Source organism: Haliotis rubra, unplaced genomic scaffold, assembly GCF_003918875.1.
Source record: "Haliotis rubra isolate DU_JTF1 unplaced genomic scaffold, ASM391887v1 Scf924, whole genome shotgun sequence".
Taxonomy (NCBI): Eukaryota; Metazoa; Mollusca; class Gastropoda; order Lepetellida; family Haliotidae; genus Haliotis; species Haliotis rubra.
The window spans coordinates 241,235-385,413 of NW_025767662.1; the positions used below are offsets into that span (position 1 = coordinate 241,235).

At 40.6% G+C, this 144,179-nt stretch overlaps 1 protein-coding gene and 1 long non-coding RNA gene across 3 annotated transcripts; both read left to right on the forward strand.

The window, feature by feature from the left end:
• Positions 1–24,249: 24,249 nt before the first annotated feature.
• LOC124264447 (inositol-pentakisphosphate 2-kinase-like) lies at positions 24,250–115,267 on the forward strand. 2 transcript variants are annotated; one of them, XM_046699190.1, is made up of 7 exons: positions 24,250–24,387; positions 25,002–25,079; positions 31,059–31,157; positions 34,966–35,032; positions 35,199–35,344; positions 35,515–35,607; positions 46,638–47,831. In XM_046699190.1, exons 1-7 carry the CDS (start codon positions 24,307–24,309, stop codon positions 46,689–46,691), a joined length of 618 nt encoding a protein of 205 aa, XP_046555146.1. In that variant the 5' UTR covers positions 24,250–24,306; the 3' UTR covers positions 46,692–47,831. The 2 variants fall into 2 exon arrangements, with proteins under 2 accessions (XP_046555146.1, XP_046555145.1); XM_046699189.1 differs by lacking the exon at positions 46,638–47,831 and adding an exon at positions 114,992–115,267 and having other exon boundaries at positions 24,251–24,387.
• Positions 78,551–86,019, forward strand: LOC124264448. Its single transcript, XR_006895140.1, has 3 exons — positions 78,551–78,752; positions 83,997–84,002; positions 86,010–86,019. It is a non-coding gene; the product is annotated as an uncharacterized LOC124264448 (long non-coding RNA).
• Positions 115,268–144,179: the final 28,912 nt, after the last annotated feature.

Sequence of the window (144,179 nt, forward strand, 5' to 3'; positions counted from 1 at the left end):
CTGGTGGTTAAGGAGTTCGCTCGTCACGCTGAAGACCCCGGGTTCGATTCCCCACATGGGCACATTGCGTGAAGCCCATTTCTGATGTCCACCGGCGTGATATTGCTGGAATATGGCGTAAACCCCACCTTACCCACTCTTTTAACGTTTCAGGAGCTACCCTCGAGCTAGTCAGCCTCACAGTCCCTGAACCGATTTATTTTCCCTTCCACTCAATCCTTTCTGCAATGCTAAAGCCCTAAATGAAGCAGGTCTAGATATCCTCAGATTCTGCATTGATTTGGACAGTAGTTCTTTTCAGGAAGTCTGTGGGTCCTGCATTAGTTCTTTTACAAAGGAATTTGCATCATTGTTTTTGATTGGCGATTGTTTTCGAAGTCCATTTTGACCATGCGCTTATTGAAGGCATTTGGTATTTCTGTGTTTCTTTATTTCTGACTGAGTGTTTCTTTGTAGAAGGCCTTCATTCTTTGATTTACCGTGTGTCGGCATCGCGTTGAAGTGAGTGAGAGTGAGCGTTGAAGTGAGAGTGAGTGAGAGATTGAGAGTGACTATGGTTTTACGCCGTTCTACTATTCTATAGCAATTCCATGGCGGGGGATATCAGAAAAGGATTCAGCACACTGATTCCATGTGGGGAATCGAAACGGAGCATCTAGCGTGACGCTTGGCCACTCGACTAACCCACCAATTCACATTCCCAGCCAATCAAACCAACCTATGTCTGTCATCTACAATTGTATAAGACACGCCAAACACTGTTTATAGCTTGACAATGTTTCAGTTTCCAACAAAGGGGTGGTAGAATACGCGTTCTCTTGTCACGCCGTAGGTCCGGGTTCGATTCCCCACATTGGTTCATAATATCAATCCAATTTCTGATGTCCCCGCTCGTGATACATCGGAAATCTTGTTATAAAGGTCTTAAAACTAAATTCACACATACCCTAACAAGGCGTTAACTATCCACACAATGTTCACAGCTAGGCTTATATTGGTCCAAACCGTTAAGCGTCGTCTAGCTTTAAACACGACGCTTGGCACTAAAGTCCGCCACCTGAACCGACCTCCTCAGCCTGCTCTCTGAATAGAACCTCAACAAGCATTCAAGTTCAACAGAAATCCTCTCATCATTCTCCTGTTTACAGCGTGTATGTGGCCGGAGCGGATCGCTCAAGTATTAAAGCCGTCTCGTTTCTCAAATAATGGCTTTAATATATTGGACATCAGACAGTCGACACCGTCCTTAAACCGCAGACACAATGGCTTCTACTGCTATCAGTCATGTCATAATGGTAGATAATTTCAGCAATTAACTCTTGTGTACACGCCGTTGCTGGTACACACTGCAGCTTACACACAGATAACTTGGCATTAATTACGTTTCCGATACTGTTTCTACAGAAGGAAGTCAATATCTTCATGGCCTTTCAAAAAAAGCAACCAGAAGGTTTCAGATTTGATACAAGCTTCGGCAAGTCTCAGAGAACTGTAGGGGGCTGGTTGTGGGTGGAGGGAGTCGGGGAAGAACAATAGGGATAGGTTGGAGGGGGTTGGGGAAGTCTGAGCGGTGAGGGGGTAAACCACAACGAGTAGCATTGCTACAAGGCTGTACTGAATGCTGAGCCCATGGATTCTATCCTTCGAAGACTGACTGACTGACTGAGTTTGGTTTCAACACCGCTTTTAGCAATATTCCAGCAATATCACGGCGGGGGACACCAGAAATGGGCTTCACTCATTGTACCCACGTGGGGATTCGAACCCGGGTCTTCGGCGTGACGAGCCAACGCTTTAACCACTAGACTACCCCACCGCTCCTTCGAAGAGGAAAGTATAGTTTAGCGGACAGTACAAGGACCACAGTCTGTTGTTTATTATTTTTAGAAATTTCAATTTAAACTATTTTTTACGTTAGAGACTTGTGCTAGTCTACACAGCGAGCTATGGCACAGAGTTGCGTTCCTTACCCCTGACAGGATCCTTGTGCCTTTGTTCAAATCCCAGGTCATCAGTACCATGTGTTTTTCACAGAGGTAGTAAACGATTTCGATATTTTGGCATTCTAAGCTTACTGGCCTCACTGATGACCATTGCAGACCCGTGAAGATCCCGGTTGGAATTGATCGTCAGTAACCTATGCTTGTCGTAAGAGGCGACTAACGGGATCGGGTGGTCAGGCTCGCTGACTTGGTATCCCAATTGCGTAGATCGATGCTCATGCTGTTGATCACCGGATTATCTGGTCCAGGCTTGATTATTTACAGACCATATAGCTGGAATATTTCTGAGTGCGGCGTAAAATTAAACTCACTCACTCCCATTGCAAGACTTTTTGATCTATCATCTTCCGTGAAAAATGCTAATATATTGACTGTTGATTTTATCAGATTTTCCTTCCAAAATAGTAATTTTCATTTACCAGATGGCTTGTGACAGCTACAGGTACAATCTATACGGCACATCAGATGAGGTATGGTATTATCCTTTATCATAGTTCTATGACACGAGTAGTAACTATACTTCTTACAGCTGCCAATTCCTTGTTTTACACGCCCGTGTGATATTTCCCGAATATGGCACAGCACTGTCCATCTGTCTCAGTTGTGAAACACCAGTGTATGTGCGAACCTAGACTAACAACTAGTCTCTGAAATGAACATATTTTACTGAAAAAAGTTCATAGTAAAAAAAATATATAATGAAAAGGAGCCCTGAGACTTTCTTCATTTTCAGAAGCTGAGGAAATCTAGACTTGCCACATTTTCTAGACTTGTGTGGGCTTTCTTGGATATATTTGCTTCAGGGTCTGTACGACAGACTAGTGCGAACCCTGTGAACCCAGTAAGGCGTACCCGAGGTACATGTCGTCCTGTCGGCGACAAGTCCATGACATGGAAACTAATGGACGGATTAGAAAGCCAGCGTCCAGCTGCTGGTCATTTGGAATTTATGTGATCCAGCTGAAATGTACAAGCCAGATGTTGACGTTGGTTATATCAGTAGTGTAGGCCATCAAATGATTAATGGGGTGTACAGGTAATGTTGCTTCTCACTGCTGTTACCGTAGTTGTAAGGGGATTGTGACAACACGATGCGAATGGCTTTAGTACAATTGGCGAATTTTCATTTTAATAATTCAAACGTAGGTAAAGCTTGTTGTGGTGATGCCGATGAAAGACGTCTACGTTGTTGTTGTGGGTGTTGTTCGGTACGAATATGGTGTATTGGAAATTGCATTAGCGATGGCTGTGGCTGTGATGATGATGATGATAATGATGATGAAGAACAATATGATGGTTGTTGTTGTGGAAATGATGATGGTGGTGGTGACGATGATTTAGTCGCGATTTTGACGATGACAGTGATGACAGTGACGAGGGTGAGCGCGATGCTGATGATACTTGAGATGATGATGATGATGATGATGATGATGATGATGATGATGATGATGATGATTGTGGTGGTGGTGGTGGTGGTGGTGGTAATGATGGTGATGATGATATCATAGGTATGACGACATGCTGCTGATGGTAGCGGCGGTGGTTCTGCTATAGTCTCACAGTCCCTGATCCACAGCCTTTCTGCAATGGCATTGGTTTAGATACAAACATGCCCCGATGGCGTTCACTGCAGATGTATCTACAGTGACTTAGAATCGAAACTCACTCTCTCACTCACTCACTCACCATTATCTGTATAGAAACTAGTGTTGGGAATTGGTTAAAATCTCATAATTGATGATTGGTTCATTACAACCGATCAATCATCGAAAATAATTGGTTAGCGTCATTTATGGAATTTGTTAATGCACAAACAAATAAGGAAAAAAACATGTTGTTCTTTGGGGTTTTGGGGGGCAAAACTTCCCATCTTTAAAGGATGACTAGTATGTTAGGAACATATATTTCTTGGAGTCTTTAAGATAAATTCAATCATGACTTGGAATGAGCTTGTAGTGCTTATGAAATGTAACAGAGATTACCAACCTTGTAAAAAATACTGTTAATGAAAACAAGTGTTCTAGAATTGTTTATGTTCGATTATGAGGAAACATGATCGATTGCTTGGTCGTTTATTCACTGCGACCAATCTTCGATTATTTCAGTTAGTCGGACAACCACTAATAGAAACAACCATATACTTCAACATAATGCCAGCTCTGACGTCAGACCCTCCAGCTGCATGTGAAATACACTCGAACCCGAGGCTGACAGTGACACATTTGTTCAAACACGGTCCCAAGGTAGACGGAAAATCAATCAATCGATTATCGATATCCTTTCACTTCTTTGATACACAGCGATCAATATTTGGATATAATTAGGATCCATTGTACCTTCAATATTGATGACATCCTACATCAACAATCGCAAATATGAAATGCTGCAAAAATATAAAGATGTACGCATTTATTTTTATGTCAGTTACCTTTGATCTTTAAATATGTATTGATGGCGCTTTGGTAGAATGTGCTTCGATGACGTCGTAATGGTATGCGACACATTGGTTCAATGAATAAAGGCATGTTCATTTCATCAAATGGGTTCTCTTATCTCAAATGCAGAACAAACTTTTGTAACAATGTTTTTATCATTCCTCAGTGATCACAGACAGCTCCGAAAACTCATTTTGATCGCTAGTATATTTCAAGATTGATTAATTTCCCGTTTATCACTGATGACACAAAGAAATCGTTCTAAAAGTTGTTAGTTTTTCATTTACAAATTATTCAATATCTCAGAATCAACAAACGTGAAAGGAACCAGTCTTCACTTCAACCACGCGTGATAGTGTATGACAAACGCTTTTCGAAGACCTAAAATAAATCGACACTATATCCGGGGAAGGTTTCGATCTGCTTTGAAACGCCTTCCTTCCCTCCCTGTTAATCACTACGACTGATACCCGTACACTTTATCCCAGCATTCGTTTCTATTCGCCAATGACACAAGAATCCATACGCCTGGTTGTACACAAGGGTAGTGCTTACTTGGTAAGATAAACAGACAATGTTTGACATTTACAAAATCAATTACGATTGAATTACAAGAGCGTTAAGTAAGAACTGCGACAACTCATAAGTCTCTCTGTGTAGTATTATGTCCTGCCGTGGTTCAATACTTAGAACAAGCTCAATACTCAAGCTTATCTTGTTTCGAAAGGTCAAATTAAGTGTAGGCCATGATTGGCGACACATTTTCTGAGTGTACCGTCCGCAAGGGATCATGTTTCTATTTGTAGACAGGGCTGCTGCACGCACAATGCAGCGTGCCGAGTAACGGCTGGTAAATATTGTATTTGGAAATGAACTGACCTATGTTAATAGGTAAACAAGATGGCATACTGTACTGTTATGGAGGTAAACAAATGGTTGAAGTATATCTGTTGCAGTGCAATGTTAACTGGCATAGGCATACTACTACTACCATTTTGATATAGCAATGTCATATATACTATGTTGTACTAAAAGTCCTACTACTACAACTACTACTACCACACTACTACTACAACTACTACTACCACTACTACTACTACAACTACTACTACTACCACCACCGCTGCTACTACTACAACTACTACTACTACTACTACTACTACTACTACTACTACTACTACTACAACTACAACTACTACAACTACTACTACCACTACTACTACAACTACTACAACTACTACCACCACCACCACCACCACTACTACTACAACTACCACCACCACTACTACTACAACTACTACTACCACTACTACTACAACTACTACTACCACCACCACCACCACCACCACTACTACATCTACCACCACCACTACTACTACAACTACTAACACCACTACTACTACTACTACTACTACTACTACTACTACTACTACTACTACTACTACAACAACTACTACTACCACCACCACCACCACCAACCACCACCACCACTACTACAACCACCACCACTACTACTACAACTACTACCACCACTACTACTACAACTACTACCACCACCACCACCACCACTACTACTACAACACCACCACACCACTACTACACACACCACCACCACCACAACTACAACTACAACAACTACTACTACCACCACCACCACCACCACTACTACAACACCACCACCACCACCACCACCACCAACAACCACCAACACCACCAACAACAACACACCAACACCAACACCACCACCACCACCACCACCACAACACCTACCACCACCACCTCACTACCTACTACCACCACCACCACAACTACAACAACAACACACCACCACCACCACCACCACCACCACTACTACTACCACTACTACCATAGTCATAATCATTTTGATATAGCAATGTGTTATATACCACCACCACTACTATGTTGTTTTAAAAGTCCTCCAGTACTTGACGGAAACTCTACCGCCATTACTACTACTACTACTACTACTACTACTACTACTACTACCACTAAGTACTACTACAACCGCTAGCACCACACCACCACCACCACTACTACTACTACTACTACCACCACCACCACCACCAACAACAACAACTACCACAACGATTACTACTACAACTACTACTACTACCACCACTACTGCTGGTTTGTTTACTGCTACCACCACTGCTACTGCTGTCCGCCTTTTCCGTGACGACAACCACAACAGCAGACAACTGAGCTGTAGCATAGCTCGCAACAAAGGCCGTCAATACCTATACTGATGCGCCACTCCCTACATACGATGTACCTGGGGGACGGCCGTTAGTGTCTATTGAATAGGTTTTCAAGAGCAGATGGAATTCAATATCCTTTTACGACTTTCCACAAATGGCAGTTACAGGGGGAAGGATATTATTGTGAAACTTGTTCCGGTCTGTCGGGTTCTTGTATATATATATATATATATATATATATGTCAGGTCGTAACAGGATATACCATGTCATGTTGACATCCACCATGAGACATCCAGCCAACAGTATACATAATAATAATTAAGTTGTATTAGTAGGAGTAGAAGTAGTATTCGTCGTAGTAGTAGTAGTAGTAGTAGTAGTAGTAGTAGTAGTAGTAGTAGTAGTAGTAGTAGTAGTAGTAGTGGTTGTGGTAGTAGTAGTAGTTGATGATGATTATCATGTATTGGTGATGGCGGTTGTAATTAAGCGTCTGAACTAGATATCTCAAAGAACATATACCCGTGGATATACACTTGAACATCAAACCCGAGGTAATGTGTTGGTAATAACCCCTCGGTATGTCATAGAATATCTACCACTTGATATGCTGTAGAACATCTACCCCTTGGTGTGTAGTTTAACACATATACTCCGTGATATGTCATAAAACATCTATTCCGTTGTATGTCATAGAACATCTACTCCTTGGTAAGTCATAGAACATCAACTCCGTGGTATGTCATAGAACATCAACTCCGTGGTATGTCATAGAACATCAACTCCGTGGTATGTCATAGAACACCTGCTACTTGGTAAGTCATAGAACATCTACTCCTTGGTAACTCATAGAACATCTACTCCTTGGTAAGTCATAGAACACCTGCTACTTGGTAAGTCATAGAACATCTACTCCTTGGTAACTCATAGAACATCTACTCCTTGGTAAGTCATAGAACATCAACTCCTTGGTATGTCATAGAACACCTGCTACTTGGTATGTCATAAAAGATCAACCGCTTGGTATCTATGTCCATATTGTGTATTGCAGTAGAAGTATATCTATATACACATAACAGCACACATACAAATAAATAGTGTGTATAGTAAAACGTCTATCCTTTATGTATCATAGCAGAACATCCAGAAATCCAGCCCAGGATACATGTGGTACGCACTGGAATATCTACCCTGGTTTGTCATAGTATACAGACAGCAGTGTATACTATTATGTCATATACTTGCCAACCTCGACATTCCAGCTTCATAAATATTTAACGTGTTTGTAATGCAACACTGCTTGACATTAAAAAGACCAAATAAGGCACAGTCCACCCCACCCGTATTCACGCACGAGTTGAGACACAGTGACAACACCCTTCATTGAAATCAACAAGAGTACAACTGGTGTTCATTTCAATAGGTCAGCGTAAGCAGGTGCGTGAAGGGGAGGTGCCCGTATGTCACATGACGTCATACGTCGCTGTTATCTGCAGGTGAATAAAGGTTATCTCTCAAATGTGTGTCATATTACTTTTTCAGCTTATATTAAGTATTCTGTTTATTCTCGGTGAATTGTATTGTCTTATAAATAATCAACTTGATCGTTCATAATGTTTGTATTGTATCCAGGTTCCCGAGACGACATAAGTCTCATAAAATGAGTGACATGTGTCACGCTCACTTTACAGGACGGGAAAATCGCTAAATAACGCCCATAGCCATTAGATATCAGTAAGTATATATGTAGCTCTACAATATCTACCGAATTGAAATTGTATATATCTAAAATAATCATATAAATATCTATTTGTAATTCGTTCAGGCAGAATGTCAAACTTATAACAACGCCATTTCTGTTCCCATTCTTTCTACAGCGTTATTACAGACGTTGACTATTTGCCATTTTCAAATCTTCAGTTCTGATTACATCAACGTGTGTTGTGTATCATTTACATAACAATCCTCACCTGCTTTTTCGATTGTTTTTTATGTTTTCTATTTTCTCTTGCAAACTTCCGTATCTAATCTGTCCCTAAATCTGTTTGGTTCTGCGGCATCAATATATAGAACCGGCTTAAAGGCGTGCCGATATATACGCTGTGTTCAGCTTTCATGGCCAGGTCTGGGATTCAGCCAAACCACATGGCTCCACAGCTGAGGACTTTGTAAACAGTTTATCTCTAGATAGGCCAAACAGGCTCTATCTCCCGGGATCAACATCTATCCCTCTCTCAACCGCCGGTGTAGGGTCGTGATAGGAGCTTAGCGATAAATCGGTTGTTCACATGATAACACTGTTACGAAAAAATAATCGGTAAGGGGCAAAAGACGATAAAAGACAAGGGTGAGACACTGAACTTGAAAACTCTACACAGGCAGTTTCGACGGGAGAACGAGTTTGCGTCGAGGTGTGTCATCGAGTAGTCTGTCTCCCAGTCCCTGAACCACATTATTTTCCCTTCTGCCTAGCCCTCCCTGCAATGCTAAAGACCTAAATGAAGCAAGTCTAGATTTCACCCAGGTTCTCCCAACTCACTGGGGCTCCTTTTCAGTTTAAATGGGAATATTTGTTACTATCAAAATTATTTATATTCGGAGAAAAAGCGTTAGTCTATGTCAGTGATTTGTAGTTGAATATAGATCTGCTTTATACCAGACATTAGTAGAAATTAACGATAAAACCGAGGAGTCACTTTCATTAATGTTTAAACATTTTATTCGCGTGAGTGGATTGGCCACACGTTCTCTAAAAAACTACAACTTCTCTTAAAACCACATTGAATATGAATACAATACAATTCCGTGACAAAACATACGAAAAATCAGAATGGAAACAGCGAATCAAAGCTGTTTATAACGAGGTTCAAAATGTGTATCATCATGTGTGAATTGGTTGTGAATACGTAAACATGTGAATATGTATGACCATGCTGATTAATACTGCACAAAGTATGATTCTGAGTGCGCGCAGGTGCGTGTGTGTGTGTGTGTGTGTGAGTGAGTGTCTTGTCTCACATTGCAAAAGTTTTCTAACGTAAATAACACACAACATGATAAAGAAACATTGTCATATTTTCAAGTTAAATTTACAATAGAAGAGCCTTTTATTTACGCAACTTAAATCGCAAAACGATACGTGCGGAAACTCTCGCACCACGTGAGAATATTCTCTTATGCATCATGTTTTTTGAGTATTTAATTTTATTTGAAAAACAGAAAGGTGAGAATACAATATTCGCGAAACGTAGGCTCAGATTTAATATATGTGCATCGCAACACACACCATCAATAGTCTATTGTTTAGTTCAGAGGGCCGTGTTTAATCTCAGATTGTCGACTAAAGCTGCTGGCTAAACTAAGATTTAGAAGGGACAATCTGTGTTGGTTTCTTCAACAGTTTGGTAATCCACATGGCCGTCGCGACTGAGCACGTGCGCGTCTCTTTGAAATCCGAGCATTTATCGATAAGGGAGGATGAAGTTAATAAACTCCATCACAAAAAGACTTTAACGTTGGTTTGGTTTGTGTACACATCGTGAAACCCTTTAAAAGGAAAATAAAAACAATCCACATTGTGTTGAAAGATAAACACATCCTGAATGATTTTTGCATTTGTAGACACGATAACTTTTTAAAGAGCCAAAGTAAATGCGCTAAAGATGCTACAGGGGAGATTGATTTGGACCCGATCTCCGAGGTCCAGGCTTAGTCTAGACATTGAAATCATGAGCAATATATAGGAGTTCCTGGGTCGATCATTCTGATTTTAGCTTTCACGGGCTTACTAAAGGCGGTTTTAAACACACAGAAGGCCCCCATCGGATGTCAGTGTCCTATTATTATATCAGGATATACAAAATATATTTCAGCATTAGCAGAAGGCGTTAAAATGCATAACGCCTCAATAGCACAATTTTTTACCTATGTGAGGAATCGATATCAACGGTGTGATTAGGCCCGCTTGCACAAACAATCTTAACGCTACAATAATTGTAAAATATTAAAACAGGTGAAATAGGTTTTAGGCCGCTATTCGTAATATTCAATCGATACCACGGTGAGGGATGCCAGAAATGGATCGAAATCGAAATTGGGTCAATGGCAAACGCTTTAACCTCTGGGCTATCCTGTTCTGTTAGGGTAAAGGCCCAGCAACTTATATGCGCTACTTTCGTTTCGTGCATGGGAGTTTCTCAACTCCATGCAACGAGATGTTGTCACATTATGGTCCTGGCAGAATCCTGATCGACACGAAACATCAATTATCAGAATGGTTGTGTCGAACTACGGATAATGCGACTGGATGCGGATGATACGACTTGTGATTGTCGATACTTCACCCAATCTGCATCCTGCTTCAAGCATCAAACACATTTCCCATCAACCCTTGCAGTATCAGTTGTCATATGACATATTGATATGCCGTATAGTGCCGTATTCTGAAGTTCGTTCCATGGAAACCATGGTCCTTTATCATTCATCATCTCTATACACGACCAGATGTCCGTCCTATTGTCCTATTATCTTTATATTCATATCCATCTCATTCCATATCGCACTGCGGTTCACCCCACAAGCATGGCGACTCATATCGCCCACAGCAGCTGTTACAACCGCCGTTAACATGTCCACATAATATGTTCTGTTGACAGAAGGTAGCGAATATACCGAGTCGCATCGTACAGGCTCCCGGGTTCTTGGCACATATTATATGTGTCAAGTACCACCGCACACACGACGGGCCCCGCATGAAATATTTAGACCGAGTGTCAATGAGACTAGGTCTGTTTAGGTGTGGTTTGACACTGTCGCTAGGAGTGATGTACAGGCGAAACACGTACTACAATATCGACCGCGGAATACCAGCCGCAGCATATGGTCACTCGACTGTTTATAGTTTAAAGGCCAGATGACCATTATTCCATTACATGTACATCTACACATAAGTTGCTCATTTTTAATATTTCATAAAATGATTCGCCCGTCACGCCAAAGATATGTTCGATTCACCACATGGGTACAATGTGTGAAGCCCATTTTTGGTGTCTCCCGCCGTGATATTGTTGGAACACTCACTCACTCACTCAAAATGCTCAAAATCCATACACAACCAAATCAACAGACAAATAACTAGTATTTTACACGACACATATCAACACTCCACGAATATGTAACACGTCGAAGACCTGGGTTCGTTTCCCACACATGGGTGTAATGCTTGAGGCCCATTTCTGGTGTCCCCCGCCGTGATATCGCTGGAATATTGCTAAAAGCGGCGTAAAACCATACTCACTCACTCAAACAAGATGACGATGGCATGAAAACTAACAGAGTCTGGACCACACAAACCAGTGATTGGCATTTCGAACTACCAGTACATGCAGAAAGTCTCAGACTGCTTCAAAGGACGCTTTTTTTTCTTTGAAACGGGAGCCCCCAGTTACTACTACCACTATACTAAAATACTACAGGCACTCATCTGAATAATGTATATTTGAAAGGTCAATGTTAGAAACTGTAATATATGTCGGTACACACAAACTAGGTAATTGCTGGGACGATAAGACGTATCTGAGCGACTACAGCACCCACGTGGTGTGTATGTGTAATATAGATGACAGTGAGCGTGAAGTATCTGACAGTGTTATCAGAGACAACTATTTTTGGTAACCCACATTACTTATCGTTACCGCTTTAAGGACACACGTACACCCTCAGATTGTAACTTGTTATTTTACCCTACACAACAAATGTTTTATTTTAGGTTATGGGGGTGGGGAGGGGGAGAGAAGCGAGCTGAGATATTGGCCTTGTTATTTAGATACAAATAACCAGATCGTTAAAATATGTACTCATAGGAAATTTGAGTTTCTCTGAATTAAATTTGCAGGGACTGCTAGTTTATCGAACATCGTCCGCCTTTAACTTCGCTTTACTCTGTTACTGGGGTTTAATGCGGTTTGAAATAAAGGTACATACAGCACTGTAATAAGTGAGTGAGTGAGTTTAGTTTTACGCCATACTCAGCAATATTCCAGCTATATGGCGGCGGTCTGTAAATAATCAAGTCTGGACCAGACAATCCAGTGGTCAACAGCAAGAGCATCGATCTGCGCAATTGGGAACCGATGACATGTGTCAACCAAGTCAACGAGCCTGACCACCCGATCCCATTGGTCGCCTCTTATGACAAGCATGGGTTTCTGATGATCAATATTCTAGCCCGGACCTTGACGAGTACTATGCAAATGGGGTATGATTGTATGTATTGTAAACTGGATTGGCGGTACCAGGTGTACTGTGAACATAGTACACAGACTGATAGTTATGTGTTACTATGAAACAATTGAAATTGATGATCTAAACTGTAGTGCAAAACTATATATTGTATAATGCACGCGTGGTACATAAGTGAGTGAATGAGTGAGTTTAGTTTTACGCCGCACTCAGCAATATTCCAGCTATATGGCGGCGGTCTGTAAATAATCGAGTCTGGACCAGACAATCCAGTGATCAACAGCATGAGCATCGATCTGCGCAATTGGGAACCGATGACATGTGTCAACCAAGTCAGCGAGCCTGACCACCCGATCCCGTTAGTCGCCTTTTACGACAAGCATAGTCGCCTTTTATGATAAGAATGGGTTGCTGAAGACCTATTCTACCCCGGATCTTCACGGGTCGCGTGGTACATAAAGAGAAGGGTGGACCATTATGATACAATGCTGGTAAATGACGGAAGATAGGAACTTTAGATTGATAATGATACAAAGGACAAATACAGATAATGTCTGATGGTAACATGAAAGCAGTGGTAGAAAGTCCCTTTCTTTATTCCACTAGTCCCTATCATGATAATTTGTAGTAACCTCCTAAAATAACAAATCATAAAACCTTAACTATTACCAGCTCTGCAAGAACTAAAGTAAAACACTTGTCTCAATTTCTATCGCTGATTTCACACACAACAACCCGCAGTGCCGTACACCATGTCTTACATACTCCCACTCGTTTCCTAAACACGCTGTGTCAGTACACGGGACCTATATACGTAGATCCGGTCCGTGGTAAATGTAAACAATTATCTTCGGGGTTTAAGTCTAATCAGATTTCAGGTTTGAACTCATTGGCCGGATATATTCGTATGTTTCTGACAAGCCCGGCGTTCCTTGTTATCTAGACCAATGCTTAGTCTCTGAATAATATAATTTTGATAGTAAGAAACAAACCTATTATAAGTTGAAAAGGAGCCCCATGAAGACCAGAGATTCATCCTGAACCTGGAGAAATCTAGACTTGCTTCATTTAGGGCTTTAGCACTGCAGGGAAGGCTAGGCTGTGGGGAGAATAATGTGGTTCAGGACTGACTGACTGACTGAGTTTGGTTTTACGCCGCTTTTAGCAATATTCCAGCAATATCACGGCGGGGGACACCAGAAATGGGCTTCACTCATTGTACCCATGTGGGGATTCGAACCCGGGTCTTCGGCGTGAGGAGCCAACGCTTTAACCACTAGACTACCCCACCGCCCCATGTGGTTCAGGAGGGACTGTGAGACAGACTACTTGTTATCACCCGCGTTACCGATTCCTGGCTCGTATGGATTCACGAACTCCGTGTCTCACAGAGAGCCGTCGATTTAGTCAATATTGTAAAGTAAACTATCGTTCTATTAAATGTCCGTCTGTTGTGAAAGATAAACTACAACTCGAAGAAAGCGTGACGTCAGGCATATGATCCATCTGACAGCTAGCACCGCACGTAGACAAAAATGGGGTCAATTACCCAAGGTTGTACAAAGGGCATTGAGAATCAGGCGTAATATACTTGGCGTTACGCCAGACTGGATATTACCTATTTATAGTCTGTTTACGATTCACTGCGTAAACAACTTCAAGAAGTCAGACTACTCGTGTGTGAACGACCTTGACCTGTGACGTCACACACAGCAGCCAATCAATAATTAGGTCCTTCCATATAAGGAATCGTGACGTCAAACCGGATTTTCCTCATACAACAGAAACGCCCACGCTTTATAGTGGGCAGAAATCCTAGGTCAGCAAGTAAAACACACGAAACGCCAAACACTGACTGGTTCCATTTACTTTCCTAGTTTCGCGAAGGACATTTAAATCCGAATTTCAACTAATCAAGTTATTACTATGGAATTATTAACATCTGACTGCGAGACGGGTCCTACGCTAACTACAGTCAAAGTAAATTTAGCTCAGTATTATTCGTTACACTTCTAGATATGGTATAGCAGTGTAACGAATAATACTGAGCCTATGTTTACTTAGACTGACGCTAACTAGCCATTTGTTATTCGTGATTTAGTTATCAAATACGTCATCTCGCGTGGTTTTAGAGGTGATAAGAAAAGCAAAGCCCTGCCGTGGAGTAATGATCACACGAATGAAAGCTCCAACTCAGGACTGCCACTCTCTCTGTGGGATGTTCTCCAAGTGTTAAGCTTCAGTTACAATGAACAATGGCTGTTCGCGATGTTTACTGGGCAAGCCTTGACAGTTATTTCCTCATAGAGGCACAAGTAATACGAGCGTGACCTGATTGCGAAAGCTTTATGACACAACACTGTGAATCAACGCGATGTTTAGATATGACACATAGAATAATAAATATTTCTCTGTATTGTGATGACCAATTAACTATTCCATTGGCACCAATAATGACAACGATAAAAGAGAAACAATCTTTACTTGATCAAATACACTTTAAGTAAAAAAGTAAAAGAACACCGAATTAATTCATACGACCATTGTAATTAAATTAGCTGATATTCATGTCATGACATGCTAACTATATATACAATAATAATAACTTATAAAGCGCCTAATATCCACCATTGAGATGTTCAGTGGCACTCATGATGACCAGATGAGAGTCGCTTGGCCAGGTGTTTTGATCACCCTTGTTTTGTAGCATCTTTACACAATCACGTGGATCGTGGGTCGTGATTTTTTATAAGATGTATTCTCTGGGATATTTTTTAGTTAAATTATCTGTCAATACACAACAGAAGGAAGCCTTTAGAATATATGTATTCTTAGTCTGAAGAAAGCAAGGGAGTCTTGTAGACCTGCTTTGGATGTTGTATACTAATGTGTCAGGTATTATTGGAACATGGCCTGTCCTTAGAGGCTATTGGGACTCTTTGGTGTTTGCATATTACAATTTTGCCATTAAGCAACATCGACTATTATTGTCCCTAATCCGGAGAACGGTCGTTACACATGCACTGCGACAGACATGTATGTGCGAAACAGTACACGCGTTATACAGTTTGGGGAGTGAGTATACTTTTACGTCGCACTCAGCAATATTCCAGCTATATGTCGGCGGTCTATAAATAATCGAGTCGGGACCAGACAATCCAGTGATCAACAGCATGAGCATCGATCTGCGCAATTGGGAACCGATGACATGTGTCAACCAAGTCAGCGAGCCTGACCACCCGATCCCGTTAGTCGCCTTACGACAAGCATGGGTTACTGAAGGTTCATTCTAACCCGGACCTTCACGGGTTATACAGTTTGGACTGTAACAGCTATCATATTATGGATTATGTTATCAGTTTGTTAAACCAACACAATAATCTCATTATCATGATCCGATAAATATGCAAATAAGGTCAGCAAGCAGGAAGTAATCTCAATATTGACTGTCGTTTGCAGGTTTTTTTCTAAAGATGTTTGGGTGATTACACATACATACATGAGAGTATTATTATCAAAAAATGTACATCAGTATATATGCAAATCTAAACGATTCCAGTAGTCTTCTTTCTATGCACCTTTTTATAAATAAAACATTTTCCCTGAACTGTCAATCTTTCTCTGTCTCTGTTTCTAATAATTGCTTGTGATGTAATTAGTTATTGTAAATATCTTTGGAGAGGGGTTATATAAGTTATAAGAACTTGTCCCCGATCCTTTTCACATTGTGAATAAAATATACTCATGCCAATAATGGTTGTCACCCCTCCCCACCCTTAACCCCCACACCCTCTCCAATAAAAATAATTGAAGGGGGTGACAACCATTATTGGCATGAGTATATGTTTAAACTAAACATGAGTGTAAATAAATTTGCTCATTTGATAAATGGAAACATACCCACAACACTATATTCATGCCCAATTTCTAAAGTTGGTCCATTCAGCGACATTAAAACATTGTTTACTTCTAACATGGTATTATAAGATAAAGTATTATCCTTGTGGGGTTATTATTAACATCATCGCCACAGGCACGCATAATATAACTTTTTACTCCGAATATATGACATTTATTACACAGTCATATAAGAATATCTACATGCCACTCTCCTTCTAAATCAATGTCAGTCAGTCAGTCACGTACGTCTAAAGAAAGAAGGGTCGAGGCGTCTAGCGGTTAACGTATGTTCGTCACGCCAAAGACCGGTTTCCATGCATCACATAGATACATTGTAGAATGTCTATTTATGTGTCCCAAGTCGTGATGTTCCTTGAATATGGTATAAAAAAGGTGTAAATCTATACTCACTCATTGTTAAACCGTGTCTAGATATGAGAAAGTTCGATACATCAAATTTGACAAATATAATGCCAACTACACGATGATATATACTACCCATCAAAAGTTTAGACTCACCTGAAGCACTCACTATATGTTATCTATATATTATGGTTACTTGATGAATTTCTCCACTAACTTGGGGGGAACCCACTGCAAACTTTATGCAGATGAATTGCACGAGGATCATGCATCAAAATACTCAAAAGCATGTGCAAATATCGTTCATGTGAACAGCTGCGTTTTTGTGTAAAGTTTTGTTAAGAATACGCCAATTTTCACTGATTTTCATCATTTACTGAACTCATGACAATAATCTTTTCAACTTTACGAATTTGTTTTACAATACATTAGTTCATGTGTAAACAGTACCTTCGAACTGAATGGAATATTTGCAAAATCAAGTTTAGAACAGGTGACTGAATTAAGTGGCTACATTTACACTAGTGAGTCTAAACTTTTGATGGGTAGTACAGTAGGCTTTGCAGAGCATTATGATAATCAGTTTCCGTCAACACAACCGATATTTCTTAATACCCGAAGAATTTTGATATTTTGTAGAAAAAAACAACAACAACAACTCATACATGCCTTTAGTCCGTTAACTTTCATAACTTAATGTAACGCCTAGATGTTTACAATTGATATCATTTAAAAAAAATTAAAACACCTCGACACATGGATAGCAATTCACCCTCGTTCGTTTGAGAAGGACATTTCGTGTTCAGCAATACCTAGTCCAAATGATTAGCTGTTTGCATGTTTAACACGTGGCTGTCAAAGTGGTGTGACATTGCGGCAGTCATGTATAGTCGCCCATTGTCAAACTTCAGTGTAACAAGCTGTGCAGTGTACAGTGTACTCCAAACTTGCCTACACGCTGCGTCACAGAGGGGCACATGTAATCCTTCACCCTTTGCCTTTCAACTTGTACTTGCAACTTAAGTATCTTACTCACAATATTTCAAATATTTTTGGTAGACAGTGTTTCGATTAAGGCACAATTACGACATATGCCAATAAACAGATTAAGGTCCATCCCGATTCTTTCATATTACTGCAAGGAATCTGTTGTATCATGACATATTAATTATTGTCATATTAAAGAATTGAGAGGCTTTAACAATTCGGTGGGATATAAAGAGTTGGTATAAAGCGAGAACGATAATCAGTTAAGTCGTATAAAGAGTTGATATAACGAGCGAAAGCGAATCAGTTAAGTCGTATAAAGAGTTGGTATGAGGAGTTGAAAGCGAATCAGTTAAGCGGTATAAAGAGTTGGTATGAAGAGTGAAAGCGAATCAGTTTCAGTCGTATAAAGAGTTGATATAACGAGTGAAAGGTAATCAATTAAGTGACATAAAGATTTGGTATAAAGAATGAGAGTTAATCAGTTAAGTGGTATATTTAAATTGTATAAAGAGTGAACGATGATTAATTGTGTGGTATAAGGAATTGGTATAAAGAGTGAACGATAATTAACTATGTGGCATAAAGTGTTGATATTAAGAGTGAACGCTGAAAGCGAGGAACTGTCAAGGAGGAAAACAAAAGAAGGCTCCCAAACTATCCATGAAATATGCTTGACACCACCACTGTCCAGATTCCTCGATGACGGGGTGTCATGTTGATGTCTGTCACCTGTAACCGTTGTGTAAGTCTTCCTGATATTGTGTCGTAATTCATTTTCTACTTCCGTGTGACGTCACATGCATGACAGACATTAGATAGCTTGAATCTTATATGAAAAAATATATTTAAGATCCTTTGAAACCCGATATTTATTGAATGTATATATTCTTAACGAACCAAAACAAACATATATATTTCTAGTTAATATGCAATACAAACAATATAAACTATATATAAGAATAGTTGTTTTGTAGTGTTTTAATCCAGTTACCGGCTGGATGTTTTTGTCGTGTGCTCAAGCGGAATTAACTTCGACCAGAATAGAAATAATAGCGAGATATATATAATTAAACTGAAATGACAAGTATGTTTTATTCCGTGTTGTTGAATGTTGTTCCGTTTACGAACCACGTGATTCACCACGCTCACTGCCGGGTGCTCGGGGACCAACTGATATAGGAAGTTCCTTGAGGTATGCCTGTACAGTATAATGGGATAACTAGTTTAATATCTGTCATGTAATACGTCGAGATCCACACTCGCGATCGATGCTGTGTAACGTGGGCGCATACTTTAGTTTGTTCCTTGTTCCTCTTCCCTAATTACGCAGANCCGTGTCTGGTCCAGACCACTAGAGTGTCTGGTCCAGACCGCCGCCATATAGCTGGAATATTGCTGACTGCGGCGTAAAACTAAACTCACTCACTCGCTCACTCACTTTCTCACTCACTCACACACCGGTTATAGGGACAGGGGGGTAGCTTAGTGATTAAAGCGTTTGTTTTGTTCCTCTTCCAGACAGACCTGTGGGTACTTCGAGGGTTAGCTTTTTGGCTCTTATGATTATGATTATTATTAATGTCGGTACATCAGCTAAAAGAAGAAAGATACTAGAAACAATAAACAGTGAAACGATAGGAATGACGGCACGGCAGTGGTCGAAGTTGCGATGACGATGGTGATGTTATGGTGGTGAAGGCAATGATACTGAAAATAGAAGTAACGAATGGTATCTCCTGTGATGGCGTGGTTATGCGTGGTTAGTATAACAACAATAATCTAATAAGATAATACAAGCATGATATATTCATGTCAATAATGGTTGTCACCCCCTTCAATTTTATTAATAGGCTGGGGGTGGGGTGACAACCATTATTAGCATGAGTATATAACAATAACAATTATGGCTACTACTACTACTACTACTACTATACTACTACTACTACTACTAGTATACTACTACTACTACTACTACTACTACTACTACTATACTACTACTACTATACTACTACTACTATACTACTACTACTACTAATACTACTACTACTACTACTACTACTACTACTACTACTACTACTACTATTACTGCTACCATACCACTACTACACTATACTACTCACTACCACTACCACTACTACTACTACTACTCTACTTCATACTACTATCACTACTACTCACTACTACTACTACTCACTCACTATACTACTACTACTACATACTACTCACTACTACTACTACTACTACTACTACTACTACTATACTACTACTACTCACTATACTACTACACTATACTACTACTACTATACTACTACTACTACTTACTACTACCACTACTAATACTACTACCACTACTATACTACCACTACCACTACTACAATTAATTACTACTACTACTACTACTACTACCACATTACTACTACTACTCATACTACTACATACTACTACTACTAATTACTACTACTACTACTCACTACTATACTCACTACTACCACTACTATACCACATACTACTACTACACACTACCATACCACTACTACTACCTACTACTCATACTACTCACTACTACTACTCTACTACTACTTCACTACCTACACTACACTACCACTACTATACTACTACTACTACTACTCACTATACTACTACTACTACTACTCACTACACTACTACTACTACTACCACTACACTACTCACTACTACCACTACCACTACTACTACTATACTACTACTACTACTACTACTACTACTACTACCATAATTCACTACTACTATACTACTACTACTACTACTACTACTACTACTCACTACTACTACTACTACTACCTACTACTACTACTCACTACTACTACTATACTATCACTACTATACTACTACTATACTACTACTACTATACTACTACTACTACTACTATACTACTACTACTACTATACCACTACCACTACTACTACTACTACTACTACTCACTAGTATACTACTACTACCATACTCATCACTACTACTATAACTACTACTGCTACTACTACTACTATAATTACTACTATACTACTATAATTACTACTACTACTACTACTACCACTACACTACTATACTACTACTACTATACTCACTACTATACTTACTACCACCATACTACTACTACTATACTACACCACTGCCACTACTAATCACTACTACACTACTACTCACTACACTACTACCACTACCATACCACTACCATACTACCACTCACTACTACTATACTACTACTCTACACTACTACTACTAATACTACTACTACATACTACTCACACTCACTACCATACTACCACTACTACTATACTACTACTACTATACTACTACTACTATACTACTACTACTACTATATTACTACTACTACCACTACTCACCTACTACTACTACCATAATTCACTCACATACCACTACCATATACTACCACTACTCACTACCACTACTATACCATTACTACTATACCACTACACTACTACCACTAGTGTACCACTACAATACCACATACTACTACTACCACTAGTATACCACTACCATACCACTACTACTACTACTACTCACTACTACTATACCACTACCTCACTGCTACTACTACTATACCATACCACTACTACATAATCACTCACTGCTACTCACACCACTAATTACCATATCACACTACTACTACATACTCACTACTATACCACCACTGCTACTCATACTACCACTATACCACCACTACTCACACTACTACTCATACCACTACTACTCACTATCACTACCATACCACTACTCACTACCATACTCACTACTCACTACTCACTACTACCACTACCATACTACTACATACCACTACTACTATAATTACTACTGCTACTACTACTATTACTACTACTACTATAATTACTCACTACTACTACTAGTATACCACTACTACTCATACCTCACTACTATACATACTACCATACACACTACTCTGCTACTACCATACTCACTACTCACTACTATTACCATACTACTACTACTACTACTACTATACCACTACTCATATATCACCACTCACTACCACTATACTACCACTATACTACCACTGCTACTATACCACTACTACCATACCACTACTATACTACTCACTACTACTACTACTATACTCACATACTACCACTACTCACTAATACCACTACTACTATACTCACTCACTATACTACTCACTACTACTCATACTACTACTACTATACTATTACCACTATACCACTACTCACTACTACTACTCATCATACTACTACTACTACTATAATACCACTACACCACTATACCACTATACACACTACCACTACTACTACTACCACTCACCACTATACTCACTACATACTACTCACTATACACTACTCACTCACACTCATCACTACCACTATACCACACTACTACTCACTATCACTACTACCACTACACCTCACTCACTCACTCATTCTATACTACCACTGCTACCATACCACTCACTTTCACTATATACTCACCACTACCATACTCACTACCATACTCACACTACCATACCACTACCATCATATACCACTACCACCATACTGCCACTACTACTCACTACCATACCACTCACTACTACCACCACCACTACTACTACCACTACTACCACTACCACCACTACCATACCACTACCATACCACTACCACTCACTACACCACTACCACCACCACCAGTAGCATACCACCACCACACACTACCATAATTACCACTACCACCACCACCATACCACTACTATACCACTACCATACTACCACTACCACCATACCATACCACTACCACTATACCACCACTGCCACTCTGCCACCACACCACCATACCACCACCACCACCATACCACTACTGCCACTCTGCCACTACTACACTACCATACTTATACCACTACCACTACTACTATATACCACCATACCAGCACTACTATACCACTACTGCTACTCTGCTACTACCACTACCATACTTATACTTATAATTATACCACTACCACCATACTACCACATACTCACTCACTACCACTACCATACCACTACCACTACTATACCACTACCACTACTACACTACTACTCACTATAAGTATACCACTACATACTACTACTACCACTACCATACTACTACCACTCACTACCATAGTATACTACTCACTACTACTATCACTACTACTACTACTATACCACACTACTAGTATACTACTACTACTACTATTAGTATACTACTACTACTATACTACTACTACTGCTACTACTACTAAACTACTACTATACTACTACTACTATACTACTACTGCTACTTCTGCTGCTACTACTACTACTACTACTACAACTACAACTACTACTGCTACTTCTGCTACTACTACCATACTACTACTACTACTATTACTGCTGCTGCAATATGAGTGTATAATGGACTTGCGTTCCTATTACTGAATGATGATGATGATGATGATGATGATGATGATGCCAGTGATTGACACCATGAGCAACCAAGTCAGTGGCCACACCATCTCGTCAGTCGCCTCCTTCGGCAAAAAAGTGCTGCTGAACGCAACCGCTAATTCACATGGAAGTATTGATATAACACTCTTCTAATGTGGATAGTGCCCCAGCTCCTCCCTGTTAAGAAAAGTTAACTACGGCCCTGCTAAAGGGTCTAAATCGGGTACACGTGCTACTAGTGATGAAGGGGAAAGTAAAATATGAGGATGCAACAGTAACCATGACGACTTGATCTAACATCTAGGTGGCGGGTTCATGCCGTCGACCACAGGTCCAGACCTGACGTCAATACGCACAATATGTTCATACACAGGACTTTGCACTTATTTAGTAAGGACAAAAAAATAACTAGACATTTCATGAATATAAACAAAAGGTCACAAAACTTTGCCTCAGATAATGTAAATGATAATTTTATTTTTTTTAATGCGTTCATGAAATTCCACGCTTCTTGCAAAACCATACACAAAATTTGTCTCTTTCAACACTCATTTAATTAGATGCTTGCCTTTGATGCTAATAATTAAATTCATTGCATGTGTTTGTACATGTTCAGTCTATCCATGAGCCTTACCAGAATAAAGATAGCTCATATCGGCCCAGCTGGTGGAACTCTTCAATTGTGGAGACTCAAAACAGAAATCCAAGATGGCGCGCTCCATGCACGAAAATGCCGAATGGAAATATAGGGGTGAAGGAAACTGTAGCCTTGTTGTCGCAGATCCTGAGGTAAACTAAAATTGGATAATCGATGATATTGTTTTGGTTTGGGGCTATGTCATGAAGATTTAACGGTCGGTCACGTGTAACTCTTGGTCGGTGCAGCTGAGTATTGCACACTGGCATTTCGAAATCTGTCACCATGGTATGAATCATCATGCATCACCGAATAAGGTCTAAAGATGGAAAAAACACAAAAATGAATCACATCTTATTTCTTTGCATTTGTGGGTTAAGTAACTGTCTAAAGTATGTCAGTGTTAAGATATTGCGCTTATGACGAAATCTGTGAAACAATGATCACTCCGACTCTGAAGTCAGTATTTACTGGCTGCTGCAGGATAAAACTACAAAGTTGACAAATAAAACCTGTGTTTCGAGGTTCATGACAAACTCACTTTGTTGATGATTCAAGTGCTTCCCTATGCAGTAAAAAACATAGTGTTATTAACACCTTTCAGCTAAGTGTTTGGTGAGTTCATCTGTTTAGGTTTGGTTTTGTAAACAGCATTAAACGATATTAATCAGTTATTCTGTTGATGTTCAGTATTCTAAAAATATGAACAAATTGATCTAAATGACAACAATTACCCTGGTATTTCTGATGAATGTTTATTTTCCAGACCCACCAGGTGTACCGGTTGGTGAAAACCTATTTCACACAAGCCATGGAAACTCTCTACCCTTTGGACTCCTCAGAGGTATTTTTTCTTAGTCCTTATCGATTACACCTTCATATGTGGTGGCAGTTTAATGCATAGAGATTACTACACGGCAAGTGCATGTCAAATACCATTTAACTTACGAATTGTTTGGAAACCTTCCGCCATAAAGATCTGTAAGATAAATAATATCTGACATGTACGAGTGCAGTAAAAAAAATGTTGGTACCTAAACATTGCTCCAATTTATCATCGAATTGACATATGTCGCAGGGTTTTATAACACGACCACTGGGCTGGTGTTCAATCTCTTTATTATGCCATTTGCCATTTGGGGTTTGTCAAACACAACCGTGCCATAAACCTGTAATTAGGGAAATTACATAGAGGGCTGCCACTGCCAGCATGGTATGTCTTTATAAATCAATACGACAAGTAAAACTATTGTGACATTTTACATAATTATTAGATATAAATAATTATGAAAGTTAATGGTTACTAGACCATTATTAAATATAATTATTTGAATACAGGGTTACACCTGACTTAACTATGAGAAATTGTTTTAATATGAACAATTCAAACAAACTTGCGTACCTTTAATTAGGGAAATTACATAGAGGGCTGCCACTGCCAGCATGGTGTGTGCCGGGCACATGGCACATGCAGCTTTTATATCTCCCGAGTGCACAGACTGCAGGAGCAGCATGTGCCAGAGCCCAGGATGTACCTGCCGGCAGCCAGCTCATCTGTATGGCAAGCTGTTAGGGACAAAAATTGTGAAATGTGCCAGAGATGCTGTGCTATACATTGTATGAACAATTGAACCTGTGACACCTTCCCCTCCTCAGGAAAATGTCGTCCTCGACATTATATAACATCTGAAATACAATAGAAACTTCAAACATTATTACATGTCTTAAAAGAATAATTCCTGAAATGAAATTGGGAATTATACAAATATTTCATCATTCAGTCTGGTGGCCTTAATGCTATACATTGTATGAACAATTGAACCTGTGACACATATATTTTGTGTGTCCTCATGATGATCACAGTGGCGCAGTAATACATAACAAAACGGCTATTTGTGACATCATCCTGCTTACTGCTCACTGCTCACAACTCATACCTAATGTAACCATCGTCACAAATGTTTCTGTCATCCTGTGAATTATCATTGCCAAGATGATCATTATAATGAGATTAGACCTAAGAACATTACTCAACTCTCTAATCCATGTACTTGCTACACTGATGTAAGGGAGTTCACCCAAAGCACAACCAATTCATAAATATATTACCGTCAGGAAAGTAGTCTGACATAATCTGACCAGAGGTCATCACTATGGATTAGCCAATCACGAACCTGGAATTCGATCTCACGCATACACTGATACCAGTTATCTCACATAGGTTTCTCACCAACATTTGTGTAAGAAACAAGACTCTCACAACAGCCCATGAATATATGCTGATACATACACTGATACAGTGGACCATGTATGTTAATCTGTCTGGTGCTGTGTTCTGTATAAAAGGGAATTAGCATCTATGTTGGGTCTGGTTTTCTGTGGCAGTACTTTCTGTATGTGTGTTCAGTAACTTGATTGGCTACAGTTTGCCATACTGAGTTACAGACAGATCAGGTGTTTGTAATAAATCGATTTTGGGATCTATTTTTCTTCTGATGTACATCAAATTTATTACAATGTCTTTTTTATGAGATAGAGTAGTGATGAACTGCAAAAAGTAGTGGTATGTTTCAGAAATTAACAATGTGGCGTAGTAGTACATAAATTTACAGTTCTGATTAAACCAGTAAAGATCTGCGTTCGAACTGATCTTCAGCAACCCATGCTTGACATAAGGCATAGCTAACAGGATCAGGGTGTCAGACTCACTGACTTAGTTGACACGTGTCATCATATCCCATTGATGTCATTGGTGTTCATGATTTCATGATTGTTGCTGAGTGGGGCGTTAAACAACAAAACAGTCCTGATTGCTTGAAAATGATGCATCATCTGACTTAGTTATGACCCTGTAAGCTGTTTGCCACGAAAAGCTCTTACTCGTGGTCCGATTAATTGAAATAATCGAAGATTGGTCGCAATGACTAAACTATCAAGCAATCGATTATGTTCACTCATAATCGAACACAAACAATTTTGGAACACTTGTTTGCTTTAACAATATTTATCACAAGGTTGGTTTTGTCTGTGTCATTAAATTTACATTTCATAAGCACTACCAGCCTGTTCCAAATCATGATCGAATTTATCTTAAAGACTCCAGGAAATTTATGTTCCTAAAATCCTTTAAAGATGTAAAATTTGCATATGCATTTTGTTCAATTTGCAAAAAAATCGAAAGAACTACATGTTTTTCTCTCTATTTTTTGTGCATTAACAAACATAACCTGGAAAATTTGATAAATGACGCTAACCAACTATTTTCGATGATTGATCGGTTGTAATGAACCAATCATCAATTATGAGATTTTAACCAATTCCCAACACTACTCATAGCTAGTAAGACTGACTGACTGACTGAATTTGGTTTTACGACGCTTTCAGCAATATTCCAGCAATATCACGGCGGGGGACACCAGAAATGGGCTTCACTCATTGTACCCATGTGGGGATTCGAACCCGGGTCTTCGGCGTGACGAGCCAATGCTTTAACCACTAGGCTACCCCACCGCCCAAAAACGTTTGTAGATAACTCTACCGCACCAGTCTAAAATTGTCCATATTTTCATAAAGATGGATTTCAGCATGACAATGATCAATGAATATAACTAACATGAAGTCGAAGGGCATGTCCAGTTGAAAAAATGCTTTAGAAACAAATTCCTGTCCACAGTATGACTCTTTATTCCAAAATGCATCAACATGCAGCCACGCCATGAAAAAAGCACGAATTTCATTCTGAAATCATACTGACTGTGACATTAAAAGCGGGCTTATGAGAACCGATTCTCATTGCTTCACTAACGATTGTGAAACGAGGACAGAGATGCCGAGGTTAACACCTCACGAAAGAGAACGTGCACTAGGCATGATTCAGGTTGGTACCAGCAGCAGGGATATTGCTCGACAACTTGGACTTGGCCACTCCACCATCGTTAGGCTTCATAGACGACATCAGTAGACAGGCAGCACCCGTGACCTTCAATGACCTTGGCAACAACGTGTTATGATGCTCCATCAGGATCGCCATATTGACCTTGTCCATATCAGTGATTGAACACTGCCGACTGCCAGGACTGCTGCTCTAGTTCAAGGTTGACTTAGGGGTCATCAGCGCTGACTCCTTGCGACGCCTACTACACGCTACAGGGCTCCATGCTCGACGTCCTTACGTTGGACCAATTCTGACTGACAGACACCGTAATAAGCGTATACAATGGGCTAGCAGGCATTTTCAGTAATGGTTACAATGGCATGGTGTTGTACTCACTGACGAGTCACATCTTCATCTACATAATGCTGACGGCCGATCACGTGTTTGGCGTAGACGTGGTGAACGTTATGCTGATGAGTGTGTGGTTCAGACAGACCTTTGGGTTGTGGGAGTGTCATTGTCTGGGATGGAATAAATTACAATCACAGGACTGCCTTCATGTCTGTCAAGGGAAAGTTAATGCTCTTTATTACCGTGAGCAGATTCTTCAGAATCACATCGTATCTGTCTTCAGTCACCACCAAGATGTCCATGCTTTTCAACAGGACAACGCATGGGCACACACAACAAGACAACAAGACCATCCAGGTTATTCATTGGCCAGCACAGTCGCCAGATGTATCCCTCATGGAGCACTTGTGGGACAAAATTGGTCAAAGTCTTTCGAGGCAACAACAGATGCGAAACATCCGGGAACTTGAGGCTGCACTACTGCAGAAGTAGAATGCCATCCTCAAGAACTCTATTCGGACGCTTATTGACTCAATGAGGAGACGTTGAACTGCATGTATCAATGCAAATGGCGGTCACCCACGATATTGACTTTTCGATTTGACCCCACGTGTGTTTGATCCTTTCTGACTGGAACATTTCAATGAATGAGCGTCTTTTCTGTGTTGTTGTTTTTGTCAGTCGTCCATCTGTTATTATCCACTCAAAAAATATCAATTCCTTACACATGCTTTTAATAATCTGAACTTTTATAAGTGGTGCATTTTCAATGATGTTCAGTATATAGAGAATACTACACGAGGTCTCATTACATATGAATTATGCGAAGCGAGTTTATGAAGCGAGTGTCCTTCCTATGGTATCTGACCGACTGGGCTGATATTGTTCAGCATTTCAATTTACCCTTATATATTCAACCACTAGTTTCATGATTTGGACTCGATTTCTTTAATCTCAGTGGTGATCGTTTCTCCAAGTTACATCGCCTGTGAAGATCTGGGTTAGAATTTATTTTGCAAAAGGTGACAAATGGGATTGGATGGTCAGACTTGCTTAATCTCTGAAAATATATAATTTGTGAGATCGGAGACTGAACCTCTGTAAGTTGAAGACTTTACATGATTGTATCTTTGCTATTGGGGGCGGTGAGGTAGCCTAGTGGTTAAAGCGTTCGCTCGTCACGCTGAAGGCCCGGGTTCGATTCCCTACATGGGTACAATGTGTGAAGCCCATTTCTGGTGTTCCCCGTCGTGATGTTGCTGGAATATTGCTAAAATGAGCGTAGACCCAACTCACTCACTCATTCTTCGCTCATGATGTCAATCACCTGATTTTCTGGTCCAGATTTCATGATATGCACACTGCTGTCATATAATAACATGCATTAAACAACAAAGCATTGACAACATACATTACACATAACTGTTCCACCTACTCACTCCCATACTAATGACCAACCAAACAAACTGTTTATTGAGTGACCTTCTCGGGAAAGAGTTATTTATTAATATTTATTATTCCACAATGATAGGGCACAGATATAGTGCAGACTACAGCATCTGTTCATTCATGCAGTTATTCATACCTCGTCATCGTATGACGGTATCCATGGTATCTGACCCACTTGGAAGGTCTGGGTCATGTTGGTACTTTGCAACCTATGCTTGTTTTGTGAATTGATCTATGTTCATTATATCAATCCCTGGTTTGTTTGATACCCGTGAAGATCTGGGTTAGAACTGATCTTCAGCAACTCATGCTTGTCCTAAGAGATGACTAACAAGATCAGGTTCAGGCTTGCTGACTTGGTTGACACATGTCATCTGATCCCAATTTAATAGATCGATGCTCATGCTGTTGATCACTGGATTGTCTGGACGACACTTGATTGCCACCTTATAGCTGGAATATTGCTAAGTGCAGTGTTAAACAACCAACCAACTATTTAACCTGGTGTGTTGGATCCAGACTTGATAATTCACAGGCTACCTTCATTATCATGTGACTTCAATATGGCTGAAACCGCCTCCGTGGTGTAGTAGTTAGAGTGTCCGCCCGGAGAGCGGAAGGTCACGGGTTCGATCCCCGACCGCGTCATACCAAAAGACGTTAAAATATGGTACTTGTTGGTCCCTGCTTGGTGCTCGGCATTAATGGGTACAACAAGGACTGGTCGGCTCGGAGTCAGTATAATGTGTCTGATTGGGGTATTCATGCTTCACTGCGGCATGGTATCTCAGTGGGCTAGCACTATAAAACCAGCTTAAGTCTGGGCTAGTACAAGCAGCCGCACATACGCATACACTCGCATGCACGTCGTCATATGAGCGAAATATTCTCAAGCACGATGTAAAACCCAATTTCACCTCACCTCACCTCAATATGGCTGAGTGAGATGTTAAACCCAAATCACGATCACCATACCCAAAGACAGTGTTGGCCATCATTTGTTGTTCCGCCATTTTTACCTCACTATCCAATCAAATTCCGACAAATACTTAATTCCATTTAGTAACCTGTAACTGCCTTTCTCAGAAATTTCATCTAATTTTTTCGGGCCACTAATCTGTTTAATCTGTTGCTATGTCCGTGTTTCAGCCTTGCTGTGATCACATCGTGATGGAGATGAGGAAGATTGTCGACTATGTTACCAACGTAATGCAGCCTCTGTTGTCTCCGAAGTTTGTCACACCGCCTGTAAGTGCCAACAGCATGCACGTCTGTCAGGAAGGATGTGACAGATGTTGTTTGGCTGCCTGTCCTGTTTGTATAATCCATCTCTAAAACCCAACAATATATCAACAAGGAGTCTGACTGAATGACTGGGCATGTCACAATTGCCTTTGTTCTAGGAATTTAATAATTGTTCTCAGGTCCTTTATGATTTAATATATTTTTATCCCCTGCCGCGCGTTTAGTGCGAAGCGGGGGATATAGTATTAGGCTCCGTCTGTCCGTCCGTACGTACGAATTGGAATATCTTAAGAACAGTTGACTAGATTCTTTTCATATTTGGTACCTAGGTTCATCACAGTATAAGAAACGTCCAAGTCAGGTTTGGTGACCTTGACCTTCATTTCAAGGTGACAAGGGGACTTTAATGTTTTACCTGCATGTTAAGCTATCTCAAGCACTGTTCACTGGATTTTCTTCATATTCTATACCAAGCTTTGTCTAGGGAAGGGCCAGGGGCCAGTCGATTGTGGTGACCTTCACATAGTTTTCAAAGTCATGGCGACCCTTTGAAGATTTCAGTATGTTAACCCTCTTGTTAAGCTATCTCAAGAACCGTTCACTGGATTTTCTTCATATTCAACACCAAGCGTTATCTAGGGAAGGTACAGGGCCCAGTCAATTTTGGTGACCTTCACATAATTTTCAAGGTCATGGCGACACTTTGAAGATTGCAGTATGTTAACCCTCTTGTTAAGTTATCTCAAGAACCGTTCACTGGATTTTCTTCATATTCAACACCAAGCTTTATCTAGGGAAGGCGCAGGGCCCAGTCAATTTTGGTGACCTTCACTTAATTTTCAAGGTCACAGAGACATTTTGAAGATTTCAGCATATTTACCTGCATGTTATGCTTGTCAGCGAGATACCTCAAGAACCATTCACAGAACGTTTTTCATATTTGACACCAAGCTTCATCCAGGAAATGCGCATGGCCCAGTCGATTTTGGTGACCTTCACTTTATTTTCAAGGTCACAGAGACACTTTGAACATTTCAGCATGTTAAATTGCATGTTAAGATAGTCATCAAGATATCGCAAAAAATATTCAGTGGATTTTCTTCATATTTGACACCAAGCTTCATCTAGGGAAGGCCAATTTTGGTGACCTTCACTTAATTTTCAGGGTCACGACGACACTTTGAAGATTTCAGCATGTTAACCTGAATTGTCAGGAAGATATTTCAAAAACGGTTCACTGGATTTTCTTCATAGACTTTCAAGACTTCCCTTGAATGTTTTTCAATAAGCAATTTCTTTAGTACTATTTGTGCATATTTCATACACTATGACATTCATGTCAAGGTCCAGGGGCGGTGGGGTAGCTTAATGGTTAAAGCGTTGGCTCTTCACGCCGAAGACCCGGGTTCGAATCCCCACATGGGCACAATGTGTGAAGCCCATTTCTGGTGTCCCCCGCCGTGATGTTGCTGGAATATTGCTAAAAGCGGCGTAAAACCAAACTCAGTCAGTCAGTCATGTCAAGGTCCAAGTCAGTCTTGAAAATATTTGTGTGTTTGAACAACTAAAGAGCAAGATATCAAGAGAGGTTGACTGGTCATGTTTTTGTTGACATTGAACTTCATCTTAAACTTTCATTACTATATAAGTTTGATTTGATAATTTGCGGCGGGGGATTATGTCACCTTAGTGACAATTCTTGTTGTTTATTAGATTGATATTTTAAATAATATGTTTTTTAAAGAATAAAATGACTGTCTACTATTTTTAGTGACACAAGAGATGACTTACAGTTCTGTATTGTTATTTTGGCCAAAAAATTGGACTGCAGTATATTGGAGTGTATTGTGATATGATTTCCTGATATTTTTTGGGCTAAAATGTTTGGCAGTGATTGTACGTGCTATTGTCTACATGTGTTGTCAATTACTCTTTTGGTGCCGCATAGTGCCAGAGCTAAGTTATTCCTGTTTATTTGCCATCATGTGTAAGTTGCTCTTTCGTAGTCCTAGATACAGGAGAGTTTGCGATGTGGGACAAAGGTCACTTCTGTCTTTCCATTGTTTTTGTCATTCATTTTGAATAGGCTATTGATTAAGGCATTTTCTTGTCACATCAAAGGCATGGGTTCTATTTCTTACATGGGAAGCCCAATTCTGGTGTCCCCAGCCATGATATTGCTGGAAGATAAAAGACTCACTCACTCACTCACTCACTCACTCACTCACTCACTCACTCACTCACTCACTCACTCACTCACTCACTCACTCACTCACTCACTCACTCACTCACTCACTCACTCACTCACTCACTCACTCACTCACTCACTCACTCACTCACTCACTCACTCACTCACTCACTCACTCACTCACTCACTCACTCACTCACTCACTCACTCACTCCTCCTCCTCACTCACTCACTCACTCACTCACTCACTCACTCACTCACTCACTCACTCACTCACTCACTCACTCACTCACTCACTCACTCACTCACTCACTCACTCACTCACTCACTTACTTGACATCAACATCACTGAACAATCATTGGCTCCATTAATGTGGTCCTTGTGTTGATAGAACCCACTGTTTGGTCAATAACAGTAACACCTACTCTGAGCAGTTGATCAATCTGTCATTTGATGATATTGAATAAACAGCATATTGAATACTAAAAGGTTGCAATGTTATCATATAATTGATAGTGTAAATGATGCGTTGAACCAATCTGTTTAGCTGCTATTCCCAACAAGGGTAGGCAGCTCATTGTTGTTGTCCCTGTCCACCTGTGACCGGACTATTGTTGAAACAATTTAAACTCCTACTCATTCATTCATCGACCATGTGCTGCCCCTTAGATGCTGGTCTCGGGGTGAAGGTCCCAATATGTGAGAATAAAAGAATTGTAAAAAATTCATGGCATTTTTTAAGCAAATCTTTTTCTGTTTTCTATTCCTTAAACCTGAAAAATAGAGTAAACCACGCTCACCTGTGACAACTGTTTTCTGATTGGCTGATAATAGAGAGGGAGGGATTTATGCTACACATTTCAATGTGGTGATACTGATTTCGTATTTTGATTTTGTATCTGTATGAATAATCAGTCTGGAGTAACTATTGTTGGCTAATGTGTTTAGTTTTATTGATCTGCTGAGCTGATTAAGAAAGATTCCATATTAGTTTTCACACGTGTACTTCTATAAATGCAAAACATTTCGAAGTCTTATATGATCTCAACCTGGTGATTGTATCACGATATTTTAACATAGGCTTATGATCATCAAGGCCGTAACCTCAATTTGTTAGAACCTGAATCAAACAGTTTTTCAACATCAGGGATTTACAGGACGCGAATTTCTGCTTCCTATACTCATAAAAATTGACAATGGACGCAACAAAATTTATTAGCGCATCCACAGGGACGCAGAAAATGTCCAAATATTTTTGTAAAAATTCCAATCAAGTAACAGTAAGTTATCCTTGAGTTTGCTACTAGCTGAGTTATGGTATCATTTGCAATTTCATTACTGTAACAATGTGATGATCATGATACAAAATACAGTAAATGTATTAGTAATAATATTTAAGTGTCTGGGACCTCCATTTTGTTGTCCAGGACCCCCTGAAAATTAAAAGCATGAGTCCCAGGGACCCTCAAATACAGGACTCAAGGTAAATCCCTGCAACATACACCACACACTGAACATTGATAATAATAGGCATAGGCAACATGGAGTGCTGATCATTGTTTAATGGTCTTGTCAGTATGTTTAAAGTTTGTGGACCTAACATGAAATCCTTTTGTTTTCAGGTAGTTGCCGAAATCTCAGAAGGCTTTGCTGAGGAGGCAGAGAAAACCAATCAAGATATGAGACCAGGTAGGAAAGAGGATTTAGATTGAATCAATTACTCTTGGAATGTTTGAATATTTGTAATGATACTGAACTTTTTTTCTTTCACAACTTTAATTCTCCTTTTCACTTGTGATTAGTGTTGATGATTTTGATGACTAAGTATGACTAAGAATGTTCACATTTTTTACAGCCAGTCGTAGGAAGAAATCGGTTGACCTTGTGGATGTCAGGTCAAGGTCAGCCCTGGTTATGCCAGACTTCTGTTTTGTGTCCAATAGAGACAGCATTCCTGTGGAACTGGAGGAGTCACAGCCGACTATAAGCATAGAGATCAAGGTATACCATCAATATAGACTTCAGCTGAAATCAAGAGAGACCCTAATTGTATTATTACAAATACTGTAAGATAAAGGATATATTGCTATAGCTGAATTATTTATGTTTATTCATTTATGGAGAAGGAAAAGATTATATTGTTATAAAATATGAACTCCTGAACATTTCAGCCCAAGAAGGCTTTCATACCAAGTCCTGTTGCTATAGATCGCACCTCCATCAAGCACCAAGTCTGCAAGTTTTGCATGCACCAGCGTTTGAAGGTAGGTAGGGGAACTATTGCTGAATGTCACCACATATTATGCTGACTTCTCACCTTATCCATTCATTTCACTGTAGACTTCACCAGGGATCTCACCATATATCTTTCGACCGCCTCCGTGTAGTGGTTAGAGCGTCCGCCTGGAGAGCGGAAGGTCGTGGGTTCGATCCCTGACCGCGTCATACCAAAAGACGTTAAAATATGGTACTTGTTGGTCCCTGCCTGGCACTCGGCATTAATGGGTACAACAAGGACTGGTCGGCTCGGAGTCAGTATAATGTGTCTGAGTGGGGTATTCATGCTACATTGCGGCATGGTATCTCAGTGGGCTAGCACTATAAAACCAGCTTAAGTCTGGGCTAGTACACGCAGCCGCACATACACATACACACGCATGCACGTTGTCATAGGAGCGAAATATTCTCAAGCACGATGTTAAACCCAATTTCACCTCCCCTCACCATACATCTTTCAGCTTTTCTCTACGTTGCCAACTACGTGTCACTGTACTACTCCCCATTTGTGTTACTGTACATCTTGCATGAGAAGAAGCTGGTCCCCTTTGGACGGGAAAGAAGCCCCTAAATAGATGCCCAGGAGACTCCTGGGTAGAGGGCCCTTAGTTGAGGCACCCGAATTGAGGGCCCCTCAGTAGAGGCCCCATTATAGAAACCTTGGCGGACACTGAGTGGAGGACTCAGAAAGCTCAGAGGCCATTGAATCGAAAGTTAGAGCCAAGAGGTTTAGGTGGGCCTTCAACAGATGCCCCTGAATGGAGGCCCTTGAGTAGAGGCTGATCAGTTGAAACCTCCGTGTAGAGACTCAGGAGGCCCTTGAGTTAAGGCTCTTCAGATTTAGGCCCAAAAGGATATTAACTTGAGTCCAAGGAGTTCCTTGAGTGGAGTTCCCTGGGTAGAGGCCCAAGAGTCTCTAATTGGATGTAATATATGTCCTTGAACAGAGGCCTTGGGGTTGAATCATAGAGCTTGTTGAGACCTTAAGGACCCTTAGGTGGAGGCCTCTGGGAAAATTGAGTGCATGCCATCGAGGCCTTTTATTTGAGGGCTGTATATCCCCTGATTTATTGTTGAGGGTAGGATAGAATAAGTTATAATATGATGTCACATTGGCAGGTTTCAGCGATACTGGGTTGAGATGGAGTATGTGTTTACATATACAGATTGAATAATAAGCCGTCCTAAGTAATACATTGAAGTAATACATTGAAGTAATACATTGAAGTAATACATTGAAGTAATACACTGAACAAACTTTATGGATGACAACTTCTTTATATTGTGACTGGATCACTGGATTGTCTGGTCCAGACTCGATTATTTACAGACCGCCGCCATAAAGCTGGAATATTGCAGAGTGCTGCGTAAATAATAATAATAATAATATGGCACATTTCTATAGTGCCCTATTTGATCACTAGATCACTCTAAGGCGCTTCACAAGATAAACACATCATTGAACATAGGCAATGTCAAAGAGATGTGCTTTGAGTCCTTTTCTGAAGGTGTTGATTGTTGCAGCCTCTCTCAGACTTGGTGGAAGCTTGTTCCAAAGTGTTGCTGCTGCCTTGTTGAAGCACTTGTTATAAAGCTATTTCGTGACTGCGACATTTCTATACAGATTCTTGTACCGAAGTCAGTCAGGAATGACGTCGCACTCACTAAATAAAGAAGTTGTTATCCGTAATGTTTGTTCAATATTGTACGTCCCAACTTCTAAAACAAGTTGTTGAAGTACTATTTGTCACTATTCACAGTGACAGGGTAATGGCCGCCTCGCAACAAATTACTGTCTCGTGTACATCGGGCTATCGTCCGCTTTGTAATAAAAACGGGATATATAATTGGAATGATACAGGAATGAATCTTTAAAACTATAATTATATTTCACCAGTCATCAATCTTCAGTATGACAGAATTTAATCCTATTAACTCATATGTGATCTTGAAGACTTTTTATACAACAGTCTGATTAATGCTGAGAGGATATCCATCAAGATCATGTGACACTTGTCAAGATCTTCTGCTGCCTATATCTTGTCACCACAGTGGTCATTATATATAGATCTTCGACCTTCCCAGCAGAAGTCCTAATGACCGCACAGTGATATTTACTTGAAATCGTGACTATTGGAAATCTATTTGGGGTGATATTATGCATGTTTAAATCTGTAATGCATATGCTAGCTGGCTATTTGACTGTCACAAATTGAACATCCAAGCCAATTATGATCCACGGACAATGGATATGGCTGTTATATCACATATTGGTGTGGTCACCTTGGTGACGCTGATCATGATTGTTAGGAGATTACTTGTAGCATATGTGATGACCAGGGGTGGCAATGGAGTGTGGGGGCAGGGACATTAATGATTGAGGGGGGTAGTTAGATTGATGCCCATGGGAGTATCGGGGTTGTGAGGGAAGTTAATGGTTGTTTGAGGGGCATTAGGGTACAAATGATGACTTGGTGTGTATTGGTAGGGGTGGGTATTGCAGGGAATTTTCGTATTGCGATAAATTGCGATGCGAAATCATGTATTGCGATATGTATTGCAATATATTGCAAGAAGTATTTTTAACAAAAAAAATACTTATAATCGAGTTAATGCTTGATTTGTAAAGCAAAAACACAACAAAATCAGGCTTTAAGAAAACTTTTAATCATGGCAAAATATAAATGTAAATAATGTTTGGCACAAATGAAACAAGGAAAGGAACAATTTAAAAAACGGAAATATCCGAAGATTTCCGAGTGTTACGAAGTTTTTCGAATGCATGTCAAAATACCGGTTTTCGATCAGCGTATCGCAATACGTATCGTTTCCGTGTCTGAACCGGTAAACCGGTTATATTGCGCAGCCCTACGGATTGGTGAATATTATGTTTTTTAAGTTTGCAGTGTTTGTTTTCAATTTGTTTAGGGGATTAAATGTGGTTTTGTATGGGAAAGAAAGTTCATTGTTTGAAGTTTACGAGTATGTTGTATGAATTGGAAGGGTCAGTGGTTTCAGGGAGATTGTATATTTTGATGAGAACCAAATATCATAAGAGAACAAAAGGTATTGTTTTTATATCAACTATAACGGTACGTTATTTGAAAGGGGAACGGTAAATAGTTTCAGGGGAACCAGACTCACTGTGTGTTTAAAATGTCTTCATAGTTTTTGCTTGATTGCTGGGTAGCCCCTTCTAGATGGACAATTTATGTATGAACATTTGATCAGCATAATTAATTCTGAGACAACAAGCGATTGTGATAGATGTGATAAATAAGGGGATCATTTTTACCACCATATTTATCGAGAAATACCCACATGGGCACAATGTGTGAAGCCCATTTCTGGTGTCCCCCGCCATGATGTTGCTGGAATATTGCTAAAAGCGGCGTAAAACCAAACTCAGTCAGTCAGTCAGTATCGAGAAATAAGAATTAGAATAATAATAATGAGATCAATATTATGAAATTTGTAGATAATGTACATGGATAGTAAATCTGCCCAGAAAACATTTTAACATATGAAACAATTTAACATAAAAAACATTTCAACTGTTTAATCACCAGTGGGGACTCCTTGTCAGAACAGGTCCCCCTCAGCTTCTTGCCTGTCCCAAGGAATGATTTGATAGATTGACTGGTCAGGTTCAGTGATTGTTTAGCCTAGTGGTTAAGGTAATCCATTGTCACGCTAAAGACCCGGGTTTGGTTCCCCACAGGGTACAATGTGTGAAGCCCATTTCTGGTGTCCCCCGCCGTGAGATTGCTGGAATAATGCTTAAGGTGGCATAAAACCATACTCACTCACTAAGTGATAGATCCAAATTCTGTATAATTGTTTTATGTTAAGTCTTCTACTCTTCTTTTTCAGTGTTTATTAGCCGTGTAATTAAAGCATTGACTCATCTTGCCAAAGAATCGGGTTCAATTCCCCAAATGGGTACACTGTGTGAACCTCATTTCTGGTGTCCCCCCCCCCCACTGTGATTTTGCCGGAATGTTTTTAAAAGCTGCGTAAAACCGTGCTCACTTCTCATCCATCAGTGTTTATTCAAACTTGTACTGCAGATAGGTAGTTAAGTACATCAACACTGTTGACATTGTGTAGCATGAGTAAAACAAGGAACGTTTCCGCAGCTGTTCTGACATTTGCTTCACATCTGCTAGCAGCATCATGTCCTGATGCAGATACAGAAAAATGTCCACAAATACAAACATGCCAGGCCCATCTTCCTGAAAAACACCTGCATACTGGATTGAGGATGTTTATCATGAAAATTTGTCAGTGGAATGGCTGGTCAGTTAGTACAGGTTTCAGTTGGAGCAGGAAGTACCTGGGTTCTGTTGACTCAGGCTTGACGAGGGGGTGGTGCTTGGACCTGCTGGAGGTTCTCGGTGATAGGTCACTGAATGTTTGTCTGGTGTCAGCAAACCTGCATCTACGTGATACCTGTATGTATCAGGTAGATAAGGTGTTTGATGTACTTAACGAGCTCAACTCTCGGGGGTTATCTGAAACGCAATCAACCTGGTTGGGAAACGGGAATGAGGGTAATTTAGGAACATTTCGAGTGTGAGTCTGGATTACATTGGTAGTTTGAGATGGCTCTCTGATGACTTGCGGCATTTTAGGGTCTTGTATATGCTATAGGCTCTACTCGTTATGTTACAAGAACAATAATCGCTATTGGTACATGATTGTTTTTGTGTTGCTGAAACTCTGCATTTATCCTTGCAGAGAATATCTTTTCTCCATTTTGTTACAATAAAACCCATTTAACAATTTACCACTGTAGCTTTGCTTCTGGAATGACATCACCACCTTTTAGCTTCCATGTCTATTTCAGCATAGACATTTTCTCTCCCTAGTGAGTGTAATGTGACAGGCTGGCTATGGTTGACTTCATACATATGGGCTTTCATCCATACAACTGCATCGGTCTGTGGATTTTCCTCAGCAAAGATGCAAGAACTTAATGTTATCAATCTTTTTCTGATAAATAAAATTGTTGTGATACTTTTAGAAAACAAATATCTGTATTGGTTCTGATGTTCATTATATATTCCACATGCAGTCTGTGCTTTATAGGCTCGAAATGTAGTTCTTTTGTCCCTGAGACGTTCAATGAAGACAAGAGGTGACTAGCGGGATTGGGTGGTCAGGCTCGCTGACTTGGTTAACACATGTCATCGGTTTCCAATTGCGCAGATCGATGCTCATGCTGTTTGTCCCTGGATTGTCCTGTCCAGACTCGATTATTTACAGACCGCCGCCATATAGCTGGAATATTGCTGAGTGTGGCGTTAAACTAAACTCACTCATTCACTGAATTCAATTTGACATGGCCTTCTGAATACAAATTTAAATAAATTAAATAAATGTAGTATTTCATCACAGTCATGATGTCACAGGATTGTCTGGTCCAGACATAAGAGACCCGTGAAGGTCCAGGTTAGAATTGAACTTCAGCAACCCATGTTTGTCGTAAGAGGCGACTAACGGGATCGGGTGGTCAGGCTCGCTGACTTGGTTGACTCATGTTATCGGTTCCCAATTGCATAGATCGATGCTCATGCTGTTTGTCCCAGGATTGTCTGGTCCAGACTGGATTATTTACGGACCACTGCCATATAGCTGGAATATTGCTGAGTGCGGCGTAAAACTAAACTCACTCACTCACTCCAGACATAAAATAATTTACAGACTGCAGTCCTAAAGCTGGACTATTACTAAGCTTGGCAGTGAACAATAAATGAAACAATCCATTGATCCCTTGCACCAGAGACCATATAATATTATTGTTTATAACATGGTCTGCTTGTACACACAAGAAAGACACAAAGGCCCTACAATATGCAAACAGAGATCAATACTTCAGCAAGCAGGAGATTAATCCAGCCATATCCTGTAATAACATTGTAACAATGTGAATCCTCCACATGTTGCAAAATGCCTATTAATACACACACATAAATCATTCAAGTCCCCTGACAAAGGGCTATTTTTAGCCCTCCTGAAATAGAGTCTCCAAGTGGATTTTCCAGTCCAAAAATAGATCCAGCACTGCAGGTCAGATCCTTTGTGACGCAGAGTGATTACCTTTGATGTGGTCACCCCTGGTGTGACCTTGACTGGTGTACATGTTGGTTTGAGTGACACTTCAGCATGCAGGACACTTGTCTATTTCGTCAGAGACATGTTTATCCATGACTCATAAATCTGAAAATGTATGTTTGGTACGATCAGACTTCTTTCCTTGTTTTATGGACTTGGCCAAGAGGCAGAGTCAAACTTAAAATTTTAGAGTTGTTGTCAGGGTTTATTTAAAATTAATTTCCTAAAAGTGTTTTGAAATGCAATAAAGATCATTTTCAAAAAAATCAAAACGTTCCTAATAATACTATTTCATATGTGTACTTAATGAAATAGTGGTAACAGGTTGTGCTTTTCAAGGTCTGTGTTCATTGACAGGGTGAATTCAGTGAGCCTTATGATTTGTAATAAAAGCTAATATCAAAATATTGGCAAATCAGAAATAATTTTTTACACATTGCCTGTTTGAAACAGGAAATGTGCTGTGTTAAAAGTAAAGATTGCATACTACGGTTGGCTCCTGACAATTGAAGCAGTCCATGATACACTGTCGTGGCATTTGCAGTAGTCTGAGGGCTACAAAGTCAGATTTAAAATCCTGGCTTTGTAGAAAGAATGAATTCATTTACAATAACTGTTGAAACTTTCCAATACATGCCAACTTCTGTTCATTTCCTTATTAAATATTGAATACGAATTAAAGGTACCACTAATCAGGATTTGTCTGCAATATCCCCCCTGATTATAATGACATGTGAGATACCTATAAAGATGCAAAGACATAACTGCATCCACATCATGGTGCAGGGGTGGAAATAACCCATCGCCCGACGTCCGAGTCAAGTGTTTTTTTTGAGTCGGGCAAGCAAATTTGTATATCACACTGTACCGGTGTCCAGTTGACTTTCCAATGTTAATTATGCTGTTTATTTAAAAAATCAGCAAGAAAATGGTTGGCATAGTGGAAAAATTATCAGGGCAAGTGACTTTACATGTGCCACTGTTCCGGAGTACACCATCAATTTTAAAGTTATTTTCACCCCTGTGGTGATGTGTCTTGTGATTTTCCATCAGCAGAGCTACAGATACATTTTTGGGTCATTGAGTTATGTACTCACTTGTGTTCATCTCAATTGGGTATCCTAATTTTCTTTGAGTAGTCAAATTGTACCCACCACACTCAAATTCAATTGGGGTATTTTGCCGTTTTTCCTTTAATTTTAAAAATATAATAAAGTTTCAATGTTGGTCTATGTGTTTGTTATTTATATTTGATCTGTAATAGGAGAAACGATCAGAAAGATTTGCAAGTTGCCAAGTTCATGTGCTCAAATAGAACCTCTCAATATACCTCAGTTATTTCATCTATTTTATGTGTATGCATGTAAGATCAAATTTATTGAGTATTTACAAAAATTCAAGCGTACTTGTACGCAATAGATTTCATAGGAATTGATTATTCACATAGATATTTGCATAATTTACGCAGATACGCAGCGTATCTGTACTTCTGCCATCAGCAATGTATCAAAGATGACTGGGATTCTTTTGCACGAAACTAGATAGATAGAGTATGTACGGAGGTCTATGGTTCAATACTATGAAACTTATGGTTCAAATTTACAATGTGTAGGGGCAGTGGGGTAGCCTAGTGGTTAAAGCCTTCGCTCAACAAACCGAAGACCAGGGTTTGATTCCCCACAGGTATACAGTGTGTGAAGTTAATTTCTGGTGTCCCCGTCGTGATATTTCTGGAATATTGCTAAAAGCGGCACAAGACTATACTCACTCACTCACTAAAATGTGTATCCTGCAAATATGTCCACCACATAGGGCTGTGCCCTAGATTAGAATTGGTAAACACCTAGATAACTTTCCCTATCAAGTGATAGTATTCGTATCACGTTTGCCCTGAGATAAGCTAGAGATAAAAACAGTGCAGGGAGATAACCTAGCTACACAAGTGTGCTCTAGATGTTTTCCTCTGTCCTGTTTAAGTAAACTGTTTCCTCGTGTCTGTGATGATGTATAAAAATATTCAAAAATAATTGAAAATAACGAATCTGATATATAAATGTGATATGTCTTTATATTTATGATTGAGATATATGTAGTGAGTGAGTGAGTGAGTGAGTTTAGTTTTACTCTGCATTTAGCAATATTCCAATAATATCACGGCGGGGGGACACCAAAAATGGGCTTTACACATTGTAACCATGTGGGAAATCGAACCCAGGTCTTCCACGTGCCGAGCGAATGCTTTAACCACTAGGCTACCCCACCGCCCGAGATATATGAAGAATATGTTTAGAAATAGTTAAAATCATAAGAATCAGTTAATGATTTGGCCGTAGATAATTATTTATGTATTTCTCTGCTCCTACCTCGACCAGAAGGAGAGCATTTTATAAATGCTGGTGAAGAAACATCAAGCTGAATGAAGTAAATGTATGAAATTTAATTTTTATTGTATCTTGGCATAAATGTGTGTATTGGTGGACTGACTGACTGAGTTTGGTTTTACGCCGCTTTTAGCAATATTCCAGCAACATCACGGCGGGTATTGGTGGAGGAACCTGAGACAAGAAAACGTTTGAATATACCAGAATATACCAGTAGCTATACAGGAACACTGGACATGCAGGTCTATGTTGGGAGTTTAAATGTGAGCCACATCATGCATCAAGTTAAGTGATTGACCTCCATCGTGTCTCGTATGTCAAGTGTTTTATTTTAGCTTCCAAGTCATCCTGGTCGCACCCTTGATGGAAAATCACCAGACTCGTACCACCATGACATGGATGTGGTTATAGAGAGGAACTGTGTGTGCAGTGATTGAAAACATGTGACGCTAATCTCGTGCAATTAGAAAAACTATGCAGTTGTGCAACTGAGGCATGTTGGAGCTTGGAGAAAATAGAAATATCCATGTTCAGGGCAGTGAGGAAAACAAGTCCAGCCCTGATCAGGTTTATTTAAGAAGAGTTACACAAACAGTGTATAGGGGATATTGCGTCATGTTCGTACGTGCTGTACTGGTAAATGGAAAGAAAGTTGGTATTGTTCTGTTAGGTGAGAGAAGCCAGGTGGAAAGTCGATTAATATAAGTCTGGGGCAAGGACAAAAGTGTTTTGTGACTTGAGAACTGTGTCGTTGTGGTGTGATGTGAACATTTCACCCAACAAGCCCAATAACTCCCAACACTGTGCTGTTTTAATTGACAAGATGACAAGGACTCTTGGGTAGCCTAGTGGTGAAGGTGTTCACTCGTAAAGCTGAAGACTCAGGTTTCATTCCCCTCATAAGTTATTAAATCTCTGAGCATTTATGGGACTGTTGGGTAGCCCAGTGGTGAAGGTGTTCACTTGTAAAGCTGAGCTGAAGACTCAGACTCGTGTTTCATTCCCCTTATGAAAGCTGAAGACTCTGAGCATTTATCATGTTCCTAGCCCAGTGGTAGGGTTCACTTTAAAGCAGAAGACTCAGGTTTCATTCCCCTCATAAGTTATTAAATCTCTGAGCATTTATGGGACTGTTGGGTAGCCCAGTGGTGAAGGTGTTCACTTGTAAAGCTGAAGACTCAGGTTTCATTCCCTCATGAGTTATTAAATCTCTGAGCATGGGACTATGGCCTAGTGTGTTCACTTGTAAAACAAGGTGTCCCCTCATGAGTTATTATTCAAGATGAAGACTTATTCAAGATGAAGACTTGGGTTCGCTTCCCGTCATAGATACAATACCAACTCTAATCATTAATATAAATGCATTTGGGTCAGTTTGCTCAGTGCTTTCCTTCTTCACAGAATATAAATGTTAATATTTGTACAAGGAACAGTGGTGAAGGTGATACCATGGGGTGTGTCCATATCGTCTCCAGCTCATTTTCGATCAGCAGAATGTTTACTAGCATAATATAACTCAATTTGGGAAGAAAATGACCAGTTCTCTAGATTTTTAGTAATCTCAGACAAATGGACTGGTAGAGGCATATATGACCTCTCACACAGACCTCAGTGCAGAGTTGCCTTTCTTTGGTGATCCAGGATCCTATGGTTGTGACTTCAAATTTCCAGTGTCACGCTGATTATGTTTCTAGGTTTGTTAGTACCAAAACGTTTGGGTTTCACCAGTGTTGTATATGTATCAGACCTGCAGTGCTTTCTCCCACATCTAGGCAGCACCCACATATCATACACCATGGTAACATAAATACTGTGGTGTAAAATCCAACTCACCCACTCACTCCACTCACTCACTCACTCACTCACTCACTCACTCACTCACTCACTCACTCACTCACTCACTCACTCACTCACTCACTCACTCACTCACTCACTCACTCACTCACTCACTCACTCACTCACTCACTCACTCACTCACTCACTCACTCACTCACTCACTCACTCACTCACTCATAGCCTGTGAAGATCCAGGTTAGAATTGGTCTTCAGTAACCCATGCATGTCGTAAGAGGTGACTAACGGGATCGAGTGCTCAGGCTCGCTGACTTGGTTGACACATGTCATTGTATCCCAATTGCGTAGATCGATGCTCGTGCTGTTGATCGTGGATTGTCTGTTCAGACTCCATTATTTACAGACCGCCACTATATAACTGGAATATTGCTGAGTGTGGCGTAAAACTAAACTCACTCACTCACTCACTCACTGGTACCATTGTGTCTTGGGATATGTATAATCTTTCAACTCTTTTATCACTTCTCTCCATTATTACACATTATCATAGACCTGTTACACATAATCATAGTTCTGAACTTGAATCAAAGCAAGAAGTAATAAAATATGCCCGTTTCATCAATCTAGACAATCACCGACTTCCAGACATGAGCTAGTGACCTATAATCACACAGAGATAATGTTATCCCCACAACTATGTACAGCCAACTGTCATCCTTGCACAGACTCAGCTGGAGGGACAAAGATGGGGGCCACAGGACTCAATCACGCTTGTCTGAATCTTTTGATGCAGACTCCTCCAAATGACTTTGGGCTGCTTTCAACTCCCGTGGGTACAATACCAAAAGCCCTATTGTTCCTTATTGGGGATTTGGTGAATTGAAGAGGCTTGCGACAGCTGAAAATCCCCTCTAGTGCTTCGTTAATTAACTCACTGTCAGTGTCACATGCTGGGGACAAATATTTTTGAAGACCATGGAGAGAATTGCAGAGATCATGCTGTTGTTTATGATGGAAGATTTCTTGCCGAGCTCAGCATCAAAATCACAGATTTTCCAAAAATAGAAATGTTTCGTGTGTCATTGTTTGATGCGAGACATTCCTTTCCGTGATGCAGACTTTAGTGAAAGGTGAAGTGTGTCTGCTTTGCTTGTTTGTAATTTGTTGGGATGAATAGTTGTGATTGAATTAATGTTTCATGCTGGTGTTAAGTGCACTTGAAAGGGTCTGGAAAGGTCGTGGCATGATTCCTATTATGAGCTGTCATCCGAATTTAAACAACCTGATCTTCTTTAATAAAGGTACTGAAATTATGAATTGAAGCTGATTGCATTGAAAGATAGCAAGCTTGCTTTGACTGACAGATGTCTATGTGAAATATGGAGGAACTCAAGGGTTAATGTGCTAGCTTGTCGTCACAGGTTCAATCCCGGGTTCACAGTTGAGGTAAGTCAGTTCTCGGTGAACACTTCATCGATGGGGTTGTAATCATGCTTGAAGCTACATAAAACCATACCAAATGTAATAAACAGGCATGAAAGTCAATAGTCCCTTAATAAACCTTATATTAATATAATACATTCAGGGGTGACTTGATCCAATTACTGCAGTTGCCTCTCACTCGGGACCTCCCTCAGTTCCTAACAGTGCATAGTTTATACCCGTAAGTCAGTGTGTGATACCAAATGCAGAACCTCACAGGCTGCCATATTAAATTTACACGACAAAGAGATTTTGTTGAGCAAGGATAAGAAAGAAGAAATATGTACTTGACTTGAAGTCATAGAAAATTGAACTTTGTGATCATCATGGAAAACAAATGACATTAGAACGTTTTCAAGAGTCATTCCTAAAAAACATAAAAATTATTACAATGTCTTTAGGATAATAAGTTTGATGTTGCAATACCTGTCTACCCTAAACCAAAAGATGTTAAGAGACACTATTGGTTGTTACCCTGTGTGATGCTGAGCATGAAGGAGATAAACTCACACATATACACATGTATACATGTTATACACCGGCATGTTATCTCATCAGGCTGGTGATATAAAACAACATTAGTGGGTGTGGTCGGTGAGCTGGCTAAGGCGCCAGGCTAGTGATCCAGTGAGGCTGAGGTGTCCGGATCGAGCCTGCATGTGACCGGGTGTGAAAACCTTGGAGTCAACTTTGTTTGCAGACTCTTTCAGTGTTGTCACAACCCCTAGTGTACAGTACACAACCCTGTGCACTTAAAAGAACCCACGAATCCGTTGGTATATGACCAGATGGTGGCCACATGAATGCATGCAAACACCTAGTTGCGGGTAGAACAACATGCAGTGAGCTTGGACAAAGTACTGTGACTATGTGTCCCAGTCCACCCAGCTGTGAATGGGTACCTCGTTAGGATGAGAAAGCCACAATAACTCTGTGCACCTAGTGGCAGCAAGAGTTGTATACTCCTCAGGGAGTTGAGATTGTTTAATACAATGTGTGCCGTTGAGATTGACATCAAATGATCGAGGGAAAAAAATACCACCACCTTGAGCATGCACTAGTTGCGTGGATTTCAAGCGCTATATAATTATCCTGTACTAATAATAATAGATAGTCTGTACTAGTACAAGCAGCCCACACTCTCAACACACATGTACATGCATGCTGCAATACGAGTGTTATAGCCGGGAACACGTGTTAAACCCCATTTCAACACCTCACCTCCACAACATTTACGCTGACAGTCAGTCAGTATTCTACATACGTAGTAGAACCTGTGACAGAAAGGCAGGAATGTAAATTACTGCATACATTACAGTGTGTGATGGTCTCCCATAAATGGATCAGGTATCACAGTGTTTTGGTTTAGCTTTGTATGCGGCAGGTGCAAACCTTACACAGATATTTCTATGCCCATAAAGCAAGTCTAGTGTGATGAGTTAACTGCGCAGCAACAATATTGGGAATAGGCGTGCAGAGGATGTTTTTCATACTCGACTTATCAGGGATGTCATTAATTATTCAACTACATTTGTAAACTATTTCATTTGAAAAGATGTGTGGTGACTAATGCTCAGAGAGTGATTTGATCCTATTTTCCTCTGTGCTCAATGCAGTACTTGTTCACATCACTGAAGGAGGAAGGAGAATGCGTTTCATGTCAATGTTTAGTTATCTTTAACTTTTTGGATAAGGCAAATTTATTACATGCTATTATCAGAACAACTAGCTGTGGTTGGCAAGTCCCTACACTGCTTTGTTAAGGAACCTTCACTTTTATATTGGTGTAAAATGTTTTGTTTTTATTTATAAATATCATGTAAAGTATCAATGAAATCTGTATGGTTTTTTTTACTTTTTCTGTCTTATTCCTATCCTGTGACATATTTATTTACCTCAGTAATTTGGCTATGAGGATGAAATGTAAGCAAAATGTTTCTTGTTGTTAAAAGGATCTTTTGTAACTTAGTGAAATAAATAAAGTTTTTTCTTGTCAAGATTGAGGTTTTTATATTAATTCATTTCATAAATATCAAGATTTTAGTGGTAGTGTTACTGTTCCTTGAATGACACATCCCATCAGGTTTAAAGTTTTTTTGCCAGTGGCAATTTCTAGTGAGGTTCAGTTTTCATGGCCTATGATATATTTGCATTTTCACTCATGAATAAATTCATCCATTTTTCTCAAGTTTATTTACAGATTCCATCAACTATCCCAATTATTCATTCTTCAAGAGAAGCATTTAAGAGTTACGTTGGCGTATATGTTAAAGGTTTTGGAAAAAATGTAATGAAAACAGTGTAACACCATTTCTCTCTCTCCTCTCTCCAGCTAATAACATTAAGCAAATAACTTGTCCATGTTGGAATCTTTGAATCTTTGTTGCTCCAAAGCCAAGGGGAGATGTGACAGCTAGACTAACAACTAGTCTCTGAAATGAACATATTTTACTGAAAAAAGTTCATAGTAAAAAAAAAAAAAATATAATGAAAAGGAGCCCTGAGACTTTCTTCATTTTCAGCTGAGGAAATCTAGACTTGCCACATTTTCTAGACTTGTGTGGGCTTTCTTGGATATATTTGCTTCAGGGTCTGTACGACAGACTATGGGACAGCCTAACAGTTAAATTGTCCGCTCGTCAAGCTGCACACCCAGGTTCGATTCCCCACATGGGTACAATGTGTAAAGCCAATTTCTGGTGTTCCCTGCCATTATATTGCTGGAATATTGCTAAAAGCGGCGTAAAACCATACTCACTCACTCAATCCAAAGCCATTGCCACATCACACATAAAGAAGTTAAATGTTGGTACTTCATTAATACACTGTCTGGCATTCAGGGGATTCAACAAGGACTGGTCAGTTGGGAGTCAGTATAGCTGAAGGGGTCGTTGTCGGATGATTCCATTCTGCATTGTGCCGTTTTCTTGATCGAAACTGTCATTACTGTTCTATTAGATGCATTTGATTGCGTTATATAAGAGTATACACAGTAAAAAAAAATATTTCGCGGTGCACAACGTACACCACTCGCAATCAGCTACGGGAATAACTATATACGGTTTCGATATTGGGTTAGGAATATGGACTCGTCCATCTTTTAAGGTATCGGGTACATATCTGTAGTACCTGTGCTGACAACGACCCCTTCAGCGTCAGTATATACTGTGTCTGTGTAGGGTGTCAATGTTAAACTGCAGCATGATATTTCATTGTAATAGGACTATAGAGTGGGTGAGCAATGTAAAACCAATGTTTGTCTGGACTAGTACAAGCACCCACACATACTTGTCCATTCTTGTCACAATAAATTCATAAAATAATCATGGGATGTTAAACAAGTCCCGTTCCGCGTGAAGAAGAGTTGTCGACAGTAGTAATGTAAGGCTATGATGATAAGGTCTTCTGTTGACATGTATGTACAAAGTGACACAGTGACAGTCAAGTTTTTATTCAATACTAATAGTTGTCAGTGTTCAGCTTGTATTGTGAGGGACCCACAATTTCCAGTTCAGTTGAGTTTGGAGGCTTCCAGTTCAGCAAAGCATGGAACAGAAGAGAACAAAAGTCAAGATACCTTCACATGAATCCTGAAATAATCACCCATGATAGAATGCATTAATAATCATGTCACTAGTGACTGGTTTCGTTCCCATCTTTGTTACGCCAGGCCATTCCAGCTTGTCCCCCAGCAACACAAATTCTAATTTGCATACTCAAATTTGGCCGCACTGGTAAACACAGCAGCCTGGAGTGCTTCTTGACCCAAACAAAGGCCCAAGTGACCCCTGTCCACATGAGTGCTGAAGCCCCATGGCATCTCCCCCCATTCAGAACACCCCCTCCTCCCCTCTCACAGTCGGTCTGTCACTTGGAGTAATGCAATGCATAATCTCTCTGCCCCTCTTTCTCTCCTCTCTACTCTTTCCTCCCCCCTCTCCTTTTCCCTTCCCATTCCTCCCATCTCTTTCACTCTCTTTATCTGTCTCTCTTCTTGCTTTCTTCCACTCATCACTCTCTACCCTCCTCTTTCCCCCCTCTCTGGGGGCTGTGGGGTAGCGTTGTGGTTTAAGCGTTAGCTTGTCATGCTAAAAAAAACCGGGTTCACTTCCCCTCATGGGTACAATGTGTGAAGCCCTTTCCTGGTGTCCCCTGCCGTGATATTGCTGGAATATTGCTAAAAGCGGTGTAAAACCATACTCACTCACTCACTTATTCTTTACTATTTCCAAGTCTCTCACTTTCTTTTTATACCTACCTACCTACCTACCTACCTACCTATAATATATATAATGTGCATGGCACAGTACTATCCCAACTTAATGTTGACTTCTTAAATCTTACCTCCACCTGGCAATCTTGTTTCTTCCCTATCAAATCTCATCACTTCACATTGTATTGTCCTCATCATTATATTCACAGTTACAAATTCCTTGGCTCTGTTTCAATGTTACATACCAGTGTTTCATTTTGCCATGACATCAAAGCATGGAATCACAATTTAGGGGCATATCATCAAGGTATTAATTTGTCTGGATGTTGGTGAAGCTCAGCTTAAGGAGATGAAAGGTTGGCTGAGCAGACCTGGGGATTAAGTTATGCAAGATCAAATGAGAAATAAGTATGGTGTTTGACCAGACTGTGTGATAGTGATCAGTTGTTTGGGAAGCATCATTGTAATTGCATTGAAATCTCATGCAAACACTCATAAAACAGATGTGCTTGTAAAGCTGATAAGGTTTCTAATCCGACATGAAAGGTGGCAGTTTGTCCCCCCAGCCAGAGCATTGGCATGATAATACCTGTTTTCAAGGAAATTCTTGAAAAATAACAAATTAAACAGTGATGAGAATGAGTCATGTATTAAGTACTAACTGCTGATAGGTAAATTGGCTTATGAGCATATTTGGATTAAGACTGGTTTTGTATTAAGCCTATTGTATTTTGTAAGGCTTGGTTTTCCTGATTTTGGTGTTATGCTCTGAGCAATGATAACAGTATACTTTATGGGTTTGTCAAAATACGATCAAACAAATAAGAACTATTCAGACTGACTGTTTTTGTTATCGATTATGAATGACTGATATGAATAAAATTCATTTCTGTGACTAAACATGTCATTAGTTTTGTTTTTCTTAGGGTGGAATTTATTAAGGGTGGATTTTGTCCAGGTGGATTTTGTCCTAGGTTGCAATTTTGGGGTGGATTTTGTCCGGGTGGATTTTGTCCTGGATTCGTGTCAATTGCCAAATGAGTTGGTACTTATCTTTCCTTTATTGTCGAGTGAATCATATATTCATTCCATCATAAGTGCCATTTGTGAGACTGAAACGAGAATGGTAGTCTCCCTCTGAAACTTCATGAAATTTTGCTGAAAATATTAACTTAGAAACAAGTTAGATCAAGTAAATTACTGGATCATGTAAACAACATACCCCTGCTGATTCTGTTTTCGTAAGTCTTTTGATTGAACGGATCCTTTGTTGTTATGAACAACTAAAATGGCCCATGGTTCATCATTCATTCATTGATGATAAATTCTCATCTGGAAATAATTATTCTGGCCGATCAAAGTATTACTTGTAAAGACTGTGAGACTGTGATGATGCTATAAACATCCTTCAAATACACACTTGTTTGTTACTTGTTCGGAAGGTTGCAAGTTGAGCCATCCACAATAAGGTTTACAAGTTTAAATGATTTCCAACAAAAGTAAGGATTTCCTTCTTTGAATGTTAAAGTTCCATTAGTCCTGTAATGAAGATATGGATGAGGCAATTATTTTTATAAATATGTTCTTGCATCTGTCGGAGGCCATAATGAGATCATTTAGGACCACGCAGAGTCTGGTATCATCTTCAGAAAAGGTTAAGACCATTTTGAATGCAATTCTATTCATATACGCTCTAAAATAGAAATGCACCAAGACCAGACCAGACTTTTCCCTTTGATTAATCTAAATAGACGGGTGATCAGATAGACAGGATAGTGTTGTGTCTCTCCGTCATCCTGTCCCAAGGGATTTCACTCATGACATCCTCAGTGATCAGCTCTTCATCTTTTTAATCAGATATATGTCTGTCTCTTCCCCTCCTCTTGTTCCTATTTTTAGTTTTATTGGAATATCGCTGATCTGGATTTCCCCTCCCTTGATGTTGGCATCAATAATTGGCCTCCATTGACAAACACCTCTCATACACCACACCCTTCCCTCAATCTTCACAATCACCCAATCTCTTTCCTACCTGTGCCAAAGCCGTTGAATCTGATTGTTAAAACTACAGATGTGACAAAACTTTGAGTAAATCTTTGCATTACCATGTGGAATGGAATGGGCTGGGCTTACATGACCGAAAGAAATATGACAAAACCTTTGCTTCAGGCCAGTGTCATGGCAAAGATTGTCTGGAAGCTCCGAGGGCTATTCTCTACACCCATGCTCCTTGTCTGGTCCCCTCAGCAGGGTGTCTGTGAAGTGTGTCTTGACCAACAGACGATGATGAAATACTGTTCAAAATAGCTGTCTTGTTATCAGCTAAAACCAGTGACCGTTAAACTTGGATAGTAACATTTCCGTTTAGCTAGTCCATCGCTCCAGGTAAAAATTGTAGTGAATACTTTCGTTTATTTCAATCAGTCAATTTCATTATGTCAGTGTCAATTGTCAGCTTGATTTCATACAGAACGATACCAATAAACCAGGTAAAAATGACTTCTTTGTTGTTATGCTTCCTTACTGCTTCTCAAATGCCTCTCAAAGAAGTTGTCATTTCACAGTTTGTGGGGAATACATGAGCAGTAGTAAGCAAGTTTTTGCTTGTCCACTGATTATGACTGATATGTGTGTACATGCGTCATTGTGGATCACTGAATGTTTAATAAGTTTAAGAACCACTACAAACCTGTAGCTTTAAAGTAGGGCTAGTAAAGTATGACCAGGGCTTGCAATGTTTTTTGTTAAATGCTTTCTGGCTGGTGAACTTTGGAAATGAATTACACTGTGAAGAAAGATACTACACAATAGGTGGTTGGTAGCCTTTAGTAGGGGAAGAAAAATATAATGAATACTTGCAGCTATTTTTGTTAAAAAGCTTTCTGGCTGGTGAACTTTGGAAACTAATTACACAGTAAAGAAACAATTAGTTGTTAGTTACATCATCAATGCCTCCACCCCGCTATTGGTCTCCCCCAGTTGGTCCCCCCTTGTTGTGCTCTGAACCAACATTACACCCCTTTGAGCAATGCCTTGATATATGTGTGCTTAATGCCCTATAACAGGCCTCCTTTGTTGCACCATCTGGGACCCCTAAGGGTCTGTAGGGTCTAAGTAGGGAGCAATTTGACATTTACTGTTAGCAGGTCTATTCGTTCAGGCTTAGCGGGTTGTTTAAAGAGTTTAGCCATAGTCAACACGCCTCAACTAATTTGCTGTCTTCTGAAGCTCTGACCACATGTTGGGCAATGTTGAAGGGTTAATGACGCTATTTAAATATTTTGTTTGTAATTTCACCCTCGGCCCATGAGATAATTGTTTTAATGCCCTCTTGTATATTTGAACTGTTATTTTGTAAATATGTCAGAGTTCATCAGAGGGTAGACAGGTCTTTGATGTGTGGGTGGGATATTACATGTCTGGGATATATGAACGTGTCTGGGAAGTGTGACCAGGCTATTGGAACTTCAGAACATAACGCCTGTGGGAATTCTAGATTAAAATTGGTCCCCCCGCAATATATGCTTGTTTTAAGGGGAGATGGATCAGGTTGTCTGGCTCAGTAAGGCGTACTCTGATGGAAATGGTTGCTCAGAATGTCACTGGTTCGTCTGGTCCAGTCTGGCATTGTTTAGAACATTTGAATTATAGGCAGTGGTGGTGGAAGGGAACAGAATATGGCTGGGGGCTGAGACAGACTACATAAAGCACTTATGATGTGTTCAGAATCGTACAATGGACTCTTTCTAGTAGAGATTTTGTTATGAATATGGAGATTATATGTGAAGATAATGTATGATTTGTTGTGAAAGATTGTGTAGCTTGAAGATTGATTGCCTTCAAATACTGGTCCAGTACCAATGTGATATATTGAATCTTAATTCACTTTTTTTTATCAAATACTCTGAAATTTGGTTTTGATTTTTCCATTTTTGTATCTGGTCAGGGTCAGGGTCAGGGTCAGGATCAGGAGGTCAGTGAAATAATCAGGGTCAGGGTCAGGATCAGGATCAGTGAAATAATGATGAACAAGTGTTCCACAGATTGCGGATATTTTGCTATCTATGACTTGAGAGCATTCTTGAGAGTTACCGAAAACATTTTAATGTTTAAGCACAAAGAGTCATTAGCATATTACATGGCAGAACTTATACAACTGTTACATTGCCTAACGCTGGGCATTAGGTGACAGATAAGACCCAGCGTGGTGTCTGAGTGGGGTGTCCATGTTAAACTATAGGGGGGTATCTTGGTGGCATTAAGGTGACAGAAGGGCTGGCATGGAGTCTAGTATACTGTGTCTGAGTTGGGTGCCCATGTTAAACTATAGTGGGGTATCTTGGTGGCATTAAGGTGACAGAAGGGCTGGCTTGGAGTCAAGTATACTGTGTCTGAGTTGGGTGCCCATGTTGAACTATAGTGGGGTATCTTGGTGGCATTAAGGTGACAGAAGGGCTGGCTTGGAGTCTAGTATACTGTGTCTGAGTTGGGTGCCCATGTTGAACTATAGTGGGGTATCTTGGTGGCATTAAGGTGACAGAAGGGCTGGCTTGGAGTCAAGTATACTGTGTCTGAGTGGGGTGCCCATGTTAAACTATAGGGGGTATCTTGGTGGCATTAAGGTGACAGAAGGGCTGGCTTGGAGTCAAGTATACTGTGTCTGAGTTGGGTGCCCATGTTGAGCTATAGTGGGGTATCTTGGTGGCATTAAGGTGACAGAAGGGCTGGCTTGGAGTCAAGTATACTGTGCCTGAGTGGGGTGCCCATGTTAAACTATAGGGGGGTATCTTGGTGGCATTAAGGTGACAGAAGGGCTGGCATGGAGTCTAGTATACTGTGTCTGAGTTGGGTGCCTATGTTAAACTATAGTGGGGTATCTTGGTGGCATTAAGGTGACAGAAGGGCTGGCTTGGAGTCAAGTATACTGTGTCTGAGTTGGGTGTCCATATTAAACTGTGGTATGGTATCTCAGTGGGCTAGCATGTACATGTTATTATGTAAATGTAATCTTGATGGTGGCATTAAACCCTCTCTAACCTCTCCTCAAGGAATTGGAAGGAATCCAAGTTTTAGATTGTAGAGGTTACAGTGTCCTAATTTGTATTACAGCACAGCACGAGGGCATTAACTCGAAGTACATGCAGTTCATACATGTATCCATGAAGTGTCATTGGTTAATCACAAGTTATACATTTTGGTTTAGAAACAGAGCAGTCAGTGCACTGACTTACGTAATGTACAGCTCATGAAGTAGAAACTGTCCCTTCAAATATGTCTTGCAGGTTGAAAAATATCTGGAAGAAATTTTCTTTTTATCAAATTGATTGGCTGCTGATTATGGAGAGTTTTCCAAATTGATACAAACTATCTTCCTTCCTTAAGTGGCATTTAGAAAACTACTTGACAGCCTACATGTTTTAGTGAGTGTCTGTAAGGACATCAGAAGGTCAGTTGTATAATTCCTTGTTTCATACCAAACTAACGTAAAATGATCAAATCTTTGAAGGGTATTTAGAAGTGGAATGCATAACAAAAGCAAGATTTATGGATGTCAACTTCTTTATTGTGAATAACACAACGTTTCGGAGTGTATGCTTGTTCATTCATCACCTGATGAAGGAGCAAGTGAGTGAGTGAGTTTAGTTTTACGCCACACTCAGCAGTATTCCAGCTCTATAGCGGCAGTCTGTAAATAATCAATCTTGCGCAGATCGATGCTCATGCTGTTGATCACTGGATTGTCTCAATGTCTGGTCCAGACTCGATTATTTACAGACTGCCACCATATAGCTGGAATATTGCAAAGTGTGGCGTCAAAGTAATCTCACTCACTCACTCACTCTTATGACATAAAATCATGAACACTTCTATCTGAATCATTTTGTACATCTTCCTCATGTATTGTGCCCAAGTGGTACATCTTCCTCATGTATTGTGCCCAAGTGGTACATCTTCCTCATGTATTGTGCCCAAGTGGTACATCTTCCTCATGTATTGTGCCCAAATGGTAGTCCTGATCAGATTTGGAGATACTCTGTGTGAGTGACATAGGCGTGTTGATACATGGTCGACATGGTTTTAACCACATGGAGCCTCTGAAATTAAAATGTGTTTAAACAAAAAAGTTGTCAAATTAACTTATTAATTGGTACCTCACCATGGGCTAGTACAAGCCAACATGATACAACACGACATTAGGCCCAGTTACGCCTTCCGCCTCATTGACATAAAATACGGAACACTTCTCAATCTCACTTTCTGAATCATTTTGTACCTGTACTGGTTGATGCATTAAAGATGAAATGATTTTTAACAGGTGCAGAGTTTTATTATTTAGCAACAATAACAGTAACATTATTTTGAGTTTTTGGTATCAGGATCTAACAATTTCATTTTGGATACAATGTGATTGTGTCCATCAATTCAATCCACTGCAGACAAAAGATTTATTCCGAACTGAAACCAACTATTCCAGTCGTTGTAACAAAGGGCTTCGCATGGTCAACAAGACATCTGTCCAGTTGCCGGACTCAGTATGGCAGTTCTATAGAAAACAGGATGTCCTCTGAAACGAGAACTAACTGGTTTAGTCTTTGTGACAAAATTATTTTTCTTTCATCTTAGGAACAGCAGCTGTGTGGCGAATGTATGCCGAAGGGATGTATGAATGTGATTTTAGCTTACACAAGTCATGGACGTCACGTGTTGAACTAACTCGTTGTGTACATGGCTAGGAATTCAAAAAACAAAGGTCCCCTGGTCAGAGTATTGTGTGTTAAAGCAGCATATCCAAAACTTGAATGTTGATGGATTTCCACAAATAGGTCACCGAGTTGAAGTCTAGGTACAAGAATATCTTTGTTCCCACTCAGACAATACCTCAGTTCTACTGTGGGTTCAGGCACTCAATGGTCACCTCATGCAGTTTTTCAGTGAAATAAAAAAATGTAGACTTTTGTTCAGGGGAAATGGAAGTGCTGAAAACCTTTTTTTGAAGCATAAGAAATCTCTGCTAGAGATCTTGATTTTCTCTCCCGGAAGGTCATTGTCGCCACAGAGGAACATTGTGTGCTGCCTATTGTAGATCACCTCAGATTGTACATGAATGGCGATAAAACCTGAGTAAAACTGTAAGAACTCACAGTTCACAAAGTCTGTTCCTGGTTTTGCCATATTATAAGCCCATGGACCTACTTCTAGATCAGTTTCTAAGTAACCTTTACAAGTACCTGTTACTGAGCCCAAGGATTAACATGACAAACAGTATTTTCTTGTGCTTTTGACACAGCATTGAAGTAAGGGTATGTCACTGCCTGGTAAACATTATTGAAAGCCTTGAGACCTGACGATTCATTTAGAGAATCCTGTCAATTTAACATCATTCATACCTCTATTTGGGTGACAGTATGTTAGTATTAGGTTATACTGCTTGTCAAAGCCTCTAATTCCATAAAGTGATCATAGTTCTACAATTGAAGTCTGTTTAAAGTACGGGAGTTATGATTGTCTTGGAGCTAAGATGTTTTGGTGGAACAGGACCCAGACTGATATTGGTAAAACGATCTGATATTGTTGTAAGTCTGTTTAAAGTACAGGAGTTATGACTCTCTTGGAGCTAAGATGTTTTGGTGGAACAGTACCCAGACTGATATTGGTAAAACGATCTGATATTGTTGTAAGTCTGTTTAAAGTACAGGAGTTATGACTGTCTTGGAGCTAAAACATCTTTGTGGAACAGGACTCAGACTGATATTGTTACAACAAGCTGAAAAGGCTTGCTATGTTTTCAGGTGTATTTCAGATCTTCAAAAATCATTCATTGGTGTCAGATTATTCTCATACAAACCATAAACAATAATATCTCAAACCCCAAAAGATGTCGACAATACTTAGCCAAATCTTTACTGCATCAGTTTGAAAATGAAGAAATTCTCAGGGTCCTTTCTGTTATTTATGAGAAGACAATTTAACAAAGATAATCTTAAAATATTTTCATTTCAGAGATTAAATGTTAGTCTCTGTGTCGGATAACCATATCCATGTCTCTGACACGCACACATTGTAGGGAGCTGCTCAAACAAAGACCCTTTCTCACTGGCCACAGTTATTGATACTGGTCAGCGTGTCCGCCAGGGCGTTGAGTGACCGGCAGTTGCACCAAGGCGTCAGTAAACATCACGTGACCACTTTCCTGTTTGGGGTTTCATTGATGAAAACTTATCTCCTGTGTTTGGTATTCATCATGTCACACTATTCAACAAATCCTTGCATGTCGTTTCACCATTAGTGCTGGACAAGAAAAACATGGTGATCGGTTATCGTTGAGATGAGATTTGCAGATACACTCCATGACTGATGTAGACGTGTTCATACACCACCGGTGTTTAGGTCCACCTGATTTAGGCTGGAATGTAGTCTCTGAAATAAAAGTGTTTTAGCTTTTTGAACTGGAAAAATGAGTCCATTGATGCTCTCTACTATAGAGGGGTTGTCTAGTGGTTAAAGCATCTGCTCGTCACACTGAAGACAAGGGTTTGATTTCCCATATGGGTACAATGTGTGAAGCCCATTGCTGGTGTTTCCCGCTAGGATATCGCTGGAATGCTGCTTAAAGCAGCATAAAACCATACTCACTCACTCACTGACTTTAATATAGACTTGCATGGGCTGTAATGGATATTTTTGTGTCAGGGTCTGTAGAGACAGACTCTAACTGCTTGTAGGGGATTCTGTGTAAAAAGTTTTGTGTTATCAAAGATGTCACCAAAAAGGTGAAGATTTAGCTCTGACTTTAGGTTGATGTTGTTCCAGCCAATATTCCCTCTTGAACAAAGCATTGTATAATGTAACTGAACTGAGACTGTGGTGAAGTTTATGAAAGGAATGGGAACGACCTTTAAAATCAAATGTTTAGTCAGACTAAAGCACTCTGATTCCAAATTACTGGTGTCTACTCGTGGGACTACATAACATTTAAACAAAGCAGGTTCATCTTCTCTTTGTCCTTGATGCTATGAGTAATTTCTTGGTGGAATCAAGGAACTTTGTGTTTAAGGAATCATGCTGTGCTAAAACGAGAATATCTTATGACCCAGTCTCAAACCAAAGCCTTGTGCTTTGAAATATTTCTTTTATGGATAGAGTGCCTTCTTTGAGAGAGGATGGTCATTTGTTCAGTAACCCTGGCTCAGTCATACCAGAAGACATTAGAATATTTTACTTGTCCTGACCCTGCTTTTATTAGAATATGGTACTTGTTGTTATCCTGCCTTTGATTTAGAATATGGTACTTGTTGTTACCCCGCCTTGACTAAAATATGGTACTTGTTGTTACCCTGCTTTGACTAAGATGTGGTACTTGTTGTTACCCTGCCTTGACTAAAATATGGTACTTGTTGTTACCCTGCCTTGACTAAGATGTGGTACTTGTTGTTACCCTGTCTTGACTAAAATATGGTACTTGTTGTTACCCTGCCTTTGATTAGAAATATGGTATTTGTAGTTACCCTGTCTTTGACTGAAATATGGTACTTGTTGTCACCCTGCCTTTGATTAGAAATATGGTATTTGTAGTTACCCTGTCTTTGACTGAAATATGGTACTTGTTGTCACCCTGCCTTTGATTAGAAATATGGTATTTGTAGTTACCCTGTCTTTGACTAAAATATGGTACTTGTTGTCACCCTGCCTTTGATTAAAATATGGTATTTGTTGTTGCCCTGCCTGATGTTCAATATTGTGGAGATAAAACAAGGACTGTTTGGCTTGAAGTCACTACACTGTGCCTGAATGGAGTATCATTGCTCAAGTGTGGAATGGTATCTAGCACTATAATAGCTGCCTCAGCTCTGGACTAGCCTAAGCAGTTCCACACATACAAATGTGAGCTCAACATTATGAAAGTGGAAAGCCTTAAACCCAGTTTCAACCCCATTCCACCACAGCTCACCATCTTATGGGTGAGTAATCATATTGATGATATATCAAAGTGTAAAATCTCTTAGAATTATCTCAAACGTTGTAGGCTTACATGTTGAGGCACAGATTGATAGTGTTGTCAAACATGAGTGTCTCAGTATGAGTCACAGCGGACAAAGATAGCGAGGTGATGTAAGTATTTGCTCCTCCGACAAAAGGCCTGTGTAGCTTGATGTTTCAAAACAGAGAAAAACACAATTTTTGAGGGACCTTGATATTTTCCCTGCTCACTCCCACGTTTTGTAGAGCAAGGAGAACACGACTGTTTGATAACACGGCCTTGTGACATGTCCTTCCATTCATTCTAGGAGCCCTTCACACTCGTCAAGGGTTGTCGCCTTGTTATTGATGAAGTCAGCTCATGGTTGCTGTTACCGTTAAGTTATCAATAAAAAAGTTTATAAATTGATGATGGAGTTAGTTGCTGATGCCTTTTCAGTGACCAGCTGCCCTCATCCAGACCAGGGGTGGAAATAACCCATCGCCCGACGTCCGAGTCCAGTGTTTTTTTTCTGTCGGGCAAGCAAATTTGTATATCACGCTGTACCGGTGTCCAGTTGACTTGCCAATGTTAATAATGTTGTTTATTTAAAAAATCAACAAGAAAACGGACGGTATAGTGGAAAAATGATCAGGGCAAGTGAATTTACATGTGCCACTGTAGTAGCGGAGTACACTAGCAACTTTAAAGTTATTTCCACCCCTGCAGACACAATTAATTACATTCTTTTGATATATCACTTCAACATTAAAAAAAGATATGGACTCGCTTGCAAGACATTGCTCATGATATCAATCACTGGATTGTCTGGTCTAGACTATATTCAGTCTGGGATATATTTGGTGTATTGCAGGTGATTTTTTCCCCGTAATCCTGCTGGACTGTTTTCACAATTGTTACTCCTGCCTGCAGGATTCATAGAGCTGCAAAGAGGTTGGTTGATTTGAGGCTTCTTTGACTATGGCATTAAGAAACCAATGTTTTCCACATATCATTGTTTGAAAAACAAACATTACCTTAAATAAAATTACCTTGACATCTTCAAATGCAGAATTTGTAAATTTTTGAATTTGTGATTGATAGAGGAATGCTTCTCATAATAGGATGTTGATCAGAACCTTTTTAAACTGTTGAATTTGTACAAACTGCTTTATAGCAGATGATCAACTTTCATTAGGATAAATTTGTTGACAAAACCAAAAACTTGGAAAACTGAGCTATTGTGAATATCATACATATATTTAAATGTAAGTGATACACCAACACTACATGTTGGACAGTGTTCACGAATAGCGTCAGACCCTCGGACAAATCCGGTAGATTCGCCAACGGTCCGATAGAAGTCTACAACCCGCCGGCCCCAGTGTCCGACTGTATAGTTCACAGTGACCTTGACTGAAGTTATTATATGTGACATGTCACACTTGTTTGCTGTTTACAAAGTTTACATTTGTTAATAATTTCAATGCCAGTTATAAGAAATGTTAATCTGAAATAAGTGTTTAATTTTTACACTATGGGTCCTATGAATTTTCAGTGGGTCAGACAGACATCTGAAACTTACAGGACCCAATGTCCTGGTACTTTTAAACACCATTTGTGAACACTGGTTGGACAGCTACTGCACGTTCTGTTTGGGGGTGTCCTAATACTATTCGCCTGTCAACTGGATGTGACAGTAATGGTATGGCAAGGGACACACTCTGTCAACTGGGCTTGACAGCAGCGTCGAGGACATTCAACAATAAACATACAAACCTGCTGACAAATTATTTTGCTATTACAGCAGTGCACGATGAAATATTAACATTCATGAATTCAGTTTAACATCAACAGTATAATATTTATGAACGCGTGACTGACGTGGTTATTTGGAGACAATACAAGGCAGCTTGTACATAGGAACAAACACCCCACTTCTCCATGCTGTATGGTTTATTCATGGCCTCTAACTACCTGAAGTAATCACCATGTCATTTGGGGAAAGTAGAAACAGCACTTATGTGACAGGTAACCGAAACAAACGCCCTACCACGCAAATGTCATGGAAGCATGAAGTGACAAACAGAATGATAATGTACCAATGTTATCGCTGGGGTTTAATTGACCACAACTAATCCCGCTAGGCCGTCCTCATACATGGGAGTTCTGCACGTGATGGAAAATCTAAACAAAACCATCATGTGACCAGTGCCCTTCAACACCAAAACAAATTTGACCCCAGGGCTCAAATGACCCCATGTTTAGATGGACCCTGTTTGAGTGTTTTTATGTTTCATCCATCTTTGTTTCTGACCGTCTGCTCACCAGAGGACAAAGCGCCCTTGTCCAGAGATTTACTGCTAGAATGACCGATGGTCAATTTAATGGAAGCCATTAAGAGGCCATATTGATGCTGGGGAGGCTGTAATTCAACACTTCCTGAAATGATATGGATTTAGGAATACGACCTTGGATTTCATCCTCCTTTGAATTCATCAGTGATACGTGGTGTAATTAACAGAAAGAAGAGAACATTTATCAACTTTCATTAGATTAAATTTATCAAGAAAGGCACACATGTTTTGCTGTCTTGGAAAATGGATTCTAATTGAATCTTAACAAAAGGAAGACAGAATGTGAAATTTTGCCTTGTTCTTCATGCTTTTAATACTTGCAATCAATGCTTGGTTGATAAAGTCTGATGATGTTGTAATAGCTTGTGATGAAACTGTAAGCCCCTGCAGAGCATCTACCCATGGTGATGAGTTTAATGGTGGATGAAAATACATGACTTATTCTGTGTATCGTGTGGTATAATATCATTGTTGACATTTGTAGTCCGTTCATCTGACCTATCTTTCTGTTTCCTTTAAATAATTAACAACATTTATGGTCATTTTGCCTTTAGAACATTTGGAGGCAATCGATGGACATGGTTTTATGTTTGTTAAAATGCTTGACGTGGATCAGTGGATCCTTTGAGATCTTAACTACATAAAAGTGATAAATAACGACTTATTTATGGAGAAATTATGCACAAACTATTGATAGTTGATCAGTCTGTGATGTGAGTCACAAAGCTGGAGTAGTAAAACACTCGTAACCCATCTCAACTCCTGTAATACCTAAATAATGGAACAACCCAAGCTGGAACCAGTATCTACTGGTTGGATTACAGTTAAAGTTTGAAGCAGGCGTTATGAACTGAAAACTATCCAGTGTCGCCTTCACTTTTACAACCCCTTTAATATACGTAGAAAAACAAAGGAACACAGGAAAATTCAAGTGTTCCTTTAATATTATCTAGTTTTTATCACCAGCTTTGAATAGCGCGCTGTGGTGATGAAAACTGGAAAATAATAAAGGAACGTTTGAATTTTCCTGTGTTCCTTTATTTGTTTAGTGTAAACATATTTTATTCAAAATAAATTGAACTAGGATTGGTAACCAAGCCGTAATGGCTTATTTGAATACCTCTCCATTTCATTGATACATGAATAAAACAAATATTAAATAATATGCAGCATGATAGGAAAGCAAGCAACCTGCTTATTAAACATTATTAATCATTTATCAAACCTATGCGATTTTATTATAAAAGTATGGACAGATTGTAGTATGAAAGAATTTACAAGTTCATTTTTGTTTGGATTACCATTTAGGACAGAATTTAAATTATATCCATGTTCGTAAAAATACATGCGATGTCTGATGTTAGAATAATTAGGACAAGTAAAGAAGTAATGTAAAGTATCCTCATAGGGGTGACCACAGGAATAGAATGGATCAACTGAAATGTGCCGTTCAAACGTGCGCTTTCAAATTTATTTGTTTCTGTATAGTATACATTAAAGTCTTTTAAATACAAAAGTGTACTGAAAGCTTTTGCCTATAAAATCAAAAAAGAGCTAACCTTCTAGAATTACATTGTATACATGTGATTAACTCCAGTCGCAGTGCATTACTTGAACAGTGGGTTGGCACCAGACAAATCAGTCTGGCTGGAAACAATAGCATTATGAACTCAACCTAACGAAACTATGCAGCTTGTGCATGTTGCTTTGTGCTGTTGTGTTCCAATGTGTTGAAGGTGATATGGTCGAGTTGTCTGTCCCTTAGCACTCCAACAACCTTGTCGCCTCCACCCCCCAGGGATGTGACACCCTACCCCCCAGGGCTGACACACAATCACACTGGCTCAGCTGATAAAAGGCTGCGGCATTGTGCTGTAATATCCCCGACAACAGATTGCCATGTAGGTGTAATTGACAACCTGTCAAGTCGCTTTGGCCCAAAGCTGATTGGATCTATAGAGGCAGTAGACTGAAATTAAACCGTAATTGACATGACTTTGACACAGGGGCAGAGATATAATATTAATGATCAGCTTGTGTATTACTGGTAAATGTTTTGATGTTTTAAATGGTTTGAACTGAATTAAATGTCATCTGTAAAATAAATTTGGGTTAAAAACAAATGTAGACAATGCTTTTTGTAGAGATTTGGTATGGAAAGGCTTTTGTCACTGTTATTTTCATATGCTGGATGAATGAAGTAGGGGAACAGATGTATGGGAAAGCCTCATGTTTCAGGTGCCCCTCACCGTAATATTGCTGGAATATTGCTAAAAGTGGCGTAAAACTATACTCACTCACTCACCCTTTCCTAATGTATTTGAGAACATCCTGTATTACATGCAGATATATTTCTGTTTAGATATAAAAATAAAGGAGCTTAATGTACATGGGAGTTGATTATCTTGGCTCTGCGGAAGGGGGGCACAGCAGACATTGATGGTCAGTCGTCTAAGGGGGGCACCGGAGACATTGATGGTCAGTCTAAGGGGGGCACAGCAGACATTGATGGTCAGTCGTCTAAGGGGGGCACCGGAGACATTGATGGTCAGTCTAAGGGGGGCACCGCAGACATTGATGGTCAGTCTAAAGGGGCACAGCAGACATTGATGGTCAGTCTAGGGGGGGCACCACAGAGACATTGATGGTCAGTCTAAGGGGCACAGCAGACATTGATGGTCAGTCTAAGGGGGCACCTGCAGACATTGATGGTCAGTCTAAGGGGGGGGGCACGCAGACATTGATGGTCAGTCGCCTAAGGGGCACCGGAGACATTGATGGTCAGTCTAGTCAGGGGGGCACCGCAGACATTGATGGTCAGTCTAAGGAAGGCACTACAGACATTGATGGTCAGTCTAAGGGGGGCACAGCAGACATTGATGGTCAGTCTAAGGGGGGCACCGCAGACATTGATGGTCAGTCTAAGGAAGGCACTACAGACATTGATGGTCAGTCTAAGGAAGGCACTACAGACATTGATGGTCAGTCTAAGGAAGGCACTACAGACATTGATGGTCAGTCTAAGGAAGGCACTACAGACATTGATGGTCAGTCTAAGGGGCACTACAGACATTGATGGTCAGTCTAAGGGGGGCACCGCAGACATTGATGGTCAGTCTAAGGGGGGCACTACAGACATTGATGGTCAGTCGTCTAAGGAAGGCACTACAGACATTGATGGTCAGTCTAAGGGGGGCACAGCAGACATTGATGGTCAGTCGTCTAAGGGGGGCACCATGGACATTGATGGTCAATCGTCTAAGGGGGGCACAGCAGACATTGATGGTCAGTCGTCTAAGGAAGGCACTACAGACATTGATGGTCAGTCTAAGGGGGGCACAGCAGACATTGATGGTCAGTCGTCTAAGGGGGGCACCATGGACATTGATGGTCAATCGTCTAAGGGGGGCACCGCAGACATTGGTGGTCATTCTGCAGAGTTGAATGACTAACGGGAGCTGGAGTTGTATGATTGCGGGTTTGGGTGCAAAGTATATAAAGTTATACAATTAATCTTGCGATGACAATGTTGTGACAACGATTGATGTCAAGAGAAATAGACATTTTCATGACCACAAAGCTTAGCATTATGTACAGATTGACCTTCGAACAATCTGACAGTGAAAGCTTGTTTGCCAATTAGGTCATGCATATATTGTCATTAAATAAATACATTTAAATATATGACAGCATTGTGACAATAACATAGTGAGAAATAACAAATAACCCTTTGATGTTTTGTTTAAGATTTAGTACTCTGCAATTCATTCTCCTTGCTGTAATGCTAAAGCCGTAAATGTCCATGTTTTGAATCTCCAATCTCGTTTGGACTTGTTTTATTTAAGTAGAATTTATTTTTATCTGTCAGAAATGTATGTTCTCAAAAGCTAAGCATGAGTCCAATTCTTGACTTTGTCTTGCATGACAGAGCTCAACACACTTGAACACACCGACCTTCTCTGCTGCAGCTTCATGTACAGTCATGTCCACCCCAGACTTTCATCAGTCTACACCTGGTGCTGGTCAACCAACCGCATAACCTAACAGTAATTTATTGGCAGCCTCAGATCTCCATGACCTGTTTGACCATTCAGCAACCTTCCCTATCTTGTTTATCTTGCCCAGTGGTCAGTCAGCTGGCTCAGATGAAACAAACGCTGGTATGTTGCCACAGGTAATACAGATGGCCAGCTGGGAGTCAGTCTGATCCCTGCCCCTGTCTCACGCCACGCCACACAATGGGGCATTCTTCAGACAACAGATACAGACTTGTGTCAACATGGAGTACTGTTAGTGTGGCAGTTTCAGTTTCAGTCAGAGCGAGGGGGTGACTGGGGGGGGGGGAAGGGTCTGGGGGGAGGGAGGTGGGCATGTCAGTTGATATGGAGTGAAGATGGTGGCTTTGATTGGGAAAGAGAGAGGGGTGATGGTTGGGGGGTTATGGATGGGGATGATGAAGGTCAATGGTGGATGGACAATGGTGGACGTGTGATAGTGAATGATTGATGATGGATGTTGGTTGATGAATGAAGGCCATTGATCTGAAAGAGATGGTACCTGATGGATTATTTCAATGATGGCCACTAAAAGTAATTGTTGAGTTTGGTTTGCACATTATTTGGTAGTCTGTCTCAGTCGCTGAACCTTATTAGTTTCTCTTTTGCCCAGCCATTTCTGTAACGCAAAAGCCTCAGGTTCATCTTCCATATGACTTCAGCACTTTTCAATTCAAAAGGAGTTGTTTATTTCTATCAAATTTATTTCCTTTTAGAGAATAAACAATAGTTTAATTTTTGGTTTTGAGGATAATTACAGAGAAATACTATCGTCAGCAGCTAATTTTGTAGAATAGGGTTTACAAAGGGAGTATGTTAGGGTTATATAGAAGTGGCAATGTTGGAAAGAATGCAGGCAGATGGTTTAATGTTTGCAAACAAAAGAAAGGGTGCAGGGCCAGCATTAGGGGGTAGCAGGGATTCCATGTCCAGTCTGCTGGTGACAGGAAGATCATCAGGGCTGTAGGTGGAGGGCCAGCATTAGGGGGTAGCAGGGATTCCATGTCCAGTCTGCTGGTGACAGGAAGATCATCAGGGCTGTAGGTGGAGGGCCAGCATTAGGGGGTAGCAGGGATTCCATGTCCAGTCTGCTGGTGACAGGAAGATCATCAGGGCTGTAGGTGGAGGGCCAGCATCAGGGGGTAGCAGGGATTCCATGTCCAGTCTGCTGGTGACAGGAAGATCATCAGGGCTGTAGGTGGAGGGCCAGCATTAGGGGGTAGCAGGGATTCCATGTCCAGTCTGCTGGTGACAGGAAGATCATCAGGGTTGTAGCTGGAGGGCCAGCATTAGGGGGTAGCAGGGATTCCATGTCCAGTCTGCTGGTGACAGGAAGATCATCAGGGCTGTAGCTGGAGGGCCAGCATTATGGGGGTAGCAGGGATTCCTTGTCGTCTGCTGGTAACAGGAATATCTGGAAGTCTGGTCAGCCTGCTCTCAACAATGTTCCTGAGGAACGTGATGGAGACAAGAAGCGGTGAAGGCTTCCAGAGCTTAAACAGATATTACATCTGTGAAAGTTGTTTCAGAGATTGCAGTGGTCAGCGATGTGTTTGCAAGGGGTGTTACATGGCCTGGCCCCTTGGGTTCAGGATTAAGGGAGAACCTTTGTTATTGGTCTTGGGCGGTGAGGTAGCCTAGTGGTTAAAGTGTTCGCTCGTCACGCCGAAGACCCGGGTTCAATTCCCACATGAGCACAATGTGTGAAGCCCATTTGTGGTGTTCCCCGCCATGATATTGCTGGAATATTGCTAAAAACGGCAGAAGACCATACTCACTCACTCTCTTATTGGTCTCAGCATTCTGGAGTTGTTTTGGGGGACTGCATGAAAATCCCAGTCTCTATCTTCATTATGAGCCAAAATTCAATGTCATCAATATTTCCTCTCACCCCTTAAACCTTTCCTTCAGGGCAGGTAGTCTGTAGTGACTTCATCAAGAGGGAACTCTAATACTATTTTACAAAGCATATACTCTGTCCAGCATCACCAAAACTGCGTGTATCATACAGAGGTGTCAGGATTGCTGTAGCTGTGGATTATATGTAATGTACATATTGCTAGCATACTGGTTATTTATGAGAATCAAGGTCAAGGTTAGGTCATCAATGGTATGTCTGATGGACCCGTTTTCTCACATGGCTTCATGATAAGAAAGGTTGGAGGGCTTACTGGTTGGACATAAACACCACCATTAATGTTTGCTGGTTGAGAAGTATTGCTGGTGGAGGTAGGGGTGGGGGAGTTTATGGAGTTGGCGTTGAGGTTGGGGGTGGAGGAGGTGGCACAGGTAAGCCACTCATCAAAGGCTTCAAAATTTATTGTGCAGAGTTGAGTCCCTTAGATGTGCCAGTATCCTGTCGCTCTTGGTTTTCCAGCACATGCAAGTGCTCATTGGATTCACAAAGCAGAAATCACACGCTTTCCTCTCATAGTCTGTAGACATACTGTCCCATGACTGATGGATGAGCTATTTAATATATATTTGTATTCATTACCGATTCTAACAGTTCAACATGTATGATGTATTACATGTACATTAATATTTTAGTCACATAGTTCCATTAAGGACTTAGATACATGAATTCATCTAATGGCTTCCATTGTCATGCGAAACAAGCTGAATTTTCATAGCATTTTATCCAACTCTATACATCCACATACAATATTTACTCCAATTCTTGTCATAACTATGTATCTGAATGATATCAGTCTGCAAGGCAGTCAAGGATCACATACAATAACTGCAAGAAACAGTGGGAGAGGTCAAACAGTATGTTATCATTAAGGATTTGTCTGTAAGTAAAAGATTATTTCATGAAGCATGTCCTCATATATTTCTCCAAGGGACATTTCTGAACATCATCTGACCGTGGTTGGTTCATACATGCCACTGGTTGAAACAAGCACCACCATGTTGTTCTTTGTAACATGTGTCTGAACAGCATCTGAACATGGTTGGTTCAGACATTGGTTGAAACATGCACCACCATGTTGGTCTGTGTCTGAACAGCGTCTGAACATGGTGGATTCATACATACACCACCATGTTGATCAGTGTCACATGTGTCTGCACAACGTCTGAACATGGTGGATTCATACATACACCACCATTTTGATCAGTGTTACATGTGTCTGAATAGCGTCTGAACATGGTGGATTCAAACATGCACCACCATGTTGGTCTGTGTCACATGTGTCTGAACAGCGTCTGAACATGGTGGATCAAACATACACCACCATGTTGGTCTGTGTCACATGTGTCTGCACAACGTCTGAACATGGTGGATTCATACATACACCACCATTTTGATCAGTGTTACATGTGTCTGAATAGCGTCTGAACATGGTGGATTCAAACATGCACCACCATGTTGGTCTGTGTCACATGTGTCTGAACAGCGTCTGAACATGGTGGATCAAACATACACCACCATGTTGGTCTGTGTCACATGTGTGTGAACAGCATCTGAACATGGTGGATCAAACATGCACCACCATGTTGGTCTGTGTCACATGTGTCTGAACAGCGTCTGAACATGGTGGGTTCAAACATGCACCACCATGTTGGTCTGTGTCACATGCTAGTGAACAGCGTCTGAACATGGTGGATCAAACATGCACCACCATGTTGGTCTGTGTCACATGTGTCTGAACAGCGTCTGAACATGGTGGGTTCAAACATGCACCACCATGTTGGTCTGTGTCACATGCGTGTGAACAGCGTCTGAACATGGTGGATTCAAACATGCACCACCATGTTGGTCTGTGTCACATGTGTCTGAACAGCGTCTGAACATGGTGGGTTCAAAACACCACCATGTTGATCAAACATGCGTGTGAACAGCATCCAACATGTTGGATCAAACTGCACCACATGTTGGTCTGAATGTGTCTGAACAGCGTCTGAACATGGTGGGTTCAAACATGCACCACCATGTTGGTCTGTGTCACATGTGTCTGAACAGCGTCTGAACATGGTGGATCAAACATACACCACCATGTTGGTCTGTGTCACATGTGTGTGAACAGCATCTGAACATGGTGGATCAAACATGCACCACCATGTTGGTCTGTGTCACATGTGTCTGAACAGCGTCTGAACATGGTGGGTTCAAACATGCACCACCATGTTGGTCTGTGTCACATGCGTACATTATGCAGTGCTATGTAATCTTAGTTGTGATCACATATTTCCATGTCATCGAGCCTCTTTGTCTCAGGCTTACATTCCACCGTTTGACATTTGCTAACAAAAGCTATTATTTTTCCAACTTGATATAATTCCAAGTCATTAAACTTTGATCGTTATGTTCATGAATTATGGATCGGCAAGTGCCGATTTCAGGCAAAAAGTGAAGTGCATATATTTTGTAATATAGCTTTCTCTTGTATGGTTTTGTTCATTGTGCTGTGAGTCTCCAGACATGGTGTGTGACTGATATTTAAAGAGTTTTCATAAATAAGAATGAAAGTCCAGGGATCTTTGCCATCATGTTGAGACAATAGTCTCGGGGTCAGTCTAGGGGGCCCTGGACAAAAATAGCACATAAAACACCATCAGTGCCCCATCACCTCCCCCTGTTTGGAGCACTGTCATTAATGTATCAAACCTGTCTGGGTGTTTTGAAATATGTACAACATTTCTTTAAAAATTAGTAGGTAAGCTACATGGATCAAATGTGTGACTTCATCCAGGATGACCCAGCTCACAAAAGGATTGCTAAATTTTATCTCAGTCCGTTGAAACATGGTGAAAACATTTTTTAATACACTTGGTGCTCAGCAGGAATCCCCACTCTTGTGATGTTTTGGTGTAGTTGTTTTTAGCAAAGTCCAGTTGATTGAAAACGCAAATGTGTCGCTGTTGGAATTGTTTGGAAGAGAATTACCATTTTGGGAGATAATTCCGAGTAATCTGATTTGCAAGATTGCTTCTTCACATTGCTGACTCACTCCTCCGTTAAAGTCGTTTTCAGCGTTTGTCCGCTCGCACATTCTGGATTGGCATAATTTGTACGAGTCAAGATCTTCAGCGCTATTGAATTTTTAGTGGATTAGACAGATTTTGAAATGAGGTTAGGTTCTGAAGTAATATTGGAATAATCTGGCAAGTTTCACTTGAAAATATGAATATTGATTCATTTTTGAAATCAGAAAATTAAAACGTATGAGTTTGCTGGAGTTTGTATTGTTTTTGCATATTTGTTTTACTTTTTTGATGTCTTGATAACAGCTGCTGTAGAACTGCTTTGTAAGATGTGTTCACACTGTCTGATTTAGAGTGTTTTTGTAGGTTTAAAAATTCCTTGATAGTTCATACTCTTTGTATCAGGTCTCATTTTAGCAGATATTTTTATGTTTAACATAAACATAACACCTGTCCATTGAAGATTGTAGATCAAAGTAGCTACTTTCAGTCCTATGCCATATTGCTGGAATATTGCTGGAATGTTGCTGAGTGCGGTGTTAAACAACAAACAAACCAAACTAACTTTCAGCCCTTTATGTCTGGCACTGAGTATCTGCTAGTTGCTAGAGTCAGAGGCCCAGATAAGCTGTGTATCCGGGTAAAATATGCATAGAAAATTTCCAATTACGCATTGAAAAATAATTGTTGTGTATCAATTACGCATTAAAAATGTTAGATACGCAAAAAGTTTAAAACAAATGCGTACGAAATATATTTATAAAAATCGCTTGCGTAATGAAAAGGACATCGATTGCTATCAAGTTGTACTGTTAGTATTGGACTAGTGTTGTACTGTCAGTATAGGATGAGTGATTTTTTATGAAATCATTTCCATTATATTTAAGTTGGTTTTGATTAGGTATGACATAAGGCAGAACATACCTTAGGTGAGTAAAATGACTGAAATACGCACTTACTTGAAAGCAGTGGGTAACGGAAAATGAAATACCCACTCAACATTCATAATACCCACTCCAAAAAAATACAGTGGGTACAATACCCACATGAGCTAAATCTTATCTGGAGCTCTGTAGAGTTAAGATGATATAATGCGTTTGTAGCTGTCTTTGTATGAAATCATGTAATCATCATATGTACACGGAAAGTTAAGACATGCACTTTCATGTCTGTGCCTGGTTACAGTTCGCGAATATCAAAGTGGTTCCACAGAAAACAGAGATGAGTAATAGCTCAATAAGTATTCATTATCCCCGATTCCCAAAACCAGCAGCAGCAACACCCAAAATCCGTCTTTGTCCTGGACAACAATATGATATTCATAGCACCTGGCTATGTCGCACGTGTCAAACAGACAGACCGTGGCCATTTGATTCCCCTTATTATCTGACACAAGCCAGCATGATTGGACAGTGTTTCCGTGACAATAACCTCATACCTTGCCGTTCTTCTCAGTAGCCGTCACGGTGCCATGTAACCTTACCATTCCTGCAATTATCAGGCCCTATTTCTGTCTTCAAATCCTCAATTATGCCGATGTGACTACAACCAGCTGACAATTGTCTACATTTGACATCCGAAGTGGAGGCAGTAGAATTACCAGGTGCCTTCTTTGTTGGTTCAGATGATGTTTTTAAGAGGTCTGCCATCGGTCAAGGATTTGACATTTAAAGTGGACGCCACTCGCTTGACCTTGTGCTTAGGGAGCTGACATTGTCCAGCAAGGCTTGGCTGGTGGTCAAGGATACTGGACTTCTTTGTCTTGAAAGGAAGTTGTTTCCTGCATAAAGATAATCTATCAGGCTCGGGTCAGGCATGTTTAAGTGGAATCCATTTTCTGATTTTGTTGAGGGTATCTCGTAATCTATTTTGTGTGTTTCCTTTGTGTGTGTACTGCGAGCTTTGATTTAGCTTCGATTTATCAAGATTTATGCACAGAATTTATCAATGTTTCAAGTTTCTATTCTGACCCTTATCTACAACCCCTGACATTAAACCTATTTTCTCACATGTTTTTTGCCAGTAGTGTTAATTTGTTGTGCCTCTCCATAGGTTAACATGAGTGGAAAAAGTTGGTATATGGAAAACTGTTTGAAAGTGTTGGTGGCCAAAAATTAAATTTTCAATAAAGGTCCATCTTTAATTACCTCTTCTGTGAAAAAAGATTCACTTTAGACAGAAGTTTTACTCATGCTTGGAATTCACTGTGGAGAGTTATGTCCATTAGGTGAGCCAGACACCTAGGATCATGGGTTATCTTACTAGGTTCGTCAAAGCCCTATTGTTGTTTGGGTGTCGTAATACTATCCAAAGCTGCGATTAACCCAACTGGATCATCAGCTTACAACAATTTCTAAAACCTTTTGAGGAAGAGATTTACCAGCGCGCTGGAATTAAGGAAACACTCTGTTTAATGTATTAATTGGATTTCTAAAGTATTTTAACTCTGGGATTCCTAAATCTTTAGTTTTGACAAGCTTTAGGTAACGACTCCTTTTAATGTCATTCTTGATTCCCATTGCTATTTATGTTGAGACATCCTTGGTGGATGCCTACAATTAGTCAACTATATTGTAGGCACAGTGCGTGAGCTTCATTCTTGTCTTATAATTGATCCCACCCGGACCAAAGTGTGGACTGAAATACTCTTGATGCCATACTGCCTGAAGAAATACTGGCCAACGTTACCTTAATATATTGGCAGTTTCAGACTGGTGGTTTATGAGCGCCACTGATAGCAATGGCAGAATCATCGATTTTGTTTCAGCACAAATTACCTCTGATGATTCACCCACTTGAATCGTAAAAAATTAGACAAAAAACAACAATGTGAAACCCATCATTTGCTTTGATTTTTTTCTTTCAGCGCGGACAAATATGTTTGGAAAAAATCGCTATGGATGACAATGAATTTGAAATTAGCACGGTTTGGATATTGTCTCATTTGTGAGGCTTTGTCCGCGATGAATTAAACAAATCGTCTCCAGTTTGGTTCTTGCTCAAAGCCACGTCTTGTGAATTGCCAGTTGGGAAATGTCAGCAGCCGTGGAAGCTATTTTGCCTGATTTATTGCAAAGATCCCGAAGCTTTCTTAAACTTTCCAATGTGTTGCTAAGCTCCTAGCAGTGACTTCAACGTTGTTTTGCTCGACCTGCTCGTGACATGGCCCCTGAAGGATCTGGGGTGCATCGGCAATCTAGCAGCGAGATTACCGTGGCCCCTTGGGAGCACTACGCTTATAGTCTGCTTCACTATTTACACAATAACACAGTGACACATCGTGTTGTTGGTCTGTTTCTTTACAATTTGCTTTATCTGATAATATTTGAATTTGTATTTTTCTTTAATGGATGGTTATGTTATGTTATGATATGTTATTTTTGGATTGGTTCTTTGTGACTATTAATATCCTTTCTTGATTCTGAAGATCAGGTGGAGACCCATGCTTGTCATTGAAGATCCAGGCTATGAATTGATCTTCAGTAACCCATGCTTGTCGTATACACAGACCCCAGAGAGACTTGCTGACTAAACTCACTTCACATGATAACTGTAAGATGTGAATCCCAGGATGACAAAATATGCCAATCCACCCCTATTAAATTGATGCTAATCATGCTGTTGATCACTGGATTGTTCTGGTTCTCGTTCGGACCTGTAGATATTACACATAAGACCGTTGTCTTTTCTCTAACTAGCGGAGTCTAATTATTGATCAAAGTGTGATACTATAATGCTGTAGTGATCAAAATTGCTGGAGAAGTGCACGTAAATGCACAAAAAATGCTTGCAATGCTAAACTTACACTAAAACTCAATAGCAATTTGTAATGATAACTGTAAGATGATTTTGCCCAATTTTGGGGTGGATTTTGTCGTGTGGATTTTACGGTCACCGTAAGATGTTGCCCATATCTACACACAAACCCAAGGGACAAACTCAAAAGTTCCAAATTATGATGCACAGGTTAGTTCCAGTCATCAGCTTTAACCTATCCGAGAGTTTGTCCTTCACGGCTGAGTCATTATGAAGTCTGAAGATGACTGGAAAGATGTCTTTCATCATGCTGAGTAGATACAACAGTCAGTCCATCCTTCATGCAGAATAGCCCAGGGTGATTTAATATCATATTCCCATCACAATCTTATTACAGTATTCTCGGCAGGCTTATCCCTCCTGTTTGAAAAGCAACTCGTCCATTTGGCTCGGGGATAAAATCAGGCTCCATCTAGACGTTACTCCCTGGGGTGACATCTTATCGAAAATGTATCACCCCTGTTGGACACCATTGGTTATGAGTGTTCTTTCTCCTCGGTGTGCCTCGTTATTTTGCCATTCACCTTCCGAAACTCTGAGAAATGTATGTACCGATCCAGCGAGCTCTTGCCTTGTAAACACAGCGCCCAGCACTCCCAGGTGTATCTAGTCAGCGCCATCTGGTGTGGATATCTGTTAGCTGCACCTGTCGGGGAATCGGAATCGGGAGGAGGGTGGAATGGCACGATAGGTAGACATGATGGGCTTGTATGGTGAATTTCTGCAACAAGTATTTGGAAGGGTAGACAACAAAGTTTTATTCAACTCCTCCACTCATGATCTATATCCATATAAAACAGATGAGCGAGCCAGTTCATGAACCTTTTTCATCAATCCAAGTTCAGTAATGGCACCAGGTGTGTGCAATACCAGCAAGGTCACCCTGCCCTTCCTGCCATTAATGGGAAAGGTCAAGGTCATGGCACACTGGATTCTCAAATACTTCTGAAAAATGTTTGGCCAATATTATGTATCAAGGTGGTGGCATAGTTTCTTCAAGTAATTTGTCTTTAAGGTGTAGGTCCCTTTGTGGTGCCAGTATCTGATAGTCATGGGTTCAACTGCTGTATCTGGCCAAGTTATGTGCCAAGTTTTGTGGCGCAATTGTATTAATGGGTTAGTGGTAGTTGTCTGCTGGATGCTCGTAATGTCAATCACTGGATTGTCTGGTCCAAACTTGATTATTCACAGACCAACGTTACACAGCTGGAGTAGTGCCGAGTGCTGTCTTGAACTGGAACGAAACAAACAAATCCATGTGTTTTCACCAAAATAGCAACTGACTGGGTAACTTTTGGATCACAACTGCATACTGATTCCTGAATTATGTTCCAGCATTTCTGTATTTTATGTGCATTTCCTCTCTTCCAAAAAGCTGTCCACTCACTTTTCCAAAAGATGCTTCCATCCTTTGGTACTCTGAGCAATTTTAGACAGTATCTTGTGGTTTCTGTATTTGGTTCCTGCCACAGGTACAATGTTTAATGTACATCTGTGGCCGAACATTGCTAGAATATGTCAAAAGCTGCATGAAATTATATCACTATAACTTTCTGTCAGACCTGTCACAGTTTGGGAGGGGCCGACAATATCAATAGTCTATTTCTGGTGTTGACTTCACTACAGCAGCTACACATTCCAGTGCATGCATCGAGGGAGTAATCATTGATGATGAATCAACACACGTGACTAGTTGGATTTATTCATGTCAAGACTCTTTTTGACTCACAGTTAATAAATGTGGATGTTGATAAGATTTTTATAAGCATATTAATTTCTGAATATCACCAAATGGAATCATTGTTGCTGTGTTTGTCGATGCAGGAAGTGATGCATAAATAACTGGTTGATAAGGACGATGTTGGTAGTATTTATTATTTCTGACTATCATATATTGGTTATTCTAATAAGCAGTGTAACACATATATATGTACGTTGGTTGATAAGATGTACATAACACATATATTGGTTGATAAGATGTACATAACACATATATTGGTTGATAAGATGTACATAACACATATACGTTGGTACATAAACTATAGGGGGGTGACAAGGAGATGTCATTCCAGCTTATTTGTAAGATACCCTTCAGGAATGAAAGTGATGGTCATTTTCTGATGACTGTATCCTCACACAGCAGACAACTGCCCCATTGCATCGAATCACTGACGTCTTATCGATCTGGATAAAAACATGGTCAGATTGGATGGCACTGGGTGTCACCTTGCTGTGGATGTGATTTTGTGCCTGTCTGTGACTTTCCGTGGCATTAATGCTGGCTTGTCATATCTGTGATTAATGGTAAGCAGCTGAAGAGCTGCATGTGTGAGTTGCCTGTCACATCCAGGGGGATTGCAGCTCGTAGGCTTTCCAATGACTCACAGTTTTGTTTTAAGAAATTGAAATTTGTTATTGATCCTGGACGTCGAATGGAAATATGTGATAAGCGCTTGGAAAATAAATAGGCTTTCGCGATCATTAAAACTGAATAGTAATGAACTAATCAAATCTCATTGAAATTCTAAGTTAAGTTTGTTTTAGTTAAATTGAATTAAACAACAACCATGTTTTTGAAAAACAGACACAAAATGAATAAAAAACAAATTTGAAATGTTGAAATAATAACTGCTGTTTTGCAAGGCACCAGCTACATGACAACGTGAGTCTGGACTGTACAATCAGTCAAGTTACCTGATCAGTCAGCCCACACTAGAGCATAAACTGTTTCAGATGTGGTATTGTAGGTTCTTTGGTAGAACTGACATACTTTTCTCATGAATGGATGTCTGTGAGAACACTTCTCTGCTTCATCTAATGATGTATAGTCACCTCTATTTTTCCTGTCATGGTTCAAAGGCATTGTTTCAGTGGACACAGCAATATTTAACAATATTAAGAATAACATCTCGGAAAAATGTTTTTAAAGTCACTTTTGAAAACAATTTGAACCAGGAGAGTTTTTGCTTTTTTTGCTATTGGTTTATTTTTGAAGTCATTTTTCATTGTTGACACCACTACTCTTAAACAACATGTCTGAAACTGAGCATAGTGGTCCTCCTGGTGATTCATCCCCATGTTGTAAATGAAATGGGTATTGATTTCATCTTGTCATTGACAATCTGCCAATCAAATGTGAAATAGACTATAGTGACTTGTTGCTCTTAATCTCCTGGAACTGGCAGCGGAGGCAGTGAGGGTTGAGGAAGTCACTCTTCCCCATCCTCCCGTTACACCCAGGCTTTTGATGGCCAATTCTCAGCCCAGAGCTTTAAAGGTCACATGCAACCAAAAAAAATCAAACATAATTAAAACACAATTATCACTTATTCATGACATATAATATACATTGCTGATTATGAAAAACATAAACAAATGTATAAAGCGTACAATCATAAATCAAACATGCAATATTTTGTACTTGGGGTTACCTCCCAAGAAACGAAGCAGCCGGGATACCCGAACCCAGTCAGAGCGGGTGGGTGTGCACCCAGTAACGGCGCTGGTTCATTTGGCAGATGCTCTCCACGGCTCATTGTGTATGTATATATAGAGATGTTGGTTTTGTAAATACATGCTAATTTTTTGTGCATAACATTTTGCAATCAACAGACATCATAACATGTCATGTGTACAAGTATCACACCTGCCTGTCTGTGTAATTCAATGTGACAGAGACGAACTGGCCATAAATCAATCGCGCTTTGTTTATGGTGTATAGCCTGATAGGTGTTAAGTTTTAATTGCATGTGGTCAGTGATCAAAGTTGTGTATTGAATATTGTCATTAGCAGACAGGCAGGCAGACACATAGGTGTCAATAAAAATGACATTGAGTTTTGTCTGTGACAACAACATATCTATATCACAGTTAGAAATTCTGTCAACGCTTAAATAATGACATTGTTTAAGTATCGAACTGAGAAAGTGACTCGGTAAGAAGAACGTGTGGTGAAATAGACAAATGAAATTATATAAACAGTTAAATCGATAATCTACTGTCATAACATATAAAAGCTCGTGCCTGTGAAATATCAACAAGCCTTCACCGAGTATTCACCAGACAACCCGATTCCAAGCTGTGCGAACCTATTTCTCTGCGCATGTGCTATGGCGCAGCCCAGCTGTTGAAACCACTTTTCAACCAAAAGCTGGGGAAAATGAGTGAATCGTTTGAACTCCGATTTCGATGCGGTTTTTCATCGCGTTATTTTTCACCTTTATAAGTTGAATTTGCATTTATGATGATTTGTTTCGGTAGTCCATACCGAAAGGTATCAGAATCTGCAAAGTTGTGTTTTACGTTGCATGTGACCTTTAAGGAAATACTAACCAGTCTGCATTTGAGTCAGTATTTGTTTGTAGCATGGAGGGTTTGATGGAAGTGTGCATTTTCTGTTTTCTATTTGAGTTGATTTGGTTTGATATGATTTACTTATTTGTTGTTTAATGCCACATTAAGGAAGATCACCCATTTTTACCTCAAGTCTTCACAGGGCAATGTGATAAAGTTATTTCCCTTGTAACAAGGTTACCTTCATACAGGTAGGAATCAACACCGTGGTTAGAATTACCGTATTCACCATAGTAAGTGTACCAGCTGCTTAGTAAAGTGACAAAGGGGAATGCTTATAAAACAAAACACATGTTAAATGTAGAATTCTCGTATTCCCCGTAGTGAGTGTCCTAGTGATGAAAGGGATGTTCATAAATAACTCAGGATTAGTCCAGAATTACCGTATTCCCCATAGTGAGTGTCCTAGTGATGAAAGGGATGTTCATAAATAACTCAGGTTTAGTCTAGAATTACACCGTATTCCCCGTAGTGAGTGTCCTAGTGATGAAAGGGATGTTCATAAATAACTCAGGTTTAGTCTAGAATTCTCAGTATTCCCGTAGTGAGTGTCCTAGTGATGAAAGGGATGTTCATAAATAACTCAGGTTTAGTCTAGAATTCTCGTATTCCCCGTAGTGAGTGTCCTAGTGATGAAAGGGATGTTCATAAATAACTCAGGTTTAGTCTAGAAATTCTCGTATTCCCGTAGTGAGTGTCCTAGTGATGAAAGGGATGTTCATAAATAACTCAGGTTTAGTCTAGAATTACTGTATTCCCGTGAGTGAGTGTCCTAGTGATGAAAGGGATGTTCATACATAACTCAGGTTTAGTCTAGAATTCTCATTATTCCCCATGGTGAGTGTCCTAGTGATGAAAGGGATGTTCATACATAACTCAGGTTTAGTCTAGAATTACCGTATTCCCCATAGTGAGTGTCCTAGTGATGAAAGGGATGTTCATAAATAACTCAGGTTTAGTCTAGAATTACAGTATTCCCCGTAGTGAGTGTCCTAGTGATGAAAGGGATGTTCATAAATAACTCAGGTTTAGTCTAGAATTACCGTATTCCCCGTAGTGAGTGTCCTAGTGATGAAAGGGATGTTCATAAATAACTCAGGTTTAGTCTAGAATTACCGTATTCCCCGTAGTGAGTGTCCTAGTGATGAAAGGGATGTTCATAAATAACTCAGGTTTAGTCTAGAATTACCGTATTCCCCGTAGTGAGTGTCCTAGTGATGAAAGGGATGTTCATAAATAACTCAGGTTTAGTCTAGAATTACCGTATTCCCCGTAGTGAGTGTCCTAGTGATGAAAGGGATGTTCATAAATAACTCAGGTTTAGTCTAGAATTACCGTATTCCCCGTAGTGAGTGTCCTAGTGATGAAAGGGATGTTCATAAATAACTCAGGTTTAGTCTAGAATTACCGTATTCCCCGTAGTGAGTGTCCTAGTGATGAAAGGGATGTTCATCAGTAACATAGGTGAGTGGTTCAATCACTGGCCACTACATACCAAAGGCCTTAAAGATTGTACTTGTTACCTGACACTCAGCGTTACAGGGCTAAAACAACAACTGGTCTGCTGTGAGGCTGTCACACACATGCACTCATGCATGCATACACATTATTATGCATACAACAATCTGGAGTGCGACATTAAACCCCTTTCCCCTGTTCATCTCCATCTCTTGCGGCGTTATTGGATCACACAGTGCAGCATATTCCCCTGTCTGCCATGCTCCATGTCATCTGCTGGAGCCATACTCTTGCTAAACCCCTTTTCTGCTCCCTTTCATCTCCCATCTCTTGCGACATTATTGAATGTGCAGCATATTCCCCTGTCTGCCATGCTCCATGTCATCTGCTGGAGCCATACTCTTGCTAAACCCCCTTTTCTGCTCCCTTTCATCTCCATCTCTTGTGACATGTCTGCCATGCTCCATGTGATGTGCAGCATATTCCCCTGTCTGCCATGCTCCATGTGATCTGCTGGAGCCATACTCTTACTCTTTGCTAAACCCCTTTTCTGCTCCCCTTCCTCTCCATCTCTTGTGACATTATTGGATGTGCAGCATATTCCCCCTCGCTGCCATGCTCCATGTCATCTGCTGGAGCCATACTCGACTTGCCAGAGCTCTGCCTACCTGAGCTGGGAATTACACCAGCAGACCAGATGGACGTACTACGCCATTCCTTCTCAACAAGAAACCAATTTCAGAAAGAGAAGAGTAATTTAGCCAGTAACACATCCAGCCAGTTTGATGAAGAACAGAATAGAATGTAACAGTGTAATAACACCTGCCCTTCAACTTGTTGATTAAACAGGTTCAGAGAGTGCATTTAATTGCATTCTTTCATCCCATGTTTTGTTGGAATGGCCCCGAGTGTATCACCGGCCTGTCAGCAAGCATCAATAATGAAAGACAGTTGTGAAAATGTCGTACTTTACTTGTTACACCGTCAAGTTTCTATCGGCATGTGTCACCCAAACACAACTTTCATGTACATTTCATTATGACAGCGTACTATACGATATAAGCGACGTTGATCGTCACGTACATTTCATGTTTGTCCATTGATCACCTTGGGTAATGGATTCCCCTGATGCATATTTCATGTAGACTGACATCCACATATGGCAATGCACCTTGTCGACGACATCATTGTTTGGTTAGTATGTTACAGAATTGAAGACAAGATTGAATTGGTTTATTGACAAGTTCACCAGATTGCAAGGATTTCTGGTTGTTTTCATTTGAGAAATGTGCATCATTGTTTGCCTACAGCAGAGCGGACAATGTACACAGTGTGGTTGAAGTGTCACTCATGTAACCATGTCAGTCACATTGACACTTGTCATGAGTCTGAAGATACGAGGAAAGTAGCAATAAGGCACAACTATCTGATCATTTATAACACAATATTAAGGAACACCAAAGGTTGCTGTTTCCAGAGTTTGTTTGATGAGCTTTAGATGGCCTATCATGAATTAAGACAACCCCAAAGGTAGATATTTGACCCCAAGGACCTGTCTTGTGCGTCAGAATTCCCAAATCATATCAATAAAAGCAAATACTAGTGTGTCTGTGACTTGTATTTCATACATAGCACGGCCAAGGAAGAGACATTATTGTACTGAATACAGTGTTAACATGCCTCTGAAATTAAGGAATAAAACTGAAACCAAATCCCTATTTTGGTGAAAGAAAACAACAATTATTTCAGGTATCCTGCGAGGGAACTTAGTTTCCAATCCTAGAATATATCCCTGTAGACAAATTCCTTGTCATCGTTTGTGTTTAAATCTATGTTTAAATGCACAACTTACACCTGACAATTGTCTGAAGATACCTTGCCTTTTAAAGAGAAACCCCAGTCTGCTGTCTGCTGACTGTCTACTGATTGTCCAGCTCTGCCACCAAACTTCAATAGACAATCTGAGAACTGGGGTTGTCACAGTCCACGGTCGATATCAACATCCAGTATGTGTTAGTCATACTGCTTGCTCATGAAGGGAAATCCTTCATTCGAGTGTAAAACACAAGGCTTAAGGGGTTCAGGGTGTATCTGTCCTAGTCGTAGAGTCGATATTGAAGTAAGCATCGATGCTTGAAATGTTGTAATGTTTATCTCCGTGTAAATATTGGTATATGCACTCAGATGCCAGCCCACGTGATGGAACTTCCTCGTGTTGGGTGTTAGTGCAGTTATTAGTCACTCTTTCTTCCCAGAGTTCCTTGCGGCCCAGCATAGTACCTCTGCCACAGTACAGTGAGTTGTGACGTCTTGTCACGTCTTACACAATCCATTCATCAAATTCTATGTTTCTCATCTGTGTGTCCCAATTGAGCAGATCGATGCTCATGCTGTTGATCACTGGATTGTCTGGTCCAGACTCGATTATTTACAGACCGCCGCCATATAGCTGGAATATTGCTGAGTGCGGCGTAAAACTAAACTCACTCACTCACTCTCATCTGTGTGATGTTTGAAGAGTCTACACATTTTAAATATATGTCCTAAAATGGTAAAGTTTCTATTGAGAAAATATGAATAAATTGCATATTCATCCTTTGTTTACATTGGTTGTACGAGTCATTGAAGCCAGCGACAGACTTTATGATCACTTTTCGATCACCTTCATGGACAAAGATATGTTGTTGTGCACTTTGCTGCTGTAGGTGTAGAACATCTATATAAATTTGCAAAACAATATGTAAATTGCACCAAAAGCCTTCCATTAGGCAAGTCTGCTATGATTTCTGAATAAACACTTTTGTTTCCAAACAAGAGAAAAGTCACGTGATGTGCAAATTAGCCCGTGGCATATGTAGTGCATGGTCATGATGGCGCTAGAATGGTGGTGTTATTGTTACTATCTGGATGGAAATATATTACCATCTGGTCTATAAACAGTATAGTACGTGGTATAGGGTGTTGTATGGGATGTAGTATAATATGTTCAGTCAGTGGAATAATCTACACATGGAATGCTGTTTTCGTATCACACAGCAGAATAATTCTTGATATGTCAGCTGTTATTTGTGAAGCCTAAGCTGTTATATATATGGACTAAATATATTTCATACTTGAAACTGTGTGTGTTGGTAGTTGTGAGGGAAAAGGTTTTTTATGCTGCTTTAAGCAATATTCCGGAATAACGGTGAGAAGCATCAGAAATTGGGTTCACATATTGCACTTATGAAGGGAATTTAACGCCAGTCTTTGGTATGACAAGTGAATGTTTCTGACCACCCCAGTGGTGTGTCGGTAGTAGAAGATTAAAACCTTCTTGTATTAACTTGAGGCCCAGAGGAATGAATTGTCGCAGTTATTTATGTACATGATGAACCAGTAGTAGAAGCTGTAGAATTAAAACCCTCTTGTATTAACTGGGGACCCAGAGTAAAGAATTGTGGCAGTTATTTATGTACGTCATGAACCAGTAGTAGAAGATGTACAATTAAGACCTTGTATTAACTGGGGTCCAGAGGAATGAATTGTCACAATTATTCATGTACGTCATGAACCTGTAGTAATGTCTGTATGGGAGGTGAGTACTAGTTCAGTATTTGTTGAGTGAATTACAGACTCTTGAATACAAATTGTACCTTCTGTAACACACTGGACATGTAGGAATGGTCCTTCTGGAGTCACACTGTGAAGTTGGGGGGACCACCAATTGATATTCTGCTGGGTGGAGTTGGGGACGAAATATGTTTAACTCAAAATGTTTGGCCAAAGAAAATGTTTCTGCTTACAGTGTAGGATGTGTTGTAAATTGAATAAGAGTTACATCTGTCATGAATTACTTTAATTGCTATCTTTTTTGCCAAACCACAATTCAGGGATAGAAATACTTTTTTTTTCTAAGTGTGCCTTAGGGCACCATTCAAATATGTATGGTATTATTCAATTTGGAAAAAAATAATTGTTTTGGGGATTAAATGACTAAATGTGAGTTATGTCTCTGAAAAATCAGGCGTGTCAAAAGGGCACCGAGAACATTTTTTAGCCGTGCCATTTCAATAATTACCGTGCCTAGGCACACTAATATATGGGGTATTTCGAACCCTGCCATTGCACTTTTTAAATAATATCATGTCTCTTCCAAACACACACAGACACCCATACCCAATGTAAAATTGCGACTCTGCCGACAGAAGTAAAACCTTCTTTAGACACCATGTTATGTGACATCAATGGTTCAAGGTCAGCTACACTTCCACGCCACCGTTTCAGTGCCACATAAATCCCAGATACAGTTACATTGCACTTGGGATCTTATTGGATACATGACATTTAAAAGAAACATTTTTCATCGACTCATAGATGACAATGATGATTTGTTTAGAAAGCAGTAATGGTGGTAACACGACCTTGGCCTTTGTGAAGGATATTGGTCACATGTTGGTGCTGTCCCTGCCGCGTGATGGAGTTAGTCCACCCACGGTTAAACATACACTGTCAAGGTTGTTCTGACATCAGGGCTGGTGGAGTACACTGACGAAAGCTCTGTGTGGGTGATGGGTAGACTGACTATACATGCTGCTTGATGCCATGTTTTACCACCTTGTACAAATGTAGCTTATCTGTCATTGACCATTATGTTTTCCTCGCGGTGTCATCGCAATGGATGCTGTTTCCACAGCGTGTTGGCTTGAGTAGATTCTGCCGTATAAATAGACACTCACCGGAACAACTGATACCATTAATGGTGCTCTCGTGATAGCATTCTTTCAGCGTATTTCAAGGATATGCAGTGATATCAGTTTTTAGGTAAACATTCCAAGTGATTGTCAACCTTGAAAACCTTTTTTAGTATTGCTAAAAAAACCTTCTGTTTTCTGATTATGTGGGTAAGTGCTATCAGAAGACAGAAGTTCTGTATGTGAAGACTTACCTTCATAAGGTGAACAACCATGTCTGCTGTGTATGTAAGAAATGTATTCACTTGAAAAATAGTTTTCTTACATCATTACAGAATTATCACAGAGGTAGAATTACGTTTGTAAATTTATTCAATTTATTCAACGTATGTGATATTAATGTACTGTGCTTGACAGCTTTATGTTTATGCAAATGATATTTAAAATGAGGTTGACAAACACATAACACTCTGGACATGTGGCCTAAATATAGTTTACCTTACAACTGTACTATGGGCCGTGTGGCGTGAATTACAAAATAAACTTGACTGATTGACATTAATGTGTATTTTGATGTGGTTATTTTGGTGCTGTCATATCTGTGAACCTTTGCGTTTTACTTAACATGTGTATTACTGTTTTACTGTTCATGCAGTGTGTATTTCATATCATCAGAGTTGTATTAACATGTTTTTTATTTTACATACGGAGCACACATCACACTGGGTGCGATGATAGTTTCAGTTTGGAACAAAGCAATCGGTTCCGAAGTAGGAGAACAAGAATCAAATGTAAATTTTCTAAAATTTGTAAAGTTTGTCACTATGTTGTGGAGTATTTGCTGAGAGTTACTGCAAAACGACACAAGAATGCACATTTATTTGAACTTATCTGCATTTGCATTTGACACATTAAGGTCATGTGTGTTTTTGGTTGTTGGTTGCCCTTGGCTGTCTTTCCTGTACTAGGATGCTTTACCCAGGGAAAAGTTTGAACCCATGAAAAAATACATGATTTTTTGTGTGGTCTGAGAGTGCTTTACCAGAAAACATAACACGGCCATTCCGGTGTTTATTTTCATTTGTTTCAAGGTCAACTTGGGCAGGTGCTTTCAAAAAAGAAGAATGTTTTTTTCTGACATTGAATTGTCAACTTTGTGCAGTGAGATTAGATGATTTGAACAACCAACAGTTGATTAACTGTTTTGTAGCAAAGAGCTTGCCTGTTACTTGAACTTTGCACCATGTTTCTTTGAAGATTTACCTCTAAATGCAAAAAAACTACGCTATCCATACAATTCTGTGGTATCACTGTCGTAACATTTCCGACAACATGTTGCCAAAATTTGTAGAAGAGGTGCCTTTGTTAACTCAATGCCACTGCCATTCAGATCATTGTGGTGTTCTTAAACACTTCCTTTGTTCCTGCTGCTAGAGCTGTTGACAATCACATTACGAGAATACAAGCTTTAATCTGCTCTGATGGCCCAGAGCAGACGCAGCATTGTTTGACTCGAGTTTTGCAGGCAACTACTAATCCAAGAGCCAGAGTAATCAACTCACACGAATCAGCGACATTGCTTCCAGTAAGCTAAAGATGTTATTTGTCCTTGACATTGTAATTGACAATTTTTTTAAGGATCAAATAATTAAATGGCTGAACCTGTCGTAGTGAAATAGAATACAAATAGAATTCCTCTTCCAATTCTTTTCTGTTTAAGTTTGATGCTATGTTATAAGGATAAGAGATGCCTTAGCATGCTTACATATTTTGTGGTGTGGTTTTGATTCTTGGTCTGTTCTGTTTAACAAAGTGTCTTTGATAATATTGTCATCGAATGACGTTTTATTTTAAGAACTGCAGAAAGATTTAAGAAATGTATTTTTATAATGTTGTCCCTTGTGGTTGACTCACATCCAGGATTCGAACCCCAAATCCCAGAGTCAGGCACTGGATAGCCAGAACACAAAGTCAGCTATCTAACCCACTCAGCCATCGCGAACAGAAACAAACAAACCAGCGACATGTCTGTGATTACGAGTTCCAACTAAAGGCAGAACCACCACATATAAATATTATGAAGCATTGTTACAAACAGCACACACTCTATTGTAATATGTATACTCTAAACAATGACTTTGTAACACGGCTTGTCATGGCACAGTGGTCAACACAGACCACCTGAAGGCGTGAATGTACGACACTTATTGCGGGACAATGTATTGACAAGAGGTCAGATGTGATTAAAGCGGAGATTATGAATCCTGCCTTGACCACCTGGCTGGACTAATAGCTGTGACAGTTTAATGTCCACATGACCCACAATGCCTCAGTGGGACTCCATCACAAAGCATTAGCACATGATTATATGGATTAGGTAGACGGGTTTATATGATTATTGTATTACAGAAACACCCGCGTCGTGGTTTGCTGAGCTGTGTCAGTATTTCAATTAAGGATGAAATTCTTCATTTAGACATGTTTTCATTTCTGAAGAAATCGGGATGATTAATAGTTGCTAGCTTTAGTAATATTTGACATATGTTTGGGTCTTTTTGTGGTCTTATGTATGTGTATCTTTTGTTGTATGGTATGTGTTTTTAACTTTTTTTTAACCGTGCGAAGCAAATTTCCTTCGGGATAATAAAGCATTATCTTATCTTATCTAAACTTTTTGAATTACTTCTCCAGGCCATGAGTTAACAACAGCTGGTTTTATACAAGATAATATTTTTAGTAGGTTTGGGGGTGTTTATGACAAAACATCATACGTGTGGATATGAAAAGAGAAAATAAATAGTCGACAGAAAACATTCTGATTTTAAGTTTTTCGTGCGAACACAAATGCTAGCCCTGATTGTGAATATTCATCTAAATACATTCACATCCTTTTCTGCTCCAAAGTCTTCAGGTGATTACACATGGGACTGTGTTTTAAACCTCAGAAGGCATCGCTTGAAAATTTCATTTCCGAAAGAGGCTGAATTCAGAATAAACCGCAAGTACAGAGCAGCCAAGCCCATGTGTGCATTACTTGGAGTGGAGAGTGACATTACACATTCATCAGACGTGACAGGTTCGAGAGGTTGTCACATTCTCCTGGCAACACATTTCAACTTCTTGGACTTTGAATTATTTGAAAATGTATTTTTTTTTACTTCACCGTGAATTATTAAGTCCATTTTCAGGCTTCTTTTGACGTTTTTTGTATCTTTCCATCCTTCTGCCACTCTGGTTTTAAGGAGGAGCACATCTATTTTGGTGCCAATGTTTGGAGCAGATTTGTAAGAAGTTCGATGATTCTTAAATATTTTTGTGGAAATATTAAGATTATGTCACTACTTGTCTCAGGATTACAGCAGTTTGAAATATTGCAAATTATTTTTTTTAACGTAAACACCATTTCAGGCTAAAATTTGTACCTTGACCTAATGAAATGAGCAATGATTCATTCTTTCATGTTAAGTGATGCTGCTTGCAGGTTGATGACAACTGTAACCCAGGTTAATTGTGTGGTCCCCCAGTAAATACTGCTCATCTCCAATTCTCCAGGGGCAGGGTAAAGCAGGGGCAGGGTAAAGCAGGGGCCCAGAGGGTACAGTGTTTGCTCATCTTCTATTCTCCAGTGTCAGTCTATGGGTAAGCAGGGGCTCAGAGGATAAAGTGTTTGTTCCTCGTATTCAAAACCAGTGTTTCTCCATGCAGATTCCTGGATGCAAAGGGGGATATGGACATTTTTGCTGATGGGAAGAATTATTGACGATTATCGATGTGAAACTGTGTCATCAATAACATCCTGCGTAAACTGCGTTGGTGAAATGAACTTTGAATTTACAGACACAATACACATAGTTACGTCTTTATTTGTGGGTCTCTTCTAAATCATGTTCTGAACTTTGTTTTTGTTCATGATAGGTGCTTGAACGCGCTGCCACACACATTGGCATGAAATATGTTGATAATTTTGGACTTTTTTGGAGGGGGCCATCCAACAGTTGACCTCCTCACCTTGTGACCTTGCTGTCAGGGTTGACCCTTTTGGTCATGTTTGAAGGAATCAGCCAGTCAGCAGTTTAAGTTCCAGAATTAAATTAGATGACAGAAATTCTCCATCACTTAGCTGCAAGTCACCAGCACACTTTGTACCTGATTTACTCTGTGTTTATAATCTGTCCATGATTCAGGACCATTAAGAACTCGACATTCCCTTTTTGTTTAACATGACCTGACAGCTTCCATTTCTAAGTTTCAGGCCAAGAATGTACATAAATATTTCAGACATGCAACATTTTTTAAGAAAACATCCAAGGGATTATCATTATTAGAAATAATTCTACCTTTTGTGCGACTGTCTGAAAGTAGAGTCTGTTATTTGAACCACAACCATAATCACATCCAGCACATCATCAAGGTCCTTTGTCCAACCCGTTCTGGATTACAGACGAGGATATGAAAGGGTATCCATTACTTGTATGAGAGATAGGTAGCTGTAATTTACTCTTATCACACAAGCCACTGGCCACAGTGAATAGTGTCAGTTTCATTGCAGCTGAAATAGGCACCCAAAAGTACTGTTATTTTTCGTACTCTACCTAGAGGAAATAATACGTCTGCCTGGGCCTTATGTCGTTAATAACACCCGTTCACCGTGACCACTGGATTTAATAAAGTTGGCAATGCTGTGATAAGAGCTGAAGATGAAAGCTATGGCATACTGACAGATGTCAATTTCACATTGGACAGTTGCGAGGGTTTTGTAATTGCTATGAACTCGATCATTGAAGATCGATATTGGAGTTGGTGTCCGTCATCTCGCTGATATAAGAGGCAACAGAAAGAATCAGCTGGTCTGCCTCTCAGTTGATGTATGTTATCACTTGATGCTCATGATGTCGATCACTGGATTGTTTCATCCAGACTTGATTACAGATCTGTGTCATACAGCTGGAATATTGTTGAATGTAAAACCAACGAAACCAACAAACGAACAGAAATGCTCCAACTGTTCCATATTTAATTGTATACAAGTTACTGATGTAGATGGAGTACATTCCAAACTGAGGATTATCATCCTGCCATGAACAGTATTTCTGTCACAAGACAGTATGAGCTTTGTGACTCAGCCCACAGGCGTTTACCACTTCAGTGAAACCCATGGCAACAGGTATGGTGCCAAGAGGACAGGTATGGTGCATTTGGGGTCTGTCTGTTATCGACCCAACACCAGCAGATCCTGCCCTGGAAAAGGGAAGCAACTCTGCACAGTGACCTTGCACCACCTAAGACCACCTGTGGCCCAAACGTCCAGGCTAAGAAGCCATATTCCTTTCCTTGAAAAATATTATGTGGTATTATTTTTTTACTATCAGGTCACAAGAATAAAATTTTAGATGGAAAGAACATTGTCAGCATTACTTAACCATCTGTCCTCTATGACCCTGCTGAAGGTATTGGAGTCATGGGTACTTCAATAGTAGACAAAGCTTTCAGACTTAAAAGCTATACATAATGGAGACACTTTTTGTAACGGGTGATATACCATGGCCATTTGTCTACATCTGCTGATTGGGATCAGTTTCCATTTCCCCAAGCAAACCTTGAGAGTAGTTCAGTGTATTGTACTGACACAGATGACATGGTAGATTGGACTTATCTACGTTGAGAGCGGTAACAGCCTGGTGTCCTGACATAATGTTACAACAGTCAACACTGACAACTTTAGTTGAGTAGTATGGCGTAGTAGGTTGGTGGGATGGGTGGATGGGATGGACGGTATTCCTTTTAAGTGATTACACTTTCCAATTCCCAGCATACAAAGTCAGTTAATTGTCAGCCATCTAACCTACTCGGCCAACGCAGCTTACACAAAAATGAAAGTCTGACAACTGGTAGTGTAGATCGCATACTTTGTGTACCCCCTGACAAGTATAAACTGGTATAACTCCCATGGCCCACCCCTAAAGTCTCACAACTGGTAGTGTAGATCAAATACTTTGTGTACCCCCTGACAAGTATAAACTGGTATAACTCCCATGGCCCACCCCTAAAGTCTGACAACTGGTAGTGTAGATCACATACTTTGTGTACCCCCTGACAAGTATAAACTGGTACAACTCCCATGGCCCACCCTAAAGTCTGACAAGTGGTAGTGTAGATCACATACTTTGTGTACCCCCTGACAAGTATAAACTGGTACAACTCCCATGGCCAACCCTAAAGTCTGACAACTGGTAGTGTAGATCTCATACTTTGTGTACCCCCTGACAAGTATAAACTGGTACAACTCCCATGGCCCACCCCTAAAGTCTGACAACTGGTAGTGTAGATCACATACTTTGTGTACCCTCTGACAAGTATAAACTGGTACAACTCCCATGGCCCACCCCTAAAGTCTGACAACTGGTAGTGTAGATCACATACTTTGTGTACCCCCTGACAAGTATAAACTGGTACAACTCCCATGGCCAACCCCTAAAGTCTGACAAGTGGTAGTGTAGATCACATACTTTGTGTACCCCCTGACAAGTATAAACTGGTACAACTCCCATGGCCCACCCTAAAGTCTGACAACTGGTAGTGTAGATCACATACTTTGTGTACCCCCTGACAAGTATAAACTGGTACAACTCCCATGGCCCAACCCTAAAGTCTGACAACTGGTAGTGTAGATCACATACTTTGTGTACCCCCTGACAAGTATAAACTGGTACAACTCCCATGGCCCACCCTAAAGTCTGACAACTGGTAGTGTAGATCACATACTTTGTGTACCCCCTGACAAGTATAAACTGGTACAACTCCCATGGCCCACCCCTAAAGTCTGACAACTGGTAGTGTAGATCACATACTTTGTGTACCCCTGACAAGTATAAACTGGTACAACTCCCATGGCCCACCCCTAAAGTCCTGACAACTGGTAGTGTAGATCACATACTTTGTGTACCCCTGACAAGTATAAACTGGTACAACTCCCATGGCCCACCCCTAAAGTCTGACAACTGGTAGTGTAGATCACATACTTTGTGTACCCCCTGACAAGTATAAACTGGTACAACTCCCATGGCCAACCCCTAAAGTCTGACAACTGGTAGTGTAGATCACATACTTTGTGTACCCCCTGACAAGTATAAACTGGTACAACTCCCATGGCCCACCCCTAAAGTCTGACAACTGGTAGTGTAGATCACATACTTTGTGTACCCCCTGACAAGTATAAACTGGTACAACTCCCATGGCCAACCCCTAAAGTCTGACAAGTGGTAGTGTAGATCACATACTTTGTGTACCCCCTGACAAGTATAAACTGGTACAACTCCCATGGCCCACCCCTAAAGTCTGACAACTGGTAGTGTAGATCACATACTTGTGTGTACCCCTGACAAGTATAAACTGGTACAACTCCCATGGCCCACCCCTAAAGTCTGACAACTGGTAGTGTAGATCACATACTTTGTGTACCCCCTGACAAGTATAAACTGGTACAACTCCCATGGCCAACCCCTAAAGTCTGACAACTGGTAGTGTAGATCACATACTTTGTGTACCCCTGACAAGTATAAACTGGTACAACTCCCATGGCCCACCCCTAAAGTCTGACAAACTGGTAGTGTAGATCACATACTTTGTGTACCCCCTGACAAGTATAAACTGGTACAACTCCCATGGCCAACCCCTAAAGTCTGACAACTGGTAATGTAGATCACATACTTTGTGTACCCCTGACAAGAGTAAACTGGTACAACTCCCATGGCCCACCCCTAAAGTCTGACAACTGGTAGTGTAGATCACATACTTTGTGTACCCCCTGACAAGTATAAACTGGTACAACTCCCATGGCCCACCCCTAAAGTCTGACAACTGGTAGTGTAGATCACATACTTTGTGTACCCCCTGACAAGTATAAACTGGTACAACTCCCATGGCCACCCCTAAAGTCTGACAACTGGTAGTGTAGATCACATACTTTGTGTACCCCCTGACAAGTATAAACTGGTACAACTCCCATGGCCCACCTCTAAAGTCTGACAAGTGGTAGTGTAGATCACATACTTTGTGTACCCCCTGACAAGTATAAACTGGTACAGCTCCCATGGCCAACCCCTAAAGTCTGACAAGTGGTAGTGTAGATCACATACTTTGTGTACCCCCTGACAAGTATAAACTGGTACAGCTCCCATGGCCAACCCCTAAAGTATTACAGTCTGTACTTGCCTGTGAAAGTGTAATCCGAAATACAGCTTTTATTACATTAGACCACTTTCTGAATGGCAGTGGGTGCTCTTGTCAGTGGAGTTCACGTGAATCAAGATGTCCGGGGTTGTTTTTGAAAGTACATGAACCAGGAAAACATGAAGGTGGGGTGTCAAGTTTTAGGTGTACATTTTTAGATAAGACTGACATATTTGAATAGAGTCAGTTGAAACCAAGTAAGAACTTGCATGGCAAATATTTTAATGTTTTAAAACTATAATTGGACCACTCAAGGAAACTTGCCACCATTACACATGGACAATTTTTATAAGACACTGCATTAAGAATTGCTTTGTTTTTTGCCAGAGGAATAGACTAAATTAGTAAAGCATCATATTTATTATAAAGGAAGTATATTTTTCACATAAAAATGATATAACATTTGAACATTTGAAAAGAAATACTCCCCATTTGCACATATTTTGTCTTTTTATGTTTAAAAAATAAATAAACATTCCAGGCATATGTTGTGATGAGAGTGTTGTTAATCTACATGACAGGCATCCTGTTGTGTTCCCCAGATAATGTCATCGTGTGTGAAGGTGTGTTACTCTGGTGGTTGTGTAATTATGCCATAACTCTGCTGGATGTAGTCTCGCTGTTCTTCCCTGTACAGAGGTTACACAAGTTTTACTTGGGGAATTGTTTAACAAGTCTATTTATATTTTTGTTGTTTGTATGGTAGACATGAAGTGACATCAGTGATGAATATCGGGGGAACAGTTAACCTTTTGAGAATACTCAAGATAACTGGTAATTAACCTGTGGATTAAAATGGTTGTTATGATGGGTTTGTTCCACATTTCATCTCTGAAATTGATTCTGTGCCCTTAAGTGATGTAGAAGTTGAATGTGTTGTATTTTCACAAAGGCACACCTAAATTATGCTCTGTGGCACCTTTTGAAAAAATTGTATTTTTTGCCCTATAGAATTTGAAGTGCTATCTGTGTAGATAGATAGGGTTTTAGTGGTGTGTTAATAAATTTACTGTCCCCCCAGGACATTCAGGAGTCCAGGATGAGATCTTTGGTGTGTTATATTTACTGTCAGACATTTGAGGGCAAAGTCACAGTACCCAATGGTTGTCTCCCTTTTGGAAGTTGTTGGCGATCTATAGCCTGTTTTTAATTGTATTGTCTTAATTAGAAATCCAGTTTTAGAGATAGATACTAGTTTTGTTTTTTGTCTGTGATAGTCTAGTTGTTTTAATGTCCTTTGATGACAGATTTTATAATATGTACTTGTTGTTTATAAATGTCCACAATTTATTCTCGTCACGATATGGCTGAAAAATTGCCGATGTGACGTTAAATCTTAACTCACTCACTCACCCTTTTGGAATTCAGTCAGAAAAGGTCACGGTACCCTACATGTATATTCCTTTTGGCATTTGGGATCAGGCTAGGCCCCAGTATACCTTCTTCTTTGGGGATTTGGGGTCAGACTAGCCCCAACTACTATGTTTGTGCTTTCTTGTGAGATTTGGGGTCAGTCTAAGGCTGGGATGCCTCATCCCGTTTCCTGTTTGATAATCTGGATAATTCCATGGCACCCCATGTGATTGTCTTGGTTTCAGGATTTGGTCAGAGAAGGCCAAAGTTCCACACGTGTGTTTCTTTGTGGAATTCACGATAAGACAAGTTCATTGTACCCCTTTGTTGTCTCCTTTTTGTGATTCAGGATCAGACTCCCCACAATACCCCATGGATTGGTTGTTGATGATATTGTCAACCACTTTTTTGCTAGGCTCGATTATTTACAGGTTGTCATGAAATAGTTGGAATATTTCAGTTGTGTCAAACCACATTAATTCTCTTTTTCTCGGGGCAATATTTTTTGTATGAAATGATTCAAGAATTTGGCGCATCAACATTCTTGACATGCTGTTATGTTCAGTAAAGTGACAGATTAAGTGGATATTTTCATTGTAAACCAGAGCTTTCATGGTTTTGTTTTACAAACATTTGTGATAGATTTTGTGTGTCAGTTATCTGAGTCAGGCTGTGAAAAACATAACAGATTGGATGTAGCAGTGTTGACATGGGCTTTCTACAATTACCTCTCACACTGCCGGTGTTTGAAGTGTAAACAGGCAGTGCTGGCTGTAGTTGACAGTGCACACTGTGGACATCAGAGGAACTGCTATCTCTGGGTGCTGATGGAGGCAGTGTCTTTAGAGGGGGTTGGGGATTCCTAGAAGAAGGGTGGTATCTCTGGGGTGTTGATGCTGGCAATATCTTCAGAGGGGGTGAAGTGCACCTCGAAGAAGGGTGGTATCTCTGGGGTGCTGATGGAGGCAGTGTCTTTAGAGGGGGTGGGGGACTCTTAGAAGAAGGGTGGTATCTCTGGGGTGCTGATGGAGGCAAGTGTCTTCAGAGGGGTGAAGTGCACCTCTTAGAGAAGGGTGGTATCATTGGGGTGCTGATGGAGGCAGTGTCTTCAGAGGGGTGAGGTGGAACTCTTAGAAGGGTGGTATCATTGGGGTGCTGATGGAGGCAGTGTCTTCCCAGGGGTCAGGGGAGCTCTTAGGGGGTGGTATCATTGGGGTGCTGATGGAGGCAGTGTCTTCCCGGAACTCTTAGGGGGTGGTATCATTGGGGTGCTGATGGAGGCAGTGTCTTCCCAGGGGTCGGGGGAACTCTTAGGGGGTGGTATCATTGGGGTGCTGATGGAGGCAGTGTCTTCCCAGGGGTCGGGTGAACTCTTGGGAGGGTGGTATCATTGGGGTGCTGATGGAGGCAGTGTCTTCCCAGGGTCGAGGGGAACTCTTAGGGGGTGGTATCATTGGGGTGCTGATGGAGGCAGTGTCTTCCCAGGGTCGGGGAACTCTTGGGGGGTGGTATCATTGGGGTGCTGATGGAGGCAGTGTCTTTCCAGGGTCGGGGAACTCTTAGGGGGGTGGTATCATTGGGGTGCTGATGGAGGCAATGTCTTCCCAGGGTCGGGGGAACTCTTAGAGAAGGGGTGGTATCATTGGGGTGCTGATGGAGGCAAGTGTCTTCAGAGGGGGTGGGGGACTCTTAGAAGAAGGGTGGTATCTCTGGGGTGCTGATGGAGGCAGTGTCTTCAGAGGAGGTGGGGAATTCTTAGAGAAGCGTGGTATCTCTGGGGTGCCTCAGAAGAAGGGTGGGGTAATAGCTTGAGCTGATGGTATTTTTCGGGGAGGATGAACATATAGTCAGTGAAATAGTTTTTCACTTTTTATGATTTGTTTTAGTGATTTTGCACAATAATTTTTTCTCTCTTGAAAAGTCTTTTTATGATGTTGATGTTGTGGAATAGACTTTGCTAGACCTAAGTATTGGGTTTAGTTTTGTATAATACATATACAAGTCACATTAACTGTAAGACATGTGTCGGCATTCAGAACAAGTTGTCTTATCTTTCCAGATGTAATCAAGCATTGTTATCAAACAAAACTGTCTCCAACTGTTGATCACCCACACCACAGCTTGACTCCTACACATGGCACTCCAGTTACCTTGTTTTTGTTTCAACTTAACAGTGTTGCTATACATAGGTTGGAAAATTGTGAAAACATTTTCTGAATCAAGGCATGAGTAAATTACTCTTGTCTTTGGAGTTTGTATGTGGGGTAGCCTTGTGGTTAAAGCATTCATGTGTCATACCAAAGTCCCAGTTTTGATTCCCCACATGAGTACAATGTGTGAAGCTCATTTTTGATGTTCTCAGCAGTGATATTGCTTGAATACTGCTAAAAGTGGTGTAAAACCTCACTCACTCATTCATTCACTGTCTGCAGTGTATGCCCATATGTCTAAGGCCCCTGCAAGTTTACATTCCATTGGAACACCATACCCTCATATTGTTTGAATACTCCATTGGAACACTCATACCATTGTGAGCAGTGAATGCCCAATTGGATTATGATCAAGTGGTTTCACTCTAGCACATGAGTTTGAATACCAGGATTATGATCAAGTGGTTTCATCATACCATCGGGTCACATGGTCACATGGCAGCAGTCGAAAAGATCATTTAGACCAGTCTTCTGTTTTAGTTAGATGTATGAAGGGCTTGTACAAAGTCTGTTTAGAAGACTCATGTTAATTGGTTCTTCATTCCAAACGACTTGTCTCACATATTGTTTTAGTTCTGTCCAGCACTTTCTATGATGTAAAAGATCTGATGAAGAAGGTTAGATTTTCCTCAGATTCAGGTCCGAATCAAGTCATCTGTTCCTGTCAAAATTATATATGTAAAAGACCTGATGAAGAAAAGACCTGATGAAGCGAGCATCAAGTAGATTTTCCTGTCAAAATTAGATGTAAAAGATCTGACGAAGAAGGTTAGCATCAAGTCATCTGTTCCTGTCAAAATTATATATGTAAAAGACCTGATGAAGAAAGTTAGATTTTCCTCAGATGCAGGTGAGCATCAAGTCATCTGTCCCTGTCAAAATTATATATATTCAGAGACTGAAGAAAGTTAGATTTTCCTCCTAAGGTGAGCATCAAGTCATTTAAGCTGATGTTCAATGGAACCCTAAGTTTAAGCTGCTGTTCAAGGGAACCCAGACCCAAGATGATGGTCGGAGGATGGTAAAGTTTCCGGGATGTTAATCAAACAGAATGGAGCTCTGATACAGTGGATAACGGACAATAATTTAAACTATTGATTGAGCTGAATGAACAGATAGCTGTACCCCGGTCAAGACCAGCAATGATCTAACTTGACCTACGACGAGCGATGGTAATTCTAGAACCCTGTCAGCAGAACTGGAAAAACTCTGCACCAAATTCATCTCAGTCAAGCAGCAGTGGACTGCCCTAATTATCGTACTTTAATGTTCCATTTGAAATATTCTACACTGAAGCCGAAACCCTGACTCATCCATCGTTAAAACTCTGGGATAAAAACAGAATATGTGATGGATGGCGCTCCTGGTTTGGTCGGCATCAAACGTGATTCATTCATCGGCTTCATGTGCATTTCATTGCAGGATAGCTATCATCTATTAGACCCACTGTACAGAAACATCGAAGGGTATTAGACGGCAGATACACACTACTTTCTGGTCACTGTGAATGAAAATTGGCAAGAATAAACACAAGCAGTTTCAGTTTTGTTATAGTGGATAAAAATGGTAACATCCACTTTCATCCAAGAATCGGCATCTGAGAAGATAACATCTCTTATTTGTGAATTGAAGTTTGATGGCTTAATTCATAACTATTGTTTTATGGCTACTGATATTAAGGACGGGCGTTTTCTGTCACTATGTATGAATATTGAAAGCAGATTGTTGAAAGCTTTTTGTTTGGTTCCGATATGGCAGTTTTATTCATATTCTTGCGAATTGTTAATAATTTTTTAGTTGTATATTGACAGTTGTATATAAGTTGTAATAAGTGGATTCAATTAGGCAAGTAGTTGAAGCGTTCGTTCGTCACGCCGAAGACCCGGGTTCGATTCCCCACATGGGTACAATATGTGAAGCCCATTTCTGGTGTCCCCCGCCGTGATATATCTGGAATATTGCTAAAAGCGGCGTAAAACTAAACTCACTCACTCACTCACACTGAAGAACTAGGTTTAATCCCTACAGTGTATCACTGAATCCCTACAGTGTATCACCGAAACTGTACAGTGTATCACTGAATCCCTACAGTGTATCACTGAATCCCTACAGTGTATCACTGAATCCCTACAGTGTATCACTGAATCCCTACAGTGTATCACTGAATCCCTACAGTGTATCACTGAATCCCTACAGTGTATCACTGAATCCCTACAGTGTATCACTGAATCCCTACAGTGTATCACTGAATCCCTACAGCGTATCACTGAATCCCTACAGCGTATCACTCCCTACAGTGTATCACTGAATCCCTACAGCGTATCACTGAATCCCTACAGTGTATCACTGAATCCCTACAGTGTATCACTGAATCCCTACAGTGTATCACTGAATCCCTACAGCGTATCACTGAATCCCTACAGCGTATCACTGAATCCCTACAGCGTATCACTAAATCCCTACAGTGTATCACTGAATCCCTACAGTGTATCACTGAATCCCTACAGAGAATCATGTGAATCATTTCCATAGTCATGTCATTGCTGCAATAGACGAGGCAGAAACTCCACTCACTCACTCACTCACTCACCGCAGGAAGTGAAGAACCAGTAAAGACGGTATTAGAATGACCTGTCATAGATTTGTGACTCATCCTCCGAGTGTTGTTTTGTAGTGGGGCTTCCATTAACACTGAAAGTCTGTTGAACAATGCTATTTCCTCAATCTGCAGGCAGTGGTGGTTGTAAGTCTCATGTTTGTGTTTAAGGTAGGATTTTAGGGTATGTTTGATAACATTTGTCATCTGAAATGTTGTCCCAAAGGGTGCCTCACTAATGGTTGATGACTGATGGGTGGGAGGGGTGGCGGGGGTTCCTTGGGGGGACGGGAGGAAGTGTCTCACTAAGAGGGTGGGAGTGAGTGTCACTCTGCAAGGGACATCAAGGGACCGGGCGGTCCGTCTGTTATCAAGGAGGAGACAATTGAACCCAAAGCATGTTAACATCACGAGGCCTGTCGTGAAATGAAACAAAGACATTTTCATAAAAAAAGTCTAACAAAGCAGTTAGTTTGAGAACAAAGGGTATTTTATTATCACCACAATTCAATTGACATTCCCTTGAGCTATCTGCTTCATTTGAAAAAGAAACAAATTCTTATTCCTTTGAAAACAGTTCCAGGGAGACTAGCTTGAGGGAAAGAAGGAGTATGTTGACACAAGCCATGAATATGAGAGGGTTATGTTTAAAGGTTTTCTTTCAACTTGGGTACGATGAGTAATACCGGCTCTCTGGTCATCGAGGCTCCCTTGTCATTTCTCACGTGTCTGTTTGTCTCGTTAATTATGAATTTGGACGTAAGTGATTATCGTAGTAATATGGTGGATGTATGACAAGAGCATTCTCTTTCTGAATATATCATTGACATCTTCATAAAAAATGTTCACCATCATATTTGTTTATCTTTGAGGCTGACAAACTGATTATTCCAGAGTAATCTGTGGTGTTTGGAGAATTGTGTCACTACGACAGTTATTTTCATGATGCAAGAAATGTCATTGCTTGTGGCAGTGGGTACACGTTTCCAGAAGAAATCATATATCATAAACATAACTTATGACCTCAGTGTTTATATCTGAAACCAGCTGAGTACATGACACTATATGACGCAAGCTCTACCTCAAAGTCTGACACCGTCTTTGACATCCCAGTATAGAGTTCAGAGAACAATGTACCACCCTGTGAGAAGCTTAGTGTTGCTGGGTTACAACTGACTGACTGAGTTTGGTTTTACGCCGCTTTTAGCAATATTCCAGCAATATCAAGGCGGGGAACACCAGAAATGGGCTTCACACATTGTACCCTTTTTAGGGGATTCAGAACCGGGTCTTCAGCATGACGAGCCAACGCTTTAACCACTAGGCTACCCTACTGCGCCCCTGCTGGGTTACAAAGTGGATGTACCAATTATGATACTCTAACTTTAAGGTGTATGTTTTGATTACCTTTTACCACTGATAAACATAGATGTGAATCATTATAGATAGAATTCTTTGTTTTATACCTTCCTGTGAAGATCTAAATTGGTGTTCAGAGTTCCAGATTTGACCATACCGTCAATCACTGGACTGAGTGTCCCTCTGTCAATTACTTACAGAATGTTTTCATATGGTTTAGTGCAGCAATACAGAAACAGGTGTGTTCCAACAGATTTATGGCATCCATTCATGTTTTGGGTCTCATTCATGTTCAACCAGGTACAGTCATGAGGTAGGATTAATAACAGTCCTTCAACTGTATACAGGAAAAGGTTTTGGTAATTAAACATTGTCAATGACTACATTGATTTACACTTAATTCAACACTCGTCAACCTTCATGTTGGCGGACATACCAGGTATGTGAACGGTCATGATTGGTAGGAAATTACCCAGTTGATACAATAGTCCTTCAACTGTATACAGGAAAAGGTTTTGGTAATTAAACATTGTCAATGACTACATTGAATATTTAATTCAACACTCGTCAACCGTTTATGTTGGCGGACATACCGGAATGATCTGGACTTGTCCAAGCTGCCATCTAGGCTGTGTCTTATCTTCCAGAAAGAAGCTATCATTTGACTGAACCATCCCTCATGAAGGAATGTCAGGTAGTACTGACCTTGATCTAATTCTGTACACACAGGTCAGTCGTACACTGGGAGTGCTCACGAATAGATGTTGGCAACCAAGAATATGATACACAATGCAATAATCACGACACCCATCTGTATCTGTACCTGTACCTGTATCTGTACCTGTACCTGTATCAGAACACCTGATATTAAGACACCAGATTAACACAGAGGCAGTGAATAAAATGTAAGAGGGAAACATTGACGGGTATTTCTTCCTTGAAACTGCTCTTAGTACGTCTCGAACAATCACAGGCCTACCAAAGAAAACTTTGCCACTATGCAGAAAAACACAGAAAAGCCCACATTAATCGTGGAAATAGCAACATAAACATAATACCTCGCTACTGAAACAGTTAAAACAGCAACTTTAAATCGCTCAAACTGCATAAAAAAACGAAGAGCCTGCAACTTCAATTTTGCGCATGCGCACATGGAAGAGGAAGTCTCGACCGCATGTTGACATTTTCCAGCTTGGACAAAAGTTACTTCCCCTTTTTAAGTATTTCTGTTGTGTTATTTGGCATTTATCATCTTGATATTTGTGTGCACACTTGTTTAGTTTCCTTTCCATTCGTATGAAATGATTGACAGCAATTATTTTGACATATTTAATACTTTTTCTACGCGAGGCGATTCACGGTTGCTCGGAAATTGGAGTGAGTGAGTGAGTTAATATTTAACGTCACATCCTCGGAAATTGGAAGGAAGCGCGGATCGTAATGCTCATGCGCAGTAGAGGTCAAAGTTCGTTGATATAAAAATGTTGCAGTTTCATAGTTTTTCGCTGCTGTTTTTACTGTTTCAGTAGCGAGGTATTATGTTTATGTTGCTATTTCCACGATTAATGTGGGCTTTTCTGCGTTTTTCTGCACAGTGGCAAAGTTTTCTTTGGTAGGCCTGAATCACAGGATAGCCAAAATTATTCCCAACAGCTTTCTTGTAAATAAGGACACTCACGTCACCTGTCAAGCTTGCATTTGTCCCAATGTAGTGAGGTTCTCCTGTCGGTTAGAAAGTTGACGGTACCTGTTTTGTATCACAAGGACAGCTTGTATGTATTATGTATCGAAGGCTATATGTCATGGTTTGTCAGAGTTTCAGGTGGCACATTATTGCTGAAATATTGCTGGAGGTGACATAAAACAATGTTCACTCACTCAGTGTTACGATGTACCATTTGATACTTATATCCATATTAATAATAATAATAATAATGCTAATTTTTGTGCCTAGAATCCATCACAACGTTGCTCTCCGGCGTTACATTATTACCCTGACGGAATTGTGCTACTAAGAGCTTCGCGCGACCGTATAGGTCCGTACATCCGCTTCTCAGGTACCCATTTGAACAGCTGGGTGGACTGAGTGCAATGTGGACGAAGTGCCTTGCCCAAGGACACAACACAGCATGAGACCCAGGTCACAAATTTTGGTGTCTCCACTGGGATTCGAACCCGGACCTTTGGCGTGAGAGGCCAGCATGCTAACCACTACACCACTGTGCTCCACAGTAGTGCTCCATATTTTAGTGTATATTCATGTTAAAATATGTACACATTACTTTAGAGTTGTCTTCTCCAGGACCCACGCTTTTCATAGATGTAGATTCGGAGATGGTCAGTTATTTACGCTGTGTGACGTAAATGTGTGTGACCTGACCTTGGCTGTGACTCTGGCTGTCACTGGAACAGAGACCCCAATCTGTCATTCAGTACTTATACCCCCCTTCCCCCCTGCTGTGGGTTAGACTAGGTCATCATATCGCTGAATGCGGCTTTAAACAAACAAACAACTAGTAGTGATGTTCAAACAATGAACACCAAAACATTAGTGACCCATAATTGAGGTCAGTTGTGGGGACGGAAAGTCGGTTACTACAAAGGTTATATAAATATATATATACTGCTCAAAAGAAGTAGAGGAACACTCAATTCTGTCATATGACCAAAGCTAATCTGTCATGGCATGAGAGATTAGCTATAGTCCTATTAAAACCTTGGATGTTCCTTAACGTCTTTTGTGTAGCATATCGTTGCTGGTTGATTTTGATAGGATTGTTGACAGCTTTGACTTAGATATGATTATGAATGATCTGGATAATCCTTCCTTCACGTCAGACAGAGGTGACCTTTACCTGTTATATACAGATCGGGCCATGTACACAGACTGGGATTGGAAGGAATTATTTGTTTCTATTTATGTTTTGACAAACTAAGATTAGTACCGGTTAGATGTGACTTACTGCACTGACCCCAGGTTCCTGATCGAACTGGAACTGATCTCTGATAAACTTATCTCTGTACAGGAAAAATAAGGGCAAATAGGGCAGTGGAGAGGTGTGGTGATATGTATCCCAATACTGTGGGTGTGATGCGGCTCATATCCCAATACTGTGGGTGTGATATGGCTTGTATCCCAGTACTGTGGGTGTGATATAGCTTGTATCCTAATACTGTGGGTGTGATATGGCTTGTATCCCAATACTGTGGGTGTGATGCGGCTCGTATCCCAATACTGTGGGTGTGATATGGCTTGTATCCCAATACTGTGGGTGTGATATGGCTTGTATCCCAATACTGTGAGTGTGATACGGCTTGTATCCCAATACTGTGAGTGTGATACGGCTTGTATCCCAATACTGTGGGTGTGATATGGCTTGTATCCCAATACTGTGGGTGTGATATGGCTTGTATCCCAATACTGTGGGTGTGATATGGCTTGTATCCCAATACTGTGGGTGTGATACGGCTTGTATCCCAATACTGTGAGTGTGATACGGCTTGTATCCCAATACTGTGGGTGTGATATGGCCCGAATCCCAATACTGTGGGTGTGATATGGCTTGTATCCCAATACTGTGGGTGTGATATGGCTTGTATCCCAATACTGTGAGTGTGATACGGCTTGTATCCCAATACTGTGGGTGTGATACGGCTTGTATCCCAATACTGTGGGTGTGATATGGCTTGTATCCCAATACTGTGGGTGTGATATGGCTTGTATCCCAATACTGTGGGTGTGATATGGCTTGTATCCCAATACTGTGGGTGTGATATGGCTTGTATCCCAATACTGTGGGTGTGATATGGCTTGTATCCCAATACTGTGGGTGTGATATGGCTTGTATCCCAATACTGTGGGTGTGATACGGCTTGTATCCCAATACTGTGGGTGTGATATGGCTCGAATCCCGATACTGTGGGTGTGATATGGCTTGTATCCCAATACTGTGGGTGTGATATGGCTTGTATCCCAATACTGTGGGTGTGATATGGCTTGTTTCCCGATACTGTGGGTGTGATACGGCTTGTATCCCAATACTGTGGGTGTGATATGGCTTGTATCCCAATACTGTGGGTGTGATATGGCTTGTATCCCAATACTGTGGGTGTGATACGGCTTGTATCCCAATACTGTGGGTGTGATATGGCCCGAATCCCGATACTGTGGGTGTGATATGGCTTGTATCCCAATACTGTGGGTGTGACATGGCTTGTATCCCAATACTGTGGGTGTGATAACGGCTTGTATCCCAATACTGTGGGTGTGATATGGGTCCGATACTGTGGGTGTGATAATGGCTTGTATCCCAATACTGTGGGTGTGATGCTTGGCTTGTATCCCAATACTGTGGGTGTGATATGGCTTGTATCCCAATACTGTGGGTGTGATATGGCTTGTATCCCAATACTGTGGGTGTGATATGGCTTGTATCCCAATACTGTGGGTGTGATGCGGCTTGTATCCCAATACTGTGGGTGTGATATGGCTTGTATCCCAATACTGTGGGTGTGATATGGCTTGTATCCCAATACTGTGGGTGTGATACGGCTTGTATCCCAATACTGTGGGTGTGATATGGCCCGAATCCCAATACTGTGGGTGTGATATGGCTTGTATCCCAATACTGTGGGTGTGATATGGCTTGTATCCCAATACTGTGGGTGTGATACGGCTTGTATCCCAATACTGTGGGTGTGATATGGCCCGAATCCCGATACTGTGGGTGTGATACGGCTTGTATCCCAATACTGTGGGTGTGATGCGGCTCGTATCCCAATACTGTGGGTGTGATATGGCTTGTATCCCAATACTGTGGGTGTGATATGGCTTGTATCCCAATACTCTGGGTGTGATACGGCTTGTATCCCAATACTGTGGGTGTGATATGGCCCGAATCCCGATACTGTGGGTGTGATATGGCTTGTATCCCAATACTGTGGGTGTGATACGGCTTGTATCCCGATACTGTGGGTGTGATATGGCTTGTATCCCAATACTGTGGGTGTGATATGGCCCGAATCCCGATACTGTGGGTGTGATACAGCCCGAATCCCGATACTGTGGGTGTGATACAGCCCGAATCCCGATACTGTGGGTGTGATACAGCCGAATCCCGATACTGTGGGTGTGATACAGCCCGAATCCCAATACACTACTACTAGTAATATAATATCCTCTGTTTTCTGTGGTGAATCACACCTTTGAATTATTTGTTTTTAAATCTGAGAGTTGGGAGAAGTGATATTGTATGACAGAATACTGTGGGTGTGATATGGCTCGTATCCCAATACTGTGGGTGTGGTACTGCCCACATCCCAATACAGTACTAAGAGTAAGATAATATCCTCTGTTTTCTGAGGTGAATCACACCTTTGAATTATTTGTTTTTTAATCTGAGAGATGGGAGAAGTGATATTGTATGGCAGAAGCATGTAGGGTTGGAGGGCACTCGTCCGAATGACCATGAAGTGGTAGGCAATAGAACTTCTTATATTACCTCACCACATCACAGAACTCTCCCCATTATAAGTATTTTCAAATGTGGCATCAAATTTCGTATTAAGTGCACGGACATCTTGAAACAACTACTTCAGTGTGTTGTGGCACATGAGACTTAAGTGTGATGCTTTGTGCCGCCACTAATTAGTGTGTACCATTTGAGATTACTCCGACCACAAACTGGTAGCCGACAGTAACTGTGCATTATTGCCTCCACGGATCTTGTAGGCCATTCTGGTATTTCTGCATCAAAGCTTCGTAATATGCTCACAGGTTTAGCAGCCTGAGTAATTTGTGCCACATGTTTTGTAATTGTTCATATACACCTGAAGCTTATAATGGACTTGGTGTTTTTGCCAGATGGCATCAAGATATTTCACAACACTTTCATTGCAGAAACAAAAGTTGGTGGATGGGAGGGGGATACAAAAGTTGGTGGATGAGAGGGGGAAACAAAAGTTGGTGGATGAGAGGGGGAAACAAAAGTTGGTGGATGAGAGGGGTACAAAAGTTGGTGGATGAGAGGGGAAACAAAAGTTGGTGGATGAGAGGGGAAACAAAAGTTGGTGGATGAGAGGGGGTACAAAAGTTGGTGGATGAGAGGGGGAAACAAAAAGTTGGTGGATGAGAGGGGGTACAAAAGTTGGTGGATGAGAGGGGAAACAAAAGTTGGTGGATGAGAGGGGAAACAAAAGTTGGTGGATGAGAGGGGAAACAAAAGTTGGTGGATGAGAGGGGATACAAAAGTTGGTGGATGAGAGGGGGTACAAAAGTTGGTGGATGGGAGGATGGGAGGGGGTACAAAAAGTTGTTGGATGGGAGGGGATACAAAAGTTGGTGGATGGGAGGGGGATACAAAAAGTTGGTGGATGGGAGGGGGTACAAAAGTTGGTGGATGAGAGGGGTTACAAAAGTTGGTGGATGAGAGGGGATACAAAAGTTGTTGGATGGGAGGGGATACAAAAGTTGGTGGATGAGAGGGGAAACAAAAGTTGGTGGATGGGAGGGGGTACAAAAAGTTGGTGGATGGGAGGGGTACAAAAGTTGGTGGATGAGAGGGGGTACAAAAGTTGGTGGATGGGAGGGGGATACAAAAGTTGGTGGATGAGAGGGGAAACAAAAGTTGGTGGATGAGAGGGGGTACAAAAAGTTGGTGGATGGGAGGGGGTACAAAAAGTTGGTGGATGAGGTGTTGGTGGATGAGAGGGGAAACAAAAGTTGGTGGATGGGAGGGGGTACAAAAGTGGATGGGAGGGGGTACAAAAGTTGGTGGATGGGAGGGGATACAAAAGTTGGTGGATGTACAAAAAGTTGGTGGTGGATGGGAGGGGATACAAAAGTTGGTGGATGGGAGAGGGGTACAAAAGTTGGTGGATGGAGAGGGTACAAAAAGTTGGTGGATGGGAGGGGTACAAAAAGTTGGTGGATGGGAGGGGATACAAAGTTGGTGGATGAGGTGGAAACAAAAAGTTGGTGGATGGAGGGGAAACAAAAGTTGGTGGATGGGAGAATTTACAAAAGTTGGTGGATGGGAGGGGGCAACAAAAGTTGGTGGATGGGAGGGATACAAAAGTTGGTGGATGAGAGGGGAAACAAAAAGTTGGTGGATGAGAGGGGAAACAAAAGTTGGTGGATGGGAGGGGTACAAAAGTTGGTGGATGGGAGGGGGGTACAAAAGTGGATGGATGAGAGGAGTACGAAAGTTGTTGGATGGGAGGGGAAACAAAAGTTGGTGGATGGGAGGGGATACAAAAAGTTGGTGGATGGGAGGGGTACAAAAGTTGGTGGATGGGAAGGGGTACAAAAGTTGGTGGATGGGAGGGGGTTACAAAAGTTGGTGGATGAGAGGGGGATACAAAAGTTGGTGGATGGGAGGGTGGTTGCAAGAAATGCTGGAGACACATGTCAGTACATGTCATCTTGGTCATGGGTAATCCCACCCCCTGAATAAAAGACAGATCTGTTACAATACTGTACTGCTATCTGTAGGTTTATAATAGTGGTGAGCATTTAACTACTACCTTTATCATTTTTGGAAAGGTCGGATGTCAATAAAATATTTATCAAAGTAGCATAAGAATATTATACAGCCTCAGACTATTCAAGCCTACAAGCGCAGTAGTACTTAGTGTCATTCTCAGCTCCCTGAGAAATATACATGCCAAGTTAGGCATCATACAGTTGATGGTCAAATCACCATCTCATCCTCCCGGGTAACAATCCACTACTTGCATTTTAAAGGTTAATGCTTACGAAATATACTAGACAAAATAATGTCTGTTTTGTAACAGCCAGTGACATGTAACTGTATCTATCAATTCTATCAATGTTGCGAATGAGTTGTATGATGTGTAACAGGTTGATACTGAGGCTGGTCGGCCATGATGACACCGATGATCATCTGACAGTCGTGATGGTGTTAATTGCAACAGTCAGAACTTGATTCAGTTAATGATTACAGAATCCAATATCGGACCTAATGTCTGTTTTGTAACAGCCAGTCATATGTAACTGTACCTATCAGGGTTGTGAAAGAGTTGTGTAACATGTTGACAAGTCAGGATACCGAGGCTGATGGGCCCAGATATTGGTCTCAGAGATGATGAGCAGACAGTCGTGATGGTGTTAATTGCAACAGTCAGAACTTGATTCAGTTAATGATTACAGAATCCAATATCGACCTAATGTCTGTTTTGTAACAGCTAGTCATATGTAACTGTACCTATCAGGGTTGTGAAAGAGTTGTGTAACATGTTGACAAGTCAGGATACCGAGGCTGATGGGCCCAGATATTGGTCTCAGAGATGATGAGCAGACAGTCGTGATGGTGTTAATTGCAACAGTCAGAACTTGATTCAGTTAATGATTACAGAATCAATATCGGACCTAATGTCTGTTTTGTAACAGCCAATCATATGTAACTGTATCTATCAGGGTTGTGAAAGAGTTGTGTAACATGTTGACAAGTCAGGATACCGAGGCTGATGGGCCCAGATATTGGTCTCAGAGATGATGAGCAGACAGTCGTGATGGTGTTAATTGCAACAGTCAGAACTTGATTCAGTTAATGACTACAGAATCCAATATCGGACCTAATGTCTGTTTTGTAACAGCCAGTCATATGTAACTGTATCTATCAGGGTTGTGAAAGAGTTGTGTAACATGTTGACAAGTCAGGATACTGAGGCTGATGGGCCCAGATATTGGTCTCAGAGATGATGAGCAGACAGTCGTGATGTGTTAATTGGAGGCAGGCCGCGTCGTTCATTAGTTCAGAGGAAACGTGGTTAATGGCACGTCAGAGGTAGCTTTGTTCTCGGCTTCTCCTAGACACATGTAGACATCTCTTGATAATGATGTTGAAGCAGGTTTGTCACGTTTGTCTGCATGTAATTCCAGGCTGGAAACAACGGAAAATTACTGTTAGCACCTGACCTTGGGCTGGTGCCGGGTGGCTGGTCTGACGTAAAAAGGGGTTAGCTGTGATGCAGAAAAATTAACAATTAATTAGAAGGAATAAACCAACAAATATTGTCTTGAACATTTTCGTTTAGGTTAATGTTTTTGTCACATATTGAACAACATTAGAAACGCAACAACATTCCATATAATACGAAATATCCCCGTCAGACTGCAATGTACCCATGATATCTCAGCATCGTTGGTGCATTTTGGTGTTGTGCATTTCTAATGTCAGGGTTTGAAATACCCCATATATTAGCATGCCATGGCATGGTTAATATTGAAATGGCACAGATAAAAAATGTTCTCGGTGCCCTTATGGCACGCCTAATTATTTTAGAGACACCTTTAGTCATTTAATCCCCAAACAAAACACTAAGCAAATGACAAACAAGCAAAAACATTTATTGACTTTCTGGTCCAGGAAATCACTGGAATTATGATGGATGATATAGAGAAATCTGTTGTTTGTTTTTTCTCATTTAGAGTGTTGTGAGTACTGATAGTTCAGTTGGAAATTGTGTATGTAAGATATGTTGAACAAGATAACCTCTCACACAATTCTTAACTATTAAAGGTGTTGGGAAAGTAGAACAAATGAAAGATAAGAAAGCCATCTTAAACAGAAGACATATCAGTGATAACAGAAAACTGGTTACATATGTTGTTTTTTGACAATACATTTTAAAAGATCATCATCCTTGCTACAGTCATTGATTCTAAAAACATCTGGGCACACTTGATTTCTGAAAGGCACACCTAAAATATTTGCCTGGTGCCCTAAGGCACACTTAGAAAAAAAGTATTTCTATTCCTGAATGTTGTTCAGTAGATTAGTGATTGGCATGCACATCAGGCATAACAATAAACTGTCCTGGTATGTATAAATACAGAAGCCAAAACCTGTCATATCAAAACGAGGAAGGTTTTCTCAGCAAAGACAAACAGTTTTTATGTATGTTGCCGGTCGTTGGTGCAGTACAGTAGAATCAAACAAAACAACAACAACAAATTCTGGCCCAATTATCATGATATGTCACACAGAATAATGGGTCTTGGAAAGAGAACTGTTTGTTTTACATGATTAATAGTTGTGCTGTTTTGTCAGAATTTCTTTGCACTGACGATACAAGGTTAAAGTCCTCAACTCCAAGTGTCCTTGTTCAGCCTTAGTAAAACCACAACGCAATACACTCTCTCACTCTTTTGATCCGGGCTCTGATGAGCTTCATGTTTACAACAACAGACACTGAAATGTGATAATTATAAACAGGAGGTTTATTGTTCCCAGTGAGAGATGACATTCCTTGTCTGTCATGGGAACAATGCATTGATTAAGGAGACTTTGCCCACTAATTGTGAAATGTGTAATGGTTTTCTTGTGTGTCAAGTAGTTTCTCCATTCCTCCGGCCACCATACTTCCTTCCGTCTGCACTTGTGCGTCTGCTAGGTCAGCCAGGCTGTGGAGTGGGGCCTGCTTTCATATCCGGGTCAATATTTGATGGATGTGGGTGATAAATGGGGAATATATGGATCAAGATTTTGTTGTCAAACACCCGCTCTCAGCAGTATTCCAGCTATATGGCAGCAGTCTTAGCAATATTCCAGCAATATCGCAAGCGAACGCTTTAACCACTAGGCTACCCCACTGCCCCACTCCCCACAGGACTGACTCCTGCTGTTTCTCCAGTGTATCGAGGCATCACAACGAAATATTGGTTGAAAATCATGTGTTGTGTATTGTCAGTTGTGGGTCATTTTGATGAAACAGCTTTGGAGTAGCCGTACATTTAAGGTGTTTGCTCATCTCACCAATGGCCTGAGTTTGATCCGACCGCCTCCGTGGTGTAGTGGTTAGAGTGTCCGCCCGGAGTGCGGAAGGTCGCGGTTTCGATCCCCGACCGCGACATACCAAAAGACGTTTAAATATGGTACTTGTTGGTCCCTGTCTGGCACTCGGCATTAATGGGTACAACAAGGACTGGTCGGCTCGGAGTCAGTATAATGTGTCTGAGTGGGGTATTCATGCTTCACTGCGGCATGGTATCTCAGTGGGCTAGCACTATAAAACCAGCTTCAGTCTGGGCTAGTACAAGCATCCGCACATACACATACACATACATTATGTTGATAAAATGTTAAAAGCATCAAAACACAAATACTGTCATTTGGATTGGTTAGGTGTGAATAAGATCTAATGAAGATAGGGTGATAATTGGCCATTAGAAACAAAGTATTGTCATAAGATGGTCAGACTCGCTGACTTGGTGGATGAATGTCATTGTATCCCGGAGTGATGCTCATGATGTCAATCTCTGGACAGTTTGGTCCTGACTCGAGTATTTACAGAACGTGGTCACACAGTACAGCGGCATGAAACAAACTACATCCATTAAAGCAGCAGACATTGAGTCCATGTAACCACATGCAGCAGGGGGGAATTGATTATTTTTCAGAATTTGTATGCGTATAACCGATTACATTGAAGGAGCCAGATGTAGCTAAACTTGTGCTGCTGGCACAAGATGGATTGGTGTTTGGTGGTGTTTGGTAAAACGCTTGTAAATCTGTTTCATAGTCTGCTGCATGTTGAATTGAAGGATCAATCTTCAATGCTGGACTCCGTATGTTGTGGAGTCATATTCAATATGAGCACTGGTATGAACCATGAGAAAGTGAACTGATTCCTTGTTACGGCATGATTGATGCTTTTTTCAACATGGCCGAGAACCCTGTATATATTCACCAGGCAAGCAAATGTTCATCGGCTGTCTGGGAAATTCTTATAAACTTCCAGGCTTTGGGCTGTATGGCACAGCTCTTGCTTGATACAGCTGTGTTTTTAAACCAGTTCATATTAGTCATATCATTTCCTTGAAGTTGATCATATTTTTTGTTTCCAAGACATTGCATTCTTGTAGTGTCATTTGTGTTGGATAACGGACCACTCAGGCGTGCCCCAGTGTTTACAAACATCTGAAAAAAATAAACTGAAATGTGTTTGAGATGACCCCTCAAAATGGAGGGTGGCAGGTGTTCTCTAATGAAAGCTTCTGATTGGTTGTTTTTCAGACCAAAGCCGGAAAGTGGCCTGAAACCAGTCATTACTGTCCCTTGGACCTCTTCTCAGGGTAAGTGGGTGCTTCTCCAGAACGGAGCAGTTCATTTTGCAAGAAGGGGACGTGGGGTCTTTGTTTAGGAGTGGAGAGGAAAAACGTCAACAAGCGAACTTGAAGAACCAAGTCACGTCTGTGGTCTACTTCTGATTTGCCCTAGATACAAGCGGATGTTTGCAGATCCCAACAAACCATTTAATGCATTTGCAAATTAAAAGACTATTTCATTTCATCAGTTCTGTGCAGTTTCCATATCATGCGTACAAATGCACATTCTGAGCAATCTGACATGTATGCATGAATGCATGAAGTCAAAGCTGCTTTTGTTACTTACAGAATATTCTTGCAAATGAATTCCATAACAAAACAGGCACATTGTAACTGGATGTTTTGTGAGATTGGAGGAATATTGTTCTGAATTAACAAAGCAAAAAGATATTTCACTTCTACATATGCATGCCGTCATCTGACTCGCTCACTGTCACCTTGTGTCTGTACGATATATTCCTACACATGACAGTAATCGTAGGATGGTGATACAACCACAGGCATGTGTCAAGATATCCATCAGACAATGCAGGTTTATGTCTCAGAGTATTGTCAGTGAGTGAGTGAGTTTAGATTTACGCCGCACTCAGCAATATTTCAAATAATCGAGTCTGGACCAGACAATCCCGTGGTCAACAGCATGAGCATCGATCTGAGCAATTGGGAACCGATGACATGTGTCAACCTAGTCAGCGAACCTGACCACCCGATCCCGTTAGTCGCCTCTTACGACAAGCATGGGTTACTGAAGATCAGTATTCTAACCCTGATCTTCACGGGTACAGTATTGTCAGGGTATTTCAGAGTATGCATTAGTGTTGTGTTTGTATTTGTTTGAAAATGGAATGTTTGATAAGATTTATTGCTTGTGCATTCCACTTAGAATGCTGTAAACTATGTTTATAATGAAATCGCTTAGAGTGAATTAATAGATAAAACAAACAAGCCTTTTCTTGTCCCGACCACTTGTATATTTAGGTTAAATGTGTCTGTAGCAACCATAAAATTTCTGAGTCATGTGCTGGGATTCAAACCAAGGACCTTCTGATCCGAAGTCAGACGCCTTGTCCACATGACCAGAGAGGTTAGTACCGTCAAGCTGAGAAAGTAAGGATGTCATCAATGGGATGACTCCACGCCCTGCTACGCGTATAACAAACAGTAAGGATGTCATCTGTGGGATGATTCCACATCCTGCTACGCGTATAACGAACAGTGGTTGTAATGAGCTGAAATTAATTGTCCTTTTGAGCTTGTCATAACAGTAGTAGTAGTAGTTGCAGAATTAGACCGATGCTGCCTTAATGCTGCAGATCATAACTCTGTTGTCGTGACACTAAAGGTAGAAGTAAGGGTCAGAAGCATGTTGTGGAAAACTGCAATTTACTTGAGTCTGGCCAACACAGGTATGCATGCTTGTGGTATGTGTGATGATGCATAATGCAGAGGGTATTCCCAGATGTGTATCTGTGAGCTGGAGACAGCATCAGTGTGAAATAATAATGAGGCATGTCTGTTGTATTACTTTCCTCGTTACACACAGGAATAGGGGAGTTCTTTGTTCTGTTGGTGGTGTGATGGTGTCGTATCATGGTGGTGAGGTGGTGTCATTTTGGTGAGATAGTGAGGTGGTGAGTTGGTGTGATGGTGGTGAGGTGGTGTCATTTTGGTGAGATAGTGAGGTGGTGTGATGGTGTCGTATCATGGTGGTGTGATGGTGTGGTGAGGTGGTGTGATGGTGAGGGGTGGTGTGATGGTGAGGCGGTGTGATGGTGGTGAGGTGGTGTCATTTTGGTGAGATAGTGAGGTGGTGTGATGGTGTCGTATCATGGTGGTGTGATGGTGTCGTATCATGGTGGTGTGATGGTGTCGTATCATGGTGGTGTGATGGTGAGGTGGTGTGATGGTGAGGTGAGGTGGTGTGATGGTGAGGGGTGGTGGTGTGATGGTGAGGGGTGGTGTGATGGTGAGATGAGGTGGTGAGAGGTGGTGTGATGGTGAGGTGAGGTGGTGTGATGGTGAGGGGTGGTGTGATGGTGAGGTGAGGTGGTGTGATGGTGAGGGGTGGTGTGATGGTGAGGTGGTGTGATGGTGTCATATCATGGTCGTGCGTTGTGTTAAGTTGTATGAAAGTATGTCTTCAGAGAGGCTAGTCAAAGAGTATGCAGGAATGTAAACAAAATCATACAAAGGATGAAATTCATTGTGGTGACAGCATTCGATGGGGCAGTTTTGGCCATTTATATCAGACCATAATTATATAAAGACATTTATAGTATTTTCATGCAGGCCCTTTTAAGCCCTCAGTGAAATCTTGATTTTAGAACATACCTTGGCTGCCATTTTTTAACCAGTTCACAGCCAGGAAATTAATACAATATGCTCATTATTTGATATTTCCAATATGAATAATTACTGCAGAATTGCTAAATGTTTATCTGCACTACCCTGATTACTTCATTGTACGAGCTTAAATGTCAGTCCTTTGTGTAAACTAATATGGCTGTATGCAAGATAGGTCAAAACAGTCCTGCCGTTTATCTGTTCCGAGGTCAGATGACAACAAAGGCTAGATAGGGTGGTGTAAAGTTTCAAGGTCTGAGACACTGTGTAGTAAACACTCCCCACTACAGCTGTGTGTGGCTACCACCATGAAAAATGGGATCATCTGGACCAGTCCATTAAAAAACATAGGGTGGAGAAATGTATAGCGTAAAGTAACATGGTTATTTTCTTTATCTATCTTAATGTATATGTGTGTATAAGTCTGTATTTGTGTCCGAACCCAATATTCTATCACACTTTATGAGATGACTGCACAGACGTTATTGGTAATATTGATCGCGGAGAACCTGTCCCCTATGTGTTTAAAGGGATCATCCAGTCACCTCATGTTTTCCTAATGGTCTGTCAACCACTTCTGTCCAATCTCCTCCCAGATTGGACTGTCACAAAGGCAGCTTGTGAAACAGGGGGGAATGTATGCATGTGACCTTGTAACCTTACGAAATTGCGGAGTGTTTTTGTTCCAAGGGGTTTTCCTGCCTGCATGGCTTAGGGATTTCTCAGTGACTATAAATAAAACTGGGTAGAAGCTGTTGTTGAGGCATGATGGGGGGTCTTATCCTCCTTCCTGATTGGCTAGCCCGTCCCACACCTGTTGCCAAGGGGGAAATATTGAGGAAAATGAGGTTTATATCTCTTATGAGTTTGTATGTCGTAAGGTTGTGAAGGGATGGTGTTTATGCAGGAAATTGTTTATCTTGCAACTCATCTTTTCTCCTTCTGCACAAATTGCATTCAAGCCTGGAAGGTACAGCTTAATGGCAAAGAGATGCTCAGATGTTTTGGATATTGCACATGAATATTTTGCAGATTCAGTTAAAACTTCAATCTGATATGCGTCAGCTCACAGAACCATGTAATTAGTATTCTGTGCGTGACTGAGTTTGTTAGTATAGAATATTAGTTCCATGGTTACAAGCGATCTCAGTGCTAAGGTGTCTTACTGTTTATGTGTTATTTCTGGGAGAAACTGGCAGACGAGGCTGAGTTTGTTAGTATAGAATATTAGTTCCATGGTTACAAGCGATCTCAGTGCTAAGGTGTCTGGCCCTGTTTCTGTGTGAGTTCTGGGAGCGTGTAGATTGTGTACCTTTGCCACCAGTGTGCCAGCAACAGATAAAACATGAACTGTTTGTTAAGCCAACCGCTGATAATGGATGGAAATGTCCTTGTTCACTGAGTGATGTTATGCTTCCATGGGTTCAACTGAAGTGGTTTTAAAGGTTCTAACGTTCATAGTTTTTTACATCCAATGAGATTTGCAGTGCAAACTGTTTGTGTCATTTCTCAGTCAATACGCACAGATGACCCATCTGTGAAACCCTGAAGGTGTGTCATTAAGTCCATGTATTGACTTACCTGTACCAGTGCAGGAAGGTAAGGTGTGAAACCCTGAAGGTGTGTCAGTAGGTCCATAGATTGACTTACCTGTACCAGTGCAGGAAGGTAAGGTGTGAAACCCTGAAGGTGTGTCAGTAGGTCCATAGATTGACTTACCTGTACCAGTGCAGGAAGGTAAGGTGTGAAACCCTGAAGGTGTGTCAGTAGGTCCATGTATTGTGTGAAACCCTGAAGGTGTGTCAGTAGGTCCATAGATTGACTTACCTGTACCAGTGCAGAAAGGTAAGGTGTGTGAAGGTGTGAAAGTCCATGTATTGTGTGAAACTCTGAAGGTGTGTCAGTAGGTCCATAGATTGACTTACCTGTACCAGTGCAGGAAGGTAAGGTGTGAAACCCTGAAGGTGTGTCAGTAGGTCCATAGATTGATTGACTTACCTGTACCAGTGCAGAAAGGTAAGGTGTGAAACCCTGAAGGTGTGTCAGTAGGTCCATAGATTGACATAGATTGACTTACCAGTGCTGTACCCAGTGCAGGAAGGTAAGGTGTGAAACCCTGAAGGTGTGTCAGTAGGTCCATAGATTGACTTACCTGTACCAGTGCAGGAAGGTAAGGTGTGAAACCCTGAAGGTGTGTCAGTAGGTCCATAGATTGACTTACCTGTACCAGTGCAGGAAGGTAAGGTGTGAAACCCTGAAGGTGTGTCAGTAGGTCCATGGATTGATTTTACCTGTACCAGTGCAGAAAGGTAAGGTGTGAAACCCTGAAGGTGTGTCAGTAGGTCCATAGATTGATTGACTTACCTGTACCAGTGCAGGAAGGTAAGGTGTGAAACCCTGAAGGTGTGTCAGTAGGTCCATAGATTGACTTACCTGTACCAGTGCAGGAAGGTAAGGTGTGAAACCCTGAAGGTGTGTCAGTAAGTCCATAGATTGATTTACCTGTACCAGTGCAGGAAGGTAAGGTGTGAAACCCTGAAGGTGTGTCAGTAGGTCCATAGATTGATTTACCTGTACCAGTGCGGGAAGGTAAGGTGTGAAACCCTGAAAGGTAAGGTGTGAAACCCTGAAGGTGTGTCAGTAAGTCCATAGATTGATTTACCTGTACCAGTGCGGGAAGGTAAGGTGTGCTACTGTTACAGTGTCACAATGGAAAATACATCAACAGGTTTTCCTGATGAAAGGGATGAATCGGACATAACATGATCGGCACTAAGAGGTGGTACTGTTTGTACTGTAACACCACACCACTCACTTACAGTGTAAACCATGCTGTTCACACTGTGGAGAGTTGTGTCCCTTGGTGCACCAGGAGCCAGTAAATGTGTGTTTGAATCCCAGATTCATCCTGATCTTGTTTCCATATTGGTGCACCGATACCTTTGCTCGCTGGTGTCACCAAAGTTGTAAAAGCGTCAGACCTACGTCACTTGGGTTATATCCCAGAGCAAGGTGACATCTTGTGACATAAATGAGTTACATTTCAAAGTGGCAAATCTCCCTCACTCACTCAAGGTGCTGGAATGTATTTCAACTACTGACATCTGAATTATGACAGTGTTACGGCATTCTTGCCAGAAGCAGTTATTCCGTGTGTGAGTCTGGGGATTATTCTTGTTATGCAGATAATGTGTCAGAACTGCTGTTAATATTTTATATCTCGGAGTTCCTGAAAACTGTTGTATCTTATTACTGACTGACTGAGTTTAGTTTTACGCCGCTTTTAGCAATATTCCAGCAATAAGCGCGGGAGACACTAATATTTCACACATATCTGGGGGAGGTCTCCTGAAAACACTTTAACCACTATGCTACCCCACACCCAGGATCTTATTATGTTTGAGAAAGACAAAAGTGGTGTAAAATGATAGCCTGTGATTGTGGAGTTATTCCAGGTGGCTTGATTATGTTTGTAGGTTTGTCAGCATTCTACCCATGCTGGCTGGGTTCACCTGAACGTGGCAACACCAGCATCACCTGGGCTGTGTCCCCTACATTAACCTGAGGCTCTGGGCTATAACTGGGATGATTTTGTAAAGCAGTCTTAAACCAGTTCACTCACTCACTCACTCACTCGTTCCATCAATCAATTAATCACTCACTCACTCACTGTCTCCACTGTATAGATGAGATAGACCTGGAATACTGTTCAAAGTAAGGAACCCAGTAAGGGGGGACACACACACTCTTCGTGCCTACAGATCCAATTAACTAAAGAAGGTCTTTTCCATACGACCACCCCAACTCCCTCCTCCTCCTCCCCCACACACACACACACACACTTATAACTATTACAGATCCAGATAACTAAAACAGGTCTTTCATACGTCCACCTTTCACACCACATACACACCTGTGCTGACTTGAGGGAAATAAATCATTACAATGGCATATTGTGCAAAGTTACATGTACCAGGGCAAAGTTTAACTTTGACAGAATCTGCAGCTGTGTTGACAAGCAATGCAAGGACATTTTGATCCCAGTGTACTACCAACGTCATGTGACCGACACATTAAAGACACATTAACGGCCACAGCCAGCCAGTGTGAAATTTGGGGTCGTATTTTCCTACTTTCAGTAATCCCAAACATTCTGTCATTTCAATGTTGGTCATCAGTTAAGGGAAATGTTAAGAAGAGATTGTTAGTATTTGGGGCCCCGATGACATGGATGAATCATCGGAGACAGAAAATTTTAAGTTGGTTAAATCAGATGAATGTTAAATGCAGCTGTTCTAAGAACTTCATGAACTAAAGGGTGAGGGGATAGTATGGGAAAGTGATTTTACTATGAACATTTTAGAAAGGTCATTATTACCCTTCGTTTCAAGATTGGGTGGTCATGCTTGGTGTCTTTGTTCAATGTGTATCGTACAGCGCTCCCCCCCCACCATATAGCTGGAATATGCTGAGAGTCGCGTAAAACTCAACTCACTCACCACTCAATGTGTATCACTGACTGATTGCTGAGTTTAGTTTTTCGCGGCTTTAAGCTAAAACTCAACTCACTCATTCACTCAATGTGTATCAGCATACCATGGCAAGTCATTGCTCATAATATCAATCACTGGATTGTCTGGTTCAGACTCGAGCAGTTATGACTGCATGAACAATTATTCTCACAATACACGACTTTGCTGGCGCCACCCAGTATACTTTAACATTGGTTTTTACTGTGTGTACATCATCACAGCCAACATTGTTTGGTTCTTCAAGCTACATAATGATAGAATTTAAAAATAAGTATGACATTACTGTCCTATGTACCATATTTAGTCAGGAGGGCGGTGGGTAGCCTAGTGGTTAAGGCGTTCGCTCATCACCAAGAGGACCCGGGTTCGATTCCCCACATGGGTACAATGTGTGAAGCCGATTTCTGGTCTCCCCTGCCATGATATTGCTGGAATATTGCTAAAAGCGGCGTTAAACTAAACTCACTCACTCAATATTTAGTAAGAAATTCACGGACACAGCCTTTTTACATAGCAGAAAATATTTGAAAACTACATCCTTGTCAGATTGATGAACACCATTGAGTTATGCCATCCGATGCTTGTAAACAGGTCGTGGGTTTCTATATTGAGAAACTCTTATTGGACAAGTGACCTTGACATTTGGAGGAGGATGTTTGTGATGGTCTACATGCAATTTTTGACACATCAGGTATGGGAAATACAGATGATTGTCTGTAGACCAGCACTTGTTGAGACAGCGGACCACGCAGTCATGTGTCATGTCTTCCTGTTTGCAGGAGTCCCTACTTTCAGAGGAAGTCATTGATCAGAGACAAGTGTCACATCCGTGGTACACAGCGACAATTATTGATGCTGCTTCTATTTCAGGTTGCAGAACAATGACCGTCCTGATCGTGACTAACCGTAATATGTTACTCAGAGAATTAATTACTAATGTTTTCTTGGAAAAGGTGACACTTCACTTCTTATTTGTCGAAGTTTGAAGAAGTTCATTTCTGCAGAACACTTCTCGAAAAAGATTACAATTGTCAAGTTTGGTATGCTCAGGTTTCGCTTTCATGTACAGATTTCTCTATGAAACGATGCATCGCTTAGCATTTATGGATGTTCTCCCCCAATCATGAAATCATCGTAAGAATGCTGATGGTCGTAACTCATAAATTTCTACGTGGGTCTCGTATTGATAAGGCGTCATTTCCTGCCCTTTGTCAATCCATAATTTGTTGATCAGCATAATGCCTTGATCGGGATAATTTGTATTCATGCATCAGCATTTTCTGATGGGCCAATAATGTGCTAATATGACTTGGTGGGCGTCCATTGTGTCTGGATATTAATGAGTATTTGCTTATTGCTACTTGTAAGTAACATTCTACAAGTCTCCAAATAAATTACTTTCAGTCATAATTCCTGGAATATATAAATAGGAAGGAGTTGTGCCAATAAATCACTGGCTTCCTGGTGGTGTGGGTGTATCTAGATTTGCTGACTGTAAGGATAGAATTTAAAAACATTTATGGACTTTTAATTTAGTAGAGACTTGGAGCAAGGCTAGGATGTGGGTGAATCTAGACTTGCTGATTGTAAGGATATAATTACTGTACATCCATGGACTTTTAGGGGCGGTGGGGTAGCCTAGTGGTTAAAGCGTTAGCTTGTCATGCCGAGGACTCGGGTTCGATTCCCCACATGGGTACAATGTGTGAAGCCGATTTCTGCTGTCCCCATCGTGATATTGCTGGAATATTGCTAAAAGTGGTGTAAAACCATACTCACTCACTCACTCCCCATGGACTTTTAACTCAGTAGAGGCTTGGATCAGGGCTAGGGTGTTGGTGAATCTAGACTTGCTGATTGTAACTATAGAATTACTGTACATTCATAGACTTTTAATTCAGTGGAGACTTGGAGCAAGGCTTGGGTGTGTGTGTATCTAGACTTGCTGATTATAAGGATATAACTACAGTACATCCATGCATTCTTAATTCAGCAGAGACTTGGAGCAAGTCTAGTAACAGTCCTCCTTGCAGTTATGTCGTAGGAGTACTAATTGTGACGTGGGAATGTAAGGCTGAATGCATTTATACTTATCGAAGTGCACTGAACTGATTAGTGTGCTTGATAAAAGAGAATTTACACCAACATATGGTTCAAATAAGACATCAGACTTTCTGATTTTGTGTTATGTTAATGTTGACAAAATGGGGTTTTAAATGAATAATTCAGTATATCCGTGTTTCTCAATGTGTTGGACAGGACTAATGGTTCTTTGACTAGGTTATTAATACCATAAATTACGATGTGAAGGTGTTTTGTTCACAGAGATGTTAGAAGGATTGTTTCAACCATATTTCCGCTGATATGAATTAAATATTAGACAATCATACCATTCTCTCAATGAACACCTTATCTTTTTGTCATTTCCTCCTTCAAATTTGATCATCCTTGAACACCCTCACGCAATCTCTAAACGGATATTGAATAGAAAACCAACTGTAGCTGTCCGCCTTCTCTGTGAGTTTCTATCAGATGGAAGACTGAATGTTGGTACATGGTGTTCAGTCAGAGTGGTCTGAATATGGGTGTGATTTACTAATTGTATCATGACATATAAAGTCCAAAATATCAAATATAGCCCTTTACACATTATTATCTAAGTTCTCGATAAATTATCTTTCAAATTTTCATCCAGATTTTATTAATACAGGACATATGTCACTGTTTCGTGTTTAATGTTTTTGACAATCTGTTCAGGGCGTTGTCTCTGTCCGTTAACTTCTTCAACAGATGTAACCCGATGCATCAATATTACTTAAGACTAAGGAAGGAAAAAGAATGTGTATCTATGTCTTCTAATGTCGATATTAGGGGACATGATGTTTGGTTGCTTGGCAGAACTTCAACAGTGGAATTATTAGGCCTAATAAATCTTCTATACTGGTCTTTCATACTGGTCTATAAATCATCTATCTACTTAGTATCTAAATGACTCTAAACATATCTAAATACCTTCAGTGTCTAAATGACTCTAAACATATCTAAATACCTTCAGTGTCTAAATGACTCTAAACATATCTAAATACCTTCAGTGTCTAAATGACTCTAAACATATCTAAATACCTTCAGTGTCTAAATGACTGTAAACATATCTAAATACCTTCAGTGTCTAAATGACTCTAAACATATCTAAATACCTTCAGTGTCTAAATGACTCTAAACATATCTAAATACCTTCAGTGTCTAAATGACTCTAAAAATGACCTTCAGTGTCTAAATGACTCTAAACATATCTAAATACCTTCAGTGTCTAAATGACTCTAAACATATCTAAATACCTTCAGTGTCTAAATGACTGTAAACATATGTAAATACCTTCAGTGTCTAAATGACTCTAAACATATCTAAATACCTTCAGTGTCTAAATGACTCTAAACATATGTAAATACCTTCAGTGTCTAAATGACTCTAAACATATGTAAATAAACAGTGTCTATCTAAATGACCTTCAGTGTCTAAATGACTCTAAACATATCTAAATACCTTCAGTGTCTAAATGACTCTAAACATATCTAAATACCTTCAGTGTCTAAATGACTCTAAACATATGTAAATACCTTCAGTGTCTAAATGACTCCATACATATCTAAATACCTTTAACCGTTATGCATCCATAATAAGAGTATGATAGAATGACAGTAGAAATACAAGTCTGATATATTTTGGAATATTTGAAAACAACAACATATGTTTTAATATTTTCTTTTGGTGACAATTTTAATATCTTTTCTATCTGACCGAGTTGGGTCACCACAGGATATTAAAATGTGACAAGTGACAGCTTTGACTATAAACGAGAAAAATGTGCAAGGTAAGTTGAACTAGTTGATGAGGTTACAACAGCGATAACTGCACCCACAAACCCATAAATGTGGGAAACAGCAACAGCATGTGCTTTGTCGGCAAGTATGGAAATCAATAAATTATGCTAAGGTTGCAGATTGTAATCTTATAATGTACTGGTGTGGACAGATGGCAGTGTATATTACACAGTCACATGACATTCATATCTGCCAGTTAAGCAGAAACTTGTACAGGTGTATATTTCATAGACATTTCTTTAAATATGTTGATATATCAGACAGATTGATTTATTTTGTGTGGATGGATGGGTGGGTGGGTGGATGGATGGAATGAAGTGGATGGATGGATGGGTGGGTGGGTAGATGGATGGATGGTGGGTGGGTGGATTGATGGATGGTGGGTAAGGTGGATGGATTGATGGATGGTGGATGGAATGATGGGTGGGTGGGTGGTGGATGGATGGATGGATGGATGGATGGATGGATGGGGATGGGTGGATTAGATGGATGGGTGGGTGGATGGATGGATGGGATGGTGGATGGATGATGGGGAATTGGATGGATAGATGGATAGATGGTGGATGGATGGATGGATGGATGGATGGAATGATGGATGGGTGGGTGGATAGATGGATGGATGGGTGGATTGATGGATGGGTGGGTACATGGATGGGTAGATGGATGGATGGATGGTGGATGGAAGGGTGGGTTGGTGGGTGGATGGATGGATGGGTGGATTGATGGATGGATGGGTAGGTACATGGATGGGTAGATGGATGGATGGATGGTTTTCTAACCTGCAAATGAAGTGTTTGTATTCATGCTACATGATAGGCCATGTTTATTAAGTGTTCAGAAGACTGAGTTACACAAATATCAAAGTGACACTGTAATGAATAAAATGGTTTGCGATGCAACATGTTCATCAATATAAAGGCAGCTGTCACTTGGAGTGAATGAGTGAGTTTATTTTTACTCCACTTATGGCAATATTCCAGCAATATCTTGGCAGGGGACACCAGGAATGGACCTTCTCAAATTGTACCCATGAGAGGAATCGACCCCGAGATTTTGGTGTGATGAGCAAACACTTTAACCACTAGGCCACCGTACCATCCCCCTGTGCCCTGGAACACTGCCCCCTAAGGGGTCCTTGTCATAACACTAATGTAATCCTTGACAAATAACAAGGACCACTAGGACTGACCAGTGCCCAGTTCCACTGAGTGATCTTAGTGCTAAGGTGATCCTAACTCTAATACTTTAAACATAGTCTTATGATGATCATAGTACTACTATAGGCACATATTCATCAACTCTCATGTTGAAGTCAAGATTGAAGTGTCCAATGGAGTCACACAGCAAGCAGGACTGACCAGTGCCCAGTTCCACTGAGTGATCTTAGTGCTACGGTGATCCTAACTCCTTGCTTTAAACATAGTCTTTTGATGGTCATTAGTACTAATACAGGTTTGAAGAACTTGGTTAATACAGGCGGCAGTTTGTGTCATTTCTAACCACTGGAAAGTGTAATGCTGTGGGCTGAGAATCAGTTAGACCTTCAGATATGTATCGTTATTGTGAAGTCAATGTGTACGGAGAAGACGTCAAGCATTCATTGTGGGGTTTTATCCTCCTACACCTATTGATTTCTGTAATGTTGCACCCACTGGCAAGCTGTTATACAGGCAGGGAGAGATCGATGACTTTGACGTACATGACTGACTTACTTTCATTTCTATTATTGCCTTGATCCCAGTGTAGAGCAAAACAACATCAGCATTATTGTTCATGTGAATATCAGAGTACAAACTCACAACACCAAGGCCACAACTAGTAGATTCTTCTTTAATAAAAGCGTCTTTGTTTATGACAATAACCAAGTGTTGGCTCGTCACGGCGAAGACCCGGGTTCGAATCCCCACATGGGTACAATGTGTGAAGCCCATTTCTGGTGTCCCCCGCCATGATGTTGCTGGAATATTGCTAAAAGCGGCGTAAAACCAAACTCAGCATAAACCCTAGGGGTAAAATACATAAATCACTAACTGGCATCGTTATAAATGAAACCCGTCATTAAAACTACTCATTTCGACCTTTAATTGACTTAAATCGACCTTTTTGACAACAGTGCACAATTCTCACCCTTGAGCGAAATTTCAACCAATCAAGCGGTAGCGACTCTGTGGCGTCATATGAGGAATAGCTTGGAGGGCCTGTGCAGAATTCATCTACATTTTAGGGGTTAAATTATCTTGTTTACAGGCTTGTATAAACCTGAAATCGTGACAATTGTTGTGGAAAATGAAAGCTATATGTTCTCACAATCTACTGTCATTTAATTTTGTCTCATGCTTTGCCTAGTTTCGAGTTACAACTTGTTTTCATAGGCGATTCTGTCAAAATCGATTGGTGTCGTTAGGCCCTATTTGTATAATGACTGATCAAATTGATCCCATTTCTGTGTTTTTTTACCTCGATATTTAATCATGTCATGTAAAATCTGTTTGTATTCTCAAAACAATTAATGCGGCCCATAAGTTTTCACATGCAATACAGCAATTAATACTCCCTTGTTGTAACCCGTGTTAGGTGGTATAAACCTACACATGTTATTTGTCATCATTCACTTGATGGTCAGTTAATGAATTTATAACAGGTATAATTAGTGGTAACACACTTAAATTACCGACAAAGGTTCCCATTTGGCATTTCTTGTGTCTGGAGTAAATATTCAACATTATAAACATCGATCAAAGGATTAACCGATAACTGCGCTGATTGATTAATTACTTTTATCTTACACAGCGGAATTGTCAAAGGTAGTGTTTATGTATGTAGATTTACTAATCTATACTGAATACACTCTAATGTGTTATTAGGTGTCTGCGTAAAAACAACGTCCTTCTTTCAAAGGATTAACCCGGCAATACATTGATTGATTGCCCATTATTGGCTAACTAAATTACTGTTTTTAAAGAAAGGCGGACATTATGCAATTAGTTGCCAGGTGTGCTATCTTGGGTGACCAATGAGACTATACACCAATACCTGAAAAGATTTATCACTTTTTAGTATATTAAACTGTTAAAAGACACATCATTTGGAACAGTTTTGTGGATATTGATGGATACATTCCTCGAACAAGGTAATGGCCTGATATTGTTCCTATAACTTTAATCTGTTTTAATTTTAATATTTGCATTTTGTTTTATTCATTTGTCGTAGCATTCAACAGAATCATTGTTTTAGCCGTGAAGTGTAATGAGACAGACAACATGCACTAGGGTGTGTAATGCGAATTATGATTCACATTGGCAAACTATAAAATGTCTAGATATTACAGTTCTGTTATAAATTCACTATAAGTATCAGCAGATCGTCTGCTTTTTATTTAGTTTCAAAATGCATACAAGTATGATAATAAACTAATTAGGATTATAAGACCAAATATAAAGAGGCGCACATTGACTAGTATCTACATACTGGTGAGTGGACATTAACCATGGGAATGTAGCAAAGAAATTTATCAGCGCAGTATTGTGACTTCGACCCCCACCTGGCTTCCGTGGAAGAAATCGTTATGTTATAAGTTGTGTCATGCAAAATCCGTTTGGTTATGATTCCAATACATATTTAACTACGAGTAGAAAGTAGTCTTGATTTTCTAGCAGTGAAAACAAACTATAATCTCCTTAATTCTAACAGATTTTTTATTTTTTAAAATGGTAGAAGCCCTGTCGGGAACATCCGCCAGTCTGAGGATAAATGGTATTTAGGTTTGTTTCCACCGAGGTTACAAAATCAAAACTACTTTCTACTGTAATAAAATATGTATTTTATTGATAGCCAATAGGATTTTGCATGACAAAGCGTATAACATAACAATTTCTCGTGGCAGCGAGGTGGGTGTCAATATAATACTACTTACAATATTATTGTTACGCCGACCACAACCTCACTTCCGAGGAAGAAATCGTTATGTTACAAGTTGTGTCATAGAAAATCTTTATGGTCATCAATCATATGCATATTTTACTACAACTAGTAAGTAGTTTTGATTCTTTAACTTCCGTGAAGCGATCTGAACACAAGTAAGAAGATATCGTTTCAGGCTTCCCTGGCGCTCGCTTCGCACTCACAAACATAACCCATTTAGCTTACGAACTGCGGGGTCCTGTGGAAATCTGTGCATGGGGACACCATCGCCCGACCCTAGGAGCAATTGGCGACAAAGCAGCGATTGGCATGTCGTCGTTGATGTCGAGAAATCATCAAAATGATGGCGTGCTACACATTTTCTATACAACTAACTGAAAATCGTTCCTCATATGGCGTCACTGCAGTGCTCTGGCGACAGAGTTACGTAACCTGTCTGTGGTTTCGTTGGCGGTGAGAGGAAGCAGGCGACTTTTGGCAACTTTTAATCGCTCGGTATTAAATAACCTCAAGTTTTTAAAGAATAAATTTGGTGTTCGCATAAGACTAACCACAAATCTTTCATATGTAATGGTTAAAGAGTGACAAAAACAAAGTTTAGTGGTTCGTGATTAAAATCTGTTTATTCTGTAAAATACACATGAACATCAATATGATAAGATGTATGGCCGAGGGGTGTATCAACTCACCTCGGCCGCGTGTGACATGAAGTGGCAAATATCAAGATCGCCGAATTTTACCATTTATAAAATGGTCTTTATAGCATTTTATGAAATATTGCACTTTGAATATTATGAGCAAAATTAAAGGAAGCAGACATCACTCACACTTACTTACGTGCTGGTGCCAGTGTTTAATTAGTAATTTCGTACTGCAGCGATGCCTTATTATAGAAATATTATAGATATTATAAATACTATGATATCGCGCACCTTTCTGATAATACGTTTAGAGGATGACAAAGAAAGTAGACAGAAAAGGTACATACCTGTAAAATACACATGAACATCAATATAATATGATGTATGGCCGAGGGTGTATCAACTCACCTCGGCCGTGGCGTATGTTTATGAAGTGGCAAATATGAAGATGCCTACGATCACGGAACAGGTAATGCACGAGATGTCACGGAACAGGTAATGCACGAGATACTACTGGTATTACAACCAGAGTAAGAGTGATAGAAGAAGCGCTCGTAAATGAGCAGGAGAGGAATAACGTAAGAGATGCACGCAAATGTATGGGGAAATACATCCGGCGACATCCTCCCTCCTTTGAGAAATGTTGTCCTCAACATTTAAATGCAGCAACACATTAAAACTGAACAAAAGCACAAACTTATACAACTAATTACACCTTGAGCGCACAAAATGACAACTCATACAAACACTTCAAAATCCAAGGTACCAGCCACCGCTGGAAAAGTATCAACCAACCTAACCTCTTCAGCTGACAAAGCAACAGGGGACGACCTGGGGAAGATGGAAAAGCCTGAATACCAAAAATTAGTGACCCAATCGCCACTCCTTAACCAAGCTGGTGGAACTCTGGTACGGGTAGGCCTCCCCATATCAGAGTTCGACAGCGGCTCAGGATCAACTGTGTCTTCAACGACGGTATCAGAAGCCGGAAGATGTGTTGAGCCCTTGTTCAGCTGAAGCAGATGACTGTTCCACAGGGGTTGATGGGATTGCTAAACTGCGTGATGTTCCAGGTGATTCTGTGAAAGCTGGAGATGAATCTTGAAATCCATATACAGTTCAACTGTTTCCAGCGTAGAATCTCAGTTCCTATTCGTCTTGCGCTTCAAATGCATCGGTAGCATGTACTGTCGATGCCTCGGTATAGGAGTGGCTGGTAGCATCACCATCATCTCGCAAACACTTCCTTCATCCGAATCGTTCAGTTCTTGGAATTCCATATTTTTTTCAAGGACATTGACTTTCTCGTTCCTGTTCTTTTGTTTGTCTGTGGGCTAATGGTTTAACTGGAACTGACACAATAGGAAGAAGCATATTCGGTGCAAAGTCTTCTTAGAACCTTTGCCATCTTCCTGCTGCACAGTGAAAACTGGGATCTCTTCATTCGGTTGATTAACTACAGTGAATACTTCCCGTCCCCACTTGTTTGCAAGCTTGTGTTTTCCAGTGAGTCCTACTAACCGAATGAGAACTTCGGTCCCACGTTGAAGAGTTGAGGCGTAGCACCTTTGTGTATTAAATATCTCTGCTTGTGTCGTCGGCCTGCCTTACGGGCTTCCCTTGACGCACTTTCGTAATTGGCAAAGTTCAATCGTTTCCTCAGATTATTAACATACTCCGTTTTGTGTGATCACCATGAGTGTTGTCTATTCCCAGGAATGCATCAACTGGCAGTCGTGGATGTCGACCAAACATCAGGTAGAAAGGTGAAAATCCTGTACTATCATGTTTCGTGGCATTGTAGGCATGTACCAGCGGAGATACATAACTCTTCCAATCAGCTTTCCTGTCATCCTCGAGAGTTCCAAGCATGTTGAGAAGTGTCTGATTGAATCAGCTCACACATTCCATTACCTTGGGGATGATATGGTGTTGTTCGAGTTTTCTGTATTCCAGTGATATGGCCAAAGCTCCTTGATAATGTTGCCTCTGAAGTTTCTACCTTGATCGCTGTGTAGTTTGGCAGGAAATCCGTAATGAACCAGGAAATTATCGAAGAGAACTCTTGCTGTTGTCTTGGCGGATTGGTTCTTAGTAGGAATGGCAATGGCGTAGCGTGTAAAATGATCAGTGATGATCAAAATATTTCCAAAACCTCCTTTCGATTCCTCCAATTGCAAGTAGTCCATGCAAACAAGTTCCATTGGGCACGTTGTTTGAATGTTCACCTAGTTCAGCAGATCGTTGTGAAGTTGGTGATTTCCTTCTGATACAGTTTCCACATTTTCTGATGTAACTCTCCACATCCTCGTTCATTCCAGGCCAGTAAAACCTGTTGCGGACTAAGTCAAAGTCACGATCTCTGCCTTGATGTCCTGAGTTGTCATGAATTGCCTTGAGAACCGTTTCCTTTGATGTCTCGGAAGAATGACCTGACTAAGAACTTCATCCTTGACCTTCACACGTCGATAGAGAACTCCATCATTCATAGTCAACTTGTCCCATTCCAGAAGAAGCTTTCCAACTGAAGGAGTCTCAAGTGATCTCAACCTTGAAGTAAGCTTGTGACCTTCCATGAATAGTTGTACAACTCTGGAGATGGTTTGGTCTTTGGATTGTTCCTTCTTCCAACTGTTGATGTTAGCTGACAAAGTTATTGATGGTTCTTTGGGTAAAACTGCATTCTCATCAAAAGATAAACTCTCTGCTTTGTTGCAGGTTGTGGGTGCACATGACAAATGGCCTTGATGCTCGGGGATATCAACGTTCCTGGATGCTTCCTGATAGTCATACCGTCGAGACAAACCATCAGCATCTTGGTTTCTTGTTCCCTGACGATCGTAATCCTGAAGTCATACGCTGATAAAGCCGCCAGCCACCGATGACCTGTAGCATCAAGTTTCGCAGTTGTGAGGACGTACGTTAAAGGGTTGTTGTCTGTTTTGACTTCAAATTGATTCCCATAGAGATATTCGTGGAATTTATCAGTGACAGCCCACTTGAGAGCTAAGAACTCCAGTTTATGTGCGGGTAGTTCTTCTCACCTTTCCTAAGAGCTCGACTAGCATAGGCAATAACTCTTAATTTCCCTTGTTGTTTCTGATAAAGTACGGCCCCCAATCCATCTGCACTTGCATCCGTATGTACCTCAAATGGTTGAGTGTAATCGGCGTAGGCTAGAATCGGTGGTTCTGTCAAGTGTGATATCAAAGTTTCAAAGGCATGTTGGTGCTCCTCTAACCATGTCCACTCGTCTTACATGTAGTCCGTCTCCGTTTCTTCTTTGGCTGTCCAACGAGAAGATCATTCATGGGTTTAGCTATCTTGGAAAAGTCTTTGACAAAACGACGATAGTACCCAGTAAATCCAAGAAATCTTCTTACGTCATCGGTATTCTTTGGAACAGGCCAGGTTTTGAGTGCAGTTGTCTTTTCTGGGTCTGTCTCTATACCATTTACTGATACAATGTGTCCTAGATACTTGATCCTTTCTCTGAACAGTTCACACTTAGATGGTTTCAGCTTGAGTCCATGATCTTTCAAGCGTTGAAACACTGCTTCCAAACCTCTTCATGTGTTCTTCAACAGTATCAGAGAATATGATTATGTCATCCAGATATATAAGACATTCTTTTTAGATTCAGATCTCCCATGCACTTTTCCATCAGTCTCTGAAATGTTGCTGGCGCATTGGTGAGACCAAACGGCATCCTGTTACATTCATAAAAACCTAATGGTCCGACAGAAAATGCAGTTTTCTCCTTGTCCTCTTCTTCGAGCTCTACTTGCCAGTATCCCGCTCGAAGATCAAGCTTACTGAACAGTCTAGCACCAGACAAACAATCCAGAGTCTCATCAATCCTTGGAATGGCATACGAATCCCGAATTGTCCGTCCATTAATAGCTCTCAGGTCAATGCAAAAGCGTAAAGTGTTGTCATGCTTCCTTACCAGTACCACGTTAGAAGAGTAAGGGCTGTGGGACTCTCTGATAGCTCCACAAGCAAGCATTTCATGTAGATGTTCCCGAACTTCTTCAAATAATCCAGGAGGGATTCGTCTATGTGGCTGTTTGAAAGGGATGTCATCAGTCAGCTTGATTGAGTGCTTCACAGTGGTACAACATCCTAAGTCTGTGATACTTGAAGACATAATAGAGTCCCAGCGCTGTAGCATCTCTGAAACTTGCTGCTTCTGTGTATCATCAAGTGGACTATCCGACAAATCAAACTTACAACTGCCACTTGAAGAAGTGTCCTGTGGTGATTGAGTAGGTTTGTCTACAGGTACATCAATAGGTACTTGGGTAACAACACGAACCTGCTGTAGCTGACAGAGTTTAGCCTTCGGGGGAATGGTAATAACTCGGGCGGATAGGTTGCAGCATCTAACTGGAATCCTTGATGTGTTACCATGTTTACCAACCTCTACCACTCGTGGACATATGGAAAGACCTGTCTGTAAATCCGAATCAGCTTCAAGATGTTCTGTGACAGCAGTGTAACTTCCAGGTATATGACGTACAAGACCGGTGATGGTGATCATCTGATTAGGTTGAATGGCTATAGGCTTATTCCTAGTTGACTTGACTGTACCCAATACTCCCTTGTGACAGATGGAATTCAGAGCTGTTGTCCACTCCTTTGGCACGTCCTTCGAGGTATCTTGCAAATCAGACTTTAGGCGCTTGATGACATTCACTCCAATGCAAAGTGGAACTCTTTGGTTTGTACTCTGTGTCCTTGGTGATCAACACTGGTATCAGATATTCAACATCATAAATAGGAATGTAGATAGGAGCCTCAATATAACCTGTGTATGGAATCAAGTTGTCTCCAGCACCCATGATGTCAAGTTCAAACTCTGTTAATGACTTGCGTTCCAAATCAGATAGTGTTGACTGGTAGTATGCTTCACTTACGGATGTTATCATGGAACCTGAATCCAGAAGGGCAAGACAATCAAATCCAGCAATAGCAACCATAGCCTCATTAGCATCACCGATCATCCTGTCTCTGAGATAAGTTTCGTTATTAGGGCTGTGTTCTCTCTCGGCCTCTACTTGCCCTGCAGTAGGTGGCCTCTCTAATTTAAAGAACCTCCTTGTTTCCCTCTACCTCGCTTACCACGACCTCGACCTCTAACTGGATGAGAACTGTCAGCAGCAGGAGTGCCCCTCTGTGCCTCTAGTACTGTAAGTCGGTCCAAGATCTGTCTCAAGATTTCATTCTCCACAGGAGGTGGTGGTGGTGGTGGCTGTTGTCGCCTAAGTTCCAACTTGTCCAGTTTCTTGATAACCTCTGATAACTGTTGTGCTATCTTGTAAGGAGAATCTGAGTCTGAAGTCTGTTGTGGATCAGTCACCTTAGGTTGATGAATAACCTTGACCTTTGACTTGTGTACATGCAGGGAACGATCCTGAAGCTCATGCTCTATCTCCCTGACAGTCTGTATAAGGTCTTCAAATCCTTGTCCAGAGTGGAAAGCAGGTCTTGTGGCATTCTTCAGAGTGTCTCTAACAAGTCCGGTCCAGAACCTGTTCCTAAGGATACTATCCCTGGTGTGGACATCAATACGACTTCCTCTGTCTGTAGCCTTCTGAAGTAGAGTTTCCAAACGTATTCCCCATGATGCGACAGATTCAGAGTCATGTTGATGAGCTGTGTAGAACTCTTGCATCAAAGTCTCTGGGTTGTCCAACGTTCCATAGAGTCCGTCTAGTTTCCGAATTATAGCTTCCACCGACGCAGTGTGTCCTAACGATAAAAGGATACTTGGCGGCGTCACCTTCAGAGATTTCCTTACAGCCTGGGCTATCAACGCAGGTGGATAGGCGGCGTCCTGAAAGAAGACATTTCAGTTCCCATTTCCATGATTCAAATGAGGCTTCATTCTTCGGAACCGGAATCTCTCCAGAAAGGGGTGAAATCCTTGGAAGCTGAAACTGTTGGAGCTGTGGGTTCAGAAACCTTGATTAAAATATGGGGGTACTATATATGGGTATCTCAGGTGGAGTCTGTTGAAACCTCGTCATGTGCGTGTCTGGTTTAAATCCTTGACGCCTTGGTGTGAATTCCTCCATCTTAGGAGTGAACTTCTGATCCTGAGTAGAAGGACATAAAGGAGGAATAGGTCGAATCTGATATCGTCCTGTAGCTGATAAGTAATTGATCATCTTCCTCTCTTCCTCTTCTGAGATGACCTGAGTGTCCACATCCAAATCCTCAACCCCAGAAGCCATAATGATACCAGCTGAATACCTACACAAGTTCACACTGTTCATTCACTAACACTAGGACTAACTAGGACATGTCTAACTATGTATGGGGATATTCAGACGAAGCAGGAATATAACCAACCGCAATAGAAGCCAAGAACCAATGAGTCTGGACCACAAAAATACTATCAAAATCCAAACCAGAATAAATCCACAATGACCCGAGTATCTAAGCAACTGGGCCAAAAGGAAGAATACCAACAACCAAACACTAAAGTATATACACTAGAAAATATGCAATGCCACTACCAAGTAAAAAAACATGTAAACAAAGGAAGCGGATGTCGACCGATGTATACTGAAAATACAAAGGTGTAAAGCATATATCCAACAGTGAAAGTGGATAGTAAGGAAAAGTTATTACTAATGACGAAGGCAATGAAAATGTCAAAAGTAATAATAAAGTAAAACAACAAAGAACCTGTCAAGTTTATTGAACTAACGCGAAGTTGAAAACCGGAAGCTAAGTAAACCGGAAATACACCTACCGGATGTTTACAAATTACATGAGTAATACGGAAGTATAAGTCCGGAATGTAAACACGCGAAAATAAGTTACAAGTGCTATGCGAAACGCGAGTGTAAGGCACGGTCGCGATCCGAAACGCGCAAAATTGTAAACAATAACACGAAATACGCGAAAACAATGTACTATGATGTTTTAGTATAAGTGCAGGTGAGATGTATTCGCGCACACTCTCAATCACTCCATGATATGAATGTATAAAACTAAGTTGAATAAAACTATCAAAAAGTTAAACACACGATGTAAAATGAGTAACTGACAAAGCCCTAAGAGACAATTAACTAAAAGACATAAGTTGTACAATGTCTTATTGTCTCTCTAAATACTATACTAAGTGTGTACAAACTATAGGCCTGTAGCTAACTAATGCTAACTTATCCTCTGCAGAGATACACTGTATTCTTACCAACTCATAGTAAACACTCAATATGTCTACTATGACGATTTATAAGAATATACAAACATGTTGTAATGTGCACATGAAACACAGCAAAATATTTCACATGAGAATATTGATATCACATGAAATATATCAAAACATAGTTCATATATATATAGAGAAAGAGCATAAATATCAATATCAGGAAATGCTGAACATATCATAGTTTCAAAATGTCTCAAATGTCTCACATGGGAATCTCAACGTTCAATCCGTGGACATCATGCATGATTGATGAATCATGAATATGTGAAATGTCATAATATAAGGCACAAATAGTATCACAGCCGAAATAACACAGGTCCATACGAAATCACTTGGTAAAAGTCACTGCACAGTCCTAGCACATGAGACATGTCAAGTGGATATGATATAAAATCATCAAAATGTCAAATCGTGGCATACCTATCGCTGAAACTGTAGCGGTAGCAATGTTGGTGCATGACTGTGACGTTGACGTGACGGTGACGGTATGGATGATGATGACCTGTCTGACGGAGCGTCGATCGACCCGATGGCGGAGAAGACATCGATGACATGGGATGATGTGACGTCAGCACTGTTGTCGTTGTGTCTCAACCCTCAGTCCCTGTTCGGGCGCCATTTTGTCGCGGGTCCTGGCCGCTGATTAATCGGACTGAGGCGTGGTTGATTAAAAATCTGTTTATTCTGTAAAATACACATGAACATCAATATAATAAGATGTATGGCCGAGGGTGTATCAACTCACCTCGGCCGTGGCGTGACATGAAGTGGCAAATATCAAGATCGCACGAATTTTACCATTTATAAAATGGTCTTTATAGCATTTTATGAAATATTGCACTTTGAATATTATGAGCAAAATTAAAGGAAGCAGACATCACTCACACTTACTTACGTGCTGGTGCCAGTGTTTAATTAGTAATTTCGTGCAACGCGATGCCTTATTATAGAAATATTATAGATATTATAAATACTATGATATCGCGCACCTTTACGATAATACGTTTAGAGGATGACAAAGAAAGTAGACAGAAAAGGTACATACCTGTAAAATACACATGAACATCAATATAATATGATGTATGGCCGAGGGGTGTATCAACTCACCTCGGCCGTGGCGTGACATGAAGTGGCAAATATGAAGATGCCTACGTCACGGAACAGGTAATGCACGAGATGTCACGGAACAGGTAATGCACGAGATACTACTGGTATTACAACCAGAGTAAGAGTGATAGAAGAAGCGCTCGTAAATGAGCAGAGAGGAATAACGTAAGAGATACGCAAATGTATGGGGAAATACATCCGGCAACACACAAGCTGTTTACGACAGAATGAGGGTGCATTCAGTGTAAGTATCTACACTCCAAAAACACTACCTATTGACAAATCCGCAAAGTAAGGTAAAAGTAATTAATCAATCAGCTTGTTGTCGGTTAATCCTTTGATTATACTACTCACACTTTGATAAGGATCACACAAATTCACAGAATTTACTTAAACGTAGATTCATAATTTGAAATTGTATCCATTTAAAACCGGATAAATACTAATATGGTAACCCCTCTTTTAGGCAAACAATCACTTTAATCTAACCTTATGCACTTGATACATGAGTAAACCATAAAAATGGTTTTCATTGCACCCAAACAACCATTTTGCAAATCATGGAACGAGTCATTGACAAGTACACAGCACCTGTCAATAGCAGGTATGGGATCCGCAAGATGAAATGACACACTGGAAACCCTAGGATCAATGCTTGCAATCTAATAGATATTTTATATCCAATTTGACCCCACATCACAGTTTTCTGTTGAATCCATGATTTGATCCTTAGCAACGTGTGAATAGTATACATAACATGAAATACATTTGCCACATCAGACCTTAATTCATAATGGTGAGTATTTATTTCTTACTCAAAGCATTTCTATACATGTAGCTAAAGATTATAAATGTCATGGTTTGATCTTTAACAGTACAATGAATGTAAAGAAATCTGCTTAAATTCAGGATGGTGCCACCCCATTTGTTTTTAACATATTCGATACACAAGTCCAGACTATTCTTACTTATTGTTCAGATATTTTGGGGTACATTAGATTAGATGTTATAGAAAAGGTACACTTACCAGCTTGTAAGAGGATTTATGTTATGCCTCCTGTGTCATCTATTTTATGAAACCTTAGAATCTGAAAAAATATTTATCCTGTCTGCAAGCTTTAAAAATATTAGAAAAATGTTCGGCCGACGTACATGGCGCGAGAGTCGATTTAATGCAACGTTGCTTTAAAGGGACACTGATCCAGAGCAATTCCCTGGTACTGGGTGTTGCTTTCGGTATTGTTTTTCCGACTACCCGGATGATATCCCAGGATTCTTGAGTGGGTTGCGATCCCTGCTGCGCCATCCGCAAGCGCAATTGAAAGTATAGGTATAATATGTATATCCTTACATTGATCAACAAGTATTAATGTTTCCATCTTCTAGAGTGTGAAAACAACTGGACACAATTTGAAGTTAAACTTCTTCTGTGAATTTATAACATAACCGTAATATGAAGACATTTTAAAGATTATATTTCCTTTGTTCGAAGAATGCATCCATTAATATCCACATTAAGGAACGACATGCCATTCATTTGCAGCTGACAAAGAAACCTGCCATTTGTCATTTAACTGTGTAATATGTAAAAACATCCGTGTGTCGTAATTATTCCTGAAATGTCTTCTTATATATGTACTACTGTACACTCGGCAATCTCACCACTTAATATACATATATACGTAAGTGATAGTTTTTCAACAGGTCACGTGACAGTTTCAGGTACATGTATTTCACATTGGTGTATAGCTTCATTGCTCACCCAAGAAAGCACCTGGCAACTATTCGCATGACGTCCACCTTTCTTGTAAAAAATAATTCAGTTAAGACAACAATGAGTAATCAATCAACGTATCGACGGTTAATTCTTTGGAAAAAAGACGTTGTTTTTACACAAGCTGTTTACGACAGAATGAGGGTGCATTCAGTGTAAGTATCTACACTCCAAAACACTACCTATTGACAAATCCGCAAAGTAAGGTAAAAGTAATTAATCAATCAGCTTGTTGTCGGTTAATCCTTTGATTATACTACTCACACTTTGATAAGGATCACACAAATTCACAAAATTTACTTAAACGTAGATTCATAATTTGAAATTGTATCCATTTAAACCGGATAAATACTAATATGGTAACCCCTCTTTAGGCAAACAATCACTTTAATCTAACCTTATGCACTTGATACATGAGTAACCATAAAAATGGTTTTCATTGCACCAAACAACCATTTTGCAAATCATGGAACGAGTCATTGACAAGTACACAGCACCTGTCAATAGCAGGTATGGGATCCGCAAGATGAAATGACACACTGAAACCTAGGATCAATGCTTGCAATCTAATAGATATTTTATATCCAATTTGACCCCACATCACAGTTTTCTGTTGAATCCATGATTTGATCTTTAGCAACGTGTGAATAGTATACATAACATGAAATACATTTGCCACATCAGACCTTAATTCGTAATGGTGAGTATTTACTTACTCAAAGCATTTCTATACATGTAGCTAAAGATTATAAATGTCATGGTTTGATCTTCAACAGTACAATGAATGTAAAGAAATCTGCTTAAATTAGGGATGGTGCCACCCCATTTGTTTTTAACATATTCGATACACAAGTCCAGACTATTCTTACTTATTGTATATACTGAGTCAAAAAGAAACTTCACATTCTTTCTTCAGGGCACTATAAAAGAACAAGAGATGGTAAGATGGTTAAATTGTTATTATTTCATTGCTGAGATCTGTGTGATGTACTCGATACACTGACAGTGCCATAATCAGTTCCATTAGGCTACACCGCCGTTCCAAAACATGGGTATACAGAATGTCAAGTCACAAGAAATAAAATGCGAAATTTCTCAGTTCAATATCGTGTATGGCCGCCCCGCGCATTCACCACTGCCAAACACCGTCTCCCTCATCGACTGCCTGATGCTTGTGAACACGTGGTTGGGGATTCTGCGCCATTGCTCTTGCAAGGCAGCGCCAAGTTCCTGCAAATTCTGAGGTTGGTTCCTAAGACCACGAAGCCTTCTCCCAAGTGCATCCCAAACGTGCTCTATTGATTAAGGTCAGGGGACCTCGATGGCCAGTCCATGACGTTGATTCCAGCGTTTTGAAGGAAATTTCGTGTCAACATCGCGGTATGCGGCCGAGCATTATCATGCTGGAACTGTAGACCTGGGCCATGAGCCGCCATGAAAGGAACGAGTTCAGGGTGAGCACCTGGTCGCGGTAAGCAGCAGCTGTGAGGTTTCCACGGATGACCAGAAGTCGGGAACGGTTGTTCCCACAGAAAGCACCCCACACCATGCAACTTCCGCCCCCGAATCTGTCGACTTCCTGTACACAACATTGGGCATACCGTTCACGACGTCGTCTCCAGACTCTATGCCTGCCGTCCGCGAATCTGAGGGTAAACCTGATTCATCGCTAAAGACGACTCGATTCCAGTCTCTGGGTCCATCGGAGGTGACGTTGGGCCCACAGCAGACGCTGACGTTGATGAAACGGCGTCAATATTGGCCCACGATATGGACGTCGAGAATGGAGATTGGCAGCCCGCAACCGATTTCGAATGGTCTGTGAGGACAGTCGACCTCTAAACATCTCAGCCCTGGTTCGTGTAGCCGGCAGAAATCTGTCACGTAGGTGACGTAGGACGATTTGACGGTCTTCTGCTCGTGACGTCACACGTGGACGACCCGACCTTTGGGCGATCAGAAGTGGTGCCAGTTTGTTGTAGACGACCTCGCAAGTCATACACAGTACGACGGCTGCATCCCATTGCTCTTGCGACGTCAATAACTGATCTTCCCGCTTGCAACATGCCAACGGCACGTTCACGTTGCACATTTGACAATCGTGGCATTTCAAGTACCGTTAGAACTGTGGTTTAAAAGTGTTTTTTCAATTTTGAGGCCAATGCAAACACGTGCATATGAAGAAAACTTCGATGCGAAGATCACGTGATCGACTGCACGTGCAAAACCTGATTTGGCACTCAACGTCATTTGCACGACGAATGGATGGGTTTGAGTGGGTTTTGCTAACGTTTTTCTAGAGTCGAAAGATAGGATCCCATTTCGGATACATAGATGTATCATCAGAGAAAAATTATTCATTATTTTTCAAATTACATTTTGTGAAGTTTCTTTTTGACTCAGTATATATTCTACCTACCATACTGAATGTTAATATCCATTTAAATAATTGAATGAATGATTATGACAGAATGAATATGTTTACATATTGTAATTGTGGATTTGTATATAAACGCTCTGACTTTGACTAGACTTTGATTCCAGACAAGGGAAATGCTAAATGGGAACATTTGTCGGGTAATCTAGTTGTGTTACTACTAATTATACCTGTTATAAATTCATGAACTGACCATCAAGTGAATGGTGAAAATAAACAGGTGTAGGTTTATACCACCAAACACGGGTTACAGCAAGGGAGAAATAAGCGCTGTGCATGCAATTTTAATTGTCTAAAAACTGTCGGTCGATGCTGCTTTTTGGAGGATAATGAAGGAACTTCATTTTTGAGGATATTTTCAAATAACGGCATCTGTTGGGCATCCTCCGCTCTTTTGTCCAACTGTTAAGTTGAAGAAATTCTGCAAAGGTGTACAGCTGCCCAGTCCCCGTGTCCGTCAGGGTCGAGGGAGCATCGGCTGCTCCACCTGACGTAATTAAATGTGGATTGTTTGCGCGAAACATTAATCGCTCTGGATCAGTGGCCCTTTTAACCATATATATATGGGGATATATGTCCTGTCCCATGTCCCTTCACACTCTATACAATGACTCTATATCTCATTTATCTACCTGTTTGAATTTCAAATTTGTTGATGATGCCGCTTTGGTTGGGTTTATTCGTCAATTGGAGAAAAATATTGATGCGTTTACTTCATGGCAGACAATTTCTCTCCTGAACATAAACAAAACAAAGGAAATGATAATTGACTTCCGAAGCAAAAAGGACAGACTGGAACCTGTTTTTATTGATGGACATATGGAAGTAGAAACAGTAGAACAGTATAAATATCACTGTATTATCATTGATAATAGGGGTATTATCATTGATAATAAACTTTCATGGAAATCAAATTCACATCGTGTACATAGGAAAGCACAACAGAGAATTTTCTTTCTGCGAAAGTTGCGATCATTTAATGTAGACACTACTATCTTAAAATTATTCTACCAAACATTCATCAATAGTATTTTAACTTTTTGTTTTCATGTATGGTATGGCAATCTTCCTCTTTACACAGAAAACAAAACTTGACAAAATTGTAAAACATATCCAGCAAAATTTGCGGCTTCAATTTCGAACCTCTACCTTTTCAGTATGCGTCAAAAGTTAAAAAAGAAAACTCTGGCCATTCAGTCGGATCCATCACACCTTTTAAATGAATGTTATGACTA

Bases quoted from the DNA above. Each gene is read 5' to 3' on its own strand.
- LOC124264447 (XM_046699189.1), top strand. From the start codon at position 24,307: ATGGCGCGCTCCATGCACGAAAATGCCGAATGGAAATATAGGGGTGAA. The intron at 25,080-31,058 runs GTATTTTTTCTT...TCCGTGTTTCAG, and splicing joins ACCCTTTGGACTCCTCAGAG to CCTTGCTGTGATCACATCGT. The intron at 35,608-114,991 runs GTAGGTAGGGGA...GTTGTTTTTCAG, and splicing joins GCATGCACCAGCGTTTGAAG to ACCAAAGCCGGAAAGTGGCC.